The sequence below is a fragment of the Gobio gobio genome (assembly GCF_949357685.1).
Source record: "Gobio gobio genome assembly, chromosome: 3".
NCBI lineage: Eukaryota > Metazoa > Chordata > Actinopteri > Cypriniformes > Gobionidae > Gobio > Gobio gobio.
This window is the reverse complement of record NC_137099.1, coordinates 58,635,847-58,744,360: the sequence shown is the minus strand read 5'-3', so window position 1 is coordinate 58,744,360 and position 108,514 is coordinate 58,635,847. Positions and strand designations below refer to the sequence as shown.

The window sequence follows — 108,514 nt, the reverse complement described above, 5'->3', positions numbered from 1 at the left end:
ACCTTTCTAACCAGAGCATTAGACTCTGAATGAGATCAGTGATTTAGTCACTACATGACAATAATATCGTAAGCAATCAACACCAGCTGATCACATTTTCTTTTGGCTTTTCTTGCCTTAACAAATGTGCTTTGTAAACACAGTCAAAGAAGCCAGATCAAGACATGCTATGTCAAGGGTCAAGATCCAAACAAAAGCAAACACTGAACACCATCATGGTGAATTCAAACAAAATTATTATTTTCAATATAACAGAAATGACAAATAAAGATAGTCTGGTTAGTAATGTGTGAAGCTGGTAATGCTGTTTGTGGAGTTGTTTAATCCTCTGCTGAGATCTTCAGAGATTTAATGTCTTTTTTTATCTTCAGTTGATTTCATCTAAAGCTGTGGCTGTAGTCAGTTGTAGTTCTTGTGTTTCTATTTCCTTCAGGGATTCTGCTCCCTTTACCATCATCAGGTGTCACCACCAATTCGCAATTATCACTTATTTAATCACTTAACAATACAATTATTATCTAATTATCATGCTGGGAACTAGAACTGTTCTATAACTCATTCATTTTGAGTTCTGTTTCAGTCATTGTGTCCACACAACATTCGGTAATGTTTGAGTGCAGTGAACTCATTTTTATTTAGTACATACAACTGTTAGGTTTTACAGTGTAGTTCAGTAGTCAGGGCACTGATCAGGGTCGGCCATTTTAAGGTCTCAATCGCAGAAGCCTTCCAGTGCACAGAAACTCCCTAAAGAGTCCCACAATGGACCGCAAAACTTAAATCACGTGAGCTAAATCACTACACATAATCATCGATGACGACACGTGATGTATGTTTTTAAAAAATACAAACCATTATTTTATTATATTTCAGCATAAACATACATCATTGGACATGTAATGACAAACATAGCTAACATTTATAATTTATTTACGGCTGAAATGTTGCCCTTATATGTAACAAGCAAAGTATTTATCATAATGTACTTTAAATAGCATTAGAAGTAATGTCAGAAAGATATCAGCTCTGCTGTAGTTCATAAACACCAGTAATAAAGTTGTACAGTAAGGACAATGTTACGTCGCCGGAAACAGATCATCAGTGTCCCAATGTGTATGTAGTGAGCCAGCGTCCTTTACTGTCCTTACCAGTGCCGAATTCATGTGCAAGATGTACTGATTCACAAGCTCTGAGGCTACACAGTAAAATCCCCAGTGTTAAATCAACACTGCTCAGAGTGTACTTGGTCCTACTCTAGATAGTGTTAAAGTAACACTGAATCAGTGTTAAAGTTAATGAGATAATTAAGTGATGATTGACCATTAGTGATGACACCTGATGATAATGAGAAAAATCACTGAAGAAAAGAGAAAAAAGAAAAACACAAGAACTATGACTGACTATAAAGAAGACATGAAATCTCTGAAGATCTCAGAAGAGGAGGATTAAACAACTCCACAAACAGCATTACCAGCTTCACACATTACTAACCAGACTGACTTTATTTCTGTCAGACGTCTACAGAAGCTCTTATTGAGAATCAACAGAGATTTTGTTTGATTTTGTTTTGAAAAGTGTTAGTTTTTAATGTGACCATCATAGTGATCAGTGTTTTCTTTAGTTGGGCAGTTTTATGACTTTTTAATGTTAGTGTTTCTCTGGCTGCTGTAACTGAGTTTGCTATGGCAAGAAAAGCAAGAATAAACACAATCAGATGCTCTCTGATGATAAGAATATGATCATTGTGTAGTGACTTAAGTCATTGATTTAACGACTGAGTGTGAGCAATATACTATTAACTTTTTTTTTTATTTTTTATTTTTTTATTGTGATTCTAGAAGAGATCCAGCAGTGTTTTAATCAAAAAAGCTGAATTAGTTTTGAAAAAGATTTTACACTAATCTTTTCTAACTCCTGCGAGCTTAACTCACACACAGACATCAAGAATTTGCCTATTAATCTCAACAATGGTGACATGCTTCATGCCTCAATGCATTCTGGGAGCCATAGATGAGTTTTGCGTGATGCACCCAGAATGCATTGCAGCATGTCACCATTGTTGAGATTCATAGGCTGATTCTTGATGTCTATGTGTGAGTTAAACTCGAAGGAGTTAGAAGTGCATATTGTGTGATGTGTTATTAAACCGGAGTACAAAATTTATGTACAAATTTTTTGATAATCGTTTAATTTGTCTGACGAAAACACTTCTAAATCTTCTACTGTAGAGTCACACGGCTACTATAATCAATGACTCTCAGGAGATCAGCAAATAAGGCACCATATGATGATAACAACTGTATCATATACAACAAGCATCAAGTTTCTCTTACCGTTTGATCCGTATCAAGCAGTTACAGCAGCCAGAGAAAAATATTGTTTTCAAGTCAAGGGTCAAGATCCCAACTAAATCAAACACTAATCACCATAATGGTGACATCATTTATTTTCATTAAAACATCAAAATCTAAACCTCAATAAGAGCTTCTGTTGACATCTGACAGAAATAAAGTCAATCTGGTTAGTAATGTGTGAAGCTGGTAATGCTGTTTGTGGAGTTGTTTAATCCTCCTCTTCTGAGATCTTCAGAGATTTCATGTCTTCTTTATAGTCAGTCATAGTTCTTGTGTTTTTCTTTTTTCTCTTTTCTTCAGTGATTTTGCTCATTATCATCAGGTGTCATCACTAATGGTCAATCATCACTTAATTAATCTCTTAGTTATCTCATTAACTTTAACACTGCTCCAGTGTTATTTTAACTCTCTGTGGAGTGGGACCAAATACACTCTGAGCAGTGTTAATTTAACACTGGGGATTTTGCTGTGTAGGTAACTGATTGAGGTCACAGCCACACGAAGCCAGAGCTTTCCCCATCCAATCTTTTTTCCCTTGTCTCAAGAAATATCTGCGTACACACGAAACCATTGAAACTGACTCAAAACGATGTAGTAAACATGCCAGACCAGTATGTGGCGCTGTAATTCTGCCACAGAGATACACTAAAAACAGAGAAGAAGACTTGGAGCTTGCGCTAGATGTAGGCCGTTTCTCAATATGCATTCTTGTCTGTGTGTTCTCGTGGACTTGTGAAACGTCATCAGTCGCTGCCCAAGTACTGTTCCAATTCAAAGTTCACATCTAGCCATAGACAAGTACAGTTCAAATTAGGGCTGGCCGATATATATCGTGAGATTGTTATCCGCATCTCATCAGTAAAGCCGGTTCCTTGATTAGTAGTAAATCGCCTTCACCTGCTTTCAGATGGAGCTGCATTTACTACAAAGCTAAAACTCCAGTGTTCAATTAAGAAAGAAGTTAGAGAAGTTAATGAGATAATTAAGTGATTAATTTAGTGATGATTGAGCATTATTGAAGACACCTGATTTTAACAAGCAGAATCACTGAAGGAGAAAATCTCAAATTGTAAGCCACCGTTATGGGGATGGGTGTGTGCATTAGTTGGGCTCTTGACCCTTATATTAATAACTTTAGATTTTGTTTGTCTGCTGTTAATGATTTATAATAGTCAACTTAACAAAGAAAAGTGTGATCTGATAGTGTGGGCTATGTTTTGACATAATCATGCTGTGATCAGAAAAATGAAACTTTTTGAGATAGTTTGGTTTAACGTTGTTAGCACCAGCGTTGTGATTTTACAGCAGGTGATTATCATTTTTTCTTATAATCCAAAATATTTAATGAACATTGTTCTGATCAAAAGACTTTTAAATAAATTAATTTAGAAACACAGATATCAATAATCAGCCTGTGAGTCTCAACAATGGTGACAATAATAAAGCTTGTTGCAGTGGCTACCACCAATCACAACTCATTAATGGATCCCATCATGCATTGCGGTATGAATAAATTATGATCTGAATTGTCTATGTAATTTACTTTTCCTAATTGAATATTCTGCTCGTCACCATTGTTGAGATGCATAGATTGAATCTTGATGTCTGTGTGTGCCTAAAAGAAAGACTTTTTTTAAAAAACAACTTTTAAGAAATCCTTAATATTATATCTAAAATTTTGTATATTTATGCAGAATCAAAGTTATGCTGTAAACAACAACATAAATCAAAAACATAGTTCAAATGATGTTTGTCATAATATAACAAACAGATCACTTTTTATCTTTGTTCTTCTGGCAGTTATAACTCAGATACAGCAGCCAGACAAAATCTAAAGTGAACAACATAAGGGTCAAGAGCCCAACTAAAGCAAACACTCATCCCCATAACGGTGGCTTACAATTTGAGATTTTCTCCTTCAGAGATTCTGCTTGTTATCATCAGGTGTCTTCAATAATGATCAATCATCACTAAATTAATCACTTAATTATCTCATTACCTTCAACACTCTTGAGTGGACTCATATACACTCCCAGGAATGTTAATTTAACACTGGAGTTTTTGCTGTGTACAAAGAGCCGTAGTTAACTGACAAGCTGAGCCATATCGCATTAATTATCGCTGGCGATACGTCCGCGATATTAATGCGATATGGCTCAGCTTGTCAGTTAACTACGGCTCTTTGTAGTAAATGCCGCTCCATCTGAAAGCAGGTGAAGGCGATTTACTACTAATCAATTAACCGGCTTTACTGATGAGATGCGCATAACAATCTCACGACATATATCGCCCAGCCCCTTCAAATCCCCGGATGTGTCCTTGATCCGCCCCTTTTATCGAGGATGCATTGAGAGGAGACTTCAGACAGACCGGTATCCCAGAATGCATCTTGCACCGACGGACGCAACAATCAGTAATGCCCCCCAACACCCCCGCATGATAAGCTGAACTTGGTTGTGAGCGAGCCTCTACTACTAAGAACATAACCGAGAACACAGCGACATTATCATCAATTAAAGTTATTCTGTTTGCATGTGCTTTATAACAGAGCCTCAACAGGGTGCGGCATTGTTTTGTCACTTGCAACACATCCAGAATACACATAATTTCTGCTTAAAATAAGCCTAAAATGCAAAACAAGACCAATTTAGGATATTAAGGCCCGGTTTCACAGACAGGGCTTAGACTAAGCCAGGGTTAGGCCTTAGTTCAATTAGGACATTTAAGTAACTTTTATAAACGTGCCCAAGAAAAAAAACATTGCTGGTGTGCATCTTGAGACAAAACAATGCCACTGATTTGTCAGTGCAAGATTCTTTCAGTTAAAACAGCTCAAACATGCATTTTAGTCTAGGACTAGCTTAAGCATTGTCTGTGAAACCGGGGGTAAGAGTTCTTTTTTAAGCACAAGCCTAATAAAACATTTGAAGTAAAACAATGTTTTTTTTAATTTAATACTTATATAGTAGTATAAACTTGTGAAAATGAAAATATTAAATACAATTATAAAATGTTAAAATATTTGTTAAATAGTTTTATTTTTCATATTTATGTTTTATTTTTGTAATGTGTTTTTGTTAAGTCATGTTATAATATTGTCTTGAACTGCTTGTTATTTACAATTGCAATTATTAACTTTTTTTTCTTTTTTGCGGGTGCGTGGAATTGTATTAAATCCACATAAAAATCCTAAAAATCAAACTTAATCATAATATTATTAATGTTAATAATAATACAGAGAGCCAGCAACAACAACAACAAATAAACAAACAAAAAATTTTAAAAATATATTGTCCCGTTTTTTAATTAAAAGATAATAACAAATTCGATTTTAGTGATATTTTGACCTCTCAAATAGAAAATGTCACCGTTTCCATTTAAGAAATCTGGTCACCTTACCCAAACCACACATATATATATTAATTAAGTGATGATTGAGCATTAGTGATGAGACCTGATGATAATGAGCAAAATCACTGAAGAAAAGAGAAAAAAGAAAAACACAAGAACTACGACTGACTATAAAAAATACATTAAATCTCTGAAGATCTCAGCAGAGGAGGATTATATATATATATATATATATTAGGGCTGGGCGATATATATCGTGAGATTGTTATGCGCATCTCATCAGTAAAGCCGGTTAATTGATTAGTAGTAAATCGCCTTCACCTGCTTTCAGATGGAGCGGCATTTACTACAAAGAGCCGTAGTTAACTGACAAGCTGAGCCATATCGCATTAATATCGGGGACGTATCGCCAGCGATAATTAATGCGATATGGCTCAACTTGTCAGTTAACTACGGCTCTTTGTACACAGCAAAAACTCCAGTGTTAAATTAACACTCCTGGGAGTGTATATGAGTCCACTCAAGAGTGTTGAAGGTAATGAGATAATTAAGTGATTAATTTAGTGATGATTGATCATTATTGAAGACACCTGATGATAACAAGCAGAATCTCTGAAGGAGAAAATCTCAAATTGTAAGCCACCGTTATGGGGATGGGTGTTTGCTTTAGTTGTGCTCTTGACCCTTATGTTATTCACTTTAGATTTTGTGTAGCTGCTTTATCTGAGTTATAACTGCCAGAAGAACAAAGATAAAAAGTGATCTGTTGGTTATACTATGACAGTCATCATTTAAACTATGTTTTTAATTTTATTTTGCTGTTTATTAACTGTGTTTCTGCATAAACATACACATTTTTGATATAATATAAAGGATTTCTGAAAAATTGTTTAAAAATTTTTTTTTTTTAAGGCACACAGAAGTCAAGATTCAGTCTATGCATCTCAACAATGGTGACAAAAGAAAATTTTTTAGACAATTCAGATCATAATTTATTCATACCGCAATGCATGATGGGAGCCATTAATGAGTTGTGATTGGTGGTAGCCACTGCAACATGCTTTATTATTGTCACCATTGTTGAGACTCACAGGCTGATTATTGATGTCTGTGTTTCTAAATAATTTAATTTGAAAGTCTTTTGATCAGAACAATGTTTACTAAATATTTTGGATTATAAGAAAAAAATGATAATCGCATGCTGTAAAATCACAAAGCTGCTGCTAACAAGTTAAACCAAACTATCTCAATAAGTTTAATTTTTTTCTGATCATCGCATGATTATGTCAAAACATAGCCAACACTATCAGATCACACTTTTCTTTGTTTATTTGACTGTTATAAATCAATAACAGCAGACAAACAAAATCTAAAGTGAAGAACCAGAAGGTCAAGCCCAACTAATGCACACACCCATCCCCATAACGGTGGCTTACAATTTATGATTTTCTCCTTCAGAGATTCTGCTTGTTAACATCAGGTGTCTTCAATAATGCTCAATCATCACTAAATTAATCACTTAATTATCTCATTAACTTCTCTAACTTCTTTCTTAATTTAACACTGGAGTTTTAGCTTTGTAGTAAATGCCGCTCCATCTGAAAGCAGGTGAAGGCGATTCACTACTAATCAATTAACCGGCTTTACTGATGAGAAGCGCATAACAATCTCACGATATATATCGCCCAGCCCTAATATATATATATATATATATATATATATATATATATATATATATATATATATATATATATATATATATATATATATATATATATATATATATATATAATCCTCCTCTGCTGAGATCTTCAGAGATTTAATGTATTTTTTATAGTCAGTCGTAGTTCTTGTGTTTTTCTTTTTTCTCTTTTCTTCAGTGATTTTGCTCATTATCATCAGGTCTCATCACTAATGCTCAATCATCACTTAATTAATCTCTTAATTATCTCATTAACTTTAACACTGATTCAGTGTCACTTTAACACTCTGTAGAGTGGGACCATATGTGCTCTGAGCAGTGTTAATTTAACACTGGGGATTTTACTGTGTATATATATATATATATATATATATATATAATTTTTTTATTTTTTATCTAAACGAAAAGAGGCAGGGTTGTGTTTTATACTTCGTTTTGTTATAAATATATAAGATAATAAGAATGAGAATTAACAGAGGTTTAGATGTTGTTATTTATGGTTCATTTGAAGTCACCATTGTGGTGGGAATCGTTTGCTTTAGTTGGGCTCTTGGTCCGCGTATTTGTGTTAGTTTTTCTTTGGCTGCTATAACTGTTTGTGTGAAACACAATAGTTGTGGCTGAGAAAGCAAACATAAAGTGACATAAGGTGTTGTCTCTGTTAATTCTCAGTAAAAGCTTCTGTAGACGTCTGACAGAAATAGTCAAAGTGTGTCTTATGTCTGTGATTAAGGGCAGCACCAGTGTCTCAGTGGGAAACACTGTTTCCTCACAGCAAGAAGATCCTGGATTGAATCCCACGATTCTCTCACCATCCAAAGATGTATGAATTACAGATGCTAAGTTGTCTAAAGTGTCTAAAGGTGTGAGCTAAGTTTCTTTTATTTTCATGATTTCTGGACAAACACACACTGTCTGTGAGTTGCTTTGCAATTGCAAATGGAAAATATGTCCACAATGAGCACATTTGAACTAGTTTTTAACCTTGAGGTTCCATGAATGTCTATATCGGACGTGCAGAACACGTCAAAAACAGACGTCATAAAAACTTTCATTCTGGCTCCTCAGTGGACGTCTTTTCAACGTACGCCTCTAGGGGCAAAGACATCGAAAAGACGTCTTTTGGACATAACTTTGCTCAGTGGGCAAGTTCAACTCCGGAGAACGAACTCCCGAGGACAGGAGGACAATAGTCCGGTACTCTGCTAATGGAACAGCAGCGTTCTTGATAGTGTTATTCAGTGTTTATATGTATATTTTAGGCAACAATGAAACTAAATATATGATAAAACACCACTCTGCCTCTTTTCATTTTCATTAAAAAATACTAAACATATTATAGCCACACAAATGCAGTGCAGGCAATGTTATTGCATGTATATTTATAACAAAACAAAATATTTTTTCGTTTACATAAAAAAACATTAATATGTGGTTCAGACAAGTGTGATTATCACTGTAATGAAATGAATTATGACATAAAACACAACCCAGTCTATTTTTGTTAATGTCAGTTTATGTGTTTAATAGCCTAAAAATATAAAATTATGAAACTTCACTTTGCCCTCAGTCAAAATGATTTGCCAGGGAACAAATTATAGATTCATGAGACCAAAGATTGCCCGTTAGAAGATTATATCTGAAGACATCAGAGCCAGCGGCAGACGTCAGAAGGACTAGCCGTGTTAAGGCTGCTCTCGGCGGGGAGAGCGCCCGATGAGCACCTGCTGATCGACTGGATCTCACATCTCCGAAAACGCCAGATCAAATTTTCAAAAAGGCGCTCTCTTTATAAATAAACCACAGATTTGAGATTTCAACAAGTACATTCTCGCCTGAAAAGTCTTAAAACTACATTTTGTGAAACATTAACAGTAGTATTTTTAAGTTACGAGGGGTTGCTAATCCGCTATTGACTTTGCTTGTTGGTGCCAGATGCATTCTGGGATACCGGTCTGTCTCAAGTCCACAAGTCCTCCTCTCGATACATCCTCGATAAAAGGGGCGGATCAAGGACACATCCGGGGATTTGAACTGTACTTGGCTAGATGTGAACTTTGAATTGGAACAGTACTTGGGCAGCAACTGATGACGTTTCACCATTGACGGTTGATGACGATTCCTCCCGTTCTCTGGAGTTTGTTCTCCCCAGTCGAACTTGCAGGTCTGAACTACCAAGGACGCAAGTCAGAAGTTCGCGTACTTGGTATTGAGAAACGGCCGTAGTGTGAGGACATCACCGTTTCACTAAATATATATGGATTGGATGCACGAAAACGCAAGGGTGTCGGTTTCAGATCTATCCACTCTTGGACAGACTCAGTTTAAAAAAATATCAGTTTCAAGCTCCTGAAATGCCGGATCCGTCTGGACAAAATGCTGATATTATATATTTTTTTTTTAAATTACGTATAGAGCTAAACGCATCTCCGTGTAGACGGAACCCAAGACGCACAAGGAAACCAAGAGGCAAATGCGGGACAGGTGTAGGCAATAAGTGACCATGGTAACAAAGAAGGGTAGCTTTGGAAACAGACAAGGAAATAAGGCACACGAGCAACCAGAAACTAAACACAGGAAGTGAACACAGAAACAATGGAACAGAAACACTTCAACATAAAAGTCCTTAACCACAAGACAGGCTGGAATCATGACAAAATGCCCTGTATATATAGACTATGACATTTAACATCCAAAAACATTGATTATATTACAATACTCGTAAAATAATGGCCCTTTTTTATTTCCTGAAGATGATGATGTAGTCCTCAGTGTTGTTTGCGTCCACAGCAAAGACATCTGAAGCACTTCCTGTACTGCTGTCTGACCTGGACGAGAATGAGACGAGAGGAGCTGAGTGACTTCATGACATCAATTTAACCTCTGAAACTCATGAACCACAGTGGATATATAAAAAAGATATACTAAAAATCTGTTGAGACTTTCTGAAGTAAACTGATCATTTTCTGTCTCTGGAGAGAGTTTTCCAATGATTAATTTATGTTAGAATACAGTAATGAAACTGCAGGATTACGGTACACAGCTGGAAACCCTGCTGCCAGTATTTTACCGTTAAATTACAGAGAAGCTGTAATGTAGATTACGGTAATGAAACTGTAAGATTACAGTACACAGCTGTGTTTTTTCATCTAATCCCTTTAACCCTTATAAACCCACAGCAAAATCTTCCATTTTAAATGAACACTTATATGTGCCCACACTACAGAGTGTTAGAGTAATTGAAGAATTGTTGAAGTTAATGAGATAATTAAGAGATTAATTAAGTGATAATTCAGAATTAGTGATTAGCATCTAACGAAAGAGAAGCAGAATCACTGAAGGAAAGAAAAACACAAGAACTACAACTGACTTCAGCCACAGCTTTAGATTAAATCAACTGAAGATAAAAGAAGACATTAAATCTCTGAAGATCTCAGCAGAGGAGGATTAAACAACTCCACAAACAGCATTACCAGCTTCACGCATTACTAACCAGACTGACTTTATTTCTGTCAGACGTCTACAGAAGCTCTTATTGAAAATTAACAGATCTTTATGTGTTGATGTTTAATTGAAAATGTTTTGTCACCGTTATTGTGATTAGTGTTTGCTTCAGTTGTGGTCTTGACCCTTGACATTGTAACACTATTTTTCATTTGGCTGCTGTAACTGTGTGTTTCTTAGATGCATTTGTTGTAGCCAAAAAAAGCCCAGCAAAAATGTTTTATCAGTTGTTATTGATTATGTTTTGCTCATGACATAATCCTAATGGAATGCTTGGTTTGTTCATCTCATCCAGTGTCTATTCCCTAATCAAACCCATTCTTTTAAAAATACATATGATTTTACACTTCTTTTACATTACCAAAACTGTGTTACTTCGGCAAAATATCAAGCAATTATTACACAGCAAATTTCAGGAGTTGAAAAATCATGAGTTAGACAAAAAAGTGTGAATGAGTTAAATTTGTTGAGTTATTTTTTTAATTTTGACTACCGTGTGTGTTATTGGATACTCCCTGGCTGTGTTGTATTTTGGCGTTCATTCATTGGTGTTCAGGAGCGTGTTTTAACACTACATCTGGAGTTACATTTTGAGAAGTGCGTCACGACACGACCCTGGTTCTGCAGCACAAATAATGGACTTATGTGCTTCGTCGTGACTGAGGTAGGTAAAAGTGTATATATACAACAACAAAAAAACTATTTCAACATGTTCTATATTTTCTGACAAACACGTTTTGTCATAGCTGTTACGTTATATACTGTGTACTAACGTCAACGACCATGGCAACGTATGAACGTAGCCGATAACTTGTTTCAAAATTTGCGCGGGCTGTTTGTCGATGTAAACCAGCTAACCGTCTTTCCATTTGCTTTGCAGAGAAACCGGATAGAATGGCTTCAGCCAAGTGCAAGCAAAACTCACGTAGGCAGGCTATCTGACGTTTCACATGGGGTAACGTTAGTTTGCAACACTTTATGGCGTTACTGAACGGAAAAATAAACGATAAAGAGCAACAGAAATATATAAAGCATACATGCAGCTCACAGCTCGTGCTCCATCTAAGGACTGCACTCAGCGAGTGAGTAATAAGTGCCTCCCCCCTTAAAGGAGCAGCACCGAATTGTACTTGTTACACATTCACCGTGTTTCTGAAAATGAGTCAAGAAACCTGTTCAGCTTCCACACTAACTTTAATGCCGACGAGGTAACGTAATTCACTCTGTTAGCTGCCTATATGTTTTGCTGTTAGATTTTACAGTATGACGGCAATTGTTTTCAAAGTGTGTCCATGCAATGAATTTCTGAACCAAATGTATGAATTTGCTCAAATAAAGGCAGTAAATCAAGAGTATGGTGTTCAGTGTAGTCATTTCCACATAAAACATATTGTGTTAAATACATGTTAACTCTAAGAAGTGTTAAATAGTGTTTCAAGTGTTAATTTTTAACACTGGTAAGGAGTTTATATTATAATTAACTACATTTCAGAGTTACAGTTACTCTCCGTAGGATTAGTATTTTAACTCCAGAAAGAGTTAAATTTTAACTCTGAAAAAGTGTTAAAAATTCAACTCCAAGAGCAGAGTTATTTTAACTCTGCGCTGGAGTTTATTGGATGGTCACGCATGTACACTCAGATTGAGTTGATTTTAACTAACAGGGAGTTTATTCCAAAAACCAGAATTTGCTGTGTAGGATTCAGTTATGAAGGATTTTTTAACTCATGTTTTACAAAAATGGTTTGATCTATGGTGTCACTTAGATTTAATTAGACATGAAGAATCAGCTTATGAATCTCAAAAATGGTCACAATCAACAAAAAAGATTAACAGATCAACTCTGAACATAGGGCTGGGCGATATATATCGTGAGATTGTTATGCGCTTCTCATCAGTAAAGCTGGTTAATTGATTAGTAGTAAATCGCCTTCACCTGATTTCAGATGGCGCGGCATTTACTACAAAGCTAAAACTCCAGTGTTAAATTAAGAAAGAAGTAAGAGAAGTTAATGAGATAATTAACTGATTAATTTAGTGATGATTGAGCATTATTGAAGACACCTGATGTTAACAAGCAGAATCTCTGAAGGAGAAAATCATAAATTGTAAGCCACCGTTATGGGGATGGGTGTTTGCTTTAGTTGGGCTCTTGACCCTTATGTTCTTAACTTCAGATTTTGTTTGTCTGCTGTTATTGATTTATAACAGTCAACTTGACAAAGAAACATGTGATCTGATAGTGTTGGCTATGTTTTGACATAATCATGCTGTGATCAGAAAAATGAAACTTTTTGAGATAGTTTGGTTTAACTTGTTAGCAGCAGTTTTGTGATTTTATAGCATGTGAATATCATTTTTTCTTATAAGCCAAAATATTTAATAAACATTGTTCTGATCAAAAAATTTTCAAATTAATTTATATTGAAACACAGACATCAATAATCAGCCTGTGAGTCTCAACAATGGTGACAATAATAAAGCATGTTGCATTGGCTACCACCAATCACAACAATTAATGGCTCCCATCATGCATTGCGGTATGAATAAATTATGATCTGAATTGTCTATGTAATTTTCTTTTCCTAATTGAATATTCTGCTCGTCACCATTGTTGAGATGCATAGACTGAATCTTGAGATCTGTGTGTGCCTAAAAGAAAGACTTTTTTTTTTTAAACAACTTTTAAGAAATCCTTTATATTATATCTAAAACTTTGTATATTTATGCAGAATCACAATTATGCTGTAAACAGCAACATAAATCAAAAACATAGTCCAAATGATGATTATTATAATATAACCAACAGATCACTTTTTATCTTTGTTCTTCTGGCAGTTATAACTCAGATACAGCAGCCAGACAAAATCTAAAGTTAATAATATAAGGGTCAAGAGCCCAACTAAAGCAAACACCCATCCCCATAACGGTGGCTTACAATTTGAGATTTTCTCCTTCAGAGATTCTGCTTGTTATCATCAGGTGTCTTCAATAATGATCAATCATCACTAAATTAATCACTTAATTATCTCATTACCTTCAACACTCTTGAGTGGACTCATATACACTCCCAGGAGTGTTAATTTAACACTGGAGTTTTTGCTGTGTACAAAGAGCCGTAGTTAACTGACAAGCTGAGCCATATCGCATTAATTATCGCTGGCGATACGTCCGGATATTAATGCGATATGGCTCAGCTTGTCAGTTAACTACGGCTCTTTGTAGTAAATGTCGCTCCATCTGAAAGCAGGTGAAGGCGATTTACTACTAATCAATTAACCGGCTTTAATGATGAGATGCGCATAACAATCTCACGATATTTATCGCTCAGCCCTATCTGAACATCACAAACCATTACTAAAAGTCAACACAAAAACAACACCAAAAATAAAGGTAAATAGTTAAAATTAAAGAAACTAACCAGGCTATTCAGCAGCATAATTTATTCATGCCGCAATGCATGCTGGGAGTCATGGACGATTTTTGTACAATGCGCGTACCCAGCATGCATTGCAGAATGATGCTTTTGATTGTCACCATTGTGCTCTACTGTGCTGTACATGATGTGGTATAGCTCTACTGTGCTGTTCATGATGTGGTATAGCTCTACTGTACTGTACATGATGTGGTATAGCTCTACTGTGCTGTACATGATGTGGTATAGCTCTACTGTGCTGTTCATGATGTGGTATAGCTCTACTGTGCTGTACATGATGTGGTATAGCTCTACTGTGCTGTTCATGATGTGGTATAGCTCTACTGTGCTGTTCATGATGTGGTATAGCTCTACTGTACTGTACATGATGTGGTATAGCTCTACTGTGCTGTACATGATGTGGTATAGCTCTACTGTGCTGTTCATGATGTGGTATAGCTAGGGCTGGGCGATATATATCGTGAGATTGTTATGCGCATCTCATCAGTAAAGCCGGTTAATTGATTAGTAGTAAATCGCCTTCACCTGCTTTCAGATGGAGCGGCATTTACTACAAAGCTAAAACTCCAGTGTTAAATTAAGAAAGAAGTTAGAGAAGTTAATGAGATAATTAAGTGATTAATTTAGTGATGATTGAGCATTATTGAAGACACCTGATGTTAACAAGCAGAATCTCTGAAGGAGAAAATCTCAAATTGTAAGCCACCGTTATGGGGATGGGTGTGTGCATTAGTTGGGCTCTTGACCCTTATATTATTAACTTTAGATTTTGTTTGTCTGCTGTTATTGATTTATTACATTCAAATTAACAAAGAAAAGTGTGATCTGAGAGTGTTGGCTATGTTTTGACATAATCATGCTGTGATCAGAAAAATGAAACTTTTTGATATAGTTTGGTTTTACATTGTTAACAGCAACGTTATAATTTTATAGCAGGTGATTATCATTTTTTCTTATAATCAAAAATATTTAATAAATATTGTTCTGATCAAAAGTCTTTCAAATAAACTAATTTAGAAACACAGATATCAATAATCAGCCTGTGAGTCTCAACAATGGTGACAATAATAAAACATGTTGCAGTGGCTACCACCAATCACAACTCATTAATGGATCCCATCATGCATTGCGGTATGAATAAATTATGATCTGAATTGTCTATGTAATTTACTTTTCCTAATTGAATATTCTGCTCGTCACCATTGTTGAGATGCATAGACTGAATCTTGACATCTGTGTGTGCCTAAAAGAAAGACTTTTTAAAAAAAAAACTTTTAAGAAATCCTTTATATTATATCTAATATTATGTATATTTATGCTGATCAAAGTTATGCTGTAAACAACAACATAAATCAAAAACATTGTTCAAATGATGATTGTCATAATATAACCAACAGATCACGTTTTATCTTTGTTCTTCTGGCAGTTATAACTCAGATACAGCAGCCAGACAAAATCTAAAGTGAACAACATAAGGGTCAAGAGCCCAACTAAAGCAAACACTCATCCCCATAACGGTGGCTTACAATTTGAGAATTTCTCCTTCAGAGATTCTGCTTGTTATCATCAGGTGTCTTCAATAATGATCAATCATCACTAAATTAATCACTTAATTATCTCATTACCTTCAACACTCTTGAGTGGACTCATATACACTCCCAGGAGTGTTAATTTAACACTGGAGTTTTTGCTGTGTACAAAGAGCCGTAGTTAACTGACAAGCTGAGCCATATCGCATTAATTATCGCTGGCGATACGTCCGCGATATTAATGCGATATGGCTCAGCTTGTCAGTTAACTACGGCTCCATCTGAAAGCCGGTGAAGGCGATTTACTACTAATCAATTAACCGGCTTTACTGATGAGATGCGCATAACAATCTCACGATATATATCCCCAGCCCTAGGTATAGCTCTACTGTGCTGTTCATGATGTGGTATAGCTCTACTGTGCTGTTCATGATGTGGTATAGCTCTACTGTGCTGTTCATGATGTGGTATAGCTCTACTGTGCTGTACATGATATGGTATAGCTCTACTGTGCTGTTCATGATGTGGTATAGCTCTACTGTGCTGTTCATGATGTGGTATAGCTCTACTGTGCTGTTCATGATGTGGTATAGCTCTACTGTGCTGTACATGATATGGCATAGCTCTACTGTGCTGTTCATGATGTGGTATAGCTCTACTGTGCTGTTCATGATGTGGTATAGCTCTACTGTGTGCTGTTCATGATGTGGTATAGCTCTACTGTGCTGTTCATGATATGGTATAGCTCTACTGTGCTGTTCATGATGTGGTATAGCTCTACTGTGCTGTACATGATGTGGTATAGCTCTACTGTGCTGTTCATGATGTGGTATAGATCTACTGTGTTGTTCATGATGTGGTATAGATCTACTGTGTTGTTCATGATGTGGTATAGCTCTACTGTGCTGTTCATGATGTGGTATAGCTCTACTGTGCTGTTCATGATGTGGTATAGCTCTACTGTGTGCTGTTCATGATGTGGTATAGCTCTACTGTGCTGTTCATGATATGGTATAGCTCTACTGTGCTGTTCATGATATGGTATAGCTCTACTGTGCTGTTCATGATGTGGTATAGCTCTACTGTGCTGTATATGATGTGGTATAGCTCTACTGTGTGCTGTTCATGATGTGGTATAGCTCTACTGTGCTGTACATGATGTGGTATAGCTCTACTGTGCTGTACATGATGTGGTATAGCTCTACTGTGCTGTTCATGATGTGGTATAGATCTACTGTGTTGTTCATGATGTGGTATAGATCTACTGTGTGCTGTTCATGATGTGGTATAGCTCTACTGTGCTGTTCATGATATGGTATAGCTCTACTGTGTGCTGTTCATGATGTGGTATAGCTCTACTGTGTGCTGTTCATGATGTGGTATAGCTCTACTGTGCTGTTCATGATATGGTATAGCTCTACTGTGCTGTTCATGATATGGTATAGCTCTACTGTGCTGTTCATGATATGGTATAGCTCTACTGTGCTGTTCATGATATGGTATAGCTCTACTGTGCTGTTCATGATATGGTATAGCTCTACTGTGCTGTATATGATGTGGTATAGCTCTACTGTGTGCTGTTCATGATGTGGTATAGCTCTACTGTGCTGTACATGATGTGGTATAGCTCTACTGTGCTGTACATGATGTGGTATAGCTCTACTGTGCTGTTCATGATGTGGTATAGCTCTACTGTGCTGTACATGATGTGGTATAGCTCTACTGTGCTGTTCATGATGTGGTATAGATCTACTGTGTTGTTCATGATGTGGTATAGCTCTACTGTGCTGTTCATGATGTGGTATAGCTCTACTGTACTGTATATTATGTGGTGTAGCTCTACTGTGCTGTACATGATGTGGTATAGCTCTACTGTGCTGTTCATGATGTGGTATAGCTCTACTGTGCTGTTCATGATGTGGTATAGCTCTACTGTGCTGTACATGATGTGGTATAGCTCTACTGTGCTGTTCATGATGTGGTATAGCTCTACTGTGCTGTTCATGATGTGGTATAGCTCTACTGTGTGCTGTTCATGATGTGGTATAGATCTACTGTGCTGTACATGATGTGGTATAGCTCTACTGTGCTGTTCATGATGTGGTATAGCTCTACTGTGCTGTTCATGATGTGGTATAGCTCTACTGTGTGCTGTTCATGATGTGGTATAGATCTACTGTGTTGTTCATGATGTGGTATAGCTCTACTGTGCTGTTCATGATGTGGTATAGCTCTACTGTACTGTATATTATGTGGTGTAGCTCTACTGTGCTGTACATGATGTGGTATAGCTCTACTGTGCTGTTCATGATGTGGTATAGCTCTACTGTGCTGTTCATGATGTGGTATAGCTCTACTGTGCTGTTCATGATGTGGTATAGCTCTACTGTGCTGTTCATGATGTGGTATAGCTCTACTGTGCTGTTCATGATGTGGTATAGCTCTACTGCACAGCAAAATCCCCAGTGTTAAATTAACACTCCTCAGTGTACATATGTGTCCACACTACAGGGTGTTAAAAGTAACACTTAAGAAGTGTTAAAGTTAATGAGATAATTAAGTGATTAATTAAGTTATGATTGACCATTAGTGATGAGAAACACAAGAACTACAACTGACTTCAGCCACAGCTTTAGATGAAATCAACTGAAGATAAAAGAAGACATTAAATCTCTGAAGATCTCAGCAGAGGAGGATTAAACAACTCCACAAACAACATTACCAGCTTCACACATTACTAACCAGACTGACTTTATTTCTGTCAGACGACTACAGAAGCTCTTATTGAGGTTTAGATGTTGATGATTTATTGAAAATAATAGTTTTGTTTGACGCCACCATTATGGTGATCAGTGTTGCTTTCGTTGGGTTCTTGACCCTTGACTTGTCAGCATTTTTTCTCTCTGTCTGCTGTAACTGTTTGTTACGGTGAGAACAGCAAGAGAAAATTGATGATGACAAGTTGATGACAGATGATGTTGGCTTGTTGTTGGTGATACAGTTGTTATCATCATATAGTGCCTTATTTGCTGATCTCCTGAGAGTCATTGATTATAGTAGCCTTGTGACTCTACAGCAGGAGATCCAGCAGCGTTTTCATCAGATAAACTGATCAATGTTTAAAACATATACATAAGTCTTGTTTTCCGGTTTAATAACACATCACACAATAACCACTTCTAACTCCTGCGAGATTATCTCACACACAGACATCAAGAATCAGCCTATGAATCTCAACAATGGTGACATGCTTCATGCTGCAATGCATTCTGGGTGCATCATGCAAAACTCATCCATGGCTCCCAGAATGCATTGCGGCATGAAGCATGTCACCATTGTTGAGATTCATAGGATGATTCTTTATGTCTGTGTGTGAGTTACTCTCGCAGGAGTTAGAAGTGATTAGTGTACAATCTGCTTTAAAACATATTCGGCTTTATTGATTAAAACCGATCTGGATCTTTCCTGGAATCACAGTAATAACAAAGTTATCAGTGATTTAAATCACTATACAATGATCAGATTCTTATCACTAAGCAGTCAACAGCATCTGTTTGTGTTTACTCTTACTTTTCTTGCCATTGCAAACTCAGATACAGCAGTCAGAGAAACACTAACATTGAAATGTCATCAAACTGCCCAACTAAAGAAAACACTGATCACCATGATGGTGACATTAAAAAAGTTTCAACACAAAATAAACAAGAAAGTAATTCTCAATAAGAGCTTCTGTAGACGTCTGACAGAAATAAAGTCAGTCTGGTTAATAATGTGTGAAGCTGGTAATGCTGTTTGTGGAGTTGTTTAATCCTCCTCTGCTGAGATCTTCAGAGATTTAATGTCTTCTTTTATCTTCAGTTGATTTCATCTAAAGCTGTGGCTGAAGTCAATTGTAGTTCTTGTGTTTCTCATCACTAATGGTCAATCATGACTTAATTAATCACTTAATTATCTCATTAACTTTAACACTTCTCAAGTGTTACTTTTAACACCCTGTAGTGTGGACACATATGTACACTGAGGAGTGTTAATTTAACACTGGGGATTTTGCTGTGTGTGTGCTGTTCATGATGTGGTATTGCTCTACTGTGCTGTACATGATGTGGTATAGCTCTACTGTGCTGTTCATGATGTGGTATAGCTCTACTGTGTGCTGTACATGATGTGGTATAGCTCTACTGTGTGCTGTTCATGATGTGGAATAGCTCTACTGTGTGCTGTTCATGATGTGGTATAGATCTACTGTGCTGTTCATGATGTGGTATAGATCTACTGTGCTGTTCATGATGTGGTATAGCTCTACTGTGCTGTACATGATGTGGTATAGCTCTACTGTGCTGTTCATGATGTGGTATAGCTCTACTGTGCTGTTCATGATGTGGTATAGCTCTACTGTTCTGTACATGATGTGGTATAGCTCTACTGTGCTGTTCATGATGTGGTATAGCTCTACTGTGCTGTACATGATGTGGTATAGCTCTACTGTGCTGTTCATGATGTGGCATAGCTCTACTGTGCTGTACATGATGTGGTATAGCTCTACTGTGTGCTGTTCATGATGTGGAATAGCTCTACTGTGTGCTGTTCATGATGTGGTATAGATCTACTGTGCTGTTCATGATGTGGTATAGATCTACTGTGTGCTGTTCATGATGTGGTATAGCTCTACTGTGCTGTACATGATGTGGTATAGATCTACTGTGCTGTTCATGATGTGGTATAGCTCTACTGTGCTGTTCATGATGTGGTATAGCTCTACTGTGCTGTTCATGATGTGGTATAGCTCTACTGTGCTGTTCATGATGTGGTATAGCTCTACTGTGCTGTACATGATGTGGTATAGCTCTACTGTGCTGTTCATGATGTGGTATAGATCTACTGTGCTGTTCATGATGTGGTATAGCTCTACTGTGCTGTTCATGATGTGGTATAGCTCTACTGTGCTGTTCATGATGTGGTATAGCTCTACTGTGCTGTACATGATGTGGAATAGCTCTACTGTGTGCTGTTCATGATGTGGTATAGCTCTACTGTGCTGTTCATGATGTGGTATAGCTCTACTGTGCTGTTCATGATGTGGTATAGCTCTACTGTGCTGTTCATGATGTGGTATAGCTCTACTGTGCTGTACATGATGTGGTATAGCTCTACTGTGCTGTTCATGATGTGGTATAGCTCTACTGTGCTGTTCATGATGTGGTATAGCTCTACTGTGTGCTGTTCATGATGTGGTATAGCTCTACTGTGTGCTGTTCATGATGTGGTATAGCTCTACTGTGCTGTTCATGATGTGGTATAGCTCTACTGTGTGCTGTTCATGATGTGGTATAGCTCTACTGTGTGCTGTTCATGATGTGGTATAGCTCTACTGTGCTGTTCATGATGTGGTATAGCTCTACTGTGTGCTGTTCATGATGTGGTATAGCTCTACTGTGCTGTTCATGATGTGGTATAGCCGTGCTGGGCAACGCTGGTGAAATGACGCTGCCCTCTCATTCACTGATCCACTCCCTGCTCTCTGCTCACAAGCCTTGATGATAATAGCTTTGTTATTTTGATATTTGTTCAACAACAAATCTGTTAAATCTGATTCTGTTAGAACTGAATTAAGAATAATATATCAATATTAATATATTGATATTTAATATAGGCCTGTATTTTCTGTAAAAAATTTGTGTTACTTTAAATAAAAGTGGGGTTATTTTATTTTATTGGCTTGTATTTTTTAAAATTTTAGATTCAGTAAAATTATTGAATGTAATTAAAACATCTAATAAAAATACCATTATACAATAAACTAATTTAAAATAAGAAATTAATATTTTTGGCCAAGTGTATGCAGAATTGTCGATGTCAGCCCAGAATTCTAATTTTTACAGTGTCTGTTTAAATTAGAAGTTTTGACAATTGGAGTTTGCATTGTTTTGGATCATTTGAATGTTCCCACAGGAAGGAAATGGGAGAATAGTAACAGATTAAACAACAGCCTCTGACATTTCCCTCTAAAAGACACGGGTTGCCAAAAGAAGAACAGGACCTGCATGAAAACAACTGTCTTTCATATTCAGTTTTGAATGGAATATGGTGGTAAATTGAGTGATGTCTGACCTCCTCATTGAGGACACAATAGACCAGGAAGATGAAGGTTCCCTGCTGGGAGTTCACGATGAGGAAGAGGATCTCCAGCGTCTCACTGTCTTTAGTGAAGAAACCCAGAATCCAGGAGCAACCAAGAACCACAAACTGAGCCAGTGTTTTAAATGTCATTGTCCTGAGAGAAAGAAAGAGCAATGACTGAGACAAATCAGACACAAATATTTGTTATGTTTAACAAATAATCTTTAAAAAACCCCAATCAGCAACAAACGAGACACCAAGATATCAGTGGACAATCTCTGAAGAGTCCCAGCAGGCACAGTATGAAGACTCCAGCGTCAGTCAGATGTTGGATTTTGGTTGAAAATGAAAATTGGTTGGACGTCTAAATTAGTGATGCCTGATACCGAGGCTTCGAAGCGTATGTCAAGAACGTCAGGCACCTCCCATCGGAGCTCCCTATCGATTATTGTATTGTTTCAGTGAAGTGACGTCACCGATGACGTCGAAGCCTTCGAGAAAGGGTTCACTTTTGGCGGGATGCTTCGACTATATGACATGTCAAACTACACAAGCACTTCCACTGCCCTCTCTCAAGTCCACCTTATATATATATATATACATATATATATATATATATATATATATATATATATATATATGTGTGTGTGTGTGTTAATATATCAAGATTTTGTGAGCACATATTGGCACTGTCACAGTCCAGGTAATTGTTAAGCACCATTTTTGGTGCAGGTGACTCTAGTGTGCATTTGAAGCGTCAAGAAATGAACCACTTTGCAACACATCTGGCTGGAAAGCTTCAAAGCTTCTTAAAGCTTCATTTCGCCACCACTAATCTAAATCGTACGTTTGTTTGACGTCAAGCTCCAACGTTGGGCAGACGTTATTTTTTTTAAAAGTGAAGTTACTATAGTAAACTATAGTACACACCGATCACCATAATGGTGACTTCAAACTAAGTTTTTTTTTCCAACAAAATATTAACATCTAATCCTCTGTTAATTCTCAATAAGAGCTTCTGTAGACGTCTGACAGAAATAAAGTCAATCTGGTTAGTGCGGTGCTTATTCCAACTAAAATTCAACGTCTTTCTGACATTGGAGCTTGACGTCAAACAAATGTTGGGTTTAGATGTCAACTCGATTTTCATTTTCAACCAAAATATGACGTCAACTATCACTCCACATTCCTAGTGAAACACACATAGTGCCCATAAAAAGGACTCTTCCACATTCATTCATAAGAAACCTTCTATGAAAGAAAATGCATTCCAGGACATAGTGTTTATGATTATTACCGTCTTTGGTCTCTTCCCACTTAGCAAAGTTATGTCCAAAAGACGTCTTTTCAATGTCTTTGTCTCTAGAGGCGTACGTTGAAAAGACGTCCACTGAGGAGCCAGAACGAAAGTTTCTATGATGTCTGATATAGATGTTCATGGAACCTCAAGGCTAAAAACTAGTTCAAATTGTGGACATATTTTACATTTGTAATTGCAACACAACTCACAGACATAACAAGAAGTTAATAACTTCTGAAGTCACTTTATCTTTGCTTTCTCAGCCACAACTATTGTTTTTCACACACACAGTTACAGCAGCCAAAAAAAACTACCTCAAATAAGGGGACCAAGAGCCCAACTAAAGCAAACGCTTCCCACCACAATGGTGACTTCAAATGAAACATAAACATCAACATCTAAAGCTCTGTTAATTCTCAGTAAGAGCTTCTGTAGACGTCTGACAGAAATAGTCAAAGTGTGTCTTATGTCTGTGATTAAGGGCAGCTCCAGTGTCTCAGTGGGAAACACTGTCTCCTCACAGCAAGAAGATCCTGGATTGAATCCCACGATTCTCTCACGATCCAAAGATGTGTGAATTACAGATGCTAAGTTCTCTAAAGTGTCTAAAGGTGTGAGCGAAGTTTCTTTTATTTTCATGATTTCTAGACAAAACACACTGTCTCACGTCAAAAACAGACGTCATAAAAACTTTCACTCTGGCTCCTCAGTGGAAGTTTTTTTTTTCTATGTGAGTGTTCAAATCATAATGTTTGTTACTTGGTTTGTTTCATCTGTGAAACTTCAGCGTTCAGATTTTTGAGAGTTGAGTTCAGATTGATGATGATGTTTATGAAGAGAATCGTGTTTAACTGAAAAGTAGAAAAATAAAAATTAAATCACCCTGTTTTCCCTTTAATATAAATTAAAATCATGATAAATAATAAATGTTCTTACTGCTAGTATGACACAAACAGGACCCAGAAAACTCCAGATAAAACCTTTATCCAGTTTAATCCAGCAGCTGTTTAGAGGAAAACACAATAAGTGAACTGAAAGAATTTATTCAAAAATACTATTTCTGGTGTTATCTTATCTCTTTTAAAAAGTGCCTGTAAAATGTACTTTTATCAGATGGCAGAAACGTCACAATAGCCCAGAGCTGCTTTATTTCATTCTAATTGAATTAATTTAGAAAAAAACAATAACCCACTGTTCGCTGCCGTAGCCTTCAGGAAACAGCCCGACAGACACGCTCACCACAACCAGAGCAAGCGTGTATCCAATCACACACAGGAATCCACTGCTAAGCACCTCCCTCTTTTTGGAGCTGATCTGTGATAGGTTCTTCACACAGATGAAGAGCAGCACAGCTTCAATGGACATCCACACAAAGCCGGAGAGAAAGAGGAAGTGCAGCACACCTGATATCACGTCACACAACACCTGGAGAGCATGAGAGACGGTTATGATGATTCTCAGTGAGGCTGTGCTGAGCTGTAGGGCTCCTTCATCATTCTCACCTTCTGAGGGCGTATGAGGCTCAGGAACTGTTGTGTGAGCAGGAACAGAAGGTGAGCCGACAACAGACTCACACAGAGGTTGATTCGGGCCACATTATTCACTCCAGGACTCCACTGACAAAGGGCAAAGGTCAACAGGGCCAAACTGAAGAACACCAGCCCCACGGGCACACACACCAAATTCAACAGCTCCATCAGTGAGTCGCTCTGAGAAAACATGTCAGAGTACATGAGTGCCAAATCTGTGTTGTTCTTCAATGCTCTCTATAAATGTTCTCGTACCTCTGATGGGCTGGTTTGCATGATGAGAGCGAATGTGGACAGATGAACACAGGAACACACAGTGAAGCTGCTGTTGGTTTCTAAAACAGAACAACCATCTACAATCCACTCGCTGATATTCCAGTACACACAGGACAGAGAACCGTTGGGGTCGAACTCCTGCAAAAAGAAGAAAGAACATGCAGAAAATATTACAACACTGAATATTAGATGTTTTCAGATGTTCATCAGTTCTCAGGTTGGACAAAAGCTCATTTCAGTCTCTCACTCTGATGTGTTTGAGGGTGAAGTTGACTGGTTTGGTGAGTTTAGTGTTGGTGGTTTTGGGAAGAGTAGCTGAGATCACAGTGGACATCATGGTTTTAATCGTGTCATTTGATGTGTTGAAAAAGTCGGGCTTCAGTAGATTCTCCATTGTGGTATAACTTATGAAAGCCACAGCAGCTGATCCTGTGTGGCAGAAACAGAAATGTGAAACTATGTAAAAACAACAATGAAAACAAAACCTACAAATAAATGCAGTTTAGTGCTATGATGTCTCTTTCTTCGATTTCTTATTTATTCACACTGAAACATTTCACATACTTGTTTCATAGTTGTTCTTGGCGATCCCAATGAGATCAATGTCCACAGAAGAATTCGTTGTGTCAAGTCGAGGAATTTTACCCAAGCTGACATTTGGTCCAACCATGAAGACTTGACCCTCTGATTAAAAACAAACATTTAGTAATGTGCCATATTAATTCATGTACAATATTTATGTTTTTTTTTTTTTTCTATTATGAAATTCCAATATACAAACAAATAAAATGACTATTGATTGGTTTTCATCTCCGATGTAGTTTGGACCCTTCATGTTTACTAATGGCTCTAAAGCGAGTGTCTGCCTTTCAGTAGCTGCATTTCTGTTGCGTGTTCTTCTAGTACTTGTTTCACTTGTTTGCACTTTGTATATACTACGAGAGTTTTTAGTTTTTACATTTTTAATCTATGGATATGGATTTTTTTTTTATCCTCAAGTCGGAAACCTTGTTTATTCAAAAGAGAAGCTGATTTCTCTCTGCTCAATGACACGCGCTGGTATTGTTCACCCAATACTAGGGCTGGACGCTATATATCGTGAGATTGTTATGCGCATCTCATCAGTAAAGCCGGTTAATTGATTAGTAGTAAATCGCCTTCACCTGCTTTCAGATGGAGCGGCATTTACTACAAAGAGCCGTAGTTAACTGACAAGCTGAGCCATATCGCATTAATATCGCGGACGTATCGCCAGCGATAATTAATGCGATATGGCTCAGCTTGTCAGTTAACTACGGCTCTTTGTACACAGCAAAAACTCCAGTGTTAAATTAACACTCCTGGGAGTGTATATGAGTCCACTCAAGAGTGTTGAAGGTAATGAGATAATTAAGTGATTAATTTAGTGATGATTGATCATTATTGAAGACACCTGATGATAACAAGCAGAATCTCTGAAGGAGAAAATCTCAAATTGTAAGCCACCGTTATGGGGATGAGTGTTTGCTTTAGTTGGGCTCTTGACCCTTATGTTATTCACTTTAGATTTTGTCTGGGTGCTGTATCTGAGTTATAACTGCCAGAAGAACAAAGATAAAAAGTGATCTGTTGGTTATATTATAACAATCATCAATTGAACTATACTTTTGATTTATGTTGCTGTTAACAGCAGAACTGTGATTCTGCATAAATATACAAAATTTTAGATATAATGTAAAGGATTTCTTAAAAGTTGTTTAAAAAAAAGTGTTTCTTTTAGGCACACACAGTTGTCAAGATTCAATCTATGCATCTCAACAATGGTGACAAGCAGAATATTCAATTAGGAAAAGAAAATTACATAGACAATTCAGATCATAATTTATTCATACCGCAATGCATGATGGGAGCCATTAATGAGTTGTGATTGGTGGTAGCCACTGCAACATGCTTTATTATTGTCACCATTGTTGAGACTCACAGGCTGATTATTAATATCTGTGTTTCTAATTAAATAAATTTGAAAGTCTTTTGATCAGTACAACGATTATTAAATATTTTGGCTTATAAGAAAAAATTATAATCACATGCTGGAAAATCAGAAAGCTACTGCTAACAAGTTAAACCAAACTATCTCAAAATATTTCATTTTTCTGATCACAGCATGATTGTGTCAAAACATAGTCAACACTGTCAGAACACACTTTTCTTTGTTAATTTGACTGTTATAAATTAATAACAGCAGACAAACAAAATCTAAAGTTAAGAACATAAGGGTCAAGAGCCCAACTAATGCACACACCCATCCCCATAACGGTGGCTTACAATTTATGATTTTCTCCTTCAGAGATTCTGCTTGTTAACATCAGGTGTCTTCAATAATGCTCAATCATCACTAAATTAATCACTTAATTATCTCATTAACTTCTCTAACTTCTTTCTTAATTTAACACTGGAGTTTTAGCTTTGTAGTAAATGCCGCTCCATCTGAAAGCAGGTGAAGGCGATTTACTACTAATCAATTAACCGGCTGGTATTGTTCACCCAATACCACAGGAACTGAGGTGTAAATCCTTGGAATGTAGAGCCGGTCGGTGCTCAAAGCTACAGTAAATTTCCCAGTGTTGAATTAACACCACTCAGTGTTCATATGGGAACCACCAGCAGGTGTTAAAGTAACACTGAAGCAGTGTTAGAGTTAATAAGATACTGAAGTGATTAATTTAGTGATGATTGTTTGATTATTGAAGACACCTGATGATAATAAGCAGAATCACTGAAGGAAAGAGAAACACAAGAACTACAACTGACTTCAGCCACAGCTTTAGATGAAATCAACTGAAAATACATTAAATCTCTCTCGCAAACCAGACTGACTGTATTGCTGTCGTTTGTCTAAAGTTCTTTTTTGAGAATGAACAGGGGTTTAGATTTTGAAGATTTATTGAAAATGTGTGTTTACCATTATGGTGATCGGTGTTTGCTTTAGTTGGCCAGTTTGACTCTGGGCTTCTTATGTTAGTTTTTGCAAAAGTGTTAACCAAAACACAAATTGGTGCAAAAGAAGCCATTAACAAGGACAATCAGCTGATATAACTTACAACATCATAAAGAAAAGTTTTTACAAATTACAGTATTTTTTTTTTCGCAAACAGATGCAGTAACACTTTACAATAATGTTTTATTAATGTTGGTTAATACATTAGTGAACATGAACTAACCATAAACAACACCTCTGTTCAGCATTAGTAAATCTTTGTTAATGTTAGTTAATACAAATACAGCTGTTCATGGTTTGTTCATGTTAGTTGACAGTGCATGTACTAATATTAACAAGATTTTAATAATGCATTAGTAAATGTTGAAATTACCATAAACAGAGAAAAATAAATGCTTTATAAGTGCAGTTCTGCACACCTGCAGTAGCGGGACAGTGACAGTGAAAGGGTTAACTGTTAGGTCATCTGCAGGTCAAAGGTCAGATCTTACAGTACACTGAATACTCCAGTGCTTCAGTTCCCAACTGGTTTTGCTTCCAAATCCAAATGTCCAAAATGTATTTCAATTCAAATATTTTTCATGTTTTTTTGAGGATGAGTGTTTTCAGGACAGAACCTGCCCATCTGGCTTCTGTCTAATTTGATGAGCTTCTACCAAATGATGGATGAATTTGCAACAAAATGCTGACTTTTGACATCAACAACAAAAGATACAGACAGTGTTTTCTCATCTCTTTTAAAACATTTTATAATTCTCCACAGTAATATATTTGCTGTAGCTGCATTAATTATTGTTGCCGTCTGTCACGTGTGATCCACCGCTTCTCTCTAGACTATATAAACTACCTGATATCATATATAATCTCAGTTTCATCATCAATAATAACAGTTTCTCCACTCACCTACAGCGGCAAGAGTAAAACTGACATTGTCACTCGTGACTGTCGGCTTCACCAATGTAGAAATGAGTTTCTCACTGGTTTTCAACACAAGGTTTCCATAGGAGGCGAGTTTAGCTGGGCTAGCTGATGATGATGACTCGAAAATCTTCCCTGAAGCTTTGAAGGCCAGAGTCAAAATGTTGGTCACAGTCTAGTTTAATGATCAGATAAACAGAGTCCCAGTAAATATCAACAGAGCGAATAAGACAGCACTGGTAATCATGTCAATCATCTATTATCTACATTATGGAACTGACAAATATTTCATTATCATTTTTCTCTTGAAGACTTACAGTCACAGAGAGCACTTGAGTTGTGATGTTCTCCATCTGCTCAAGAAGATTTTGGAAGCAGTTCTGACCCTGAAATCACAATTGTAAAAGCAGTATTTGTTGATTTTGATCATGTTTTCAATATGAACAGAGAACCAAACATGTATTGTTACTGCACTGAAGGCCACTGTGAAGGTTCAGTGATGTTACACACAACACAACACAAATCTAGGAAAGCACAGTCATATTTCACATAACAGTTGCTTCTTCTATTGCACTACTCTTTGAACTAATTATCTGTTTCCAATCCAAAGTTGCAAGTTTAACTTGAGCAAAAAAAAAACATAAACAAAAAAAACCATATATACAGATATATATATATATATACTTTTTCATATTTTATGTATATATATATCCGGAAAGTATTGATTGTGTATTTTTCGGTAATTATAGTGTAACTATAAAGTAAGTATGTGTAGGTATAAGGGAACAATATGTAATATTGGGGGAATAAAGGGGTAACTATCAGGAAAATTAACACATTATTTATACTGTAAGTATTTTTTAATTAAGGGGTAATTATCTGTGTAGTTACAGGGTAAGTATGAATCTACAGGCTGTAAATTAAAGTGGTTCTTGTTCCCCTCTTGTTTCGTGTAGTTACCCACTGAGCAAAGGCGTACGTTGAAAAGACGTCCACTGAGGAGCCAGAATGAAAGTTTTTATGACGTCTGTTTTTGACGTGTTCTGCACGTCCGATATAGACGTTCATGGAACCTCAAGGTTAAAAACCTGTTCAAATTGTGGACATATTTTCCATTTATAATTGCAAAGCAACTCACAGACAGTGTGTGTTTGTCCAGAAATCATAAAAAATAAAAGAAACTTAGCTCACACCTTTAGACACTTTAGAGAACTTATCATCTGTAATTCACACATCTTTGGATCGTGAGAGAATCGTGGGATTCAATCCAGGATCTTCTTGCTGTGAGGAGACAGTGTTTCCCACTGAGACACTGGTGCTGCCCTTAATCACAGACATAAGACACACTTTGACTATTTCTGTCAGACGTCTACAGAAGCTCTTACTGAGAATTAACAGAGCTTTAGATGTTGATGTTTATGTTTTATTTGAAGTCACCATTGTGGTGGGAAGCGTTTGCTTTAGTTGGGCTCTTGGTCCCCGTAGTTGTGATTGCTTTTCTTTGGCAGCTGTAACTGTGTGTGTGAAAAACAATATATGGCTGAGAAATCGAAGACAAAGTGACTTCAAGTGTTGTCAGCTCTTTGTTGATGACTTAATCATCAGAAGTCTAGAATCTGATGTTGTGCTTTTCAGTTTTATGTTCTTGTTTGGCAAATAATAATTTGTTTATATACTATAACTTTGTAAATTCACTGTATCGGGACTAATAGCAATAAAATAATCACTTCTCCTGAAAGATGATAAAAAAGCATGTGCACATTGTTTTGAGAAAATATTTCACATAGTCACACGCAGACATCAAGATTTTGCAAATGATTCACAACAACGGTAACAATCATAATAAAAAAACTTAATGCTGCAATGCATGATGGGTAGCTTCAAAGTACAAAACTCATGCTTGATTGTCACCGTTGTTGTGAATCATATGCAAAATCTTGATGTCTGTGTGTGACTATGAGAAATATTTTCTCAAAACAATGTGCACCTGTTGTTTTTTCATCTTTCAGGATGAGTGATTAGTTTATTGCTATTGGTGTCAATACAGCAGATTCACAAGGTTACAGTGGCTATAAACAAATTATTACTTGCCGAACAAAAATATAATACTCAAAAGCACAACATCAGATTCTACACTTCTGATGATTTAGTCATCAACAAGGAGCTGACAACACCTGAAGACACTATCTTTGCTTTTTCAGCCATAACTATTGTGTTTCACACACACAGTTATAACATCCAAAGAAAAGCTAACTCAAGTACAGGGACCAAGAGCCCAACTAAATCAAACGCTTCCCACCACAATGGTGCTTCAAATTAACCATAAGTATCAACATCTAAAGCTCTGTTAATTCTCAGTAAGAGCTTCTGTAGACGTCTGACAGAAATAGTCAAAGTGTGTCTTATGTCTGTGATTAAGGGCAGCACCAGTGTCTCAGTGGGAAACACTGTCTCCTCACAGCAAGAAGATCCTGGATTGAATCCCACGATTCTCTCACGATCCAAAGATGTGTGAATTACAGATGCTAAGTTGTCTAAAGTGTCTAAAGGTGTGAGCTAAGTTTCTTTTATTTTCCTGATTTCTGGACAAACAAATGGAAAATATGTCCACAATGAGCACATTTTAACTAGTTTTTAACCTTGAGGTTCCATGAACGTCTATTTTGGACGTGCAGAACACGTCAAAAACAGACGTCGTAAAAACTTTCATTCTGGCTCCTCAGTGGACGTCTTTTCAACGTACGGCAAAGACATTGAAAAGACGTCTTTTGGACATAACTTTGCTCAGTGGGTACAGGGTACAATAAGTACAATAAACATGTACAAAATCTGATATCACTCTGAAATATTTATTTGTAAAACAACTTAATCCAAAACAGATTGGACGCTTCTTATTCATTTTTAAAAAATAAACTTTTCATTTCAAATAATAACATCCAGACAGAAAGAGGCACGTTTTGTCCCTTTTTTGTTTCTCTTGCTTGTCTTCGTCTTCTTGTTCCTCTTCTTTATCGTTATTTCCACTGATGGATCTTAAGATGAATCCCATGTCTTTTGATATGTTGTATTATTATTTATTAAAATAAAAAGTACACCAAGAAATGTTCTCATAATTTACTAATCTTTTCTTTTTCTGATCAGCTGTTGCCAGTGCATGCAAGAAGCTTCAAGCTTTCATGACGTTCTCGCGCAAGTTTCATCTGAAAGACACGCGAGAACTGCTGTCTCTGTCTTCAAGTCTTGTTTGTTTTTCATTGCTATTATCATATATTATATTATTGTTTGTATACTGTTGTGAGCATTAACAAAATAAAAACCGACAGCTTCCGACATCCGCATGACCTCGGCGTGCCACGTTTCAAGTTACGTCAAGCGTGAAATCAACCCTCGTACGCACGCGCAGATGACTGCTGGTCGGAAGAGATAGTCTACAGTTTTAAAATTTAAAATATTGTTATTTTTCTTACAAACACTTGTCGTTTCACTTCAGAAGACATTTATTCATTCATTGGTTTGATGCTTGAACTTTTAGGAACCCAAATGAGTTTTCATTAGCAGAGATTATTTATTTTTCTGTGTTCATATGAAGAAATAAAGTTGTATACATCTTGGATGGCATGAGGGTGAAAGACGAGTAAACGCTGAGGACATTTCTGCGTGCACTGTATCTTCAGTGTAGAAAACAAACCCACTGAGCAAAGTTATGTCCAAAAGACGTCTTTTCAATGTCTTTGCCCCTAGAGGTGTACGTTGAAAAGACGTCCACTGAGGAGCCAGAATGAAAGTTTTTATGACGTCTGTTTTTGACGTGTTCTGCACGTCCGATATAGACGTTCATGGAACCTCAAGGTTAAAAATTAGTTCAAATGTGCTCATTGTGGACATATTTTCCATATTTGCAAAGCAGCTCACAGACAGTGTGTGTTTGTCCAGAAATCATGAAAATAAAAGAAACTTCGCTCACACCTTTAGACACTTTAGACAACTTAGCATCTGTAATTCACACATCTTTGGATCGTGAGAGAATCATGTTTACATTACGTGTTTGCAGTTTATATTAAGAAATGTTCCTTTTCAGTGGACTCAAATTAAATGTTTACAGTACAAACACTGTATGATTACTAGTTTTAAAATGAGAACTGTTTGAAGCGATCAGTTTTTCAAATGAAAAGAGTTACCTTTCATGGTATTATTACGGTAACATACTTGAAAAAAGGAGAGCTGTAAATAAACAGTAGAGGGCTGTAAATTAACAGTACATTGCTGGCAACCACAGCTGCCAGTAGATTACCGTTATTTTACAGCACAATTTTTTTACAGCTACACTCTCAAAAAAAAAAAGATTACAAAATTACAAAAAAAAGAAACAAGTGGGGTCCGTGTAACGCTTCACAATTCAATTTTCAGACCATATAGTGCAAATGCAAAAATTAAAATATTGAAACAAACGTCCATTTTTTCCATTTTCTCGGTTACTTCATCAGTGGATTTTTGCCATTTTCTCTCCTTTTTTCAAATTTCCTTTTGCTAAATTATGACTTAAGAAATTATCTTTTGAATAAATTGAAATCTAACCGATTTTATTTTCCTTCTATTTTTTTCCCCAATTTACGTGGACTGTGCCATATAGCGGGGGGAGGTCGCGGACTGTTTTACATCGTTTATGTAGGCTATAGCCTGCGTGCACGTTGAGAAGTAACTTATAGTTTAAAAGGCTAACACAGAGGACGCCATAGTTTTTATTGTTAATAACTGTGCTAAATGTAGAATTCAGGTCTGGCCATCGGGAGCAGCGGGCAAACCGGTGGCCTGGCTACTATTTCGCCCGCTGCTTTGTATTTATCTATACTTATTTGTTATTAGTGCACGCACACACACATACACACACACACACACACACACACACACACACACACACACACACACGTGCACACACACTCACGTGCACACACACACACACACACACACACACACACACACACACACACACACACACACACACACACACACACACACACACACTTTATTATAGGCCTATTGATGCATGCCTCAATGTACCCGAATGATTTAAGGACTCGCCATTTGATAATTAACGGCTTGTAATGAACCGAGTTAATGACTGCTAAATTTAAGGGCACGAGAAGATGTGAGAAGCAGTATATTCAATGAAAAGTTCAATGTTGCCGTGGAAACGAAGAATGATGATCACTCAGTGAAAACAATAACATCGGCAAAGGAGTTTATTTAGGCCCAAATATTTTGTATGTTTGCATGTAGGCTAGGCTAAGATGTGAATAAAAGCTAACAAAAATTTGCCGAACTTTATAACTTTAACAAAATTATAAAGAAAGAAAAAGTGAAAGACAGTCACAGACATAGGCTACCAATTCAGATAGATTTTAAACATTAATAATAACTTCTAATACAAGAAGAAAAAGTGAAAAGAGAGAGAGAGCATTTTCTTGTGGTGCCCCCCTGAGCACTTGGTGCCCTATGCGCAGCGCGTGATATGTGTAATGGGAGCGGTGGCACTGTGCATTTGTCACACGTCCATGTCTGAAAAGCAGAAGCAAGCTCAGCGTAAAATAGACTCTTCCGCTGCCTGTATCAGTGGCAGTGCCCATAGCACGAAAGTATCGTAATTTATTGATGTAGCCTGCAGTTCATAACAGCCACGGGTAACAGGTGCCATGGACCGCTCATGTTCGCATCAGTGGTATAACTTTAACCTAGACATCACGGACCCCGGTGCACAAATATCATAACTATCTAAAATAGGCCTACTGTAATATATTGTATGTTATACTGTAATACATACAGTGAGGAAAATAAGTATTTGAACACCCTGCTATTTTGCAAGTTCTCCCACTTAGAAATCATGGAGGGGTCTGAAATTGTCATCGTAGGTGCATGTCCACTGTAAGAGACATAATCTAAAAAAAAAAAAATCCAGAAATCACAATATATGATTTTTTTAACTATTTATTTGTATGATACAGCTGCAAATAAGCATTTGAACACCAGAGAAAATCAATGTTAATATTTGGTACAGTAGCCTTTGTTTGCAATTACAGAGGTCAAACGTTTCCTGTAGTTTTTCACCATGTTTGCACTGCAGGAGGGATTTTGGCCCACTCCTCCATACAGATCTTCTCTAGATCAGTCAGGTTTCTGGCCTGAGTTTGAGCTCCTCCAGAGATTGTCTATTGGGTTTAGGTCTGGAGACTGGCGAGGCCAAGCCAGGACCTTGATATGCTTCTTACAGAGCCACTCCTTGGTTTTCCTGGCTGTGTGCTTCGGGTCATTGTCATGTTGGAAGACCCAGCCTCGACCCATCTTCAATGCTCTAACTGAGGGAAGGAGGTTGTTCCCCAAAATCTCGCAATACATGGCCCCGGTCATCCTCTCCTCAATTCAGTGCAGTCGCCCTGTCCCATGTGCAGAAAAACACCCCCAAAGCATGATGCTCCCCCCCCCCCATGCTTCACAGTAGGGATGGTGTTCTTGGGATGGTACTCATCATTCTTCTTCCTCCAAACACATTAAGTGGAATTATGACCAAAAAGTTCTATTTTGGTCTCATCTGACCACATGACTTTCTCCCATGACTCCTCTGGATCATCCTAATGGTCATTGGCAAACTTAAGACGGGCCTGGACATGTGCTGGTTTAAGCAGGGGAACCTTCCGTGCCATGCATGATTTCAAACCATGACGTCTTAGTGTATTACCAACAGTAACCTTGGAAACGGTGGTCCCAGCTCTTTTCAGGTCATTGACCAGCTCCTCCCGTGTAGGACTGGGCTGATTTCTCACCTTTCTTGGGATCATTGAGACCCCACGAGGTGAGATCTTGCATGGAGCCCCAGTCCGAGGGAGATTGACAGTCATGTTTAACTTCTTCCATTTTCTAATGATTGCTCCAACAGTGGACCTTTTTTCACCAAGCTGCTTGGCAATTTCCACGTAGCCCTTTCCAGCCTTGTGGAGGTGTACAGTTTTGTCTCTAGCGTCTTTGGACAGCTCTTTGGTCTTGGCCATGTTAGTGGTTGGATTCTTACTGATTGTATGGGGTGGACAGGTGTCTTTATGCAGCTAACGACCTCAAACAGGTGCATCTAATTTAGGATAATAAATGGAGTGGAGGTGGACATTTTAAAGGCATACTAACAGGTCTTTGAGGGTCAGAATTCTAGCTGATAGACAGGTGTTCAAATACTTATTTGCAGCTGTATCATACAAATAAATAGTTAAAAAATCATATATTGTGTTTTCTGGATTTTTTTTTTTAGATTATGTCTCACACAGTGGACATGCACCTACGATGACAATTTCAGACCCCTCCATGATTTCCAAGTGGGAGAACTTGCAAAATAGCAGGGTGTTCAAATACTTATTTTCCTCACTGTATATTCTAGAAAGAAAGACGCTTTCAGCCTTACTCAAAGGCCGCGGAAACATGGCCAGTGGGTTCTTTACGCAATCCATTCCCCGCATTCTTATTTTGCTTCTTATGTATTAAATATACAGGCCATTAGTTTATGAAACCTTGATCAAAATTAAAATACAATTTATAGAAAAAGAAATTCACTTTAAAGAAATGATTTCTGCAAAACAACACTCAATAAAAATCATGTCTGACCCCACTCCTTGTCTCCAGACATATTGCACGTCTTATAGCCTATATCTTACTCATGCTGCTCACTTTTCATCATCAACATATGAAATTAAAACAATAATTCAATAAGCTAATATTTAAACATATAGCCTAACTATGAATCTAAATAGGCTACGTTTGCATGTAGCCTACTCCACTCCAAACGCTTCAAAAATGTATTTTGTTTATTAACGCAAAGTTTTTAATTTCAAATTTAATTTCTAAATTCAGTTCATATTTCCAACAAACGAAATTCCGAGCCAAAATAACGAAGTGGTAAAAAAAACTGCAAAAATTAAAAATATTAAAGAATTTGCGTGCGCTTTTGTCGGCATGAGTAAGATGGAAACATGGAGTGGAGTCAGACATGATTTTTGTTGAGTGTTGTTTTGCAGAAATCATTTCTTTGAAGTGAATTTCGTTTTCTATCAATTGTATTTTAATTTTGATCAAGGTTCATCTAATTGCCTGTATATTTAATACATAAGAAGCAAACCAAGAACGCCGGGAATGGATTGACATGTGTAACGAACCCACTGGCCATGTTTCCGCGGCCTTTGAGTAGCCTAAGGCTGAAATAGCGTCTTTCTGGGTTTTTTTTTTGTGTTACTTTTTTTTTATTTTGAATGTTCTTCAAATCTCCTTTTACATCAATTACTTGCACTCAGAAACAATATCCTTTACAGGGGATCATAACATTCACGCATCCTTACATGTATGATCAATTCCGCAGAAAAATATTTCCAAAAGTACAAGGAAAAGAAGAAATAAGAAATTATTAACAACATTTAAAATAAAAAATTTGAACAAACCAAACATCAACTTAAAACAAAACATGGGTTGTATTCAAGTTCCCCTGGCAAATATAACCAGTTAATTCTAATGGTCCTCCATCACCATCATTAATGGTGCCCATCTTTCAATAAAAAGTTCCCTCTGTAATCTCAATGAATATGTAATTTTTTCCATAGTGTAAATATTTCTCAAAATTGTTAGCCATTCAGCTTGGTTTGGTGGCTCACTCTTAAGCCATTTTATTGTAATTGCTTTCTTTGCTGCTATCAGTAATATCTGTAATAAATACATATTTTTCCTACACTGTAAAATCCAACAGTGATTCTAACTAACACTTTTTAGTTAACTTTACTTAGTGTCTTAACTCAATTGAAAAAATCTAGTAATCTGTACTATTCACATACTATTCCTTGTTTACTCAGAAAAAACAAGTTAAGATTAATTGATTGGTTTGAGTGCCATTTTGTTAAGCAAAAAAAAAAAAAAAAATTACCATTATGGTGATAAGTGTTCACTTTGGTTGAGCACTTGGAACATTTATATTATTAAAACTCTCTTTCTGATGCAGCGATGCAACAAGAAATCACAGTTATTTGGTTTCAAAGGAAGAGAAGTAATAAATAGGTTGCTTTTAAAAGTTGACCTAGCTTCTGACTGAATAATTAACTATAGTTAATGAGTCAGAAATTAAGATCATCTTTTAAAATTAACCTATGTAATATTTTCCTTTGTCATATAATGATCATTTACAATTGTATTGCTAACACTTACGTCATAAACACCTGTGGAACTTTTAAATGAGTTGATATAATCCCTCTATATTTGTAACAATATCTTGCAGCTGATCATGCTTGAGTCACACACAGACTTCAACATTCAGCATGCAAAACACAACAATGGTAACATCTATGGTAGCTAAACTAAGTCAAGAGTAAACCTAAATTAAAAGATCAAGTACTCTCTACAGTTCTTTTTTAGCCACTAGAACTCTTGTGTAAGTGAACTATACTAATTAAGCATTTGTTAGCACAACATAATATTCCTATTTCACTTTACTTGGTTTTTTTAAGGCAATCGGTTTGCATGCTTTTTTCAAGTAAGTCTAACTAATTCGATTTTACAGTGTACTGTGTATCACAGCTGGTTTAATCCCTAGGATTGCTATCAGAGGGTCTCTTATCAGGTCAACATTCAGTACTTTATTAATATATGTAAAAATGGATTTCCAAAAGTTATCCAACAAAGGGCATTGCCAAAAAATATGTGAGTGAGTAGCCATTGTCTCTCCACACCCCCTCCAACACTGACTTGATTGATTCGGATTCATTTTAGCCACAACTTGTGGTGTTCTGAAAAATCTGTTATTTATTTTCCATTGAAATTCCTTCCAAAAATTGACGTTTGTGACTTTATGAGCCTGAGTACATACCTCCAACCAAACTTCTTCACTTATTTCGAGCCGTAGCTCCCTAGTCCACTTGTCTTTCACATAGAATGAATTATCTCTTGTCATTGAAGCAATGATTTTATAAACATTGCTTATTGGTTTCCTCATATGTTCTCCACCCTGAATTTTTTATAAATACCGTTCTAAAAGGGAGGGCTCTATTAATCTGTTCCAGTTTGGGTGTTTCAGTATGAAACTCCTTAATTGTAGGTACCTGAAAAAGTCTGTTCTTGGTAGTTTAAACTCTATTCTCAGTTGTTCAAATGATTTGAAGTTGTTATTACTAAATAATTTGTGTACATAATGAAGGTTCAAAAGTTTCCAGTTTTTGAATCCTGCGTCTTTCTGTTTTTAATACATTTTTTGAATATATGTCTTAATTACAGTAGGCCCATTATAGACAGTTATGATATTTGTGGCTGCACCGGGGTCCATCATTACTAGGTTAAAGTTACACGCTTATCATTACTGATCCATGGCACCTGCTACCCATGGCTGTTATGAACTGCAGGCTTCAATCAATAAATTGCAACAATTTCGTGCTATGGGCACTGCTACTGATACAGGGAGCGGATGAGATATTTTTCTGCTTTTAAACAAGTGTGACAAAGGCATGGGCTAAATACATTCTCTAATGTGGATACAGACATATATACACACATCACTATACAACACCTTATTAGGAGAAAATACGTCGTTTTAATGAGAAAAATGTTGTTTTAACGACAAAAGTTCTTGTTATTACGAGAAAATTGTTGTTTTTACGACATAAGATCTTGTTATTACGAGAAAAGATGTCGTTTTAACGACATAAGATTTTTTTTTTAATTTATACTTTGTTTTACCAGGGTAGTCACATTGAGACAGTAGTCTCTTTTTCATAAGATCTCGTTATCATGACATAATTGTGTGAAAAAAATAATATGTATGTGGCAGCAATGCGTCACCGTAATATTTACATAAGGCAAAATGTTTCAAATCTATCTGAATTGGTAGCCTATGTCTGTGACTGTCTTTTCACTTTTTCTTTCTTTATAATTTTGTTAAAGTTATAAAGTTCAGCAAATTTTTGTTAGCTTTTATTCACATCTTAGCCTAGCCTACATGCATACATACAAAATATTTGGGCCTAAATAAACTCCTTTGCCGATGTTTTGACTTAGTGATCATCATCATTCTTCGTTTCCACGGCAACATTGAACTTTTCATTGAATATACTGCTTCTCACATCTTCTCGTGCCCTTAAATTTAGCAGTCATTAACTCGGTTCATTACAAGCCAGCCGAGAATGATAGGCTTTGATATGCCTATGTATATGTAGGCTATATAATGATATGCTGCAAGTCAAGAGTAGCGGATTCATAATTTGTATTGGTTAATTATCAAATGGCGAGTCCTTAAATCATTCGGGTACATCGAGGCATGCATCAATATAATAAAGTAGGTGTGTGTGTGTGTGTGTGTGTGTGTATGTATGTGCATGCGTGCACGTGTGTGTGTGTATGTGTGTGTGCGTGCGTGCACTAATAACAAATAAGTATAGATAAATACAAAGCAGCGGGCGAAATAAGTAGCCAGGCCACCGGTTTGCCCGCTGCTCCCTATGGCCAGACCTGAATTCTACATTTAGCACAGTTATTAACAATAAAAACTATGGCGTCCTCTGTGTTAGCCTTTTAAACTATAAGTTACTTCTCAACGTGCACGCAGGCTATATATAGCCTACATAAACGATGTAAAACAGTCCGCGACCTCCCCCCGCTATATGGCACAGTCCACGTAAATTGGGGAAAAAAATAGAAGGAAAATAAAATCGGTTAGATTTCAATTTATTCAAAAGATAATTTCTTAAGTCATAATTTAGCAAAAGGAAATTTGAAAAAAGGAGAGAAAATGGCAAAAATCCACTGATGAAGTAACCGAGAAAATGGAAAAAATGGACGTTTGTTTCAATATTTTAATTTTTGCATTTGCACTATATGGTCTGAAAATTGAATTGTGAAGCGTTACACGGACCAAGTGGCCCTTAAGGGTACATTTTTGTACCTCTAAGTCAGGGGTAGGCAAGTTGGGTCCTAGAGAGCTGATGTCCTACAGAGTTTAGCTCCAGCCCTACTAAGCCACCACAGTATAAAACGCATGGCTCCCAGCATGCATTGCAGCATTAAGTATGTCACCATTGTTGAGATTCATATGCTGATTCTTGATATCTGTGTGCATCTAAACTTTTTTCCCCCCAGAATGTATTTAAAAATCAAAATGCCTGATCTGTGGCAAGAAAGCATTGTTGATGAATATAATTTATTAACAGTTTTAGTCAGTGATGAGTTTAGTCAAACATTTTTCTTCATGACAATTTTTGTTTATAGCTTCTTTTGATTTGAAAATATTATGTGTTTTGTTAACACTGTAACAAAAACCACAAACTCAAATTAAAAAGCCAAGAGTTAAACTGCCCAACTAAAGGAAACACCGATCGCCATAATGGTGACCAAACATTTTCAATAAAACCAACATCTAAACCTCTGTTAATTCTCAATAAGAGCTTCTATAGATGTCTTTCAGGGTTGGAGCCAAACTCTGCAGGACATTGGCTCACTAGGACCGAACTTGCCTGCTAATGGTTGAAATTGTAGGGGAAATTGTACCCTAAGGACCAATTGTGTACCTTTAAAGGTACAGTTATACGTTTTGTTCCCCAAGGAACAAAATTGTACCTCCACTGTACCTTTTTTTTCTGAGAGTGTAGAGACATGGGATTCCTTCTTAATATTCATCTGTGGCAAGGACGAAAAAGTAGAGGAACAAGACGAGGATAAAGCCAAGCAAGAGAAACGAATAAGTGTTGTAAATCTTTTTTTAAAAACTTTTTTAAATAAAGGTTTCCGAGTGAACTGCTATGCATTTAACCTTTACTTTTTGTTTTTGTGTATTTATTCCGACCAAAATTTGAAATTCTGCCCAACGTTGGAGCTTGATGTCAAACAAACGTTGGATTTAGACGCCAACCCAACTTTAATTTTCAACCAAAATCCAATGTCTGTCAGATGTTGTAGTCTACATCCTGTGCCTGCTGGGCTGGCTCATTTTCTTGCATAATAAATGACTTGCTCCTCACAGACGAAACGCAACAATAAACACTGTCTTGTTATCTTTTGTTTGAATGCCTGATGTCTATGATTATGAGTCTCGGAGGTTATTGTACCAAATCATTTTGACACAAATCATTTAAATCACTAAAACTAAATTTTACGTGTGATGAGATTGATTAGTCCATTTATCCAATCACATAATCTTGTGCAATACCCCAAAATTAGCATAAAATACATGGATGGAAACATGGCTATTGACAGGAGCTGTGGGTCCAACTCTAAAACTACAGTTTCAGAAACTCAACTTACGGTGCATCCTTCCGGCAGTGTTATATTTATATCTGCAATGACAGAAATCAACATGAAGACAATAATACAATACAGCTGCAAATGATAATTCATAAAGACCTCATATCCATTTGTACTGTGTTTTATTCATTTTGAACTTAATCCAGAGTGGAAGTCAGTGTTTTACTTTAAGGCTGTTATGATGTTGATCCATTAGGAGCAGAACTCAAAACTATCAGTATGAAATCATGTTAAACAATATTAATAGATTACCAGCTCCCACTGAGCAAAGTTATGTCCAAAAGACGTCATTTCAATGTTTTTGCCCCTAGAGGCGTACGTTGAAAAGACGTCCACTGAGGAGCCAGAATTAAAGTTTTTATGACGTCTGTTTTTGCACAGTAAAATCCCCAGAGTTAAATTAACACTGCTCAGAGAACATTTGGTCCCACTCTACAGAGTGTTAAAGTAACACTGAATCAGTGTTAAAGTTAATGAGATAATTAAGAGATTAATTAAGTGATAATTGACCATTAGTGGTGAACACCTGATGATAATGAGTAGAATCACTGAAGGAAAGAGAAAAAGAAAAACACAAGAACTACGACTGACTATTAAAAAGACATTCAATCTCTGAAGATCTCAGCAGAGGAGGATTAAACAACTCCACAAACAGCATTACCAGCTTCACACATTACTAACCAGACAGACTTTATTTCTATCAGATGACTACAGAAGCTCTTATTGAGGTTTAGATGTTGATGTTTTATTGAAAATTAAAGTTGTTTGAAGTTACCATTATTGTGATTAGTGTTTGCTTTAATTGGGCTCTTGACCCTTGACTTGCTAACATAAGTTTTTCTCTGGCTGCTGTAACTGTTCGTTGCGGTGAAAATGGCAAGAAAATCTTGACGTTTGTTGTTTATGATACAGTTGTTATCATCATATAATGCCTTATTTGCTGATCCCCTGAAAGTCATTGATTATAGGAGCATTGTGATTCTAGGGCAGAAGATCCAGCAATGTTATCATCAGAGAAACTAAACAATTATCAAAAAAAATTTACGTAAGATTTGTACTGCGGTTTAATAACACATCACACAATAAACACTTTTAACTCCTGCAAGTTTTACTCACACACAGAGATCAAGAATCTGCCTATGAATCTCAACAATGGTGACATGCTTCATGCCACAATGCATTCTGGGTGCATCACGCAAAACTCATCTATGGCTCCCAGAATGCATTGTGGCATGAAGCATGTCACCATTGTTGAGATTCATAGGCAGATTCTTGATGTCTGTGTGTGAGTTTCTTGCAGGAGTTAGAAACGATTAGTGTACAATCGGTTGCAAAAACTATTCAGCTTTTCTGATTAAAACCGTGTTGGATCTTTTCTAAAATCACAATAAAAAAAGTGAATAGTATATTGCTCATACTCAGTCATAAAATCAATGAATTAAATCATTATACAATGATCATATTCTCATCATCAAGCAGCCGACAGTATCTGATTGTGTTTACTCTTGCTTTTCTTGCTATAACAAACTCAGTTACAGCAGCCAGAGAAACTCTAATGTTAAAAAGTCATCAAACTGCCCAACTAAAGAAAACACTGATCACCATGATGGTCACATTAAAAACTAACAATTTTCACAACAAAATCAAACAAAACATTTGTTAATTCTCAATAAGAGACGTCTGACAGAAATAAAGTCAGTCTGGTTAGTAATGTGTGAAGCTGGTAATGCTGTTTGTGGAGTTGTTTAATCCTCCTCTGCTGAGATCTTCAGAGATTTAATGTCTTTTTTATAGTCAGTCGTAGTTCTTGTGTTTTTCTTTTTCTCTTTCCTTCAGTGATTCTACTCATTATCATCAGGTTTTCATCACTAATGGCCAATCATCACTTAATTAATCTCTCAATTATCTCATTAACTTTAACACTGATTCAGTGTTACTTTAACACTCTGTAGAGTGGGACCAAATGTTCTCTGAGCAGTGTTAATTTAACTCTGGGGATTTTACTGTGTGACGTGTTCTCCACGTCTGATATAGACGTTCATGGAACCTCAAGGTTAAAAACCTGTTCAAATGTGCTCATTGTGGACATATTTCCCATTTGTAATTGAAAAGCAACTCACAGACAGTGTGTTTGTCCAGAAATCATGAAAATAAAAGAAACTTAGCTCACACCTTTAGACACTTTAGACAACTTATCATCTGTAATTCACACATCTTTGGATCGTGAGAGAATCGTGGGATTCAATCCAGGATCTTCTTGCTGTGAGGAGACAGTGTTTCCCACTGAGACACTGGTGCTGCCCTTAATCACAGACATAAGACACACTTTGACTATTTCTGTCAGACGTCTACAGAAGCTCTTACTGAGAATTAACAGAGCTTTAAGTGACTTCAGGTGTTGTCAGCTCCATGTTGACGACTAAATCATCAGAAGACTAGAATCTGATTTTGTGCTTTTGAGTTTTGTGTACTTGTTTGGCAAGTAATCATTTTTGTATAGCCTCAATAACCTTTTAAATTCACTGTATCGGGACCAGTAGCAATAAAATAATCACTTATCCTGATAGATGATAAAACAGAATGTACACATTGTTTTTGAGGAAATATCTCACATAGTCACACACAGACATCAAGATTTTGCATATGATTCACAACAACGGTGACAATCAAAACAAAAATAGCTTCATAGTACAAAACTCAAACTTGATTGTCACCGTTGTTGTGAAGCATAGGCATAATCTTGATGTCTGTGTGTGAATATGTGAAATCTTTGCTCATAACATTGTTTGCACATACTGTTTAATCATCCTTAGGGATAAATGATAATTTTAATGCTATTGGTGCCAATGCTGTAGATTCACAAGTTTATAGTGCCTTTAAACAAATTACTCAAAAGCACAACATCAGATTCTAGACTTCGGATGATTTGGTCATCAACAAGAAGTTGACAACACCTCACTTTATCTTTGCTTTCTCAACCACAGCTATTGTGTTTCTCACACACCCACAGTTATAACATCTAAAGAAAAACTAACACCAATGCGGGAACCAGGAGCCCAACTAAAGCAAACGCTTCCCACCACAATGGTGACTTCAAATTAACCATAAACATCAACATCTAAACCTCTGTTAATTCTCAGTAAGAGCTTCTGTAGACGTCTGACAGAAATAGTCAAAGTGTGTCTTATGTCTGTGATTAAGGGCAGCACCAGTGTCTCAGTGGGAAACACTGTCTCCTCACAGCAAGAAGATCCTGAATTGAATCCCACGATTCTCTCACGATCCAAAGATGTGTGAATTACAGATGCTAAGTTGTCTAAAGTGTCTAAAGGTGTGAGCTAAGTTTCTTTTATTGTCATGATTTCTGGACAAACACACACTGTCTGTGAGTTGCTTTGCAATTACAAATGGAAAATATGTCCACAATTTGAACTAGTTTTTAAACCTTGAGGTTCCATGAACCTCTATATCGGACGTGCAGAACACGTCAAAAACAGACGTCATAAAAAATTTTATTCTGTCTCCTCAGTGGACGTCTTTTCAACGTACGGCAAAGACATTGAAAAGACGTCTTTTGGACATAACTTTGCTCAGTGGGTTGAGGTCGTCTCTGGTGTGACTCAAAAAAAGAGAAATTGTCTACACTGGCGCAGATCCTGTGCATCAGAAATAGAACGTATACATCTGTTTACTGTCGCCGATTTTGCGTGTGTCCAATGTAGACATAATCACTCATAAATACATAGATATTTAATATATTAAGGAAAGATACCATTATCACAGAGGTATAAATATTAACACAAGTAATTAAAGTAGACTGTGGGTAATGTTACTTAATGTTTGAAACAGTTGTTAAACTTTTTTATATAGCCAAACTTACGAGAAACGGAGAGAAATGTCCTCTCCAGCAGCTTGAATGTTCCCGGTTACCATGGCAACCATCAACGGTCACCACAACTTACAAAACTTTTAAAAACTATTTATTTGTTGTAAAGTGTAAGAATCGCCCTTGTCAAAAAATCCTATTGGAATTTCACTTTGTCCTGTAGGATCTTATTAGATTCTTAGAATCTTATTGGACATTGTGTTTTTCATTGTGGAATTTCACTTTGTCCTGTGATATTTTATATTATAATAAATAAATGAATAATTAATGAATTACTTTTTACAGTCATCCTGGAATGAAAATAAAGTCACGGACCTCATAAGCAGAAATAAATCAATAAAAACTTCCTGCACTTGCTTCTCCATAGCTGTGAATGGCAGTGACAACCAGGCTAAAACTATACAAAAAGGATACAAAAGTATCACACAATGAGACACACTGCAAATGTCCCAGTGTTACATTAACACTGCTCAGAGTTTATATAATCCACACTCATTAGCCCCCGGTTTCACAGACAATGCTTAAGCTAATCCTAGACTAAAATGCATTTTTGAGCTGTTTTAACTAAAAGAATCTTGCACTGACAAATCTTAAAATATGTCAGTGGCATTGTTTTGTCTCAAGATGCACACCAGTAATGTTTTTTTTCTTGTGCACGTTTATAAAAGTTACTTAAATGTCCTAATTGAACTAAGGCCTAACCCTGGCTTAGTCAAAGCCCTGTCTGTGAAACCGGGCCATAGTGTTATAAGTAACTCTGAATTAGTGTAATTGAATTTGCTATGCCAAGAGAAGCAAGACACAACCAGTTGCTGTCGGCTACTTAATTATAAGACTATGATTGTTGTGTAGTGACTTAATTCACTGTGAATCTCCTGACTGAGTATGAGCAATATACTATTAACTTAGTTTTATTGTGATTTGAGATATGCGGGACAATGTTGAGCAGAAAAGCTGAATACGATTTAAAGCAGATTGTATACGAAGCTCTTCAGACGCCTGTGAGTTTTACTCACACACAGACATCAAGAATCAGCCTATGAATCTCAAAAATGGTGACATGCTTCATGCCGCAATGCATTCTGGGTGCATCATGCAAAACTCATCCATGGCACCCAGAATGCATTGTGGCATGAAGCATGTCACCATTGTTGAGATTCATGGGCTGATTCTTGATGTCTGTGTGTGAGTTAATTTCGCAGGAGTTAGAGGTGATTAGTGGACAATCTACTTTAAAACTTATTCAGCTTTACTGATTACAACCGATTTGGATCTTTCCCGGAATCACAATAAAAACAAAGTTAATAGTATATTGCTCAAACTCAGCCATAAGATCAGTGAATTAAATCACTACACAATGATCATATTCTTATCACTGTGTAGCCGACAGCATCTGATTGTGTTTACTCTTGCTTTTCCTGCCATAACTAACTCAATTACAACAGCCAGAGAAACACTAATGTTAAAAAGTCATCAAACTGCCCAACTAAATACAACACTGATCACCATGATGGTGACATAAACAAACAATAACAGTTTTCAACACAAATAAGAGCTCAATGAGAGAAATACAGCAGCTCTACAAAAATAAAGTCAGTCTGGTTAGTAATGTGTGAAGCTGGTAATGCTGTTTGTGGAGTTGTTTAATCCTCCTCTGCTGAGATCTTCAGAGATTTAATGTCTTCTTTTATCTTCAGTTGATTTCATCTAAAGCTGTGGCTGAAGTCAGTTTTAGTCCTTGTTTCTCTTTCCTTCAGTGAATCTGATTGTTAACAGGAGCTATCTTTACTAATGCTCAATCATCACTTAATTAATCACTTAATCACTTAATTAACTCCTACACTGATTCAGTTTTACACTTAACAGTCTGTAGTGTGCACGCTGAGCAGTGTTCATTTCATCTGGGCTAACCGATGTGGGGCCTACGTGGCTGTGCTGGCTGGAAAACGTCCTGCTAGCGGGTTAAATTAGGGGTTAAATGAATGTTTATTGCATTTTTTAAATTTTGTGTGTTTTACCATGATGGTGTTTAGTGTTTGAGTGAATGACACTGAGCACCTTCTATATTTGTTTTCTTAAAAGCTGCTTGTAATGAACTTAGATTCATGACGTGATTCTCATCACCACTGTGATTGATGGTTTTACGTATATGTCAAAGGTACATAATGTTAAATTACCAACATATTGAAATATATCTGTTATTACAATCAATGAATTATATTTATTTTACCATAAATAGTTTAAAGTGTAAACATGATCATTACAATATAAACCTTTAAATTATACAGTTTTTAACTGTACAGTAATTTATTTATTTTTAGCTGTAATTATTACATTGTTAACCTTTAAATGATATGGTTTTAAACTGTAAAATAAATGTTTTTTTTAACCGTAATTATTACATTATAAACCTTTAAATTATATGGTGCTGTCCCTAAAGACATAAAACGTTACTGCCGTATTTTTTACGGTAATGTTCTGGCAACCACAGCTGCTGTTTTTTTTTACCCCAAATTTTATGGGGATTTTTTTTTACAGTGTAGGTTTAGTTGTTGTGTGTGTGTGTGTGTGTGTGTGTGTGTGTGTGTGTGTGTGTGTGTGTGTGTGTGTGTGTGTGTGTGTGTGTGTGTGTGTGTGCGTGTGCGTGTGTGCGTGTGTGTGTGTGTGTGTGTGTGTGATGGGTTGGTTTAGGGTTAGTGTGTGTGTGTGTGTGTGTGTGTGTGTGTGTGAGATGGGTAGGTTTAGGGGTAGTGTGTGTGTGTGTGTGTGTGTGTGTGTGTGTGTGTGTGTGTGTGTGTGTGTGTGTGTGTGTGTGTGTGTGTGTGTGTCTGTGTCTGTGTGTGTGTGTGTGTGTGTGTGTGTGTGTGTGTGTGTGTCTGTGTGTGTGTGTGTGTGTGTGTGTGTGTGTGTGTGTGTGTGTGTGTGTGTGTTTGTGTGTGTGTGTGTGTGTGTGTGTGTGTGTGTTAGTGAGAGACCCAATCCCTTTAAAATTCTGTAAAAAAGATCCTACAGTATATATGTATTGTCTTATAAGACAATTTCCGAAGAATCCAATAGGAATCAGATAAGAATCTTATAGAACAAGACATGAATATCCTATTAGACTATTTATAATGGAATCCTATAAGAACGGTTCCAAAATATGATATAAATTCTAAATGGAATCTTGTACAGGTTTCCTATAGGAAAATACATAAATATCCTATAAGACTATTCATAACGGAATCCTATAAGAAAGGTTCCAAAATATGATAGAAATTCTTCATGGAAATCCTGTTCAGATTTCTTATAGGAATCCTTTAGGATTTTTTGACAAGGGGATCACATCAGAAAAATAAATTCTGGCCGCAGTTGAAGCCTAAGCAAACGCTGTCAGATGAGATGGCGTAGCCAGGCTATGCCTGTGTCATTATTCCAACATTATGTTCAACATTTTTGGCTACTGTGAGTGTAGCGCACACTCTTCAGTGGTGGAGGCGCTATATATCAGTCACAGAAGGACGTACACTCACAGTAATCGCATCAGCTCGTTTACATGGTGGATTTTTTCGTTTGATCGGTTCATGAAAAGGTTTATCCCACCTCTCTCAAACCGATTACAATTTCATTCGGTTTGGGCATTTTTATACAGATTGGGGTGTTTATATGCTTTTCCATAGCAACGACTATTTACTTCAGTGTTTCTGTCAGCTTTCTGTATGGCAGCTGCCGAACTTCCAGTGAAAACAAGAGCGTTTATCATTCAGACACAAAATAAAAACGATATGCTTTTTTCTTCTTGTTGTTTTAGTGGGAACACTATATATGAAAGCTACTTGTTTGCTGATTGGCTGCAGTTTGTGATAATCTACGTTAAATTGCAATGCCAAATTTCTAAAGCATTTGATCAACACTAATAAATATAATTACAATTCACATTACCTTTTTTTGCTCTTTGGGGTTGGGAAGCGAATGATAAATGATATTCCAACTGTTCATTCAAATCATTTTTACAGCGTTAACAAAACACATAATCTGTTCAAATTAAAAGAAGCCGTAAACAAAAACTGTCTTGACGAAAATGCTTGACTGAACTCATAATGAATAATATTCACAAACAATACTTTTTTGCTACACACAGCAAAATCCTCAGTGTTAAATGAACACTGCTGGTGTTCATATGAGTCCACTATGAGTCCACACTCAGAGTGTTAAAAGGTAACACTACATCAGTGTTGAAGTTAATGAGATACTTAAGTGATTAATTAAGTGATGATTGAGCATTAGTGATGAACACCTGATGATAATGAGAAAAATCACTGAAGGACAGAGAAACACAAGAACTACAACTGACTTCAGCCACAGGCTTAGATGAAATCAACTGAAGATAAAAGAAGACATTAAATCTCTGAAGATCTCAGCAGAGGAGGATTAAACAACTCCACAAACAGCATTACCAGCTTCACACATTACTAACCAGACAATGATTTCAATGTTAAGTCGGTAACACTTTATTTTAAGGGTCCAGAATAATGCATTAGTTAAACTAGTAATTAATGATTTGCTTGTTCACAATTATGCATTAGTTAAGCATGGACACAATAGTTATTAATGATTAACTTAACATTACAGTAAGGGCATATTAGACATTATTTACAACTTAATAAGCCATATATCATTTTTCTGTAGCTGTGTAATTATATGTCTGTATTTTCTGTTAAGTTAACTGAACAAAAAGCTAGTAATTATGTTTAATTACTGCTGATTTTGCCGTTATAAATTGCTGAAATAGTGTAGTAAAGACAATTTGAGCCACTATTCTGAAGTGAAAGTTTTATTCTCATTAATTATTGCACTTATTGAATGATATTTAAGTTTATTAACCAGAATAAGCCAATAATTAAGCCTAACTACCATTAATACAGTACTAATAAAGGCAATTTGAGCCCCTATTCTAAAGTGAAAGTTTAATCCTCATTAATTATGGCACTTATTCTGTGATATTTAAGTTTATTAACCAGAATAAGCCAATAATTAAGCCTAACTACCATTAATACAGTACTAATAAAGGCAATTTGACCCCCTATTCTAAAGTGAAAGTTTAATCCTCATTAATTATGGCACTTATTCAGTGATATTTAAGTTTATTGACCAGAATAAGCAGCTTTTACGGACACAAAACATACTTTTGTTGTATATTTGTATATTTGGATAAATGGATTAAGGTAGGGCTGGGCGATATACACAGTAAAATCCCCAGAGTTAAATTAACACTGCTCAGAGAACATTTGGTCCCACTCTACAGAGTGTTAAAGTAACACTGAATCAGTGTTAAAGTTAATGAGATAATTGAGAGATTAATTAAGTGATGATTGGCCATTAGTGATGAAAACCTGATGATAATGAGTAGAATCACTGAAGGAAAGAGAAAAAGAAAAACACAAGAACTACGACTGACTATAAAAAAGACATTAAATCTCTGAAGATCTCAGCAGAGGAGGATTAAACAACTCCACAAACAGCATTACCAGCTTCACACATCACTAACCAGACTGACTTTATTTCTGTCAGACGTCTCTTATTGAGAATTAACAAATGTTTTGTTTGATTTTGTTGTGAAAATTGTTAGTTTTTAATGTGACCATCATGGTGATCAGTGTTTTCTTTAGTTGGGCAGTTTGATGACTTTTTAACATTAGTGTTTCTCTGGCTGCTGTAACTGAGTTTGCTATAGCAAGAGTAAACACAATCAGATGCTGTCGGCTGCTCGATGATGAGAATATGATCATTGTATAATGATTTAATTCATTGATTTTATGACTGAGTATGAGCAATATACTATTCACTTTTTTTATTGTGATTTTAGAAAAGATCCAACACTGTTTTAATCAGAAAAGCTGAATAAGTTTTGCAACCGATTGTACACTAATCGTTTCTAACTCCTGCGAGATGAACTCACACACAGACATCAAGAATCTGCCTATGAATCTCAACAATGGTGACATGCTTCATGCCACAATGCATTCTGGGAGCCATAGATGAGTTTTGCGTGATGCACCCAGAATGCATTGTGGCATGAAGCATGTCACCATTGTTGAGATTCATAGGCAGATTCTTGATATGTGTGTGTGAGTAAAACTCGCAGGAGTTAGAAGTGCTTATTGTGTGATGTGTTATTAAACCGCAGTACAAATCTTACGTAAAATTTTTTGATAATTGTTTAGTTTCTCTGATGATAACATTGCTGGATCTTCTGCCCTAGAATCACAATGCTCCTATAATCAATGACTTTCAGGGGATCAGCAAATAAGGCACTATATGATGATAACAACTGTATCATAAACAACAAGCGTCAAGATTTTCTTGCCATTTTCACCGTAACGAACAGTTACAGCAGCCAGAGAAAAACTAATGTTGGCAAGTCAAGGGTCAAGAGCCCAATTAAAGCAAACACTAATCACAATAAGGGTAACTTCAAACAACTTTAATTTTCAATAAAACATCAACATCTAAACCTCAATAAGAGCTTCTGTAGTCATCTGATAGAAATAAAGTCAGTCTGGTTAGTAATGTGTGAAGCTGGTAATGCTGTTTGTGGAGTTGTTTAATCCTCCTCTGCTGAGATCTTCAGAGATTGAATGTCTTTTTAATAGTCAGTCGTAGTTCTTGTGTTTTTCTTTTTCTCTTTCCTTCAGTGATTCTACTCATTATCATCAGGTGTTCACCACTAATGGTCAATTATCACTTAATTAATCTCTTAATTATCTCATTAACTTTAACACTGATTCAGTGTTACTTTAACACTCTTTAGAGTGGGACCAAATGTTCTCTGAGCAGTGTTAATTTAACTCTGGGGATTTTACTGTGTATATCGTGAGATTGTTATGCGCTTCTCATCAGTAAAGCCGGTTAATTGATTAGTAGTAAATCGCCTTCACCTGCTTTCAGATGGAGCGGCATTTACTACAAAGCTAAAACTCCAGTGTTAAATTAGGAAAGAAGTTAGAGAAGTTAATGAGATAATTAAGTGATTAATTTAGTGATGATTGAGCATTATTGAAGACACCTGATGATAACAAGCAGAATCACTGAAGGAGAAAATCATAAATTGTAAGCCACCGTTATGGGGATGGGTGTGTGCATTAGTTGGGCTCTTGACCCTTATGTTATTAACTTTAGATTTTGTTTGTCTACTGTTATTGATTTATAGCAGTCAAATTAACAAAGAAAAGTGTGATCTGATAGTGTTGGCTATGTTTTGACATAATCATGCTGTGATCAGAAAAATTTTGAGATTTTGACATTTTGAGATATCATTTTTTTCTTATAATCCAAAATATTTAATAAACATTGTTCTGATCAAAAGACTATCAAATAAATTTATTTAGAAACACAGACATCAATAATCAGCATGTGAGTCTCAACAATGGTGACAATAATAAAGCATGTTGCAGTGGCTACCACCAATCACAACTCATTAATGGCTCCCATCATGCATTGCGGTATGAATAAATTATGATCTGAATTGTCTATGTCATTTTCTTTTCCTAATTGAATATTCTGCTCGTCACCATTGTTGAGATGCATAGACTGAATCTTGACCTCTGTGTGTGGCTAAAAGAAAACTTTTTTTTTTAAACAACTTTTAAGAAATCCTACATGTGTTAAAATCTACACAAAATGTGTTGTCCCTGAGCACACACACTACATGTGTTAAAACTGACACAACATGAGTCAATTTTTAACACATCTGGTTGTGTTGTTCTCAACACATCATATTTTAAAGTGCGACACACACCATCATTGTGCATTGTATGCAGTGTTTATGTTCTCAAACAAACAGGCCTGAGTAAATAAAAGTTATTTATATAGAATGTTTTATCAGTTGCTACATTTTAATTTAATTCAAAGCGCAAACTCTGTATCTCTTCCTGATCTTTTCTCAAAAGCAGCATCGATGTGGTGTTGAAGTGTGAATAATTGAGTTTATAGAGTCATTGAGTTTGAAACATTGTACTTTGTGTGCACATGCGTTCTGTACTCGACTATTGATTAAATGCTTAATAATTTAGTTTCACTTTATTTTTAAAATTACATCTGAGTATGTGATTACCTGACACAATTAGTGTGTTAAAATGACTTACACATTTATCGTGTTAAATTTGACACAACATGTGTTGTCCCTGAGCACACTCACTACATGTGGTAAAATCTAAAATCTCTGTGTATTTGACGAGTATCTGCTGCAGCTCTAAACTTTTTGAAAACATTGAATTTGTATTTTTTTAAGAATTCATTCTGCACTACTGGACATCATGGACTAACTTCACAAAACTTTTATAGCTAACAGCACATAAATAAAGTAAATGTATACCATCCATTTAATCATAAACTGGATCAGATCTTGAGATTATGACTTAATCAAGAAACTTCTGATCGTGTTTTCATGCCATAACAAACATATTTGATTATAAGGCAGTTACAGCAGAAAGAGGAGAATTAAAAGACAAGTAAAGGGTAAAGAGCTCAAATAAAGGAGCTACTGATCACGATTCTGGTGACTTCAGATGAAACATTCAATGAACCATCAACATCTAAACCTCTGTTCATCTCAATAAGAGCTGCTGTGTGTAGATTCATGATGTCTAAAACATCCAGGTAATACAATAAACAGTCAAACACTCTTTATTAAACGTCAATGGACTAAACACAAGTTAACAATACGTGTCAGTGTTCATCCAAACACGAAGTAACTCTGGCAAATACACAGATACAGTCACATGTAACACACATCTGACACACGTTGTGTAACTATAACACATTATTGTGTAAAAGGTTTCAACACACTTCTGTGTAAGAGGAATAACATTAGTTGAGTTACAGGTAACACGGAGATGTGTTAAAGAAAACGACACAGGTTGTGTGTTAAATTTTACGCAACATGTGTTGTCCCTGAGCACACACACTACATGTGTTAACATCTACACAACATGTGTTGTCCCTGAGCACACACACTACATGTGTTAAAATCTACACAACATGTGTTAAAATCTGCACAACATGTGTCGTCCCTGAGCACACACACTACATGTGTTAAAATTAACACAACATGTGTCAATTTTTAACACATCTGGTTGTGTTGTTCTCAACACATCATGTTATAAAGCACCGACACACACCATCATTGTGCATTGTATGCAGTGTTTATGTTCTCAAACAAACAGGCCTGAGTAAATAAAAGTTATTTATATAGAATGTTTTATCAGTTGCTACATTTTAATTTAATTCAAAGCGCAAACTCTGTCAACTGTTATCTCTTCATGATCTTTTCTCAAAAGCAGCATCGATGTGGTGTTGAAGTGTGAATAATTGAGTTTATAGAGTCATAGAGTTTGAAACATTGTACTTTGTGTGCACATGCGTTCTGTACTAGACTATTGATTAAATGCTTAATAATTTAGTTTCACTTTATTTTTAAAATTACATCTGAGTATGTGATTACCTGACACAATTAGTGTGTTAAAATGACTTACACATTTATCGTGTTAAATTTGACACAACATGTGTTGTCCCTGAGCACACTCACTACATGTGTTAAAACTAACACAACATGTGTCATTTTTAACACATCTCTTTTTAGAGTGTAGTTAGGCTTAATTATTGGCTTATTCTGGTTAATAAACTTAAATATCATTCAATAAGTGCCATAATTAATGAGAATAAAACTTTCACTTCAGAATAGGGGCTCAAATTGTCTTTATTACACTATTTCAGCAATTTATAACGGCAAAATCAGCAGTAATTAAACATAATTACTAGCTTATTGTTCAGTTAACTTAACAGAAAATACAGACTTATAATTACGCAGCTACAGAAAAAAAATATATGGCTTATTAAGTTGTAAATAATGTCTAATATGCCCTTACTGTAATGTGTAGCAACAATGAGTTTTGGGGAATAATTAACTCAAATGGTATTAATATTCATGAGTCTATGAATATTATTTGCTTGTTGTACAGACAAAATTTACGTATAACGGAACCTTTAATCATTTAAAAGTAACCTTTATCCAAATTGATTTCTTCATCAATTATCAATCTTACAAACCTTAAGAAACATTGATCTGTTTGATCAGGACAAATAATATCTCTTATGTTTGTACGATCTGCACTACTGAAGTAGTACTACATGAAAATCAAGCTTAAATGGGTAGCTTAGATCTTACGCTTCAGTGACTTCGAATTTGTGAGCAAAACAATACAGATTCAATTTAATGCAATCATTGGGTTTTAATAAAACAACTACAGTTTACAAAGCTACGATTCATACGGGGAAATATGCATATATATGTAGGAGAAAACAAACAATATGGTACAAACAAGGAAACATGAAACTTAACGAGTAATAAAAAGGGAAGAAGAATTAACGAGAGAGAGAGAGAGAGAGAGAGAGAGAGAGAGAGAGAGAGACAGACAGACAGACAGAGAGGGAGAGACAGCTTCAGTCTTTTCCCAAGAGCCCACAAGAAATTCATATAAATTCATAATTCAGACAACGTTTTTCAAGCAGTTTGATTGTGAAATAGAATACTTGCATTACTACGGCTTCTTGTGTAAGTGTCTGAGTTCGAATCGTCGGGGAAGTTCGCTAAGGATTTGTGAGTCCCAGGTGAACTTCTTTGAAGTTTAGGAAAGTCACTCAAGAAGTCTGCCGGTTTCTCTCTCCGTGCGGAGAGGCCTTCTCTCAGGGTTGGGAAGACCAGGGTCTTCCCCTCCATGGCTAAATGCCAAGAGGTCCGTTCCTTGTGGTGGCGAGAATGCAAAGAGCTGATGGTCGGTTCCAGTTTTTATAGAGGGGAAGGCCGACGCCTTCAACGCTCTTGCGGCTACATGATGTGGTTTGGATCTAATCAGCGTAACACACAGGCCCTTTGTTTAAGCATGATTTGATTAGACAAGTCACGAGGGCTGTGAGGTGTTCAGACTTTGGTCTATCCTGCCACATGACTGATTGAATCATTACTGTTACAGTCCCCCTTTTTGTCAGATGATGACCTATGGTCATTATCGGACAACCCCCATCACAATGGTCGGATGGCAGGTGAATCGGGACGGCTGGATAGCAGGTGTTCGTTGTGGCTGAGGAGCCAGCTCGATGAGGTTCGCATCTGCTTCTGGCGTGTTACCCTCCCTCCAGGGTTTCCATCGGAGACCTCCAGACACAGCTGTCGTAAGTTTGGCTGAAGCGGGTTCTCATCTCGTTGAACTTCCTGTACAGGAGAAAGGCTATGCCTAGGGTTAGGGTATTGCTGATGATCATGGAGATACATAGCGCAGTGTCAGAGGCTTGCATATCCGCAATGTCGTTGTTGGACATCTGCGGAGTTAGCGATAGCGGCTGCGAGGCGGGCATTGTAGCCGGGGCCGGTCGCTTGCTGCGGGTTAGCACTGCAACTTTGGGGCTGGATGTGGGGTTTGGGGGTACCCACATGTCGCCGTGTAGTGCGCCCGACTTGGCGAGGGCGTCGGTTTGGTCATTTAAGTCTTTGTCGAGACCTGGTAGCTTCGAGTGTGCTTTTACCTTCTTCCAGTACACTGTCAGGTCATGTGTTCTTGTGATGTTGTCACATTCCTGGAACAGGTGTTGGTGTTTGACTGGCTTGTTGTTAGCGGTCTTGAAACCATTCTGTTTCCAGCTTGGAAGGTGGCACACGAAACTGAGTCTGGCATAGTTACACAGCAAAATCCCCAGTGTTAAATTAACACTCCTCAGTGTACATATGTGTCCACACTACAGGGTGTTAAAAGTAACACTTAAGAAGTGTTAAAGTTAATGAGATAATTAAGTGATTAATTAAGTGATGATTGACCATTAGTGATGAGAAACACAAGAACTACAACTGACTTCAGCCACAGCTTTAGATGCAATCCACTGAAGATAAAAGAAGACATTAAATCTCTGAAGATCTCAGCAGAGGAGGATTAAACAACTCCACAAACAGCATTACCAGCTTCACACATTACTAACCAGACTGACTTTATTTCTGTCAGACGTCTACAGAAGCTCTTATTGAGAATTACTTTTTTGTTTATTTTGTGTTGAAACTTTTTTAATGTCACCATCATGGTGATCAGTGTTTTCTTTAGTTGGGCAGTTTGATGACATTTTAATGTTAGTGTTTCTCTGGCTACTGTAACAGAGTTTGTTATGGCAAGAAAAGCAAGAGTAAACACAATCAGATGCTGTCGGCTGCTCGATGATGAAAATATGATCATTGTTTAATAATTAAATTAATCGATTTTATGACTGAGAATGAGCAATATACTGTTAACTTTTTTTTTTATTGTGATTCTAGAAAAGATCCAGCAGGGTTTTAATCAGAAGAACTGAACTAGTTTTGAAAAAGAATGTACACTAAGCACTTTTAACTCCTGCGAGTTTAACTCACACACATACATCAAGAATAAGCCTATGAATCACAACAATGGTGACATGCTTCATGCCACAATGCATTCTGGGAGCCATGGATGAGTTTTGCATGATGCACCCAGAATGCATTGCGGCATGAAGCATGTCACCATTGTTGAGATTCATAGGCTGATTCTTGATCTCTGTGTGTGAGTTAATCTCGCAGGAGATAGAAGTGCTTATTGTGTGATGTGTTATTAAACCGGAAAACAAGACTTATGTACATGTTTTAAACATTGATCAGTTTATCTGATGAAAACGCTGCTGGATCTTATGCTGTAGAGTCACAAGGCTACTATAATCCATGACTCTCAGGAGATCAGCAAATAAGGCACTATATGATGATAACAACTGTATCATAAACAACAAGCCAACATCATCTGTCATCAACTTGTCATCATCCATTTTCTCTTGCTGTTCTCACTGTAACAAACAGTTACAGCAGCCAGAGAGAAACTGCTGACAAGTCAAGGGTCAAGACCCCAACTAAAGCAACACGGATCACCATAATGGTGGCGTCACACAAAACTATTATTTTCAATAAATCATCAACATCTAAACCTAAATAAGAGATTCTGTTGTCGTCTGACAGAAATAAAGTAAATCTGGTTAGTAATGTGTGAAGCTGGTAATGCTGTTTGTGGAGTTGTTTAATCCTCCTCTGCTGAGATCTTCAGAGATTTAATGTCTTCTTTTATCTTCAGTTGATTTCATCTAAAGCTGTGACTGAAATCAGTTGTAGTTCTTGTGTTTCTCATCACTAATGGTCAATCATAACTTAATTAATCACTTAATTATCTCATTAACTTTAACACTTCTTAAGTGTTACTTTTAACACCCTGTAGTGTGGACACATATGTACACTGAGTAGTGTTAATTTAACACTGGGGATTTTGCTGTGTAGAGTCTGAGCGGATGAGCAGTTCTCTGATGTCATGTGCTGATGCAATCTGTAGGGCTATGAGAATAGCTGCTATCTCTGCATATTGCGATGACTGAGGACCCAACTTGAAGTGTTGTGGTGGGCACGGCTGATCGTTCACCCACAGCACTCCTGCATCTGCCTTGAGGATGCCGTCGTGGTTGTAGGAGCACCCATCGACGTAGGCCATGGGCATGCCCTGGCACGCATTCGGTTCAAAGTGTCTTTGACAGGTCAGTTGTTGTTCGGGTTCTTGTGCATCCGACCAGACAAAAGGGCAGTCTTTCTTCAGCAGGGCTGTTAGAGGTCTGGCCATGTCTGAGTAGTTTTCAATGAACTGTCGGGAGTAATTGCATACCCCTAGAAAACTGCGCAGCTCAGAGGTGTTAGTAGGAGGCTTGATGTTTTGAATGGCATGAATACAGTTTGACTGAGGTTCAATGCCTTGGGATCCGATTAGCAGGCCCACGTAGTTGACCTTGGCCCGGCACCACTGTCCTTTGTGGAGGGCGATCTTGGCACCGGCTGCGGATAGTTGGTTCAAAACATAGTCTCTTTCTTTCAGGTGGTCGGCCACCGTTGTGCTCTTCATGAGAACGTTGTCTACATAGATCAGGTTGGTCTTGAGAGGTGTAGCAGGTTCATCAGTCTCACCGACAGGCTGGTGGGAGACTGTGTATACTGCGAGGTGACTGTCCTCAGTCAGCTCCGTTCGGCACACCTGGTCTTTGGTCATCGGCATGACAGACGTGATGGCAATGAATTTGAAGGGTGCAGTGAACAGCGTGTTATCTGTACTCCCTTCTGGTATCAGTGCAGGTGGAATGGGCCCAATGATGGGTAGTTCAAGTTCAAAATCATGAAAGTCATGGCTCACTAGCCATCCCAGCCGGTAGGCCTTGGGAATGTTGATGTCAGTTGCTGTGCAGTTGTTGAAGAGGATGTAGACTACACGAGATGACACTTCAGTGAGGGGTGTGGCTTCAAGTGTGAGTCCGAGTTCCACACATTCAGGTGAGGGTTTGAAGAAACCCAGCGCGTGATTTAAGGTTTGGCCACATCGCATGTTGAGCCGAACAGCGACCCCTTTGGTGTATGCTGGTATCACCGTTCCCTGTTCCGGGATGGTCTGTCCTGACATGAGGTTGCCATGACTGATGGAAACGAGTGGCTGTAAAGTCAGTGGGGTTTCAAGTCGACCTTGCCTGAGGTCCACAGCAGCAATTAGCCCCTGGTCTGATTCTGGATCAGAGTGTTCATGAATTACAGCTCGTCGTAGCTGCCAGTAGTCTGCTTTGACAGTCTCTGGTTGACGGTCTAGAAAGCTGTGTACGTCCCGGTTAGACGTGATTCTGAGTAGGAACAATCTGTCCCAAGTGTTCGTGTTAGCGACAGTCTGAAGGTGAAAGTCTATGTCTTGCAAGTAGGCGTCAACGTCGTCTCCTCCTGCAGGGTCTGGGCTAAACGTAGGGATATTTCTGGCCAGCTTGTCAAGGTCTTTATGAGCTACGTGGCTGCTGACCCTGACTTCCTGGAAGGGCGTCCCTTCCTCCGCTGCTGGCGGGGGTTCGTGGAGGCTAGCGGGTGACAGTCTTAGCAGTGGGTTGTCACCCCCCTTTCTAGCTCTTGGTTCTTGGCTAAAAGGTGCGGACCAGCTGGTCGGGGGAAACTTTGTGTGGTGCGTTCCCCCTTCCCGGTCACTTTGCAGTTTGTATGAATGTTTCAGTTCTCTGTGAACAAGGTCAAGTTCATCTTGGAGCTCATGTCTTTGCTGGGCAAGCTCATTGATCTCGGCTCGGGCAGCCTGCAAGTGGTTTTCGGAGGCTTTGGCTTTAGCATCTCTGTCTTTGAGTGCAGTGTTGGCTCTCTCTAGGAGAACTTCGCCTCGCCGGAGCTGTTCGTTGAGTTCTTCCCTGGTGTCTTTCTCTGACTGCTCTCTGCGGTCTGTGTCCAGACGCAGATCTTTCAGGGCCTTTGGAAGTCTTTTTACTTCTTTCTCTCGTTCTGTGTCCGTTTCACCCTTTTTCTCGGTCTCTAGAAGTAGCTGGTCTAGATGACGCTGGGTGAGGGCCTGGTTTCTCCGGGCCTCCTCGGCTTGGAGCTTTAATGTTGCCGCTTCCTGTTCCAGGTCGGTGTGGCTCTTTTCTCTTAGCCGTGCCTGGGCGACAAGGTTGTGGGCGAGGCTCCCGAGGATCTTGGCCAGTTCTTTGTGAGAGTAACTCTGCGTCGGGTCGTGTGCCGTCAGCTTGTCTAGCTCTGTGTCCAGTTCCTCCTGGCTCAGCTGTTGCAGATCACTGGTGTCCTCCGACGGAACAGTGCTCGTCATCGCTTCCAGCCATACCGCTAGGCGATCCCAAGGGACAGCGGGACTGGATGAACGGGGCATACTGGTTCACTGTGGGCGAGAGAAACACAGCACACACACACAAAGAGGCCAATGCAAGTTTGTTCTAAGGTTAACGAGCTCTTGTACGGACTATGCCGTCGACAAGAATTTTGGCTAACTGATGTAAACAGTTAGACAGTTAGGCAATTAGGCGGGCCAATTTTTGGGTCGGCCTGAAATAGAGACTTTGACAGGTGGTAGCCCTGTGGGTCACCTGGTGACGCCGGCTGCTTGGTTGTCACTCTATTACTTAGCTTTCCTTGGGGTCTCTTGGTGAACTGAGAGAAACAAGATTACAACAGTCCGGACAGTGAAGGTAGGAAAGAAACAAACACAAAAATGAATTGGTCTGCAATAAAAAGGAAAATAAGCGCGAACGCTGGGAGTGTTAGAGAAACACTAAAGGGGCTAAGCCTGCTACCTTTCGTGAGAGTTTCTGGGGCCTACAGCATGTGTGGCTATCGGGTTAGGAAACCTAGGAAGAGGGTGCGGCTTAGAGAGGAAAGGTGGGCCAAACGTTTAGGCTATACTCGGGGGAGTATCTAATATTCGGCTTATAATGTGGGTTTTATCACATTTAGTTTATCCGGGGCGAGTTGAGGTCGCTCAGGTGGAAAACCAGCGGCACAGTTAGCCTTCCGGGCGTTCCCAAACACCCAACTGCCGTGTCCTCGGTCCTTCGTTACTCTGTATCGCGTTACGCCCACTCAAACAGTTTAGACTTTAAACACAACCTGACAGCACCCACCCGTCAACCGCCAGCCAGCACAGCAAAATCGGCACGTTCCCTAGAACCCTCTTTTTCAAGAGTGGCTCCCTATTAAGCCATGGTTTAGATACAGGTGCCAGACATTGCCTTGTGTGTCAGCTGAACTGGTTGACTGGCTTTGGAGTGTCAAATTGCTGATGTCGCCACTGCGGGCCGCAACGGCGGACAGAGGTAAAAGAAACCGAGATTCACACACAGTCGATGCCGGTCACGTCGGTTGGACAACCTTGCTCGTGGAGACCACGTTGAGACGATTCTCAATTCACCACCGATGCTTGTGAGCCCTACAATAAATACACAAAGAGGGTAAATAGGTGAAATCAAAAATTAATTAAGACTCGCTTGTTTACCGGATCAAGTGATTTATGGTTGCAGGTGAAAAGGAAGTGGGAAAAGAGAGAGAGAGAGCTGTAAGCTGACTTAGCAGGGTATGGCCACACGGTGGCGTCCTTCCTTCCAAGTGGACTGTCAGTAACTTTAAGAACCTAATTTCAATTTAAGCTAGAGGAAATTCATTTTTCCTTTTAAACTCAAATTCAAATAAGTGCGTTTAATCAGCGAGAACGGAGACCTGGTTGCTGCCTAATGCTAGTAAAATTGCATAAATGAAAACCTTTCTATAAGTAATCAATAAACAATTCACATGCTCTTCTTAGGAAGGAAATTAAGTTTGTTAAAACAAAATTTATAGCGGAGAGTAGAACTATCCGAAAATGCCCACGAGATGGCGCAGTCGAGTCCACCCAGACTAGAGTTAGTTAGGAGGAACGCTCACCAGATGGCGCTGTTGCGCCCGCTCGGGATAAAGTTTTGGTGAAGTGCAATTCGAGAGCTGTTAGGTCGCGCCCTCTGGTGTCTAGCACGCAGAGTTGCACCTGCTCGTGTGACTTGAAGACCAAAAATCAAATGATGGCCGCACACAGGATTAACACAAATCACAATTACTTTGTTTTTTTTTTTTAGACCACGGCGGATCTTTTCGTGCTATATTGGCACAAACAAATTGGCAGGATTCATTCGCTGCACAAGAAAATGTGGATACAGGAATAAACATCTGCTTACGTCACATTTAAAAGAACTCCAATAGACATTTATCAAACTGACTGACGGTCAGTCAGCATTTATGAGTCAAATGTTTTAGGTCTCCGATTTGGGTAGCTAATCCAATGTTAAACCAGGAGTTATCGTTTATCTTAACGATTTAATATTATATTAGGCCTATTATTGAAAAGAGGAAACTCGCTCTAATTCAATCTTCCGCTTGAAAGAAGATTTCTTCGTTCAAGTCAAGCGGGATAAAACAATATTACGCATGTACGGACTGTACAGAGATTTCTTTATCTCTGCAGGACATCTAATATTGTTAAATTAGCATCTGTTAATATGCTTAAGCTGAGCTCGGCGTTGTGCCTAGTCAGTGAGTGAGTTCGCTTTGAGCGATTTGTCTCACAGTTCGAACAAACGAACGAAAACGCGCGTGCATAATATTAATACCCAAAAATACACATGAATATGAATATTAATATTGCTCACAAAAACAAAGTTTGAAACTGCCCGCATTCTCCACCACTGTAGCAACAATGAGTTTTGGGGAATAATTAACTCAAATGGTATTAATATTCATGAGTCTATGAATATTATTTGCTTGTTGTACAGACAAAATTTACGTATAACGGAACCTTTAATCATTTAAAAGTAACCTTTATCCAAATTGATTTCTTCATCAATTATCAATCTTACAAACCTTAAGAAACATTGATCTGTTTGATCAGGACAAATAATATCTCTTATGTTTGTACGATCTGCACTACTGAAGTAGTACTACATGAAAATCAAGCTTAAATGGGTAGCTTAGATCTTACGCTTCAGTGACTTCGAATTTGTGAGCAAAACAATACAGATTCAATTTAATGCAATCATTGGGTTTTAATAAAACAACTACAGTTTACAAAGCTACGATTCATACGGGGAAATATGCATATATATGTAGGAGAAAACAAACAATATGGTACAAACAAGGAAACATGAAACTTAACGAGTAATAAAAAGGGAAGAAGAATTAACGAGAGAGAGAGAGAGAGAGAGAGAGAGAGAGAGAGAGAGAGAGAGAGAGAGACAGACAGACAGACAGAGAGGGAGAGACAGCTTCAGTCTTTTCCCAAGAGCCCACAAGAAATTCATATAAATTCATAATTCAGACAACGTTTTTCAAGCAGTTTGATTGTGAAATAGAATACTTGCATTACTACGGCTTCTTGTGTAAGTGTCTGAGTTCGAATCGTCGGGGAAGTTCGCTAAGGATTTGTGAGTCCCAGGTGAACTTCTTTGAAGTTTAGGAAAGTCACTCAAGAAGTCTGCCGGTTTCTCTCTCCGTGCGGAGAGGCCTTCTCTCAGGGTTGGGAAGACCAGGGTCTTCCCCTCCATGGCTAAATGCCAAGAGGTCCGTTCCTTGTGGTGGCGAGAATGCAAAGAGCTGATGGTCGGTTCCAGTTTTTATAGAGGGGAAGGCCGACGCCTTCAACGCTCTTGCGGCTACATGATGTGGTTTGGATCTAATCAGCGTAACACACAGGCCCTTTGTTTAAGCATGATTTGATTAGACAAGTCACGAGGGCTGTGAGGTGTTCAGACTTTGGTCTATCCTGCCACATGACTGATTGAATCATTACTGTTACAAATGTTAAGTTAATCATTAATAACTATTGTGTCCATGCTTAACTAATGCATAATTGTGAACAAGCAAATCATTAATTACTAGTTTAACTAATGCATAATTACGGACCCTTTAAATGTAAAGTTAATCATTAATTACTAGTGTGTTCGTGCTTAACTAATGCTTAGTTGTGAACAAGTTAACCCTTAATTAATGCTTAACTAATGCATTATTCTGGACCCTTAAAATAAAGTGTTACCGTTAAGTCAATGGAAAGGCGCGTTGACGCACATCTGGAGGTCCCGCGGCACGGAAAGCGCGTTTCGCGCGGCGCGAAGGACATCCGCCTCATTACACGCGAATGGTGCTTTTGTGCATTCACGCGTTTGAAGCGAATTCGCGTCTGACGCCCGAGTTGAAAAATGTGAACTTTGCCGTCATTTCTTGCCAAGTTAACCAATCAAGAGCCTGCTCGCTGCGGTCATGTGGTAAAGTGACGTCATGAGAAACCCTGCATAAATTAAAACTAGTACTATTGTGTCACAAAATGTAGTTTTAAGACTTTTTCAGGTGAGAATATAGTTGTTTAAAGCTCAAATCTGTGGTTTATTTATAAAGAGAGCGCCTATTTAAAAAAATAATCTTGTGTTTTTGGAGTTGTGAGATCCAGGCGATCACCGGGCAATCACTGCTCATAACCCCGGCGAGAGCAGCCTTTCCTCGGCTAGTCCTTTATGGAAAGCCAAGAGGGCCAAAAACACGTGAATTTTAACACGTAATTTACGTGTATTTGAACGTGAAATACATGTTAAATACGTGTGACGAATCAGCGCGTATTTCATGCGTAAAATACACGTAATATATGCGTTAAAATTCAGTTTGAAGGGGTCAGTGTCATTGGCTGCTGAAGACTTGGGTCTAACCATTTCTGTGAGCTTAGATGGGTGTCCCATTCATAGACTAGGCTACCACCATTTAACATGCTATAGATCAGCCTATTTATTTTGTCCTTTTTTTTGTTTCTTTGTTGGTATGGAAAATGTAGCCTAGATAAAAAATAAAATTGCTATAATATATATACAAATAAAATGCCTTTTTGTGAATAAACACATTAGTGACATTCTAGCTTTAACATCAAAGTTGTGGGGAAATCAGTTAGAGATTGGACACTCATCAGACAAACAGTAATTAGGTACACAGGATGTACACATATTATCCATTTACATGATTTTTTAAAGACTTATAGGGTGGGTTACCAACAAGGATTACTTTTAAATCTAGATTAAATCTAGGTTTATCTAATAATTGTATTGCACCAAACTTTAAACCTTGTTTAAAAATAAGCAGGTTTACATTTAAACCATCATTTTGAACATGGATTTAATTTATATTTAAGATGGATTAACTTTAATCATGTAGCTCATTAACTTTAAACTCAGATTTAAATCTCAATTATGGATTCATTTAAAAGATTAAAAATGTGAGGAGGTTTAAATAAAATAAGTGCACCTATAATTAAACTATGCAGATGATTGAACAGAGATAGAAACAGTGTGTGTGTCGTCAGGTCTCCCCACTGAGCAAATTAACAGAGCTTTAGATGTTGATGTTGATGTTTCATTTGAAGTCACCGTTCTTGGTCTCTTGGTTCCCGTAGTTGTGTTTGTCTTTTTTTGGCTGCTGTATGTGTGTGTGAAACACAACAGTTGTGGCTGAGAAAGCAAAGATAAAGTGACTTCAGGTGTTGTCAGCTCCTTGTTGATGACTAAATCATCAGAAAGCAAGCAGCTAATGTTGTTTGTTAAAGGGGTGGTAAAACACATTCTTTTGAAGGCTTGACTGTGTTTGTGGGGTGCACTGTAACATGTGTTCATGCTTCGTTTTAAAAAAAATTGCCTTATTTTTCATATATTTGACCTTTATTCTACACTGCTCTGTCCCTCCTTGTAAAACGGTCTGATGCTGTCCGGGTTGTATGAAGCCAGTCCCTCAAAAATACGCAGTGGGCTCTGATTGGTTAGCTGGCCCAGTGTGTTGTGATTCGCTAAACGCCTAGTGCACGTATGTCGGAAACGTCACGCCCCTTACCGGAGGCTGTGCTTTGGTCAGTGTTAGAAACAACGGCGTCAATAAAACCATACCAATCTGAGCCCGAATCAGACCCAGAACATTTGAGTGAAGATGATCGAGCAGAACCTGTTCAGTCCTCAAGAGTAAAGACTGCGGATCTATAGTGATCGCTACTGAATGGCATTTTAACTTTTGTATTTTTAGAACGATTATAGCCAAATATCTGTCGCAAGAACTAACCCAAAACAAACACTAAGCACTGGCTTTAACTAGTAAGTTAGCCAAATCACCCAAGTGCAGCGCGCGCGTCGTGCATCCACGCACCGGCAGTGTTTTTTTCACGCAGCTGACGTTGTGCAAATCTGGCATTGAAATTGCGAAGACGGTGGATGTTTTCCTCTGTTTGATGTGCTGCAGGGAGCCCTGCGCGCGCCTGTTCCCCGCTGACTCAAACACACGTGCATATAACATGCTGTATGTTAAACGCTCTGCAACGCACCCCCGTCCCAAGGAAGGCTGAACAGAGCAAGTACCCCAGACCTGCAATCCGGATGAAAATAACAGCGTTTCCTCGGCATCGCGGCAACAACACTCCAGCCTACTATACCACAACAGCGCCGCGATACAAAATGGCCTCACCCCCCTTATTTAATATTCTCGGAGGAGGGGTTTATGTAAATATTGAGCCTGTTGATGTCACAAAACCCTGGAGGAATGTCTGTAGTCGCCTGCTGGCCGTTTGCTGTAGTTCTTAGAAACTGATTTCTTTAAAAGCAAATATCTCCCTTTGCTTTAAACTTTGAACGTTGTAACTTTGCAGATGTTGTTTATGCTCAAGCAGCAACATTACACTTTAGCTGAAGTTAGAATAGTGAAATCGTGGTTTACCACCCCTTTGAGTTTTGTGTGCTTGTTTGGAACAATAGTCACTTGTTTATAACCACTTTAAACTTGTGAATCAACTGCATTGGCACCAATAACGTTACAATGAATATTTATCCTGAAAGATGTTAAAACAGTATGTGCAAACAATGTTTTCAGCAAATATTTCATATAGTCACACACAGACATCAAGATTATGCCTATGCTTCACAATAACGGTGACAATCATGATCGAGGTTTGTTCTATGAAGCTACCCATCATGCATTTTGTTTTGATTGTCACCGTTGTTGTGAATCATATGCAAAATCTTGATGTCTGTGTGTGACTATAAGAAATGTTTTCTCAAAACAATGTGCACATTCTTTTTTATCATCTTTCAGGATAAGTGATTATTTTATTGCTATTGGTGCCGATACAGTGGATTCACAAGTTTATTGAGGCTATAAACAAATGATTATTTGCCAAAAAAGATCACAAAACTCAAAGCACAAAATCCAATTCTAGACTTCTGAGGATTTAGTCATCAAGGAGCTGACAACACCTGAATTGACTTTATCTTTGCTTTCTCAGCCACAACTATTTTGTTTCACACACACACAGTTATAACATCCAAAGGAAAGCGATCACAAAAACGGGGACCAAGAGCCCAACTAAAGCAAACGCTTCCCACCACAATGGTGACTTCAAATTAAACATAAACATCAACATCTAAAGCTTTGTTAATTCTCAGTAAGAGCTTCTGTAGACGTCTGACAGAAATAGTCAAAGTGTGTCTTATGTCTGTGATTAAGGGCAGCACCAGTGTCTCAGTGGGAAACACTGTCTCCTCACAGCAAGAAGATCCTGGATTGAATCCCACGATTCTCTCACAATCCAAAGATAGGTAAAGGTAAAATTTTGTACTCTTTTTTTTTTTTTGACAGTGTACAGATTCATTACAGAGAAAATGACAATTACAAGTCATCAATTCCAATATGTGTCTGATTTTTAACAGTACTTAAGTATTTTACTCATACTAAATATATTCTCAAAGATGCACTATTGTTCAACACCTGAGAGACATACTAGTGAAAATAAGAAACTTCTTCTAAAACTAAGGGATACATATTATTTTGCAAGAGTATTAGAAAAGGAAGAACAAACTGAAAACATATCTGTTAAAATTCCTCTATGGATATATTCCAAACAGAATTTTGTAACAAGTCAAAAAAAATCGAAAATCTTTTTAACCTTCGGGGGAGCAGGGACAGGATTTTAAAGGAACCTCAACATTGCCAAAGGCTACAGCGCTGAAAATCACCAAAAATGCTTAAAAGCTTTGTAAATCAATCAATTTATTACATTATTATTGGGGGGGGGGGGGGGGGGGGGTGCACTGGCCCAAAAAAGACAGTGTCTAATAGATGCTGGAAATCAAAATGTTTAGTAGACAATGTAGAATTACTGACTTGCTATAATTAATAATACAAAATTATAATTTATCAAAAGATTACTATAAGATTACTAGATTACTATATGTACCACTATATGAAGATCATATCTTTATCTAGGGCTGGGCGATATATATCGTGAGATTGTTATGCGCTTCTCATCAGTAAAGCCGGTTAATTGATTAGTAGTAAATCGCCTTCACCTGCTTTCAGATGGAGCGGCATTTACTACAAAGCTAAAACTCCAGTGTTAAATTAAGGAAGAAGTTAGAGAAGTTAATGAGATAATTAAGTGATTAATTTAGTGATGATTGAGCATTATTGAAGACACCTGATGTTAACAAGCAGAATCTCTGAAGGAGAAAATCTCAAATTGTAAGCCACCGTTATGGGGATGGGTGTGTGCATTAGTTGGGCTCTTGACCCTTATATTATTAACTTTAGATTTTGTTTGTCTGCTGTTATTGATTTATAACAGTCAAATTAACAAAGAAAAGTGTGATAGTGTTGGCTATGTTTTGACATAATCATTCTATGATCAGAAAAATGAAACATTTTGAGATAGTTTGGTTTAACTTGTTAGCAGCAGCTTTGTGATTATACAGCAGGTGATTATCATTTTTCTTATAAGCCAAAAGATTTAATAAACATTGTTCTGATCAAAAGACTTTCAAATTAATTTATTTAGAAACACAGACATCAATAATCAGCCTGTGAGTCTCAACAATGGTGACAATAATAAAGCATGTTGCAGTGGCTACCACCAATCACAAGTCATTAATGGCTCCCATCATGCATTGCGGTATGAATAAATTATGATCTGAATTGTCTATGTAATTTTCTTTTCCTAATTGAATATTCCGCTCGTCACCATTGTTGAGATGCATAGACTGAATCTTGACATCTGTGTGTGCCTAATAGAAAGACTTTTTTTTTTAAACAACTTTTAAGAAATCCTTTATATTATATCTAAAACTTTGTATATTTATGCAGAATCACAGTTTTGCTGTAAACAGCAACATAAATCAAAACCATAGTTCAAATGATGATTGTTATAATATAACCAACAGATCACTTTTTATCTTTGTTCTTCTGGTAGTTATAACTCAGATACAGCAGCCAGACAAAATCTAAAGTGAATAACATAAGGGTCAAGAGCCCAACTAAAGCAAACACCCATCCCCATAACGGTGGCTTACAATTTGAGATTTTCTCCTTCAGAGATTCTGCTTGTTATCATCAGGTGTCTTCAATAATGATCAATAATCACTAAATTAATCACTTAATTATCTCATTACCTTCAACACTCTTGAGTGGACTCATATACACTCCCAGGAGTGTTAATTTAACACTGGAGTTTTTGCTGTGTACAAAGAGCCGTAGTTAACTGACAAGCTGAGCCATATCGCATTAATTATCGCTGGCGATACGTCCGCGATATTAATGCGATATGGCTCAGCTTGTCAGTTAACTACGGCTCTTTGTAGTAAATGCCGCTCCATCTGAAAGCAGGTGAAGGCGATTTACTACTAATCAATTAACCGGCTTTACTGATGAGATGCGCATAACAATCTCACGATATATATCGCCCAGCCCTATCTTTATCATCAAGTAAGAAAATATCATCTGATAACATTTTCTCTTGCGTTTCTTGCCATAACAAACACAGTTACAGCAGCCAGAGAAAAACTAATGTTAAAAGTAGTGATGTTACGCCTGATACTGAGGCTTCGAAGCATGTACGTGTGTGCGTTAATATATCAAGCCTTTGAGAGCACATATTGGCACTGTCACAGTACTGACAATTTTTCAGCACCATTTTTGCATTGACCAGCAGGTGACTCTAGTGTGCATTTGAAGCATCAAGAAATGAACCACTTTGCAACACATCTGGCTGGAACACTTCAAAGCTTCACAAAGCTTCATTTCACCACTACTTATCAAAAGGTCAAGTCAAACTACCCAACTAAAGCAAACACTGATCACCATAACTATGACGTCAGACAAAACTATTATTTTCAATAAAACATCATCATCTAAACCTCTGTTAATTCTCAATAAGAGCTTCTGTAGACGTAGTTGGAGTCCAACATCTTCCTGACGTCACATTGACGTACTGTGCCTGCTGAGTACATAGTAAACATTCAGAAAATAAGCCAATAGAGACACAGTGTTACATTACCAGGAGAGACGGTCACTGGTGTGACAGATGTAGAGATGGTGTTAACACTGGCAGTGTCTGAAAGTTTGCAGGAATAGTGATTAATGAAAAGAAATACAAATATCATGAATGTGCAGAAAGAGCTCATGTGAATATAATTACCTGCACAGTATGCAAAACTGCAGCCAGTTGGTGTAACCAGCTCATAGACATAATAATTGTCTGGACAGGCTTTGACTTTAATGGGATAAGACCCGATATAGCAGCAGTAACTGTAAGCGTGACCGCAGACATCTCGAGTGACGACTCCATCCGTTACTGTTGGGTGTCCTCCACGTATCCACAGTCCGATATCAGTGGTACAGTGACCCCTTGGGACACACGTGTCTGGGATATGAGCGCTGATGTTGTTAATGAAGAGACGATACCAGCCGCTCCAGGAGACAGACGTGTCACACATGCCGCCACTTGTATTATTGATGGATCTCCATGGATTGTCCAGCACAGTGTAGTTGTAGCAGGGGTCTGCAGAGATAAACTTTAAAATATTATTATGAAGTCATACTCTCAATATAAATGTATTTACAAAATACAATTCCAAATGCATGTTCACAATTTTTTCATGCTTTTACATTTCCTGCAATTCTAAATTGTCACATATTTGTAAATCACCCTAAATGTGTGTGCACTGAAAATAAAAAAAATAAAAAATAAAATACGGAAAATAATACATTTTTTTACTGTCATTTTATTTTATTTTATTTTACATTGTACTCAAAACTCTGTAAACTTACAAACAGCATCTGTAAATTAAAAAATATTGTTATTTTCAGAGGTGGGTAGTCCAGGGTTCAGAAAGTAAAAATCCTGCCATATTTTTATTCCACTCATGAACTCATTCTACGGCCATGTCCGGAATAAAGAGTAGCCTATCCATGTCACACAGTAAGATTTAAGATTTTGGCCGTATACCTGTCCAAGTCACAGACAGTGTCAACGTCAGTAGACTATACTTATTGTATTTCGACCACAAGGTGTCACTGTGGCTTCAACGCTTCACCCTCGCCTACTCTGAGCTCGATTACTATGTCTGAGGTAAACCACGCCCTCCTCATTACCCTACACACAAATAAATATAGAAATACATAAATGCAGAAATTAATAAATGTGGAAATAAATAAAATAATCAATAAATAAATACAAATACATATATACATAAGGAAATAAATGTATAAATAATAATTTTGTATCATTTATTTGTATATTAATTTATGTATTTATTCATTTTTGGCAGTTTTGGAATTCCATACATTTGATGGTGGCTCAGTGATGATAAGAATATAATCATCATGTTATGTCTGACTTTTATAATAGTGACATTTTTATTTAATTTTCATTTTGATTATTGTTGTGATTCTCAGTTTAATCAGAAATGATCAGAATGCATTGAACACAAAGCCCATTAATTTCTGGTGAAATTAACTCACACTCAAACATCCAGAATCAGGCTATGAATCTCAACAATGGTGACAGGTTTCTATGCCGCAATGTATTCTGGGAGCAACAGATTGAGTTTGATGATGCACCCAGAATGCATTGCGGCATGAAGTATATCACCGTTGACTTTTACTGCAGTATCTCATGCTGAAAATCACATAGTTACAATAATAAATGCTTCTCGGAGATTGTCACCACATGATGATTACTGATGATTAATCTGTATCATCAACAATACTCAAAAAAAAGTAACTGGCTAAAGTCAGTTGTAGTTCTTGTGTTTCTCTGTCCTTCAGTGATTCTGCTCATTATCATCAGGTGTCTTCAATAATGCTCAATCATCATTTAATTATCTCATTAACTCCATTAACATAAACTGATTCAGTGTTACATTTAACAGTCTGTAGTGTGCACACTGAGCAGTTTTCATTTAATCTGGGCTAACCCATGTGAGACCTCCATGGAAACTGAGGGCAAAACTGTCTGTTAGAGCCCAGGTCAAACCCATCTGGCTCCTCATGGTGGCCGGAGCAGGAGGGACTGCTCCATGTATGGATCTGATAACTTTTTTTTCAACAATTTTTGACTAAATATCAGAGGTGGAAAGTCCAGGTTCAGAATATAAAAAATTCCTGATCTGTATTTTGTTCCAAACTCTTGGATTTGCTAATAGCACACAGTAAAATCATGCAGTGTAAAATTAACACTTAAATTGTTAATTTTAACAATATTCCGGATTCATATATGGTCCCAATCTAAATAGTGTAAAAAGTACACCGTTTGTAGTGTTGAATTTACAGTGTTAATATAGCACCCTACAGTGTAGAAAAATTACACTGTGAGTGTAAAGTGTTACACTTACAATTGATGTTCAAGTTTTACACTATGGGGTGTTTAACACCCCTGGTGATGATTTAATTCCACTATAAGTGTTATTAATAAAATATTCGGTTCGGTGCCAAAAAACTTTGACACTATATTTTACACTATTACACAGCAAAATCCCCAGTGTTAAATTAACACTACTCAGTGTACATATGTGTCCACACTACAGGGTGTTAAAAGTAACACTTAAGAAGTGTTAAAGTTAATGAGATAATTAAGTGATTAATTAAGTTATGATTGACCATTAGTGATGAGAAACACAAGAACTACAACTTCAGCCACAGCTTTAGATTAAATCAACTGAAGATAAAAGAAGACATTAAATCTCTGAAGATCTCAGCAGAGGAGGATTAAACAACTCCACAAACAGCATTACCAGCTTCACACATTACTAACCAGACTGACTTTATTTCTGTCAGATGTCTACAGAAGCTCTTATTGAGAATTACTTTTTTGTTTATTTTGTGTTGAAACTTTTTTGTGTTGAAACCATCATGGTGATCAGTGTTTTCTTTAGTTGGGCAGTTTGATGACATTTTAAAGTTAGTGTTTCTCTGGCTGCTGTAACTGAGTTTGCAATGGCAAGAAAAGCAAGAGTAAACACAATCAGATGCTGTCGACTGCTCAGTGATAAGAATATGATCATTGTATAGTGATTTAAATCACTGATTAACTTTGTTTTTACTGTGATTTCAGGAAAGATCCAGATCGGTTTTATTCAATAAAGCTGAAAATGTTTAAAAGCAGATTGTACACTTATCACTTCTAACTCCTGCGAAAGTAACTCACACACAGACATCAAGAATCAGCCTATGAATCTCAACAATGGTGACATGCTTCATGCTGCAATGCATTCTGGGAGCCATGGATGAGTTTTGCATGATGCACCCAGAATGCATTGCAGCATGAAGCATGTCACCATTGTTGAGATTCATAGGCTGATTCTTGATGTCTATGTGTGAGTAAACGTTGCAGGAGTTAGAAGTGCTTATTGTGTAATGTCTTATTAAACCGGAAAACAAGACTTATGTAACTTTTAAACATTGATCAGTTTCTCTGATGAAAACGCTGCTGGATCTCCTGCTGTAGAGTCACACGGCTACATCATTACATAACATATCAATTTTCTCTTGCTGTTCTCACCGTAACAAACAGTTACAGCAGACAGAAAGAAAAAATGCTGACAAGTCAAGGGTCAAGAGCCCAACTAAAGCAACACTGATCACCATAATGGTGGCGTCAAACAAAACTATTATTTTCAATAAATCATCAACATCTTAACCTCAATAAGAGCTTCTGTAGACGTCTGACAGAAATAAAGTCAGTCTGGTTAGTAATGTGTGAAGCTGGTAATGCTGTTTGTGGAGTTGTTTAATCCTCCTCTGCTGAGATCTTCAGAGATTTAATGTCTTCTTTTATCTTCAGTCGATTGCATCTAAAGCTGTGGCTGAAGTCAGTTGTAGTTCTTGTGTTTCTCATCACTAATGGTCAATCATAACTTAATTAATCACTTAATTATCTCATTAACTTTAACACTTCTTAAGTGTTACTTTTAACACCCTGTAGTGTGGACACATATGTACACTGAGGAGTGTTAATTTAACACTGGGGATTTTGCTGTGTATATGGTGTTAATGTACAAGATCCGACATAAAATCAAGAGTCTTCAGACGTATAAATCCAAAGTTTATTTAACAAGTGGACAAAGCGGCTACTTTAAAACATATCAGATGTGTAAATGTCAATTAGTCAATCACATTCTTGAAGTGTTGCACAGAAATACAATTTTGAAAAAGTTAATAAAACGCATAAAATCATCAAATTTGCCTGGACAAAAACAAATATAACAGGTAGATTTGAACAAGATTGCAGAAAGCTACTTGTCGACAGTTGTGTAGCATCCATGAATGCTGTTCCTCCCTGTCCCATCAGTGAGCAGGTGTGGCTGTGTGGTCTCTTCAATTCAATCAAGGTGTTCTGGTATGTTATTCCTTGCCTACAGATCATAGACAAAATAAAAAAAATTAAGTTTTCCACAATACAATCTTCACAACTGGCAATATTTTGAGGCAGACTAATTTTAACGTAGTGTGACAGAAATGTCCAAATGTACCTTTTTGAGGATGACAATATTTTTCAGCTTGATATGAGGACATCTTTCCAGGTCTCTTGCAGCCTCGTGGTGATGGTGGAATCAAATGAAGTAGGAGATGAATAGATGCAGGATTGTTGCGGATTCTAAATAACGTGAGATGGTGGTCCAGTGGGTTAAACCATGGAACTGATATGCAGAAGGTTGCTGGTTCAATCCCAGTGGTCACCACCAGTGTGCACCACTTGCACTTTACTCCATGTTGCTCCAGGGGGGTTGTCCCTGTAATAAGGTCCCTGTAAGTTGCTTTGGATAAAAGCGTCTGCCAAATGTATAAATGTAAATAACAAATGTGACAACTTCAGCAAAAAATGCATGAACGTGTATAGATAATCTTATTCTGAATTATAGTCGAACCTGAATCATTGGTTTCATCCTCTTTCACAGCAGATTCCGCAGTCAATCAGGTCCTTGAAGGTCTTGGAAGAAGCCTTTCCGGGAACTTAGCTGAGGTCTTCTCACTAAAAATCAAAACGAACACAAAAAAAAAATCACTAAACAGTTACATAGCATAATGACATGATAATAACTCTCAGGAACCATTCTGTTCAGATGATTGTGTAGTCACAGGGTAGCACCATTCACTCACAACTGGCATTAAAGGGTTAGTTCACCCAAAAATACAATTCTGTCACCCAAAAATAAAAATTGATACCTTCATGTCATTCGACACCCGTAAGACCTTTGTTCATCTTCGGAACACAAATGACGATATTTTCATTGAAATCCGATGGCTTAGAAAGGCCTCCATTGGCAGCAAGACATTTCCTCTCTCAAGACCCATAAAAGCTACTAAAGACTTTGTTACAAAGTCCATCTCACTACAGTGGTTCTACAATAATTTTATGAAGCGAAGAGAATAGTTTTTGTGCACAAGCAAGAAATCAAAATAGCGACTTTATTCAACTTTATTCTGGGCCTCTGACGTGAACTCGTGAAGCACCACGACGCATGCGCGAGAATATGACGTCGAGCACAGTTCGGGCATCCAGGAAATGCACACTTTAGCACCATGTTGAGAACTACACCAGGACCTAAAGCGCGATCAATGTAGAATTCAACAGCTTAGATATAGCGCGTCTTCCTCTGCTTGTAAACAAAGCTCCTCGCCTTCCGGGTGATGTGTCAGAACGCCGGCTCTACTCTCGCGCATGCGTCGTGGTGCTTCGTGAGTTCACGTCTGAGGCACAGAATAAAGTTGAATAAAGTCGCTATTTTGATTTTTTGTTTGCTCACAAAAACTATTCTCGTCGCTTCATAAAATTATTGTAGAACCATTGTAGTGAGATGGACGACGTCTTTAGTGCCTTATATGGGTCTTGTGAGTGCAAAATACATTGCTGCCAATGAAGGCCTCACTGAGCCTTCGGATTTCAACAAAAATATCTTCATTTGTGTTCTGAAGATGAACGGAGGTCTTACGGGTGTCGAAAGACATGAGGGTAAGTAATTAATGACAGAATTTTCATTTTTGGGTGAACTAACCCTTTAACATTCATCTTGGGTGACGCACAAGTGAACTCGATGTACAGGTGTAAATGCACCCAAGAAGGTCTAGGTCAAATTCTTTTATTAAAGGGATAGTTCACCCAAAAAAGAAAATTCTGTTATTTACTCACCCTTACGTCGTTCCAAACCCGCAGGACTTTCTTTTGTCTTTGAAACACAAATGAAGATATTTTTGATGAAATCTGAGAGCTTTCTGTCCCTCCATTGGCAGCTACACAACTACCACTTTGACGCTTCAAAAACATCATAAAGAGATTTTAAAACTAATCCAAATAAATCAATCTGTTTAGTCCAAATTAACTTTTTCTTATTATGTTCGTTGATTAATGTTTATATGCGAATAAAAGTCTACATTTCAAAATCAATTGAGTAGATTGAGTAAACCACTTCATTAATTTGGATTGGTTTTATGATCTCTTTATGAACTTTTTAAGCGTGCGTCTATGTGGTAATTGCATGGACTGTCATATTCATTTGAGTTTTGAAGATGAATAAAAAGTCTTCTCGGGTTTGGAATGACATGAGGGTGAGAAATTACAACAATTTTAAACTTTTTGCAGTTTAATATGATGACAGTGATTGTGTGTCATCATGAATCAAGACACACAATCACCCAAGACACGAAAATTCCAGATCTGAACAAAGATACCGTGTGGTTGCCCAGTTACGTTTTAATTGTACATGTTCATTTGTCATGTTTTAAAATTTGTACTGCACATAGAAAAATATATCATGACACTCACAATTCTAGATTCATCTTCAGTAGTCTGTTGCTTTCTTGAAGGGCTTCCATCACTCAGAAGAACATCAGACTCAGTTTCCCATCTTATGAGAGGAGCTTCCTTCACTTGACGCTGCAGGGGTCTGGGCCAATTCTATTGGAAAAGGATTTCAAAATAATATTTCCAAAATTCAGTTATGCAATACAATTTAATTTAGTAAAAAATAATTGTGATTACGCTTAATTTTGATTATGCTGAGAGCTGTCTATAAAACATGGGTGTCAAATTGTGAATTTATATTCACACCCTTCGTTTTTAGGATCAATTAAATGACTGTTAAATTTTAATAGCCAAAAAGCTTTGTTTACATGGAGACCTGAAACCATTTACATATTTATTTAATCTGATTATTAAATACATTTATATAATTTAAATGTGTAATGTTAGTAAGGTATCTTAAAATGAACTTGGTTATACATTACATTTTAAGACACGTTTAGAATTTATTTTACCATTAACTTATTAATGGCATTTATAATTAGAACAGAACATACAGATTCATATTATTAAAACACAAAGAGATAAATATTTAGGACATTTTTTATCACAAAATAACATGCAGATTGAATTGATAAACACTGATTTCAAGCTAAAGTAACTGTATGCTCTGCCAGTACGTAGGCAAATAACGTTACTTGTTAACTGAATTGGAAGACAAACGGATTTACAGATTAGCTTTAATTCACTTTCACATGATATCACATTCAGTGCTAAGAACAAGCAACGTGCATTTGATGTAATTCACACTTAAACATAGGGCGAATAAAAAGTTTAAACGCTTCCCCACCTCAGTCTGCAAAAAGCGCTACAAGACGCTTAAACACACTGTTAATAATGCGCATGCGTCACACAAACGGAATTCTTAACACGTTAATGTATAACACAGACACGTTTACCGTTTCAACAAAAGGACACAACATAATGCCACACTTAATGCTTACAAATCAAATATACAATTACCATTTGAAGAATTCTCTCATCTGCAGAAAAAGCCCAAATGTTGCTGCTTCAGAGCTTCTTCAACTTCACTGCCTGACTGACTCGTCGGAAAACCAGGCCTCCGTGTGACTGGAGGCGGGAATGCACACTTTCATAAAGTCTGTGAACAAACCAAAATGAAATAAGCTAAAAGTATATATAACAAATTGTAAACACATCCCAAAAAATATTTTAAACGTGAAATCACCTTCATCTAGGAAATCAAATAGGCATGAGAAAAGTTCACATTCTTCTGTATATCTCGGCATCTTCTCATGAACTTGACGAGCTTCCTTAATACTGACAAAAATGCACAGTTAATCATTTATAAATGTGTTCATCACTATATATAACTAAAAATGTTAACAAATGTACTTAATATTTCATTTTAGAAAGAAAAGCAATCCAACCCACCGTCTCAGTCGAATGAAGATAAAATGGCGTCGTCGTCTGGAGAGGCAGCAGTCGTCGAAGGGCGGAGTCAAAACTATTAGGCGCGTTTTTTTGCACTTTCAGTGTAAAAATAAATGTACACTATGTAGCACCCTCATAATTACACCGAAGAGGATTACGCTTTAACACTTGTTAATTTAACTCTTTGGGAATTAATCACTTTTAACATTGCAATTTTTACACTGCTGATTTTACTGTGCAGTTTTTCAGTCATGAGGTAGAATTAATGAGTGAAATCCGCTGACTGAGTTCATGAGTGGAATAAAAATATGGCAGGACTTTTACTTTCTGACCCCTGGACTACCCACCTCTGCTTATTACCAGCTTCACTTATTACTAACCAGATTGGCTTCATTTCTGTCAGACGAGAACACCCTGGTAAATACATATACGGGGCAAAATACTGGTAACATTAATTCAGGAAGAAACATGCCTTCCACCTCACAGGGACCGTCCACAGCAGCCCCTGTCTACAAGAGATGCAGAATGTGCACTCATACCATGCACTTGTATATCAGTTTCTACCGGGAGTGTGATTTCAGCCATTCTTCAGCCAATCAGATGTATTTTTTTAACCTAGCCAATCTTAACAGGTTAAACTGAACTCTATGACAAAGATCATGTGCCTTTAGTACAGAGAGGATGAATCAGATGTGTCGTTCCATCAACAGGCTCTGCTCTAAATGAAGCTGAATTTCTATTTTATAGTTCTTTATTGAAAAAACATATTCAGAACAACAGTGTTACTGACAGCCAGCCACAGAACGAGCTGATGTAATCGCTCTACATTTATCTTACATGACCTTTATGCACAGGCAAGGATACTGGTAAATTTATATATGTATTTAATATTAGTAAATATTTTACTCTTCTGACACAAGCCCACATCTATCCAATAGTAGATCTGTACATACATTAGAAACATTCTGAAAATAAGCCAATAGAGACAGAGTTACATTACCAGGAGAGACGGTCACTGGTTTGACAGATGTAGAGATGGTGTTAACGCTGCCAGTGTCTGAAAGTTTGGAGGAATAGTGATTAATGAACAGAAACACAAATATCATGAATGTGCAGAAAGAGCTCATGTGAATATAATTACCTGCACAGTATGCAAAATTGCAGTTAGTTGGTTTGACCAGCTCATAGACATAATAATTGTCTGGACAGGCTTTGACTTTAATGGGATAAGACCCGAAATGGCAGCAGTAACTGTAAGCGTGACCGCAGACATCTCGAGTGACGACTCCATCCGTTACTGTTGGGTGTCCACCACGGATCCACAGTGCGATATTAGTGGTACAGTGACCCCTTAGGACACACGTGTCTGGGATATGAGCGCTGATGTTGTTAATGAAGAGACGATACCAGCCGCTCCAGGAGACAGACTGGTCACACATGCCGCCACTTGTATTATTGATGGATCGCCATGGATTGTCCAGCACAGTGTAGTTGTAGCAGGGGTCTGCAGAGATAAACGTGAACATATTATTATGAAGTCATAGTCTCAATATAAATGTATTTACAAAATACAATTCCAAAATGCATGTTCACTATTTTTTTTTGTTATTTTATTTTTTAGGATTTTACATTTCCTGCAATTCCAAATTGTCACATTTGTAATGTGTGTACGCTGTAATTGTTTTTTTTGTTTTTTTTTAAATGGAAAATAACTAATTCGTTTACGCCCATTTTTATTTATTTTAAATTGTGCTCAAAACTCTGTAAAATTACAAACAATATCTGTTAATTTACAGTTCATTTAAGCTGTTATTTTAAGTATTATGACATTAATGGCAAATTACAGTAATTCTTTTTTATACAGTAATTATTTTTTATACAGAAAAAATACTGTATTAAGTAAGTACTAATAAGTACAGTTAATACTGTATTGTAAGCTTCCATTTTTTACCTATGTTTTATTCTGAAAGTCTTATAGTGACCATCATTTGTTAATATGTGTCAGGAGTTATGAATATGAAAACCGCATCGGTACTTTTGATTATAATATGAGCGTCAAAAGGCTGCCGCCTTTTACAGAGAAGTATTATTTATTCAATCTTTACCCAAAATGCGCAGATGTAATCATTATGAGCGCTGGATACTCTGATGTGTTGTGTTTTCAGTTCATACTGGCAGCCGGAGGGCGCTCTGTGCACATGTAGTCAATATGATACAGATGAAGAAGATATATACCATGTGACATTCCAGTGCTCGAAATCGCCCCCTATACCCTCATTCACTATTCCCTACATTGGTCCACTGATATAGTCCACTTGAGGGAGTGAATGAAAACGAGTGAATGAATTTGGACACTGAGTGAGCCGGAAAGGCTGCCGCTTTTGCAGTTTGTGCTTGCTGTTTATTTGAAACGTATCAAACCGGCAGCTCCAGTAATAATGAAAAGATTTATCTTGAACTCTGCCGTGGAAACTCCCATGTATAAACCTTAATCAAACTATTTAATAATCAATTAAAACAGAATTTATACCTGTATGCATGATATTGTGCTTGTAGACTTGGAATTTGCCTCTTTCCCCCATAATTAATGGACGGGACCAGACACCAGCTCATTCTCCATTACTCCACTAGTCCACTTAAAGGATTGAATGAAAATGAGTGAGCGAATTCTGACAATGAAGGTGCCGGAGGGGATGCCGTTTGGTTTGAGCTTTGCTTGTTTGTTGAAATAAAATAAAATGTAAAAAAATGCTTAAAGTGTTGTGATTGCTTTGTGTCACACGCAGTGTGTATACCGGCAAGAGTATTCCCGCAGAGAACAGCTGCTGCATCACCACGTCGTGCTTTTACGAAATATTATCTTCCATTGTTCTTCAAATTATAGAACTGAGAGAACAACAAAATGAAGAACTTTTCATACAACAAGACGTCCTATTCTCTAACGCAATAGTCAACAGCTTGTAAGTCAACAAGCTTAAAGTTAACTATAGCGCTCTCTACTTGTGTGGCACTGAACTTACTGGGAAATAATGTACAAGTAATAATAATAAAGTAACATTTATAAAAGCATTTATATAAAGCATTTATTTCAAAAACAATAACTATTTTTATGTAAAAAATTATATATAGCAGCCTATAATATTATATACTATATAGTAGTCTACTATATTGCATGGGTGTTGGAAGCAAAACAAAAATGTGGGTAGACATTCACAGAAAATGTTTACTGGAGTAACTGTTAGATGCCATTTACATTTAAGTACAAATATTTATCCTTGTCTACTAAACTTCTGATGGGGCAGACAAATTTACGGAAAACCCAGATTTATTTACAGCAACAATAGTGTAGGGGTAAAACGCATGGCAGAAAGATTTGATGCAAATTTTTGGGGTAACAGCTTAGGACCCAGGACCAGTAGTGAAAAATGAAGACCAAGAGTCAGGAGTCAGATTAATTAAAGAAAAATTTACTGAAGAATAGTTTGCAGTTTCATCAGCAGAAGCCAGCTCACGAGGAGTTCGTAGGCCGCTCTCCATCTAACAGTCTCCCCGCCTCCGTCTAACGTACATACAATTTTCTGAACAGTTATACTGTTTTCAAGGTCTAGCCACGTCATTACTGCCATGTGGAATGATTCTGATTGGTTCTAACAACATGCAATGTAAGCAACTTTCCACACGTAGACAGATAGGAGCATATATCACTAAAAATGCGTAGACTCGATGTCGCTCAGGCCTAGATTTAGATCACAGTGACCTCGGAGGTCATAGAAAAGACGCCTCCAGGTCTAGCATCGCCTGCCGAAAAGCCCATCTCCAATACTGGATCTGCACAGATCATGCAACGCACATACACACAATGCTCCAGAGAATAACAGTTTCCTCAAGGTTGAGAACATCTTAACTAACTGTCAACAAAGCACATTTTTCCAAAACATGCTGATACTACATTTAGTACAGAAGTTAATTTATTCTATTTAGTACACAGTAAAATCCCCAGTGTTAAATTAACACTGCTCAGAGTGTATTTGGTCCCACTCTAGATAGTGTTAAAGTAACACTGAATCAGTGTTAAAGTTAATGAGATAATTAAGAGATTAATTAAGTGATGATTGACCATTAGTGATGACACCTGATGATAATGAGCAAAATCACTGAAGAAAAGAGAAAAAAGAAAAACACAAGAACTACGACTGACTATAAAGAAGACATGAAATCTCTGAAGATCTCAGAAGAGGAGGATTAAACAACTCCACAAACAGCATTACCAGCTTCACACATTACTAACCAGACTGACTTTATTTCTGTCAGACGTCTACAGAAGCTCTTATTGAGAATAAACAGATTTTTTGTTTGATTTTGTTTTGAAAATTGTTAGTTTTTAAAGTGACCATCATGGTGATTAGTGTTTTCTTTAGTTGGGCAGTTTGATGACTTTTTAATGTTAGTGTTTGTCTGGCTGCAGTAACTGAGTTTGCTATAGCAAGAAAAGCAAGAGTAAACACAGTCAGATGCTCTCTGATGATAAGAATATGATCATTGTGTGGTGACTTAAGTCATCGATTTAATGACTGAGTATGAGCAATATACTATTAACTTTTTTTTATTGTGATTCTAGAAAAGATCCAGCAGTGTTTTAATCAGAAAAGCTGAATTAGTTTTGAAACAAATTGTACACTAATCGCTTCTAACTCCTGCGAGTTTAACTCACACACAGACATCAAGAATCTGCCTATGAATCTCAACAATGGTGACATGCTTCATGGCACAATGCATTCTGGGAGCCATAGATGAGTTTTGCGTGATGCACCCAGAATGCATTGCGATATGTCACCATTGTTGAGATTCATAGGCTGATTCTTAATGTCTATGTGTGAGTTAAACTAGCAGGAGCTAGAAGTGCTTATTGTGTGATGTGTTATTAAACCATTGTACAAAATTTATGTACAGATTTTTTAATCGTTTAATTTGTCTGACGAAAATACTTCTAGATCTTCTGCTGAAGAGTCGCAAGGCTACTATAATCAATAACTTTCAGGAGATCAGCAAATAAGGAACTATATGGTGATAACAACTGTATCATATACAACAAGCATCAAGTTTCTCTTGCCGTTCGATCCATACCAAGCAGTTACAGCAGCCAGAGAAATTAATGTTTACAAGTCAAGGGTCAAGATCCCAACTAAATCAAACACTGATCACCATAATGGTGACAACATTTATTTTCATTAAACATCAACATCTAAACCTCAGTAAGAGCTTCTGTAGACGTCTGACAGAAATAAAGTCAGTCTGGTTAGTAATGTGTGAAGCTGGTAATGCTGTTTGTGGAGTTGTTTAATCCTCCTCTGCTGAGATCTTCAGAGATTTCATGTCTTCTTTATAGTCAGTCATAGTGCTTGTGTTTTTCTTTTTTCTCTTTTCTTCAGTGATTTTGCTCATTATCATCAGGTGTCATCACTAATGGTCAATCATCACTTAATTAATCTCTTAATTATCTCATTAACTTTAACACTGCTCCAGTGTTATTTTAACTATCTGTGGAGTGGGACCAAATACACTCTGAGCAGTGTTAATTTAACACTGGGGATTTTGCTGTGTAAGAAAAGCATATAAAAGAGGTACATTTCTCGGAGTCCCCAAAGAGTCACGTAGACCTGTAACATATGTGACCCTACCCACTGAGCAAAGTTATGTCCAAAAGAGGCGTACGTTGAAAAGACGTCCACTGAGGAGCCAGAATGAAAGTTTTTATGACGTCTGTTTTTGACGTGTTCTGCACGTCCGATATAGACGTTCATGGAACCTCAAGGTTAAAAACTAGTTCAAATTGTGGACATATTTTCCATTTGTAATTGCAAAGCAACTCACAGACAGTGTGTGTTTGTCCAGAAATCATGAAAATAAAAGAAACTTAGCTCACACCTTTAGACACTTTAGACAACTTAGCATCTGTAATTCACACATCTTTGGATCGTGAGAGAATCGTGGGATTCAATCCAGGATCTTCTTGCTGTGAGGAGACAGTGTTTCCCACTGAGACACTGGTGCTGCCCTTAATCACAGACATAAGACACACTTTGACTATTTCTGTCAGACGTCTACAGAAGCTCTTACTGAGAATTAACAGAGCTTTAGATGTTGATATTTATGGTTCATTTGAATTCACCATTGTGGTGGGAAGCGTTTGATTTAGTTGGGCTCTTGGTCCCTGTACTTGAGTTAGCTATTCTTTGGCTGCTGTAACTGTGTGTGTGAAAAACAATAGTTGTGGCTGAGAAAGCAAAGATAAAGTGACATAAGGTGTTGTCAGCTCCTTATTGATGACTAAACTTTTGGAAAATGGGCCTCTGATTTTTTAAAAAAGTTTTGTGTGCTTGGTTAGCATATAATCATTTATTATAACCACTGTACTAAATTCCTTATATATATCTTCATATGGATAGCATTTCTATGTGTATTACGTAGTTGTGTACGTACTGCGCGTTGACGGCAGTTCTGTCATCGCGTCTTTGTTTACTTTCAGTTTCATTTCTGCCGCCGTCTTCTACCAGTGGTAAATGTGCGTGCATGAATGTAAGTTTATTCATCCTTGTATTTATCTGTTATGTCGCGATATATTAACCCTTTCATGTCGTGACAGTATATCTGATCGTTATGACTCTGTTCATATCGTGATTTAATGTGTTTGAGGCGAGTGATGCACAGTGTAATGCATGTGTATATGTTTAGCGCCTTTTAACGTGCTGTGGATCATATTAACGTGTATAGATGATGTATACTGAGGTAAATGTTTATGTTACAGTATGCAGACAGATTCTGATATATATTTTATTTGTTTATTGCAGACTAAACCACATTTGATCACTTCTGTTTCCTAATGGCTGTATGTTTGCCATGTAAATGGTCATCCTGACGAAATATAAAACAGTCAAACGATCTTCTGTTTCCTGTCACACTTCTTACCGGAGTTCCGTAGTGGACTGGCACTCCACCTAACTTCAGAAAATAGTAGTCCTTTACATTTGGTCCTTCGAGCCGGATGCTATAGCCACTACGGTGACATGGAGCCACAGACACCACGTTATTCACCAGATACCACGCATCCTGCTCAACTGCAAGCCAGAGCTCGTCAGATACCTTCGTATTTGCAGGCTTATGAGGTAGCCTTGCCCAAATCCCTTCTGCCAGTTTCTGGGCCTTACGAGCCATATCAGCAGCCAAAGACGGACCATGCAGCGGCATCGTTGACCCTCAGTGGGCAGGCCGAGCCTGCCTCGACTGGGGTACAGCCGACTAGGCACGAGTTATCATCTTTGCAGTATGGACCAGGTCCTGCCATAGTCAGTAGGGACGGTATAGACGCTGGGCTCAGTGGTCTAGTGGAGCAGCTAGATGTTATGAGATCTCCTTCCTCTTCCCGTTACACATCTCCAGTACCACATCACAGATACAACAGCCAGTCAGAGTGTGAGTCGTTAAGTAGTGGCACTGTTTCTCCCTTCGCTGGGCGAATGGAACAGGTTCAAGCTTACTCACCACCCATCGTTAGGCCAAAGGCTTCTGCAGTTCCAGCCATCCCGTTACTGGATTCGGAGCCACTCACTCCATGCCTTGGGGTACCCAGGGACGTCTCCCAGCGGTCAGGATGGAGGCAGACATCTCCGACTACAGCTCATATGGTGTACAGCACACCCACATCTCAACCCTTTATTCAGCTGCCAGCAGCGATCTATGTGAGGCAGACACCAGTGGCATGCAGTGCAACGTCCTCTTCTGCCTCCTACAACCTCATATCATCTTTGCCGCAAACCATCACATCAGTGAAGCTACCTATATCCACGACTGTACGCAATACTCCGGTGCCACCAGTCTACCAATTACAGATCCCTGCACATAGCCAGGTACAGTACCAACCAACACCTGCGCCAGATCTGTATCAGCCTTCACCCATGGGATATTATGCACCTCAGCCCCTTAGTCAGTATTCGGTGCAGAACTGGTATCCTTCTTCAGCGGCACACACTGGGCTGTTTCCGCCATCACATGCATATCCAGTATGCCAGCCAGCACCTGCGGCACCTGCACTTCAACCAGTCCCAGTCCCATCGCTGCCAAAACTTGTAAATGACAGTGAAAGAGAGTTCACAGATCTGAAGATAGCCCTCGACAATCTGCTGAACCCCCACACTGAGCTCACAGAACACTACAAATATCGTGTGCTGATGGAGCAGTTGGTTCTGGAAGAAGCTAGACTGATAGCTCAAGCGTGTCGTCACCATACTGTACCTTACACAGCAGCTATGGCAGCTCTGCAGCGCCAATATGGCCAACCACACCAGCTAGCACAAAGCGAAGTTGCGGCTCTAATGAACTCACCAGATATCAGGGCTGGAGATTCGAAAGCATTCCAGAACTTTGCTCTAAACGTTGATCTTCTGGTGGGTATGCTTACATCTCTGGAGGGACCACAAGGAAGAGAGCTTACCTGTACCGGTCATGTTGACAGGCTGCTTAGTAAACTCCCTAAACACTACAGGGATGGTTTCATAGAGCACCTCCAGTTACGGGGAAGACTGAGTACAGACAGTCTTAATCCATATAATTTGCATGACCTTGCGGAGTGGCTGAAGGTCAAGGCCGAGGCTCAACGGCTTTCATCGAAGATGGCTCAACGCTACCACACTGAGAAGGCTCCAGCGCCACGTAGGGAGCGTCCATCTATTATTAAGCCGCACACCCGGGCCATCTCTGTTTATCATGGTAGTAATCAGCCCAAGGAGGTTAAAGACGTACACCCTGTCATTACCGAGATTCTTCCACACCAGCAACCACTCAAGGGAACCAAGCGCCTGTGTTTATTCTGTCACAGCGAAGAGCACTACCTCTCTCAGTGCAGTAAGATTGTTGAATGCCCTCTTGAGCGACTTGTCAAGTGGATAAAGGAAGGTAAGAGATGCTGGAAATGCGGACGCACCAGCCACAATTGTAACGAGTGCACTTTGAAGAAACCATGTGGGGAATGTGGGGACGTACATCTCAGGGTTCTGCACCGCATAGCACAACAAGGCCCGAGCATCATGCTAGTGACAACATCAAGTGACCGCATCTACGTGACGCCACCTAGCCATACAGGACGTGTTTTCCTTAAGGTTACCCCCGTGCTGCTGTGGAAAGGCGAAAAGTCTATACCAACCTATGCTATCCTTGATGACGGTGCACAGCGTAGCATTATTCTCCCTGCGGCGGTCCAGCAGCTAGGACTAAAGGGCAAAAGGGAGGTTATGGCCCTTCGCACAATCCGCCATGATGTTACCCAGTTGGAGGGACAGTCAGTCCACTTTCAGCTCTCACCCCAGTCCAGACCGAAAGAGAGGTACAACCTGGCTGGTGTATTCTCTGCACCTCTCCTGACCTTGACTGAACAGACGTACCCTACCAAGAGGCTTCAGCGGAGCTACAGTCACCTAAAGGATATTCCTCTTCCATCATTCAGTAAGATTCAGCCCCTTCTCTTAATTGGATCCGATTACCCAAGTCTAATCACTGCAAAGGAGCCCATCAGATTAGGCCCAGATGGCGGCCCGGCAGCTGTACATACGCAGCTCGGTTGGGTTCTGCAGGGACCAGACGGGCTTCTTCCGCACCAAGTGTCACCTCAGCAATGTTTGCTTACTTCCCTTTCATCAGTGCGAGATCCTATTCTCCAACAGGTCGAACAGTTGTGGCAGTTGGACATCCTTCCTTACCGCAACGAGAAGCTGGTAGTGCGTTCCCGGCAGGACCAAATAGCCATGGAGCTACTGGAGAACAGAACTCAGCGAGTGGAAGTGGATGGAATCTGGCGTTATGCTACCCCCCTCATACGCACACCAAATGCACCACAATTGAAGGGTACCAGGGATTCAGTTTTACCCAATCTCAGGGGCACGGAGAAACGCTTGAGCAGAGATCCAGGAAAAGCTAAGGTTTATGAGGCTGAGATCCAGAAGCTCTTAGATGCAGGATATGTAGTCAAGGTCCCGCTAGAGGTTCTACATGCAGATAAGGAAACGTGGTTCATTCCACATCATCTTGTCCACCACAATGGTAAAGACAGACTTGTTTTCAACTGTTCCTTTGTCCATCAAGGTCTCTCCCTCAACCAGCAGCTCCTTCCTGGCCCTTGCCTTGGTGCTTCATTACTAGGAGTCCTAATTCGATTCCGACAGTATCCAGTCGCTATCAGCGGCGACATACGGGCAATGTTTCATCAAGTAAGACTCCTGCCAGAGGACAAACCTCTTCTGAGGTTCATTTGGCGAAACATGCGGAAAGGAGATCAGCCTGAAGTCTATCAGTGGGAAGTCTTGCCCTTCGGAACAACCTGCAGCCCATGCTGTGCAACCTTTGCGCTGCAGAAGCACGTCAGAGACCAGCAGGCCAGTGATGAAGGGGTGAGACAGTCCATAGAAAAGAGCTTCTACGTGGACAACTGCTTACAGAGCCTCCCCACTGTGGAACAAGCCAGGCAGTTAGTCAGCAAGATGAGATCCTTTCTCGCCTCTGGGGGGTTTGAAATACGGCAGTGGGCCAGCAACACCCCCTCTGTTGTTGAGCAGTTACCCGCAAATGCGAAAGCACAGAGTATAGAACTATGGCTGCAGAAGAATCATTCCGACCCTCAGGAGCCAGCTCTAGGTCTGATGTGGCACTGCCTAGATGATCGCCTGGGTTACAGACACCGCCCAACGTCAGAGTGTCTCCCAACCATGAGGCACATTTACAAAGTCCTGGCGTCCCAATATGACCCTTTGGGGTTCATCAGCCCCTTCACCACCAGGGCTAAAGTTCTAGTCCAAAAGCTCTGGGCTAAACCAAGAAGTTGGGATGATCCCAACCTTCCCACAGATCTTCTTGAGAGATGGAGAGCTTGGGAACATGAGTTACCTAACCTCACTAAGGTAGTGTTTCCCCGTTGTTACATCCCTTCACATTTCAAGGAGGAGACATCAAGATTCAGCTTGCACGTTTTCAGTGATGCGGCTGAGGTGGCGTACGGAGCTGTAGCGTACCTGCTTATCGAGCAACAGGGTGAAATCCACACCTCCTTCATGATGGCCAGGTCGAGGGTAGCTCCCAAGCGGCAACTGACGATACCACGGTTGGAACTCTGTGCAGCCCTGGCGGGTGCGCAGCTCGCTAAGCTTCTATTGCAAGAGCTGACCATCCACATTGAGACAACGACACTCTGGACCGACTCTACTACTGTCTTGACCTGGATACAGTCGGAGTCCTGCAGGTATAAAGTCTTCGTCGGCACTAGAGTGGCTGAGATCCAGGAGTTGACTGACCTGCATTCATGGAGATATGTGGACTCAGCGAATAACCCGGCAGACGACATCACCCGTGGGAAGACACTCGTAGAGCTGGCAAGTCCCAGTCGGTGGAATCAGGGACCTCATTTCCTCCGTGGACCACCAGATCAGTGGCCGGCGACACCTCCTATGGAGAATCGAGATGATTCCTCAGAAACCAGGAAGGCCGTATTCTGTGGGTTAACTGTTGATGGCCAGAATCCACAAATGCCTGACACAGCTCGATTCACCTCCTGGAAAGCCCTGGTTAAAGCAACTCACCAGTCCCTTCACGGGGCGGCTACCCTGGATGCAGGAACACCAAGTCCTGATTTTCGAAGCTCTGAAGCAGCTATCCTGAGTCAGTCTCAATCTGAGTCCTTCCCTCTGGAGTTCAAGGCTTTGGAGGCAGGTAAACCAGTTCCCCTTTCTAGTCGTTTGAACACCCTAGCCCCGGTGTTTGATCAGGCATTGCGTTTAATCCGAGTTGGGGGACGACTCCGAAGGTTGGAAGGCCTGAGTTCTACTGAGACTCACCCGGTAGTGCTAGACCCTCATCATGCCATCACTAAGCTCCTCATTCAGGACTTTGATGAACGCTTGCTTCATCCAGGGCCGGACAGAGTTTTTGCTGAGCTCCGTCGTTACTACTGGGTCCTGAGAGGTCGGCAAGCGGTTAAGCAACACCAAAGGGGCTGCGTGCAATGCCAGAGGTGGAGGGCTAAGCCAACAGTACCCATTATGGCTGACTTACCCTTGGCTCGCCTACGACTTCATCAACCTGCATTCTTTTCGACAGGTGTCGACTGTTTCGGGCCCTTCGCTGTCAAAGTAGGCCGTCGTTCAGAAAAACGATGGGGTGTGATCTTTAAATGCTTGACTACCCGTTGCATACATCTCGATCTCCTCAACAGTCTGGATGCCGATGCTTTCTTACTTGCCCTGAGACGTTTCATAGCCCGGCGGGGTACTCCTTCAGAAATCCTCTCTGATCAAGGGACCAATTTCAGAGGTGCCGAAACAGAGCTGAGGGAGGCCTTCAGAGGAATGGAACCTCAACTGCAGGAACGGCTGGCTGACCATCAGATTACATTCAAGATGAATCCTCCTGCGGCACCGCATTTCGGTGGCGCATGGGAGCGTGAGATAAAATCTGTGAAGTCAGCCCTGCAGGTGGTTGTAGGAAGTCAATCCCTGCCTGAAGACGTCTTGCAAACTGTGTTAGTAGAGATAGAGGGTATCCTGAATAGCAAGCCACTAGGCTACGTTTCGTCTGATGTAGCTGATATAGACCCAGTAACCCCCAATTTCCTCCTCATGGGGCGGCGGGATGCCGCGTTACCCCAAGTGGTCTACACTCCAGAACCATTGTCTAAGCGTCGATGGCGTCATGCTCAGACTATAGCTGATCACTTCTGGGTGTACTATACCAGACATTACCTCCCTAACCTTCAACCACGTCTTAAATGGCAGCGTGAGACTCAGGATCTGACTGAGGGTACTGCGGTGATGGTGGTGGACTCACAACTGCCTCGTGCTCACTGGCCCATTGGTAGGATTGAGAGTCTGGTGCCCAGCGAGGATGGCCACTTTAGGTCAGCAAAGGTCAGGATAAAGGATCGCCTGTATCTTCGACCTGTGGCTAAGCTAGTTCCACTCCCAGCACTCCCGGACGATGATGATACAGATGTTAAGAACTAAGAAATTTAAATCTTCTACATATTAGCTATGCTAATCTGGGGGCGGCTGTACTAAATTCCTTATATATATCTTCATATGGATAGCATTTCTATGTGTATTACGTAGTTGTGTACGTACTGCGCGTTGACGGCAGTTCTGTCATCGCGTCTTTGTTTACTTTCAGTTTCATTTCTGCCGCCGTCTTCTACCAGTGGTAAATGTGCATGCATGAATGTAAGTTTATTCATCCTTGTATTTATCTGTTATGTCGCGATATATTAACCCTTTCATGTCGTGACAGTATATCTGATCGTTATGACTCTGTTCATATCGTGATTTAATGTGTTTGAGGCGAGTGATGCACAGTGTAATGCATGTGTATATGTTTAGCGCCTTTTAACGTGCTGTGGATCATATTAACGTGTATAGATGATGTATACTGAGGTAAATGTTTATGTTACAGTATGCAGACAGATTCTGATATATATTTTATTTGTTTATTGCAGACTAAACCACATTTGATCACTTCTGTTTCCTAATGGCTGTATGTTTGCCATGTAAATGGTCATCCTGACGAAATATAAAACAGTCAAACGATCTTCTGTTTCCTGTCACACTTCTTACCGGAGTTCCGTAGTGGACTGGCACTCCACCTAACTTCAGAAAATAGTAGTCCTTTACAACCACTATAAGCTTTTAACCCACTGTATTGGCACCAATAGCATCAAAATGATCAATTATCAAAATTATTCATTAGGATGAAAAAAAAGCATGTGCACAAAATGTTTTACATAGTCACACACAGACATCAAGATTTTGCATATGATTCACAACAACGGTGATAATCAAGCATGAGTTTTGTATTATGAAGCTACCCATCATGCATTGCAGCATGAAGCTTTTTTTGTTTTGATTGTCACCGTTGTTGTGAATCATATGCAAAATCTTGATGTCTGTGTGTGACTATGTGAAATAATTGCTCAAAACGTTGTATGCACATACTGCAAACCAACTTTTATTTAATTTATCATTCTTCAGGATAGAGGATCATTTTATTGCTATTGATGCCAATACAGTAGATTCACAAGCTTATAGTGGTTATAATAAATGACTATTTGCCAAAAAAGAACACAAAACTTGAAATACAACATCAGACGCTCGCTTTCTGATGATTTAGTCATCAACAAGGAGCTGACAACACCTGCTGTCGCTTTATCTTTGCTTTCTCAGCCACAACTATTGTGTTTCAAACACACAGTTACAGCAGCCAAAGAAAAGCTAACACAAATACTGGACCAAGAGCCCAACTAAAGCAAACGCTTCCCACCACAATGGGAATAAATATGGGAATTTGATGGGAATTCATATTTATGGTTCAAATTAACCATAAATATCAACATCTAAAGCTCTGTTAATTCTCAGTAAGAGCTTCTGTAGACGTCTGACAGAAATAGTCAAAGTGTGTCTTATGTCTGTGATTAAGGGCAGCACCAGTGTCTCAGTGGGAAACACTGTCTCCTCACAGCAAGAAGATCCTGGATTGAATCCCACGATTCTCTCACGATACAAAGATGTGTGAATTACAGATGCTAAGTTGTCTAAAGTGTCTAAAGGTGTGAGCTAAGTTTCTTTTATTTTCCTGATTTCTGGACAAACACACACTGTCTGTGAGTTGCTTTGCAATTACAAATGGAAAATATGTCCACAATGAGCACATTTGAACTAGTTTTTAACCTTGAGGTTCCATGAACGTCTATATCGAACGCGCAGAACACGTCAAAAACAGACGTTCATTCTGGCTCCTCAGTGGACGTCTTTTCAACGTACGCCTCTAGGGGCAAAGACACTGAAAAGACGTCTTTTGGACATAACTTTGCTCAGTGGGAAGTGAACTCCAGTCCATCCGTCTCTCTGGCAGCAGCTCGTGCCTGGTAGACCTCGTTAAACCACGCCCCCTCCGCTCATATCAAATGCAAATATGTCAGCCAATCACAACACTGGGCGTTTTTACTGAAGTCTCACAGCAGACACGCCTCTTGAAACAGGGCATTCAGCCACAGGGCAAACAGCAGTATAGAAAAAAATGCCTTTTATTTCTAAATTATGACATTTTATGATGTAAAAATCATACTAACAATATAAGTACACCTCAGGAAACATTATAAAATAATAGAAAAATGCCATGCCATGGGACCTTTAACACTTTTTATCCGTGTTTGTAGTTCTAATCGAATCCTCGTCCATCTCGCAATGGGTTGTGGGCAATTTCATCCGTTAGAGTGCACATCGATCTGCACTTCGAATTATGACAGGAAATAATCCGGGAATCTTTGGAATACTCTTTTCAACATACTACGATTTGGGACATACTAATTCTTTTTTCGAATACTATTTAGTACGGATAGTATATAGTACCATCACAGAGAGGCAAAAAATCCCTTTCCAGAACATTTTCATTCAACGTTCCCAGCTGGTGGAACGATCTTCCCAATGCCATCCGGAACGCAGAATCATTGACAACATACAAAAGTCAACTAAAAACTCAGCTCTTCCGTGACCACTTAACCTCATTAATAAAAAAAATAAAAAAAACACTTTCCTTTCCTCTTTCTCCTCCTTTTTTCCCTCACTACTCTAGCCTGTGCTACACTGAGCAATGTACACGGTCTCAGTATTTCAGGCACTTGTTGCGCTTACTCGACTCTTCATGACCAATCGCTTCGTGTACCCTCAAGTTGTAAGTCGCTTTGGATAAAAGCGTCTGCTAACTGCATAAATATAAATGTAAAAATGTAAAACACAGCATGTGTTTTCCCTGAGCACACACACTACATGTGTTAAAACTGACACAGCATGTGTTGTGCCTGAGCACACACACTGCATGTGTTAAAACTGACACAACATGTGTTGTCCCTGAGCACACACACTGCATGTGTTAAAACTGACACAACATGTGTTGTCCCTGAGCACACACACTGCATGAGTTAAAACTGACACAACATGTGTTGTCCCTGAGCACACACACTGCATGAGTTAAAACTGACACAGCATGTGTTGTCCCTGAGCACACACACTGCATGAGTTAAAACTGACACAGCATGTGTTGTCCCTGAGCACACACACTGCATGAGTTAAAACTGACACAGCATGTGTTGTCCCTGAGCACACACACTGCATGAGTTAAAACTGACCCAGCATGTGTTGTCCCTGAGCACACACACTGCATGAGTTAAAACTGACACAGCATGTATTGTCCCTGAGCACACACACTACATGTGTTAAAACTGACACAGCATGTGTTGTCCCTGAGCACACACACTACATGTGTTAAAACTGACACAGCATGTGTTGTCCCTGAGCACACACACTGCATGTGTTAAAACTGACACAGCATGTGTTGTCCCTGAGCACACACACTGCATGTGTTAAAACTGACACAGCATGTGTTGTCCCTGGGCACACACACTATATGTGTTAAAACTGACACAACATGTGTAACAACATCACAACATCTCTTTTTAGAGTGTGGTAATGCTGTTTGTGGAGTTGTTTAATCCTCCTCTGCTGAAATCTTCAGAGATAGGGGGTGCTTCTCAAAATCCCTCCTCTTTTCCTCGCTCCTCCGTCCTCCATCCTATGACCCGGAAAACAATTGAGCTCAGCCATCTTGTAGGACATTACTCTAAATGCTCATAACTCTAAATGCACTGCAAAGAGGCGAGGATGGAGGAGTGAGGAGTCATCGAGGAGCTTCCTGAGGAGTCATGAGCGAGGATACACAGGTGTATCCTTTGCGGAAATGTTTTATCAACTAAACATCTTGCCATAGTTTATTATCATTATTGTTTACATGTTCAAGACACAAATGTATGTCAAATTACAACAACTGTAGTAGGACAGTTGCTTTCTATATGAGAAAATTAAACAAACTGACAGAAAGTCAAACTTTAATCACTTACACATCTCATTAACTGCAGTTGCTTCAATGTTACTTTAACACTCTTTAGATTGGACCCATATAGACATTGAGCAACACAGAGTATATTGCAGTGTATCAAGTCACTATAACGTTCTCCATTGGATCAATTAGTAAAGTTTTTTAGGAGGACTTCACTGTGTAGAATGTTGAGTTATTGATAAAAAAAAATAATTTGAAATATTTTTTTCAGGAACATCATACTAACCTTTGAATGATGTTCTATTAACATTAAGGAAGCTGGATATTATTATGTTATTGGAATGTTACAAATGAGCATTTATTAACAATTATTTGTTAATTAAAATTAAGATGAAAGATTGTTTTAGGAATTAAAATGTCCAGTTTTCTTAATGTGGGTGGAACTTGTTTTAATGTTCCCATAACCAAAACAGAATGTTTAGAAAAGGCAGAATTTGTGATCAATGCATTGATAAAATGAGTGAACCGTTACTGTACAACTCTATTCTGTTCAATTCAAAGCTACACACATGCATATGAGAAAATGCAAACTAGCATTGTAGTACATTACCAGTTGTTGTCGTCATTTGTGTGGCAGTTGTAAAGACATCTGAAAAATAATTATGAATACAAATTAACAAATATAAAGAGTGAAATTAAACGGCAGTCAACTGGCCAAATAAACACATAATAAAACTAGCTTTGACAGGCTTTAGGAATAGTTAGTCTGTAGTATTTAGTAATTCTGTCATCATTTACTCACCATCATGTCGTTACAGACCAGTATGACTTTTTTCACAGAACACAGAAGAATTTCCTGTCTATTCTAGAATTTGCTATTATTCTAACATATCTTTACCATATTGAAACTCTTAAGCCTTTTCTGTCCAAACTGACAAAAAAGCACAACAGAAATCTGTACAGTATAATTTGTGTGTCATATTTCACTTCTACTTTAGTCAAGTCACCAGTAGTCTCTCTAAGCCAGACCTTCAGACTGACGGCAGAAGGTCTGGACTCTATCACAGCTTTAATTGGTCAAGGATCGCACAAGAGGACATTTGACTGACATGTAACGCGACCAATCACAGTTCGTTTTGTTCTGCGTCATGTTTAGGGGTGTGAAAATGTAAAGTCGATGTCCCTGCAATAACAGACCGGCGTGCATCTATAAATTATTCATTCATAAACGTGTTCAAGTTTATTACTACAATAGAGCCACGAACTTCACATACTTGTGAAAATCCAGCGTTCAGTTGATCCTGGTAAGCGCTCAGTCACATTTGTAAACACGACGGTGTTCTTCTTCCACAAGAATTTGTTTCTAGGCGGACCGTTAACCCTTTAGGCGCCAGAGGTTTTTTCCTAAAACGTTCGATTTTGACATCTTAATTTCAAAAGGCTATATCTTAAAAGTTATAAAAGATAGAGACTTTCTGTAAAATAGAGAAATATTAAGGATGACCCAAAGTTTATATAGGGATTACAGTCCTGTCTAATTTGCATATTATGATGTCATATGGTGGTGGTCATCTTGGATTATAGAATTTTCATGAAAAGTCACGTTTAAATGATAAAATGCAGCACTTCTTTCCCCCCCAAAAAAATGCCCCTCACCTTCTGTATGCTATTTTGCACAATACTGAATGCTCAGTTAAATAGTAAACAAACTGTGTAAATAGTTACTAATAAATGGTACACAGTAAAATCCCTAGTGTTAAATTAACACTGCTCAGAGCACATATGGTCCCACTCTACAGAGTGTTAAAGTAACACTGAATCAGTGTTAAAGTTAATGAGATAATTAAGAGATGAATTAAGTGATGATTGACCATTAGTGATGAACACCTGATGATAATGAGCAAAATCACTGAAGAAAAGAGAAAAAAGAAAAACACAAGAACTACAACTGACTATTAAAAAGACATTAAATCTCTGAAGATCTCACCAGAGGAGGATTAAACAACTCCACAAACAGCATTACCAGTTTCACACGTTACTAACCAGATTTACATTATTTCTGTCAGACGTCTACAGATGCTCTTATTGAGGTTTAGATGTTGATATTTTATTGAAAATAAAAGTTGTTTGGAGTTACCATTATGGTGATTAGTGTTTGCTTTAGTTGGGCTCTTGAGATAATTGAGAGATAATTAAGAGATGAATTAAGTGATGCTTGACCATTAGTGATGAACACCTGATGATAATGAGCAAAATCACTGAAGAAAAGAGAAAAAAGAAAAACACAAGAACTACAACTGACTATTAAAAAGACATTAAATCTCTGAAGATCTCACCAGAGGAGGATTTAACAACTCCACAAACAGCATTACCAGTTTCACACGTTACTAACCAGATTTACTTTCATATAGACGCAAGGGCCATTATGTACTGAAGCTTTAGAAACAAAACCAACAGTTAAAAAACGAAAATATAAAAGTAAGGTGAGCAACACTATGCATTTCGTCACCTTCACGCTTGCTGTCGTTACTAAGCAACCCGGTAAACAGCTGCTGCTTTGATGACGCAAACGCACCCCGGTTCGGAACCAAATAATATAATATGAACACAGTCCAGCGGGGGCAGGGGGAGGGGGGAGCAATCGAACTCGGGTTCGGTCCAGGCAATCGAACCAAGTGTGAAAGCACCCTAAATCTCTGAAGATCTCAGCAGAGGAGGATTAAACAACTCCACAAACAGAATTACCAGCTTCACACATTACTAACCAGACTGACTTTATTTATGTCAGACGTCTACAGAAGCTCTTATTTAGAATTAACAGATTTTTTGTTTGATTTTGTTTTGAAAATTGTTAGTTTTTAATGTGACCATCATGGTGATCAGTGTTTTCTTTAGTTGGGCAGTTTGATTACTTTTTAATGTTAGTGTTTCTCTCAAACTGAGTTTGCTATGGAAAGAAAAGCAAGAGAAAACACAATCAGATGCTGTCGGCTGCTCGATGATAAGAATATGATCGTAGTATAGTGATTTAATTCATTGATCTTATGACTGAGTATGAACAATATACTATTAACTTTTTTTATTGTGATTCTAGAAAAGATCCAGCACGGTTTTGAAACAGATTGTACACTAATCACTTCTAACTCCTGCGAGATTAACTCACACACAGACATCAAGAATCAGCCTATGAATCTCAACAATGGTGACATGCTTCATGCCGCAATGCATTCTTGGAGCCATAGATGAGTTTTGCTTAATGCACCCAGAATGCATTGCGGCATGAAGCATGTCACCATTGTTGAGATTCATATGCTGATTCTTGATGTCTGTGTGTGAGAATTGTTCGCAGGAGTTAGAAGTGCTTAATGTGTGATGTGTTATTAAACTGGAGTACAAAACTTATGTAAAACCTTTTTGATTATCGGTTAGTTTATCTGATGATAACATTTCAGGTTCTTCTGCCCTAGAGTCACAAGGCTCCTATAACAAATTAGGAACTATATGATGATAACAACTGAATCATCAACAACAAGCATCAAGTTTATCTTGCTGGTCGCACAGTAACAAACAGTTATAGCAGCCAGAAAATAAATAATGTTAACAAGTCAAGGGTCAAGAGCCCAACTAAAGTAAACACTGATCACCATGATGGTGTATAAAACTATTATTTTCAATTAAACATCAATATCTAAACCTCAATAAGATCTTCTGTAGACGTATAACAGACCTAAAGTAAATCTGGTTAGTAGTGTGTGAAGCTGGTAATGCTGTTTGTTGTTTAATCCTCCTCTGGTGAGATCTTCAGATATTTAATGTATTTTTTATAGTCAGTCGTAGTTCTTGTGTTTTTCTTTTTTCTCTTTTCTTCAGTGATTTTGCTCATTGTCATCAGGTGTCATCACTAATGGTCAATCATCACTTAATTAATCTCTTAATTATCTCATTAACTTTAACACTGATTCAGTGTTATTTTAACACTCTGTAGAGTGGGACCATATGTGCTCTGAGCAGTGTTAATTTAATACTGGGGATTTTACTGTGTACAGAACCTCCGCAACTCTGCCGTGACGTGCCGTCATTATGTTAAGCCCACCCACCGACTCAACACACGCTGTGATTGGCCTGACCAGAGTTTGGTTTTTCCAGCTCTCAGGTCTACCGAGAGTTGCTAGACTACACTTGCGGCAAAATAAATGTTCTGCCGCTAGGGTGTCTAGATTTCTAGGCTACAAACCTATCATATAATTGCAGAAGACTTAGAATTCATTCAGGATACTTTTTTAGTACTTTAGCAATTGATAGGTTCATTCCATTCACATTAACTTAATACTAAAAAAAAATAATTAAAAAAAAATTTGCGGTCAGGATATTCTTCCACTGAATAAAGACAGACTTCTGGGTTTAGAACGGCATGAGAGGGAGTAGCTGAAATATTCATGGCTGAACAATTGAACTTCATCTCAACTGTTTGACTGACCACATTAATGCCAAAGTTGAGTTAAGAATGAAATAATTGTCACAAATTCCGTGGTTATTTTGAGTGGTTGCTCAATCATCAGCACATTGTAGTTGTGCTTTTATCATAACTGAATGCATTGCTAATGTATATGACCAAACAATTCAGGAGGTTTCAAGGGAAAGAAAATTAATTCAACCCAAACGGATCCTAAAATGCTAAATGTGTGCTTTTGAGACTTTAATTGTGTCCAAACTGAATAGCTCAAACCCAAATAACATCATTTATATTTCACATTAAAACTTTACTGCTCCCAACAGGACTGTGTCAGCACACGAATGCTTCTGGGATTGATCAACACACTTGAAGTGATCAACAAAAGCAAAAAACACTGCTTATACTCACACAGAATAACAGAGATGGTCTTCAGTGAGATTATAAAACCTGAAATAAGGAAATCCAATAAAACAACTGAAGAATTGTATTAGAATTTGGAGTTTGAGAAATCTATATTCATCATCTGACTGCAGTTCAAGTTATATAAAGCTTTTGGAGCAATAAGAACCAGCCTTTAAAGACAAGAAAAATACTTACTTTTATCAAAGGTGGAAGCCATTTGACAATCCGATGTATTTCTCTTGATCACAAACCAGTTCAGAGGATGAGTTTCCTTTACAGTCAGAGAATAAACACATTAGCCATTGAATTGATGTGACTTTTTTTTTTTTAAAGGCCTTTTCTCGGTTTCAAACACACATGAAAAATATTCCACAGCATTTATGAATTTGCATTAGAGTTAACATTTTAAAACAAGGAGAGTTTTAAACATTTATTGTCAAAGCACAATGCAACAACATAGTAAAATCCAGTTGAATAATTATTGATATCTGTGTGTGTCTAAAGATTTTTTTTTCTCCCACAATGCATTTAAAAAAAATCTAAATTCAGAATGCCTGATCTGTGCCAAATATTGTTGGAGAAAAAAAAGATATATTAATAACCAATTACCACTTTTTATTTTTACTTTGTGAAAAAAAAATATCACTTGATCATCTTTGTTTCTGGCTTTCTTTTTACCAAATTGTGTTTTGTTGTACATTATGTTAAGAATCATTATATGAGCAGAAAGAAGATCTTACCTGATGTAAGCTGATATACAGTGATGATCCTCACCCAACACGACTGACTGCTTAACTAAAACAATTGGTTTGTGTTCATGTTTATGGAGACGTTATCTGTCCATCATCCTGATAAAGAAACATGAGCCCACGTCCACTGTTTCCTTCTCAAATTCAAATTTATACACAGCAAAATCCTCAGTTTTAAACCAATACTGCATAAGTTATATATGGTCCCACTCTACATTTTCATTAAATCCTCAACATCTAAACCTTTGAATTTTCTAAAAGAACTTTAGAGGTCTGAAAGAAATAAAATCAGTGTGGTTTGTAATAAGAGAGATTTAATGTCTTTTCAGTTGATTTCTAAAGCTGTGGCTGAAGTCTGTTGTAGTTCTTGTGTTTCTCTTTCCTTTCATTGATTCTGCTCATTATCAACAGGTGTCTTCATTAATCAAACAATCATCAGTCAATGAATCACTTCAGTATCTTATTAACTCTAACACTGCTTCAGTGTTACTTTAACACCTGCTAGTGGTTCCCATATGAACACTGAGCGATGTTAATTCAACTCGGGGATTTTGTTGAGAAAGGATGAAATTATGTTTTTGTGTTTCCCAGGAATTATCATATACGAATCATCTCAGGCCTAGTCCACACATACACAGGTATTTTTATAACCAGAGTTATTCCTCCTCCATTTTAAAAAACAATCGCGTCCACACAAGCACGGTTTTTAAAAAAATCTCTGTCCACATGAAAACGCAAAACCGCGCTATGATTGGCTGCTTGATATCCACATGGGTCCCATCCACGGCATCGATGCACTGAGGGATGCCATGGGCTCAGTGAAAACCTTCTACAAGTTTACTTTGGAATCAGTGACAGGTAACTGTATATACACAGGGGCAGGGCTCAAGTGGGCTGAAGCTTCACACACGCGCCTTACTATGTTGTATTTTTGTATTATGGCGCCTCTGTTCTGCAATACAATGAGATAACTGCGCATGTATCTGTATATATGTAATAAGCGCTGTTAGCAGAGTTATTAAAAGTTACGTCCGCCATTGCATAGACTCCACTCATGTATAAACAAAAGCGATAACGGCGCACATTTCGACTTAACAAGCCAAAATCTCCGGTTTCACCGTCTACACGACAACGCTGTGACCGGAGTTTCTAAAAAAGTCCGGTTTCAGTAACCGGATACTGCGTTTGCGTGAGGACGAACAGCCAAACCGCGTAGAAAAAGCTGTGGTTTTGAAAATACCCGTGTTCGTGTGGACAGGGCCTTAGAATCACAGATGGTTTCCCAAAAACATCAGATCTGAAAAGAGGTACATTTCTCGGAGTCCCCAAAGAGTCACGTAGACCTGTAACATATGTGACCCTACCCACTGAGCAAAGTTCTGTCCAAAAGACGTCTTTTCAATGTCTTTGCCCCTAGAGGCGTATGTTGAAAAGACGTCCACTGAGGAGCCAGAATGAAAGTTTTTATGACGTCTGTTTTTGATGTGTTCTGCACGTCCGATATAGACGTTCATGGAACCTCAAGGTTAAAAACCAGTTCAAATTGTGGACTGATCTGTAATTCTCTTGGTCCCCGTATTTGTGTTAGCTTTTCTTTGGATGTTATAACTGTGTGTGTGTGAGAAACACAATAGTTATGGCTGAGAAAGCAAAGATTAAGTGATTTCAGGTGTTGTCAGCTCCTTGTTGATGACTAAATCTAGGTAGACATTAGTCCCTCTAGAGGGGACCCAGGGCATGATCCCTGAAAGAATTTTTTTTTCATATTAAATTTAAAAGCATAAATCTGGTGCATTTTGAGAGCAAAATTAAGTGAACCATGATGAAATTTGTATTTTGTATTCTAGTAGTAATTTCTTTATTGGAGATATGAATGGTGATGGTATATAGGGCACATAAATGATACTTCATAAATGGTAAAACATGTAGAATATGCACAGCAAAAACTCCAGTGTTAAATTAACACTCCTCAGAGTTTATTTGACTCCACACTCAAGAGTAGGGCTGGGCGATATATATCGTGAGATTGTTATGCGCTTCTCATCAGTAAAGCCGGTTAATTGATTAGTAGTAAATCACCTTCACCTGCTTTCAGATGGAGCGGCATTTACTACAAAGCTAAAACTCCAGTGTTAAATTAAGAAAGAAGTTAGAGAAGTTAAGGAGATAATTAAGTGATTAATTTAGTGATGATTGAGCATTATTGAAGACACCTGATGTTAACAAGCAGAATCACTGAAGGAGAAAATCATAAATTGTAAGCCACCGTTATGGGGATGGGTGTGTGCATTAGTTGGGCTCTTGACCCTTATGTTCTTATCTTTAGAATTTGTTTGTCTGCTGTTATTGATTTATAACAGTCAAATTAACAAAGAATAGTGTGATCTGATAGTGTTGGCTGTGTTTTGACATAATCATGCTATGATCAGAAAAATAAAACTTTTTGAGATAATTTGGTTTAACTTGTTAGCAGCAGCTTTGTGATTTTACAGCATGTGATTATCATTTTTTCTTATAAGCCAAAATATTTAATAAACATTGTTCTGATCAAAAGACTTTCAAATTAATTAATTTAGAAACACAGATATCAATAATCAGCCTGTGAGTCTCAACAATGGTGACAATAATAAAGCATTTTGCAGTGGCTACCACCAATCACAACTCATTAATGGCTCCCATCATGCATTGCGGTATGAATAAATTATGATCTGAATTGTCTATGTAATTTTCTTTTCCTAATTGAATATTCTGCTCGTCGCCATTGTTGAGATGCATAGACTGAATCTTGACATCTGTGTGTGCCTAAAAGAGAGACTTTTTTTTTTAAACAACTTTTAAGAAATCCTTTATATTATATCTAAAACTTTGTATATTTATGCAGAATCACAGTTATGCTGTAAACAGCTGCATAAATCAAAAACATAGTTCAAATGATGATTGTTATAATATAACCAACAGATCACTTTTTATCTTTGTTCTTCTGGCGGTTATAACTCAGATATAGTAGCCAGACAAAATCTAAAGTTAATAACATAAGGGTCAAGAGCCCAACTAAAGCAAACACCCATCCCCATAACGGTGGCTTACAATTTGAGATTTTCTCCTTCAGAGATTCTGCTTGTTATCATCAGGTGTCTTCAATAATGATCAATCATCACTAAATTAATCACTTAATTATCTCATTACCTTCAACACTCTTGAGTGGACTCATATACACTCCCAGGAGTGTTAATTTAACACTGGAGTTTTTGCTGTGTACAAAGAGCCGTAGTTAACTGACAAGCTGAGCCATATCGCATTAATTATCGCTGGCGATACGTCCGCGATATTAATGCGATATGGCTCAGCTTGTCAGTTAACTACGGCTCTTTGTAGTAAATGCCGCTCCATCTGAAAACAGATGAAGGCGATTTACTACTAATCAATTAACCGGCTTTACTGATGAGATGCGCATAACAATCTCACGATATATATCGCCCAGCCCTACTCAAGAGTGTTAAAAGTAACTCTGAAGAAGTGTTAAAGTTAATGAGATAATTAAGAGATTAACTAAATGATGATTGACCATTAGTGAAGACACCTGATGATAACAAACAGAATCACTGAATGCCATTTTAAGTCACCATTATGGTGATCGGTGTTTGCTTTAGTTGGGCTTTTGACCCTTGACATTTTAACATAATTTTTTTGTCTGGCTGCTTTATAGCGGCCAGACAAGTCCAAAGAAAATGTGACCAGATGTTTTTGATTATGTTTTGACAAAATCTTCATGAGCTGAATCACTAATGTCATTAAGAGCCTAATCTTTGAGTTAGGTTTACTTTACTGATTAAAGAAACCCTGATTCTACAGCATAAGATCTGTTATTTTCAATATAATCAGAGGGATTAAAAAAAAAAAAAAAAAAAAAATTGTGTTTCACACACAGTTACAGCAGCTAAAGAAAAGCTAACACAAGTAAGGGACCAAGAGCCCAACTAAAGCAAACGCTTCCCACCACAATGGTGACTTCAAATGAAACATAAACATCAACATCTAAAGCTCTGTTAATTCTCAGTAAGAGCTTCTGTAGACGTCTGACAGAAATAGTCAAAGTGTGTCTTATGTCTGTGATTAAGGGCAGCACCAGTGTCTCAGTGGGAAACACTGTCTCCTCAAAGCAAGAAGATCCTGGATTGAATCACGATTCTCTCACGATCCAAAGATGTGTGAATTACAGAAGCTAAGTTGTCTAAAGTGTCTAAAGGTGTGAGCTAAGTTTCTTTTATTTTCATGATTTCTGGACAAACACAAACTGTCTGTGAGTTGCTTTGCAATTACAAATGAAAAATATGTCCACAATTTGAACTATAGTTTTTAACCTTGAGGTTCCATGAACGTCTATATCGGACGTGCAGAACACGTCAAAACAGACGTCATAAAAACTTTCATTCTGGCTCCTCAGTGGACGTCTTTTCAACGTACGGCTCTAGGGGCAAAGACATTGAAAAGACGTCTTTTGGACAGAACTTTGCTCAGTGGGTAATCACAGACATTTTTGTGCAGCTGATAGTAAATATCAGTGTTCCAGTGTATCAGAAATTGTTGACATTAAAGGGTTAGTTCACCCAAAAATGAAAATTCTGTCATTAATTACTCACCCTTATGTCGTTCGAGACCCGTAAGACCTCCGTTCATATTCGGAACACAAATGAAGATATTTTTGTTGAAAGCTGATGGCTGAGAAAGGCTCCATATAGGCCTCCATTGGCATTCAGTACACTTATACTCCCAAGACGGATAAAAGGCACTCAGAACATCGTTACAAAGTCCATCTCACCACAGTGACTCTACAATAATCTTACGATGCGACGACAATAGTTTTTGTGCGCAAAACAAAATCAAAATAACACCTTTATCCAGCTTGTTATTGCCTTCCGTGTGTGCCTCCACGACGCATGCGCGAGAATATGACGTAGCGCCGGGGTTCGAGAATCCATGAAATGCACACTCTAACCCCATTTTGAGCACTACGCCGAGACCTAAAGCACGATCAATGTAGAATCCAACAGCTGAGATACGCGCGTCTTCCTCTGATTGTAAACAAATCACTTCTGGGTCATCTGTCCGAACGCCGGATCTACGTCATATTCTCGCGCATGCGTCGTGGAGGCACACACGGAAGGCAGTAACAAGTTGGAAAAAGGTGTTATTTTGATTTTTTTTGCGCACAAAAACTATTGTCGTCGCATTGTAAGATTATTGTAGAGTCACTGTGGTGAGATGGACTTTGTAACGATGTTCTGTGTGCCTTTTATCCGTCTTGGGAGTATAAGTGTACTGAATGCCAATGGAGGCCTATATGAAGCCTTTCTCAGCCATCAGCTTTCAACAAAAATATCTTCATTTGTGTTCCGAATATGAACGGAGGTCTTACGGGTCTCGAACGACGTGAGGGTGAGTAATTAATGACAGAATTTTCATTTTTGGGTGAACTAACCCTTTAAGAAATGTTTAATGTGACTGCATTGTTTTGTGCAGATAGTTTTTTTTGAATGCTGATTCTGTTTGAGTGATCCACCTTTGAACGGCGAGCCAGACCCTGATCTACGATTCAAAAGAATCATCGCGATTCAACACGGATCTGAATTGAGAGCTAAGCACACACACACTACTAGCAAAAAAAAAAAAAAAGGCCTTTACACACATGAACATTTGAGTATCATGCACACACACAAGGGATGCAGAAGGACTATTGAGACTGTTTTTTTTGTTTTGTTTTTGGACTTCACATTCAACTTTGGACACAATATCAACCATTCTCCCTTGGTTCATGGTGTTGAGTGGAAACCAGACTATTGTGTATTTCATTGTGAAAGATTGTTTACTCAAAGTTTTTTT

General features: G+C 38.1%; 1 protein-coding gene across 1 annotated transcript; it reads right to left on the bottom strand.

Annotated features, from left to right (window-relative positions):
- Positions 1–8,913: 8,913 nt before the first annotated feature.
- LOC307122947 (adhesion G protein-coupled receptor E2-like) lies at positions 8,914–102,682 on the bottom strand. Its single transcript, XM_079811290.1, has 20 exons — positions 102,626–102,682; positions 102,081–102,156; positions 101,892–101,930; positions 97,641–97,679; positions 81,258–81,620; positions 81,117–81,173; positions 72,062–72,424; positions 71,921–71,977; positions 42,293–42,324; positions 29,311–29,379; positions 28,979–29,168; positions 25,663–25,782; positions 25,346–25,527; positions 25,078–25,236; positions 24,796–25,002; positions 24,486–24,718; positions 24,230–24,296; positions 24,053–24,144; positions 21,985–22,147; positions 8,914–10,235 (listed from the first exon to the last, which is right to left on the bottom strand). Exons 2-20 carry the CDS (start codon positions 102,100–102,102, stop codon positions 10,176–10,178), a joined length of 2,514 nt encoding a protein of 837 aa, XP_079667416.1. The 5' UTR covers positions 102,103–102,156; positions 102,626–102,682; the 3' UTR covers positions 8,914–10,175.
- Positions 102,683–108,514: the final 5,832 nt, after the last annotated feature.

Coding starts and splice junctions, on each gene's coding strand:
- LOC307122947 (XM_079811290.1), bottom strand. CDS start 102,102: ATGGCTTCCACCTTTGATAAAA. Junction 72,425..81,116: donor ACCAGTGACCGTCTCTCCTG/GTAATGTAACTC, acceptor TTATCTCTGCAG/ACCCCTGCTACAACTACACT. Junction 29,380..42,292: donor CACTGCCGGAAGGATGCACC/GTAAGTTGAGTT, acceptor TTGTGATTTCAG/GGTCAGAACTGCTTCCAAAA.